Consider the following 114,453-nt stretch of genomic DNA (forward strand, 5'->3'; position numbering starts at 1 on the left):
ATCTCTGTGATGTCCTGTGATGTGGTGGTGAGATGGGGGGGGGGGGGGTGGAAGGGGTAGCACACAATGTGATCGGAGATGTGGATAGTCATGAGGGCCCCAAAAGGTGCCTTGAAGTCCTCGAAGCTGTACAAGTTGCAAGTTATGTCTGTAGCCTCGAAGCTATACAAATTAGTAGTAACTAGAACTTTGCAGAATACTTCTAAATGGGAATTCCATTCTCTCCTAAATGAGTCTGTTTCTCCCGAAAACCAAGCATTTCTGGGATGCTTCTTGGCTGCTTCAGGCAATGTAGGCTGGGCAAAGCAGCCAGCCAGTCGCAGGGCTGCCAAAAATGGAATTAAGTCAGTTGCCAGACTGGATAAGGAATTGGATTTTCTTTCTCCTCTCTGCCTCTGTTCTGTTATCCCCCTGGACCAGATCCTGTTGCCCCTGGGAGGGGTTGAAGGGGAGGGGGGGTATGGGGCCAGGTGGCAGGGTGCTGACAGAGACCCACAGAGAGCCAGACCTCTGCCAGGTCTCCTACAATCTCTTGGCCCCTGACATCGACTGGAGGCCCAGGGCCCACGTCGAGACACACCTGCCCCAGAAACGCTGCTCCGACTCGGGATTGCCAGCTGCAGCTGGCCTGGGCCCTCCGTCTGGATGCCTGGGTCTTGCACTTTGGTAGTGGTGGCTATTCATCTTCACAGGATGCGCCAACTGGTTTTCATACACTCAGGCCACTGGACCCAGTTGGACAATGATCTTCATATCAGTACTTTGTGATATCAATAGCCTATATTAACCCAAATAGAATCTATTTTGCTGGTAGCAACTTGCGTGTGCCTGCCTGGTTGTTTCATGCAGGCACAATTACATTAAAGGGATGACATGAATATGTATGGATTGACCAAATGGTCCTGAATTGATCAAAAATCCCCACATTTAATCATGACGAAATGGATGCATTTAAAAAAAAATCTCATTTTTCATTTTCTTTTGTCTCCTAGTTCTTGAGTTTGAGTATTAAGCCCATTTGGTCCCGTGGGAGTGAGTTTGGGCCTTGGCGCTTAAGGACCATCGGACCCCAAAATACACCCCAGTTCATTTTTATTAACATTATTATTTCTTGTGCCCAAGAATGATTTGGCATTTAAATTCCTCTATAATTGGGCCTATATTTTCACTGTCTGCCATGGCTCTGCTGCTTATCAGCGAGGGGTAAGAATTAAGACCACATAGGGAAACTAAATAACATTTTTTTTTTTAAAGCCGAGAGACTTAAGTAGAAAATTGGCTTAGCATGCAGATAGCAAACTCAACAATAGGAACATATATATGGAGCTCAGGAGTGATTGAAGTCCCTGTCTTTCTGATGAACAAAGTGTTTGATATTTCGCCACGGCTCTTACATAAACTGCTAACTTGATTTCACACCATCGGATCCGAGTGTGACAACAAACACTTTAATTAGGAGATGCAGGGACGGGGACATCAATGTTCCCGAAGTGAACGAAGAAAGTGATAGACTGTAATAAATCATCAGCGCACTCCAGACAGGCTAAATATATAGCCAGCATGCTGCCAAAATATATTCATTTTTTCTTCTTTCGCTCTACCCCACTTTTCACATCTTATTATGTTTCCTCTCTCTCCTCCTCGGCTTGGGCTGTGCATATTTTTGCATAGATTTAAAGGCACAGTGATATCTCGCTCGAGCCAATGTGGTAATTTGCATTGTGCGTTTTTTTTTTTTTGGGGGGGGGGGGGGGGGGGACCCGTAATTAGTGGGTATGAGATTTGGGGGAAATGGGTATGTATGGCCTTTATCAGTTTGTGTGTGTTGCCTGTCAGGTTTACGTAATGCTCCCACTAGAACCCGAGTGACATTTTCTGGCCCTTAAGAACCCCACCTCTCCGCAATCGAAGATTAGCCCCTTTCAAAGTGGTTCCATTCCAAAGTAATTGTTTTACGCCGATAAAAAGGGAATAAAGAAAGCGAGACTGAGTCGAGAGCAAAGAATGGAAATAAGGAATGAAAAGCACAATGGACGTACACCTCAAACCCAGATTCTACTCACATTAGCCGCCACGCGGACCTGATGGCAAGTAAACGATAAACTTCCCGATAGACGAGCCAATCAAGACTCCCTTTCTTATTCTGACTGCCACATCGCCCAACTCCCAACACCTCTAACCCAGTTTGGATTTATTGGTCAGCAAATAATCAAAGCACTTTTTCTTTAGGGGATTAGAGAAGGGGCTGAGCTTAGACCGCTGGACCAAACACTAGCGGGAGGCCAGGGGGTCCCCTTATCAGGGCCGGGCTTCTGGAGCCAGCTTCGCTACAGGACAGATTGCTTTCATATTCCCTCTGTCTGGTGGAACAACAAAGGCCTGACGGCACCCAGCAATAGTGCCCCAAAACGTCTGATGGGACGTTAAGGATCCGCTCGCCCCCCCCTACGCCTCCTTTATGCCTTTATGTATTCATCAGTAGGATGAGTCGATGAGTCTATGAGATCACCCCCTCCACCACCCCTTCTATTAAACAGGGTTCATTTCTTCGTCTCGGCTCCTTTGCTTCTTCTGTTCAAGGGGAACGGCCCACGGTCGAGTCGATGTACACAGCGCCTTGCAAACAGTATTCAGACCGCTTGGATTTCTCCACGTTTGATTGTGTTGCAACGTGGGATTGAAATGGATTTTTCATTGTAATTGTGGAAGACAAAAAAATGCTAACATTTTGTAAAAGATGAATGCGAACAAACTAAGCAAAATGTAGTTGTTACATAAGTATTCAGCTCCCTGAGTCAATGCAGGTTAGAATCACCTTTGGCAGTGATTAAAAGCTGTGTGTTTCTGGGTACGTCTCTAAGAGCTTTCCACACCTGGATAGTGCAATATTGACCTATTATTATTTTCCAAATTCTTCGAGCTTCTGTCACGATGTTGGGGATCACGGCTAGACAGCCATTTCCAAGTCTTGCCATAGTATTTAAGTCAAAATTGTATCTTGGCCACTTGGAAACATTCACCGTCTTGTTAGTAAGCGACTTCAGTATAGGTGGTTGTTGGCTTTTTGTTTTCGGTTATTGTCCTACTGAAAGGTGAATTGCTCGCCAAGTGTCTGGTGTAAAGCAGACTGAAGCAGGTTTTCCTGTAGGATTCTGCCTGTGGGTAGCCCTATCCCGTTTCTTTTTATCCTGAAAAACTCCTCGGTGTTTTCCGATGTCAAGCATAGATTTTACTCAAACAAAGGGCTTTGCATTTAGGCCAAAAAGTCTATTTCTTTGCCATGTTTGTTTTGTTTGTTGCAGTATTACTTTAGTGGCTTGTTGTGTACAAGATGCATGTTTTTTTAGTTGTTGCAGTATTACTTTAGTGGCTTGTTGTGTACAAGATGCATGTTTTTTTAGTTGTTGCAGTATTACTTTAGTGGCTTGTTGTGTACAAGATGCATGTTTTTTTAGTTGTTGCAGTATTACTTTAGTGGCTTGTTGTGTACAAGATGCATGTTTTTTTTAGTTGTTGCAGTATTACTTTAGTGGCTTGTTGTGTACAAGATGCATGTTTTTTTAGTTGTTGCAGTATTACTTTAGTGGCTTGTTGTGTACAAGATGCATGTTTTTTTAGTTGTTGCAGTATTACTTTAGTGGCTTGTTGTGTACAAGATGCATGTTTTTTTAGTTGTTGCAGTATTACTTTAGTGACTTGTTGTGTACAAGATGCATGTTTTTTTAGTTGTTGCAGTATTACTTTAGTGACTTGTTTGCGTACAAGATGCATGTTTTGCAATATTTAGATGTTGTGTATTTGTATTCTTCTTTTCACTCTGTCATTCATGTCCCATCACAGCCATTTGAACTCTAGCGGCCTTAAAATGACCAATCAGACACATGGTCATTTCATTCCTGTCCTGCAGCTCGGTTCAGAATGACAACTGTATATTTGAGGTGTAGGGTTAGTTGAATACATAATTGTTAACTTGACCAATGCTTAAATAGATATTCAATGTCTGATTTATTTATTGTTACCCATCTACCGATCACTGTTCTTTTATAACGAGGCTTTTGAAAAGCTCCCTGGTCTTTGTAGTTGAATCTGTGCTTGAAATTCAGTACTTGACTGAGGGACCTTACAGATGTTGTATGTATGGGAGATGGGAAAAAGGCTGTAAATTTGTATGTGATTTGTTAAGACAAATTATACTCGTGAACCAATTTAGGATTTCCTAAACAAAGGGGGTGAACACTTATCCAACAACTACATTTTAGTCATTAAATGTTGTATCAATCTTTAAAAAATAATCACATTACAGAGTATTGTGTGTAAATTCTTTTAAAATCAAATCCATTTTAATCCCACTTTGTAACACAATACAATGTGAAGAAATACAAGGGGGTCGGAATTATTTTGCAAGGCACCGTGTATGGGGAGGCAGGTAGCCTAGTGGTTAAAGTGTTGGACTTGTAACTGAAAGGTTGCAAGATCGAATCCCCGAGCTGACAAGGTAAAAATCTGTCGTTCTGCCCCTGAACAAAGCAGGCACTATTCCTAGGCAGTCATTGAAAATAAGAATTTGTTCATAACTCACTTGCCTAGTTGAAAAAATATGAATATATGTGGACTGATTAGAAGTGGTTAGCTTCTTCATATCTTTTAAATGGGAACAGCCCAAGTCCAGGTCAAGACTGTGTATATCTATCGGTTTGACTATTAAACCCAGTTAATTTAGTCATCTTCGCTCATTTTCTCTTGAATGGCCCAGGTCGAGCCTATGTATATGGGTGTAAGTGATCCGCATATGTGATGTGATGCATATACTACAGTCTGATGAAGGAGAGTGTCCTTCACCTCTATAAGCTTCATGAGACAGGCTTGACCCCGCCCTTCACCTGCGCGCCATCTCTCCGTCTGTCACCGTAACACTGCTGAGTGGCTGTATAGAGAGAGGAGGGGGGGGGGGGCTGCCTATTTGGCCCCCATAACCCTGGATGTGTGGAATAGCAGACATTGTCACTGCTTCCCATATAGAGAAGCGCATAATGTAGTGTTGTATGTACTTTAAGTACGGCTTGCTCTGTGAATGAGGTGGGATGGTTGGAGCCTGGAGTCTTTAAGCAACTAGGCCTACGTCCAATAGCGTCATTGTTCGTCATTGTTCGGCTGCAGAACTGAGCTTCCTCCAGTGACTATGGTCACCCACTTGCGAAGTTTGACATTTGACGTGGTTGGCGCGCTTGAAGCCCTTCAAGTCAGTGAATGGGAAGTAGGTGTAAGCCTCGTTCCAATATCCATGCTGGCACGCCAGTTAGTGCGCATGCCCAATCCGTTGCTTCGTTGCTAAATCGTATGCTCGTAAGGATATTAATCACAGCAAGGCAGACTGGTAGTCTGGCACGGCCAGGAAGTATGACTGAGATTACCCTGAGACTTGAGGGAAACAAGGACAATAGAGACCTCTGTGTTGTCAGTGGGTGAGGTGTGGTGTGTATGAGTCATCACCATTGCCCAATCTCCTCACTTACGTGAGTGTGTAATGTTGTGTGTGCACGCTCTCTTGTTGAGATAATATAGCATTGTGTAGGCTACGTATAGCAGAGTATAGTTCACACATACTACTCATGTACCATATAAGCACATGATGCTAGGCAAAATAAACGGTCATTGTGATTGATGGGGCACCTGTTCTAGACTGTGGGACCCACTGGTGTTGAGAGCCAGGAAATCCCTCTAGTGGTAGCTATGAATCAATACACTTCCATCCTGCTTTATTTTACCTGTCCAGCATTTCTATTTATTTTCTTCTTTGTTTATTTAACTAGGCAAGTCAGTTAAGAACAAATTATTATTTACTACCCCGGCCAATTGTGCACCACCCTATTGGACTCCCAATCACAGCCAGATCTGATGCAGCCTGGATTTGAACTAGGGACTGCAGTGATGCTTCTTGCACTGAGATGCAGTGCCTTAGACCACCGCACCACTCGGGAAATTTATTTTAGTCACCACTTCTCCATGTACTGAATCAATGGCCGTACCTCATGGCCGTACCTCATGGCCGTACATCATGGCCGTACCTCATGGCCGTACCTCATGGCCGTACATCATGGCCGTACCTCATGGCCGTACATCATGGCCGTACCTCATGGCCGTACCTCATGGCCGTACATCATGGCCGTACCTGCCTTTAATGAGGGTTGCAGTAATGTTCATATTCAACCTGTATTGAGCATGTGTTCAACATGAAGCCATTTCTGCTATTGCTGTGTAATAATTGCTCAGTAACTCGTATGTCACTTGGCAGGATAGATTATGTCGCAATGAAAGTGTCCTGAGATCTCTTTGGTGAAGCGACTGCTGTCCTGGGTTTCGGGACCAACTGTGTGACTCCCCATTTACACAGACAAGCCTCCTGAGAGGACGGTAAAGGTGGAACCCACTGGGACATAGACTGGTGAATATGTGAGTAGTATGACACTACATTATCTGTCAGAGGAAGGGAACACTTAGCCTGGTCCCAGATCTGCCTGTGCCATTAAACCCCTTCAACTCATCCAGAACGCCGCAGCCCCGTCTGGTGTTCAACCTTCCCAAGTTCTCTCACGTCACCCCGCTCCTCCGTTCTCTCCACTGGCTTCCAGTTGAAGCTCGCATCCGCTACAAGACCATGGTGCTTGCCTACGGAGCTGTGAGGGGAACGGCACCTCAGTACCTCCAGGCTCTGATCAGGCCCTACACCCAAACAAGGGCACTGCGTTCATCCACCTCTGGCCTGCTCGCCTCCCTACCACTGAGGAAGTACAGCTCCCGCTCAGCCCAGTCAAAACTGTTCGCTGCTCTGGCCCCCCAATGGTGGAACAAACTCCCTCACGACGCCAGGACAGCGGAGTCAATCACCACCTTCCGGAGACACCTGAAACCCCACCTCTTTAAGGAATACCTAGGATAGGATAAGTAATCCCTCTCACCCCCCCCCCTTTAAGATTTAGATGCACTATTGTAAAGTGACTGTTCCACTCGATGTCATAAGGTGAATGCACCAATTTGTAAGTCGCTCTGGATAAGAGCGTCTGCTAAATGACCTAAATGTAAATGTAATGTCTTGCCAACTCCTATTGTCCATTGTCACGCCAATGGAGACAACTATTTGAATACAGATCCCTAAAAAGGTTGAAGATAGAATGAATAGATATAGATTGAATAGAGTGCACACGATCTGCCTATAATATTCCAATCTAAGAGTCCTATTTGATCTACACAATACATTTCCATCTGAACATTTAGTAAATGCCCATCCTCCTGAATGTCCATTGCTCCATATGTGTACATAATCAAATCAAACCAATTAACCAGACGCTCAACTAATGTATGACTCTCTCAACATGCCACTGAAAAGATCGATAGCTGCAATTCGTTGTATGATAGCTGACAAATACTGCGGAGTAATTCAAAGCCAAGTTGGATGCAACGACAACTTCCAACCTCGTTGTCCATTTGAGGGTTCATGTTTCAAACACACACCATCTCTAAAGGGATAGTTTACCCAGAATACAAACTAACACGATTTTTCACCTACCTTGGCTGTTAGTTGATTCAAGAAGGACGTTTTGGGATATTTAGTTTGCTTTCAACACTTCATAGCCATATTTTGTAACTGTTAGCGTTCTCAGTAAGACATAACATTCAACTGTTCTTATGCCTGTGTAAAAAAAAACTATAATGACTTTTGGAGCTACATTTTGTTAGCATGTTGTTACATAATACTGGTAATTACATTTGACATTGCATAGCAATGAGATGAGATAGTGGCTGCATAATAATCCCGTTATTGTGCAATTATAAAGCCATTTCCAAAGTCCTATGCAACAAAAATGTTACTATTGTAATAATCACAAAGTTACTACACATGTGTAAGAACTTGGTGTCAAGTGTTATTGTGATAACCTTATGTCTCACTCATTCTAAAAATACATATGTTAGTCATTTTCAAGCTTCAAAAGTTGTCTACTCTTATCGTACTCCCTCTACTCTGTCTACTCCCTCGTATTTAATTCTCGGCTATAGGCCACGTTAAGATTCATATCTAAGAGTCGTCCAAACCATGTGCTTATGATCATATATTTAGACTAATTCAACTAACTGCTGTAGTTTTTGGTTCTTCATCAAATATCTGGCAGTCATCAAGTACATATTTTTTGGTTTTCAAATAACTTTCATATATTGAAATACTTTCAAATATTTTGGGGTTTTTGAGAGGTATTCAAAATTGTCATGCTGAAACAGGAAAGGGCTTTCCCAAAACTGTTGCCACAAAGTTGGAAGCACAGAATCGTCTAAAATGTTATTGTGTGCTGTAGCGTTAAGAATCCCCTTCACTGGAACTAAGGGGCCTAGCCTGAACCATGAAAAACAGCCCCTGTTTTCTCCTCCGCCAAACTTGACAGTTGGCACTATGCATTCAGGCAGGTAGCGTTCTCCTGGCATCCACCAAACCCAGATTCATCCGTCGGACTGCCAGATGGTGAAGCTTGATTCATCACTCCAGAGAACGCGTTTCCACTGCTCCAAAGTCCAATGGCGGCGAGCTTTACACCGCTCCAGCATTGCGCACTGAGATCTAGTCTTGTGTGTGTCTGCTCGTCCATGGAAACTCATTTCATGAAGCTACCGAAGAACAGTTTTTGTGCTGACGTTGCATCCAGAGCAGTTTGGAACTTGGTAGTAAGTGTTGCAACCGAGGACAGACAATTTTTATGAGCCACGCCCTTCAGCACTCGACGGTCCCGTTCTGTGAGTTTGTATGGCCTACCATTTTGCGGCTGAGCCGTTGTTGCTCCTAGACGTTTCCACTTCACAATAACAACACTTACAGTTTACCAGGGCAGTTCTACCAGAAATGTTATGAACTGACTTGTTGGAAAGGTGGCATCCTATGACGGTGCCACGTTGAAAGTTACTGAGCTCTTCAGTAAGGCCATTCTGCTGCCAATGTTTGTCTATGGATATTGCATGGCTGTGTGCTCGATTTCAAACACCTGTAAGCAATGGGTGTGGCTGAAATAGACAAATCCACTCATTTGAAGGTGTACCACATACATTTGTATATACAGTTGAAGTCGGAAGTTTACATACAACTTAGCCAAATACATTTAAACTCAGTATTTGACTATTCCTGACATTAAATCCTAGTACAAATTCCCTGTCTTAGATCAGTTAGGATCCCCACTTTATTTTAAGAATGTGAAATGTCAGAATAATAGTAGAGAGAAGGATTTATTTCAGCTTTTATTTCTTTAATCACATTCCCACTGGGTCAGAAGTGTACAAACACTCAATTAGTATTTGGTAGCATTGCTTTGAAATTGTCTAACTTGGGTCAAATGTTTCAAGTAGCCTTCCACAAGCTTCCCACAATAAGTTGGATGAATTTTGTCCCATTCCTCCTGACAGAGCTGGTATAACTGAGTCTAGTTTCTAGGCCTCCTTGCTCGCACACGCTTTTTCAGTTCTGCCCACAAATTTTCTATAGGATTGAGGTCAGGGCTTTGTGATGGCCACTCCAATACCTTGACTTTGTTGTCCTTAAGCCATTTTGCCACAACTTTGGAAGTATGCTTGGGGTCGTTGTTAATTTGGAAGACCCATTTGCTACCGAGCTTCAATATATCCACATCATTTTCTTTCTCATGATGCCATCTATTATGTGAAGTGCACCAGTCCCTCCTGCAGCGGTATGACGGCTGTGTGGTCCCATGGTGTTTATACTTGCATACTATTGTTTGTGCACATGAACATGGTACCTTCAGGCATTTGGAAATTGCTCCCAAGGATGAACCAGACTTGTGGAGATCTGCAATTTTCTTGGCTGATTTCTTTTGATTTTTCCATGATGTCAAGCAAAGAGGCACTGAGTTTGAAGGTCGGCCATGAAATACATCCACAGGTACACCTCCAATTGACGTCAATTAGCCTATCAGAAGCTTCTTAAGACATGACATAATTTTCTGGAATTTTCCAGGCTGTTTAAAGGCACAGTCAACTTAGTGTATGTAAACTTCTGACCAGTGAATACAGTGAATTAGAAGTGAAATAATCTGTCTGTAAACAATTGTTGGGAAAATGATTTGTGTCATGCACAAAGTAGATGTCCTAACCGACTTACCAAAACTATAGTTTGTTAACAAGACATTTGTGGAGTGGCTGAAAAACTAGTTTTAATGATTCCAACCTAAGTGTATTTAAACTTCCGACTTCAACTGTATAGTGTAGTTGCCTTTTGTTGAGACTCTATATAAGCTATATTCGACTACCTTCAGTATTTGAAAAGTTCTTATTTAAAAAGAAACTGCAAAATGCAACTATTTTCTTCCCAGGTCTTCAAGAGACGCATTGTACCAAACTGCCACTCTCTTCACAACACCATTTTAATTACTGTCTCCATATTGCCCCAAGCAGAGTATTCTCTCCAAGAACACAGCAAGCAAATATGTCGTGCAGAGCAGTCGACAGGTGACAAAACTCATTCATTTCAAAATGTTGACGTGTATGAGTGTCTGTGTATGTGCCCTTTGGTCTAGTTGGCCTTCACACCTAGCCCAGGTGGATAGTTTGATCGCTGTATCACTGTGTTCCTTAGAGTCTAATGCGTGCTTGTAGTTTCATCAACATAGGTGTTGATTGACATGAAATAGCTTACATGATCATTTAAATTGACAATGCCAGAGACAAATGTGCTGCACTTCGCAAAGCCGTGTGATATACTTTTGGTCTATGGCAAACTGCAGAAAAAGGGTTATTCGGCTGTCCCCATAGGAGAGCCCTTTTTGGTTCCATGTAGCCCTTTTTTTCTAAGGGTGCCGAGGAAAAAGCTGGCATCTAACCCCAATTTGCATCACACTTATTCCAAGTTTTCATACTTTCTTGCATTCTCTCTGTCATACTTTATTGCATTCTCTCTCTCTCTCTCTCTCTCTCTCTCTCTCTCTCTCTCTCTCTCTCTCTCTCTCTCTCTCTCTCTCTCTCTCTCTCTCTCTCTCTCTCTCTCTCTCTCTCTCTCTCTCTCTCTCTCTCTCTCTCTCTTTCCTCTCTCTCTCTCTCTCTCTCTCTCTCTCTCTCTCTCTCTCTCTCTCTCTCTCTCTCTCTCTCTCTCTCTCTCTCTCTCTCTCTCCACTTTTTGTCAGAGCCCTCAGGGTAGCCGCTCATTGAGAGAGGAGAAGAAAGGCGACATAAAGGAGAGAAAGTAAAGGCTGAGGAGGAGCGGAGGGGACACGATGCTCTCCAGGGGAGACAGTCACACGCTCCCATTGAGGAGGGAACAGGGACAGAGTGGCGCCAGGGCTCAGGGCGGACACGTTCATAATCACACATAGCAAGAGAGAGAGAGAAAGAGAGATAGAAAGAGAAAGTGTGTGTGTGTGTGTGTGTTAGATTAAAGATCACAAACTAAGGTGAGCTCAAAGCAATACATTACTGTGCACATGCTTGCATGCATTCCTGCACGTCTGTGATATGTCCTCAGATTCATCACATTGAATACAACAGAAACTAACATAAACCACAGGTCAGGAGGTGAGTGAGGTTGATTGGTGTTGGTGTGCGCGAGAGTGTGTGCACGTGTCAGTCTGTCCGTCACTCACGCAGTCGGACCCCAGTCTACTTCCAACATGGCCGAAGGGCTCTTCAACAGATAGGCATGAGGTGACATGATGGCGTAGACATGAGAGACCGCCAGCCATCTTAAAAGGTCACTGAGGACCAATCCTCCACCCCATCTGATTGCTGTTGTCCCTTAGGACAGGTTCAGAGTTGAAAAGTTCACCCAGGGAGAAAGGTGAGGAAGCAAGTCATGCAAATATGAGAAGGTGACACGGGAGAGGATTAGTGAGACCAGGTGACCGAGAAAGAAACCAAGACGAACACAAAACCCTGCCCTGGGATAAGTGTCTACAGAGTAACTCTAGATGTTTTATGTTTTTTTTGTGTGAAGCTTATTATAATTTGTGAACCAAGGTAATCAGAAGTGGAGTGTGGAGTGTGGGTTGAGGGTCATTAAAGGCCAAATGCAGCCGTTTTATCTCAATTCAATCACAATCAAGTCATTTCTTGGCAACGTTTAAGTACCTTACTGTGAGTGTTTTAAAGCAATTTCTCTAGGACTGCTAGGAGAGTGTTCTGAGTGGGAAGGGTAAAACTGAAAACTAGCTGTTATCGGCAGAGAGGTTCGGGAACTGTCAGGATTTGGCCAGGGTTGTTCTGGTTTCTGGTCACTAGATGCCCCCATTGTGCTTTTTTGACCCTTTTGTTTTCCCTTGTTCCCCGTTATTATTTGCACCTGTGCCACGTTTCCCCTGATTGTATTTAAACCCTTAGGTTTTCCACAGTTCTTTGCTCTGTGTTTGTATGTTAGCACCCAGCCCTAGTATGCTGTGAACTTTTGTTGCTCCCGTTGGACTCTCTTGTGGAATTCTGTTTTTGTTCTTGTTTATAAATGTTTGAGTATCTTTTGAGGCTTTTTCATGCTATACCTACCACCTTGTGGATTTACCTTTTTGTCTTGGAGGAATACTTTTGTTCTGGTGGAATTCCTTTTGACGTTGTGGAGTTATATGTTTGCCTGAAGGACTTTCCTTTTTGCTTTATTAAATACACCGTCTCAAGTATTGCTGTGTCTGCCTCATCTTCTGGGTTCTGCCGACTATTTGTGGTTCAGTTGGTTAAGTGACCGTTTCTCACTCCGGAGCCCGGGTTTGTAACCGGGTCCTGACAGAAACACAGAGCCAGAAATGAACCCAGAGGCAGCCAGTTCCCAGGACCTTGTTGCCATGCTGTCCCACCATGAGGAGACTGTTCCAACGCCACGAAGCCGCTCTGGTTCAGAAAGAGGCCTTAATGGCTAGACATTCTCATCTTCTGTTGGAGATGCTGATTTTCATAAAGCAGATATCTGATCGACTTACCCCGGCAACAGCTCCCGCCCCAGTGCCTCAGATTCACGTACCCGTGGCAGTTAACCCCCTGGCTGAACCTCGTCTTCCAATTCCCCAACGGTTCTCAGGTGATCCGAGTGCTTGTAAAGGGTTTTTCACCCAATGTTCTCTCTCCTTCGAGCTGCAACACTCATCGTTTCCCACCGACCAGTCCAAGATCGCATATATCATCACCCTGCTGTCGGAAAAAGCCCTGGCCTGGGCTACTGCTGTGTGGGATGCCCATAGTCCCTGCTGTGCCAGCTACTCTGCCTTTGCTGAGGAATTCAAACGAGTGTTTCAAGGCCCAAGCAGTGGTCCTGACTCAGCCAAACAGCTCCTGACTCTCCACCAAGGTCGGCGCAGCGTGACGGACTATGCCATCCAGTTCCACACGGTGGCAGCAGCGAGTGGCTGGAACGACGAGGCGCTCACGGTGTGCTTTCTGAAGGGCCTTTCCGACACTATCCAAGATGAACTGGCCACTCGGGAACCACTGGACAATCTCGAGTCCCTGATCAAGTTGGCCTCACGCATTGACCAGCGTCTGAGAGAGAGAGAACTCAACCGTAGACCTCTAGCCCCTATCAGCCTTGGTAGACTCTGGAGCCGCAGGTAACTTCATGGATGGGGTCTGGGCGAAGGAGAATGGCGTTCCCTCTGAACCTCTAAGTGACCCCATGAGGGTTACTACATTGGATGGAATCCCTTTGGGATCTGGACTTGTCACTCGTGTCACTACCCCCTTGCGACTTTCAGTTTCCCAACACCAGGAATTGATGAACTTTCATCTGTTCTCCTGTTCCGAGTTCCCTCTTGTCCTTGGATACCCCTGGCTTCACAGCCATAACCCTCACATCGACTGGTCTGTGGGCACTATCAAGCAGTGGGGTCCTACGTGCCAAGCTACTTGTATTTTCCAGAGTTCCCCGAGTTCTACTCCCGAGTCTTTAGAATCCATCGACCTGTCCCGAGTTCCCGAGTGTTACCATGACCTCAAACTGGTATTTAGCAAACAGAGGGCCACCATGCTTCCACCCCATAGACCTTACGATTGCCCCATCGACCTGTTTCCGGGCACTTGCCCCCCCCCTCCCAGGGGTCGGATCTTTTCCCTATCTCCTCCCGAACAAGCTGCTATGGATACCTACATCAAGGATGCTCTGGAAGCAGGCCTCATGCGTCCATCCACCTCCCCGGTGGGAGCAGGGTTTTTCTTTGTGGCCAAAAAAAGTGGTGGATTACGTCCTTGCATCGAATACCGGGGACTCAATGACATAACCGTCCGTAACCGTTACCCACTATCCCTTATAGCCACAGCCTTCGAGCTGCTCCAGGAAGCAGTTGTTTTCACTAAGCTTGACCTGCGGAACGCATAATATCTTGTGCGGATCAGACCTGGTGATGAGTGGAAGACCGCTTTCAACACACCTACTGGTCACTACGAATACTTGGTGATGCCCTTCGGCCTGACCAACGCCCCAGCTGTGTTCCAAGCGCTCATAAACGATGTGCTTAGGGATATGCTTAACATATTCGGGTTTGTTTACTTGGATGACATCCTCATCTTTTCGAGCTCCCTTCAAGAACACACAAAGCATGTCAGACAAGTACTCAAACACCTCCTAGACAGCCATCTGTACGTTAAGCCGGAAAAATGTGAATTCCATTCATCCCGAGTACAATTCCTGGGATTTGTAGTGGAACCCGGTCGAGTCCAAATGGACTCCAGGAAGGTAGGGGCGGTAGCGGATTGGCCCACCCCCAAATCCGTTAAGGAAGTTCAGTGTTTCCTGGGCTTCACAAACTTTTACTGCAAGTTCATCAAGAACTTCAGCTTGGTGGCAGCCCCTCTCTCAGCTTTAACCAAGGGTGGCAACACAAGGTTTTTGTGGGGAAGAGAAGCTGAGATGGCCTTCCAAGGACTCAAGCAGCGCATCCTCTCTGCTCCCATCCTGATACTACCGACTACGGATGAACCATTTGTGGTGGAGGTAGACGCATCAGAGGTTGTTGTTGGAGCTGTCCTGTCTCAGAGGGGTGAAGACAAGAAGCTCCACCCATGTGCTTTCTTCTCACACCGGCTTACCCCGGCTGAGAGGAACTACGATGTGGGGGATCATGAACTTCTAGCGGTTAAGGTGGCATTGAAGGAATGGAGTCACTGGCTCGAGGGGGCTTCTCACCCGTTTCAAGTGCTTACGGACCACAAAAATCTGGAGTATATCCAGCAGGCGAAGCGGTTGAACTCCAGACAAGCTAGATGGTCTCTTTTCTTAAATCGATTCCAGTTTATCCTCACCTATCGGCCCGGGTCGAAGAATCTCAAACCGGATGCCCTGTCCCGAGTCTACGCTCCTGCCATTTGAGACGACACGGACATGCCTGTCCTTCCTGCTGCTAAGATCGTGGCCCCGATCTCATGGCAAGTTGAGGATACCGTGAGACGAGCTCAAGCTATCGAACCGGGTCCGAGAGGAGGTCCTGCCAATCGGTTGTTTGTCCCCAAGGCAGTGAGGACTCAGGTCCTTCTGTGGGGGCACTCCTCTCGCCTCATCTGTCACCCGGGCATAGGTTGCACCTTGGAGTTCATCCAACATAAATTCTGGTGGCCCACCATAAGAGAAGACGTTGCCACTTTCGTCAAGGCCTGCCCCATGTGCTGCCAGGGCAAGTCTTCTCACCTCCACCCTAAAGGACTCCTTCACCCTTTACCTGTTCCCCACAGACCCTGGTCCCATATCTCGTTGGACTTTATTACTGGCCTTTCTCCGTCCCATGGCAATACTACTATCCTAGTCATCATCGACAGGTTTTCAAAGGCGGCCAGGTTCTTCCCCCTAACTAAGTTACCTTCTGCCAAGGAAACGGCTGAGTTGGTAATTAATGTGTTCTGAGTCTTCGGCATTCCTCAAGATATGGTTTCCGACAGAGGTCCCCAGTTCGCCTCAAGGTTTTGGAAGGCCTTCTGCCAACTCATGGGGGGCCTCTGCCAGTCTATCTTCAGGGTACCACCCGGAGTCCAACGGCCAAACAGAGAGGATGAATCAAGAGCTGGAAACCGCCCTCCGATGTATGGTTCTTAACAACCCGTCCACATGGTCATCCTTCATTGTTTGGGCCGAATACGCGTACAACACCTTGCGCTCCTCCTCCACTGGTATGTCCCCGCACGAGTGTCAGTTTGGCTATGACCCTCCATTGTTCCCAGACCAGGAGGCAGAAGTCAGAGTGCTTTCAGCCTTGAAGTTCGTCAGACGCTGTCGGCTTATGTTGAGGAAGACCCGTCTTAATCTTCTGCGTTCCTCACAGAGGTACCAACAACAAGCCAACAGACGTCGCTGTCTTGGGCCTACCTTGCGCCCCGGCCAGAGAGTCTGGCTCTCCACAAGAGACTTACCACCACGGGTGGAGTCTCGCAAGCTGTCCCAAAAATACATCGGTCCCTTTAAGGTTGCCAGGAGAGTTAACCCAGTTTCATATCGCCTACACTTACCCAGATCCCTTAAGATTAATCCCAAGTTTCACATTTCCTTATTAAAACCTGTTGTTTTTTCTCCCCTTGTCCCGGCAGACAGACCTCCCCCTCCGCCCTGTGTCATCGGAGGCCAGCCGGCTTATACCGTCCATCGGATACTGGATTCCCCCCGGGTGCAGCGGTCCTGGCAGTATCTGGTGGACTGGGAAGGCTACGGTCCCGAGGAGCGCTCCTGGGTTCCTGCCAAAGACATACTGGTCCCTGACCTCATTCGTCAGTTCAGGGCCCTCCACCCCGAGAAAGCTGGTAGGAACGTCAGGAGCCATTCCTAGGGGGGGATTCTGTCAGGATTTGGCCAGGGTTGTTCCGGTTTTTGGTCACTAGATGCCCCCATTGTGCTTTTTGACCCTTTTGTTTTCCCTTGTTCCCCGTTATTATTTGCACCTGTGCCTCGTTTCCCCTGATTGTATTTAAACCCTTAGGTTTTCCTCAGTTCTTTGTTCTGTGTTTGTATGTTAGCACCCAGCCCTAGTATGCTGTGAACTTTTGTTGCTCCCGTTGGACTCTCTTGTGGAATTCTGTTTTTGTTCTTGTTTATAAATTTTTGAGTATCTTTTGAGGCTTTTTCATGCTATACCTACCACCTTGTGGATTTACCTTTTTGTCTTGGAGGATTACCTTTGTTCTGGTGGAATTCCTTTTGACGTTGTGGAGTTATGTTTGCCTGAAGGACTTTCCTTTTTACTTTATTAAATACACCGTCTCAAGTACTGCTGTGTCTGCCTCATCTTCTGGGTTCTGCCGACTATTCGTGGTTGTTGGTTAAGTGACCGTTTCTCACTCCGGAGACCCGGGTTCGTAACCGGGTCCTGACAGGAACTCTCTTTCTTATAGGTATAGAAACAAATTAACTAACTAACTAATGAACTATTAACTAACTATAAACTCATTTATAAACGAATGAGTTCATGGGATCAATGTTCTTTGGGGTAAAAGTAAACTAAAGCCTTCCATTGTGATTCATGCATAACTACCACTCAACTTGAAAAGCCTAGTGTTGTCACCAAGCGGGCCAAAACTCCCACCAAAACAGGCAGAAATTTCAGGTGATCTTTTCAAATAAGGGCATTACTATACTTTTGACAATTTAAACAGTATTATTCCAATGTCATAGTGTGGGAATATATGCAAAACACAGGAAAATCACGTGTTTTACTGCACTGGGCCTTTAATTCAGTTTCTAGTTATTATAAGTCTAGTTATGATTAGAGACCGTTAAATAATGCCTAATGCCTAAGGCCTATAGTTATAGTTATCTAACAGTTATGCGTTGGCTATAATAAATATGTTTATTAATGCTGAGTTACAAAATTAGTAATGGTTTAAACATGTGTTATTACAGGCTGTTGGCTAAATAATGGTATTATTATTAGAATGGTAAGTAATTCACACCCATTGACTTTTTCCACAAATGTATTAAATTGAGATGTTCTGTCACTGGCCTACACACAATACCAAATCATGTTAAAGTGGAATTATGTTTTTAGAAATACTTACAAATTAATAAAAAATGAAAAGCTGAAAAAATGAAAAGCTGTAATGTTTCTGTATAGCACTTTTGACACCTGCTGATGTAAAAAGTGCTTTATAAATACATTTGACTGATGATTGATGTCTTGAGTCATACAATTATTGTCACGCCCTGACCTTAGTTATCTTTGTTTTTTCTTTATTATTTGGTTAGGTTAGGGTGTGACAATGGTGGTGTGTGTAGTTTTTTTATTGTCTAGGGGTTTTTGTATGTTTTTTCTTTCTAGTCTTGGTGTTTATATGTCTATGGTTGCCTAGATTGGTTCTCAATCAGAGGCAGCTGTTTATTGTTGTCTCTGATTGGGGACCATATTTAGGTGGCCATATTCATTGGGTATTTTGATGGTTATGGTCTATGTTTAGTTGCCTGTCTGCACTACACATATTAGCTTCAGTTACACAATAACGTATTTTCCGCGTTGGATGTTGCCCATACGTCCGCTCTAATCTTAAGTTTCTGTTGTTGGTATTTCTCACTTCGTGTCTAAAGAAAAGAACACGGTACCTTGGTGGACGGATGCCGGGTCCAAGTCAGTTAAAAACAAATTCTTATTTACAATGACAGTCTACTGGAGAACATTGGGTTGTTCAGGTGCAGATCAACAGTTGTCAGCTCAGGGATTCAATCCAGCAACCTTTCGGTTACTGGCCCAACGCTCTAACCACTAGGCTACATGCCGCCCCAAAAATCTGAAATGTACTTTGCAACTGCATGTACAGTAACGACATATTATAAAGTCATTTTACAATTGACATGAATATTCATGAATGTGAATGTGTTTTCTTAAACGAGTAGTAAGCCCATTGACTGAGGAGTAGGAAGAATGAAAGTCATTAGTGCACAGCATAGCAAAATTGTTTACAACTGAAAATGAGATCAAGTTTTCCTTATTGGACAGATTCAGGTACAGGTACAAATGAAGGTCCCCTTTCCTTTTTGTCCCACTTCGCATCCCTTAGGTTTCTAGCAATATGTCACAGGTGCATCGGTTTCATTTCCTTCCAGCCGCACCCTTTCAAAAGAAATGTGCAACAGATGAAAAAGGCGTAAAGAGAATCAGAAAAGTCAGAGCTACTCAGCCAGTTTGTGTTGTTTTGTTAGTTTTGTTCAGTGTTCGTTCTTCTATTAAATAAGTATGTTCGCTTACCACGCTGCGCCTTGGTCTCCTCTTTATGACGACCGCAACAATTATTTGTAAGACCCCTCAGTCGAGCAGTGAATTTCAAAAACAGATTAAACCACAAAGACGAGGGAAGTTTTCCAATGCCTCGCAAAGAAGGACACCTATTGATAGATGGGTAAACAATTTTAAAAAGCAGACATTGAATATCCTTTTGAGCATCATTGTGAAGATATTAATTACACTTTGGAAGTTGTATCAATACACCCAGTCACTACAAAGATACAGCAGTCCTTCCTAACTCATTTGCCGGGGAGGAAGGAAGTCACTCAGGGATTTCACCATGAGGTCAATGGTGACTTTAAAACAGTTGCAGAGTTTAATGGCTGTAATAGGAGAGAAATGAGGATGGATCAACAACATTGTAGTTACTCCATAGAACTAACATAAATGACAGAGTAAAAAGAAGGAAGCCTGTAGAGAATAAAACTATTCCAAAACATGCATCCTGTCTGCAATAAGGCACTAAAGTAAAACTGCAAAACATTTGGATAAGAAATTAACTTTATTTCCTGGGTACAAAACGTTGTTTCGGGCACATCACTGAGTACCACTCTTACGGGTATGTTATGGGTATGCTTTTCATCGGCAAGGACTAGGGAGGTTTTTAGGATGAAAAGAAACGGAATAGAGCTAAGTGCAGGCAAAATCCTAAAACCTAAACCAGGAAAACCTGGTTTAGTCTGCTTTCCAACAGACACTGGGAGATAAATTCACCTATCGGCTTGAAAATCGATGGCAAGACTTGGCTGTCTAGCAATTATCAACAACCAACTTGACAGAGCTTGAATAATGTTTTATGGAATATTGTGCAAATATTATGCCCTGAACAAAATAGAAACGCCATTGAACAAAAATACAAATGCAACATGTAAAGTGTTGGTCCTATGTTTCATGAGCTGAAATTTCTAAAATGTTGTGCACAAATTTGTTTACATCCCTGTTAGTGAGCATTTCTCCTTTGTCAAGATAATCCATACACATGACAGGTGTGGCTGATTAAACAGCATGATTACACAGGTGCACCTTGTGCTGGGGACAAGAAAAGTATACTCTAAAATGTGCAGTTTTGTCACACAACACAATGCCACAGATGTTTTAAGTTTTGAGGGAGAGTGCAATTGGCATGCTGACTGCAGGAATGTTCACCAGAGCTGTTGCCAGAGAATTTAACGTTAATTCCTCTACCATAAGTTGCCTCCAATGTTGTTTTCGAGAATTTGGCAGTACGTCCAACCAGCCTCACAACTGCGGACCACGTGTAACCAACAAACACGCAAGCCCAGGACCTCCACATCCGGCTTCTTCACCTGTGGGATCGTTTGAGACCAGCCACCCAGACAACTGATGAAACTGAAGAATTTCTGCACAAACTGTCAGAAACCAGCTCATATGCATGTTCATCGTCCTCACCAGGGTCTTGACATGACTGCAGTTCAGCATCATAACCGACTTCAGTGGGAAAATGCCCAACTTTGATGGCCACTGGCATGCTGGAGAAGCGTGCTCTTCACGGATGAATCCTAGTTTCAAATGTACCGGGCAGATGGCCAACAGTGCATATGGTGTTGTGTGGGCGAGTAGTTGGCATTTTATCGATGTCCATTTTAATGCACAGAGATACCGTGATGAGATCCTGAGGCCCATTGTGGTGTTTCAGCAGGATAATGCATGTCCCCATGTCGCAAGGATCTTTACACAATTCTTGGAAGCTGAAAATGACCCACTTCCTCCATGGCCTGCATACTCACCAGACATGTCACCCATTGAGCATGTTTGGGATGCTCTGGATCGGCCATTGAAGAGGAGTGGGACAACATTCCACAGGCCACAATCAACAGCCTGATCAACTTTATGCAAAGGAGATGTGTCGCGCTGCGTGAGGCAAATGGTGCCACACCAGATATTGACTGGTTTTCTGATCCACACCCCCTACCTTTTTAAAAAAGGTATCTGTGACTAACAGATGCATATCTGTATTCCCAGTCATGTTAATTGATTTATTTCAATTGACTGATTTCCTTATATGAACTGTAACTCAGTAAAATCTTTGAAATTGTTGCATGTTGCGTTTATATTTTTGTTCAGTGTACAATCCAAGTGTGCAAAGCTTTTAGAGATTTACCCAGAAAGACTCAGTATTGACTCAGGGGTGTGAATACTTATGTAAATGAGATATTTATGTATTTCATTTTCAATAAATGTGCAAACAAAACATTTAAAAAAGAACGTTTTCACTTTGTCATTATGGGATAATGACAAAGTGAGATGAAAAAAATCTATGTAATCCATTTTGAATTCATCATGTGGCCATTGAATCCATTCTCAAGGGTTAAGCAGTGACCTTAACTGACTCACAGATTTATCCAACGATCCTCACGCCCCAGCTAGCACGGCGAACTGATCGGGACCGACAGAGCCCAAATTCTTCACATTGTTCAATTCATCTCAGGGAACATGGTTGTTTGTCAAAGATGCTCTCTAGAGAGAAAAGCCTTGGTTTAGAAGCTGGAATCTGCCTTACTCCCAATCCCTTACACCAATCCCCCAAACCTTATAGCCATCATACGCTATAGACAACAACCACCTTGGCTGGGAACCAGCACTTAAGGGCACTTTCTATCAGCAGGGTTCCAGGCAGATGGGGAAATGAGTGTGATTGGCAGAGAGGGGAAGACGAGGCGACTGACTGAGAGGATACTGTTGCCAAGGAGGCGAGGATTGGGGTGGGGGGTTGTGGGGCGTGACCGCTCTTAATTATCCGATATGGTTGCCAAGCGCTGGCACGGTGACAGGTTCAGAAATCGAGTGACAGGTTGCCAGCTCTGTGGGAGAAGAGCCGATAGGTGCATTCTTTGGGTTTCGAATGACAAACAGCAAGTGACTAATGCTTTTGGAGCATCGGGTGGGGACCTATGCGCCAGCAAACACGCACCAATGGATCTCCCCACAGTCGTCAGTCATCATCACATGCAATACAGAACAGCAGTTGAGCAACAACACCCGTCCCAGACCCGACTGATGCCAAACGTATCTGTTTGGTTGTGAGGCTTCCCTATCAGTCCGATCTGAATGGCCCCACACTTTTAATCCTTGGTTAAGATTAGTTTCCCGCTCCAATCCCTTAAATCCCTCCCGGAATGTTTTCTGTTCTGCATGTTACTCTCACCGAGATATGGATCGACTGTTAGAGCGATCGGCGATTGGTCATTGACTGCAGTCACCTCACGGAATCAGTTTCAAAACAAAACAAATCCAGCCTCCATGTTGCATTGAAAGATACTGCAGGTGTGGCGCGACTACCAGGGGAGGCACCGAAATGGCAGATCAGTGTTGGGTTCGTAGGGGGCAAAGAAGAGGCGGCGGTAGACACTGGCTAACCTGTCCTTGTTGCCGGCCTTCAGGAACTCATTTCTTTCAATCACTCAGAGATGGGGGATGGGATGGAGATAACACGGCCATAGCAGGTGAGATCACCGACTCTGGGTTCAACTGCATGTCAGGTGAAACTCCCACAATGCCTTCTGTTTTCACAGTCCACGCAAATATGGAACTCAGATCCAATCACCCCCCTCTTTTGTTGTCTTTCAAATCTTTTCTTGTATGGTTGTGGCGTTTTGAGGCCTGAAAATATTTATAATCCCCACATAGCAGACACACAAGACATAACAAACAACCGTCGAAAGGCCGCACTTGACGCCAGTAGTGCCCTAAAAACAGTCATTGCTTGGATTGACTTGAAAAACGACAATGTTGAGTCCATATAAGTTCAACTGGCGAGCGATGAAAGCTAGGCTAATTTGCAAGCTCACCGGTTGGTCAGAAAACGGCATTCCGTACATTCCTCTCCCTGTTCGGTCAGCTTAAGCTCGGCGCTGAGAGACTTTTTCACTAGTGCCGTAATTACTGTGGACGGAAGGCAACAGGAAATTGTTATTCGCAAAACTGCTTTTTCTCTCTCACTGTGAAGTGTGCGGAGACGCAGCCGTGGTCGGTCAGTCATCCCCCTCCTCGGGCTACTCTCTGTGACTGACAGGGGAAGCCAGATTTGGGCTGGTAGACATTGTGTGGTCATGAGAGCTGTGGTAAACAAGCTAGGCCATGCCTCTATCGCCGCTACACAGCCAGGCATTAGGTGTCAGTCATCGGGAATGGCACTTTGTTAGCACATCAACACTTGAGAAGGGGGCCAAGAGAGGAAAGAATGTCTTATTAAAAACTATTTTGTGATTCATATTTCCATGTCGCTGCTGAGTGATTGGAGAAGTGTGTGTGCCCCTGTGTGTGTGTGTGTGTGTGCCAGTGCATAATGTGTGTGTGTCTGTGCGCGACTGTGTGTGTGTGTGTGTGTGTGTGTGTGTGTGTGTGTGTGTGTGTGTGTGTGTGTGTGTGTGTGTGTGTGTGTGTGTGTGTGTGTGTGTGTGTGTGTGTGTGTGTGTGTGTGTGTGTGTGTGTGTGTGTGTGTGTGTGTGTGTGTGCTTGCATCTGTGTTTGTGCATGTGTGTGTGGATGCATGTGTGTCTGCGCGTGATTGTGTGTTTATGTATATGTGTGTGCGCCTGTTTCAATGCGGAATGTGTAACATATTACACACACACATACGCACACACATACAGTGACTGACTGAAGCATGGCAGGTTGAAACCCGCTGAGCCAACTACTGGAGGCTGCCTAATCATGCATAGTCTGTTGTCGATGAGGACTTTGGGAGAGGAATGAAAAAGATTCGCCTCCCTGTCTAAAGAGTCACAGTCAGTGAGGCCTAGTGGATTCACTCAGACCCTACATGTAAAAGACAAGTTGACGAGGTCACGACGACCACAGCTCCACTTCCCTGTATGTCCATCAATATCATGCCTAGTTTGTCTTTAAAAGTCATAAACACCAGTACAAGTATCTTCACTTTACTGTATCCCTTTTGATCTGCCGTCCAAGGAATTGGTGTTCCGTCAGGATCGGTCACAAATGGATGAAAAATTGAAATGTGAATTACACACATCCCACTTCTGACTCCAATGCACTTCTGCCCAGTGTCAAGGCATTTACGCTTATGTACGTAGGATAGGACTTAAAATGTTCTATATTTACCATTGGTAAAGTTATTGTGAAAGACGAAGTAGTGGGAAGAGCAGCACTTTCCACACTGGCCCTCACATCTGAGCAATGCATTGCATCCCCAGCTACAGCCTATCGTTTTTCTCATGCAAGTGGCGACCTCTGGTGGTATAAGAACGAAACATCAACTTGTTCAGCTTTCTTGAAACCAATACTCTCTCGACATTTTCTCACATTGCACCTTCCTGAATAGACCACTGGCGTCATGAAACCTTCTTTCATCTGTAACCACAGGAGGTTGGTGGCGCCTTAATTGGGGAGGACATGCTCGTGGTAATGGCTAGAGCGGGAATTAGTGGGATGGAATCAAATACATCAAACACATGGCTTCCATGTGTTTGATGCCATTCCATTTGCTCCGTTCCAGCCATTATTGTGAGCCGTCCTCCCCTCAGCATCCTCCACTGTGTAACCATCAAACAATATAGACTTGACTAGACTAGTCTACTGTTTTCCTCTTCATGTGCCGTTATCTGGGCCCCATGCCTGTATTTTAACATTGAAGAAGAGTATGTCGCTCACTATATTGTGCAGGTAGTTAATGACAAAATAAACAGACACCTTTATGTTAATCGAGAATGTAAACAATCAGTGGGGATTTTAGCATGTAAATCTTGATAAGGAGGGGGGAAAAAAGTGGGATGCATGCCAGCAAAGCCACTACACAACACAACACAACACTAAACAATAGATAAATTGCACTATAACGGTGACAAACGGTGCCCACAAACTGTTAGAGCCTTACATAAAACTGTCCCAACAGCAGAGTCCCAACAGCAGCCCCAACACTTTACCACTCATTTTGTTTGTCAAGCCTACTAGTGGTTTTCCCCTTGCTACTCTCTGATTCTAGTTACTGTTTTCAAGTTTTCCCTGTTTGGACCATTCTGCCTGCGCTGACCCTGAGCCTGCTATTCTGTACCTTGTCACATGATACTGGATTATTGACCTCTGCCTGCACTGACCCTGAGACTGCCTGCCGTTCTGTACCTTTTGGACTCTGATCTGGATTTACAAGCCTCTGCCTGCCCTTGACATGTCGTTTTTCCTGCTGTGCTCACTTGAACAGGAAGTTTGTCATCAAATTTTATCATCAAAGTCTGACAATGAAATCTTTAAATATTCAATGATTACATTTCTCAAAAACAGGTTATAGGCTCATGTCTGGATTTATGGTGCTTTCAAGACAACTGGGAACTCTGAGAAAAAAAAGTTGAATCATGATGACTTCAGTAATCTTCAGGTCGTAGCTCTAGAAAGAGGCCTGAGTTCCCGATTTACAATTCTGAGTTGGATGAAAGTTTTTTTTTAAAGTAAAAAAAGTATTTTCCCAGTCGTAGGTCATTTTACCCGAGTTCCTAGTTGTCTTGAACTCACCAAAGTCAGATTTTGCAGTTCCAGGTTAACAGTTATTTAGAGCGCGTCACAAATCATGCTCCATTGACAGTATGGCTAATGTTGAATATTTATCATTTTAAACTAGGAATAGAGACCCTTATTCTTAGACTTGGGACCACACAGACACTCCACTGAATAGCAGGCTAATGAGTGCTTTGCAATGCTTGAGGTTAGCCACTGACTCCTTCCAAACCACTTATTGTTGAATTTGCAATTTCCAACTCGTTGTGTAATGTTTTTGGCCAATGTGCACCAATACGTTTTATCTATCATTTCAATTAATTATTTAACTTCATATGACAAGGATTAAAAAGGATTTGCCAGTAGATTGTCGACTTGATTCATGATGATGACTGCTAGCTAAGATTCTGAAAGTATGATGTTGACATGATCAGTCCAATCAAAGCTACTGTTGATATAACGTGATTTGATGTCATTTTATCTGTGGCCAATGATCTTGAGCCTTCTTGGATGGGCACTTCTAATGTTATATTTTTTAATTTTTAATTTAACCATGTATATATCTAGGCTAACTAGGTAACTCTATTGCAGCACCCAAGGGGCTTGAATTGTCAAGCTCTACCCTTAGACTTGGCGGTGACGTAGTGTCCCCATGAGTGACAGCACATTGAGCCAATCATGGCGCAACGCTCTGTATTTTCTGCTGGTTTGTCCCACCACCACAGAAAGCACTGAGCTAGGCTGAAAAACCTGCATTTTGGAGCTCACTTACTCAAGAAAACAAAGAAGAGACCATGTTGGTATGCGGCTTTATTAACTCAATTGTTTTTTTTTTACATTGTTTGCAAACTGATATGTGACACATATTAATACCAAAATAACATCCAAAACAGGCAAGACCCATTTTTGGCTAAGAATGTGGGGCTCTAAACAGGTGGGGCTCTGCATTATTATTTAATGCAATTACATGAATTGTTATAATTGAAACACGTGCAATATAATGTGCAATTTATGCATCATACATGCAATATAACCTACAGACCAGTAGATGCATAGGCTAGCATATACGGCATAGCAGCAGCAAAATTGCATACTCCTGCTGTATACAGTTGAAGTCAGAAGTTTACATACACTTAGGTTGGAGTCATTAAAACTCATTTTTCAACCACTCCACAAATTTCTTGTTAACAAACTATAGTTTGGCAAGTCGGTTAGGACATCTACTTTGTACATGACAAGTAATTTCCCAATTGTTTAGAGGCAGATTATTTCACGTATAGTTCACTGTATCACAATTCCAGTGGGTCAGAAGTGTGCATACACTAAGTTGGCTGTGCCTTTAAACAGTTTGGAAAATTCCAGAAAACTATGTCATGGCTTTAGAAGCTTCTGATAAGCTAATTGACATCATTTGAGTCAATTGGAGGTGTCCCTGTGGATGTATTTGAAGGCCAAACTTCAAACTCAGTGCCACTTCCCTTGACATCATGGGAAAATCAAAAGAAATCAGCCAAAGCCTCAAAAAAAGACTACACAAGTCTGGTTCATCCTTGGGAGCAATTTCCAAACGCCTGCAGGTACCACGTTCATCTGTACAAACAATAGTACGCAAGTAATAATACCATGGGACCACGCAGCCGTCATACCGATGTCAATAACTACAGACCAGAATCCCTTCTTTCTTTTCTCTCCAAAACTCTTGAACGTGCCGTCCTTGGTCAGCTCTCCCGCTATCTCTCTCAGAATGACCTTCTTGATCCAAATCAGTCAGGTTTCAAGACTAGTCATTCAACTGAGACTGCTCTTCTCTGTATCACGGAGGCGCTCTGCACCGCTAAAGCTAACTCTCTCTCATCTGCTCTCCTCCTTCTAGACCTATCGGCTGCCTTCGATACTGTGAACCATCAGATCCTCCTCTCCACCCTCTCCGAGTTGGGCATCTCCGGCGCGGCCCACGCTTGGATTGCGTCCTACATGACAGGTCGCTCCTACCAGGTGGCGTGGCGAGAATCTGTCTCCTCACCACGCGCTCTCACCACTGGTGTCCCCCAGGGCTCTGTTCTAGGCCCTCTCCTATTCTCGCTATACACCAAGTCACTTGGCTCTGTCATAACCTCACATGGTCTCTCCTATCATTGCTATGCAGACGACACACAATTAATCTTCTCCTTTCCCCCTTCTGATGACCAGGTGGCGAATCGCATCTCTGCATGTCTGGCAGACATATCAGTGTGGATGACGGATCACCACCTCAAGCTGAACTTCGGCAAGACGGAGCTGCTCTTCCTCCCGGGGAAGGACTGCCCGTTCCAGGATCTCGCCATCACGGTTGACAACTCCATTGTGTCCTCCTCCCAGAGCGCTAAGAACCTTGGCGTGATCCTGGACAACACCCTGTCGTTCTCAACTAACATCAAGGTGGTGGCCCGTTCCTGTAGGTTCATGCTCTACAACATCCGCAGAGTACGACCCTGCCTCACACAGGAAGCGGCGCAGGTCCTAATCCAGGCACTTGTCATCTCCCGTCTGGATTACTGCAACTCGCTGTTGGCTGGTCTCCCTGCCTGTGCCATTAAACCCCTACAACTCATCCAGAACGCCGCAGCCCGTCTAGTGTTCAACCTTCCCAAGTTCTCTCACGTCACCCCTCTCCTCCGCTCTCTCCACTGGCTTCCAGTTGAAGCTCGCATCCGCTACAAGACCATGGTGCTTGCCTACGGAGCTGTGAGGGGAACGGCACCTCAGTACCTCCAGGCTCTGATCAGGCCCTACACCCAAATAAGGGCACTGCGTTCATCCACCTCTGGCCTGCTCGCCTCCCTACCACTGAGGAAGTACAGTTCCCGCTCAGCCCAGTCAAAACTGTTCGCTGCTCTGGCTCCCCAATGGTGGAACAAACTCCCTCACGACGCCAGGACAGCGGAGTCAATCACCACCTTCCGGAGACACCTGAAACCCCACCTCTTTAAGGAATACCTAGGATAGGATAAAGTAATCCTTCTCACTCCCCCCCCTTAAAATATTTAGATGCACTATTGTAAAGTGGCTGTTCCACTGGATGTCATAAGGTGAATGCACCAATTTGTAAGTCGCTCTGGATAAGAGCGTCTGCTAAATGACTTAAATGTAAATGATATATATATATATATATAATATATATAATATATAATAATAAAAATAATAGCCAATCAGTGTTGAGCTAAACTGAGTGAGCTCTGCTGTGAATGGTCCTGGCGCACCCAAAAAAAAGTGTCATGACTGGGCCCTACACCCAAACAAGGGCACTGCGTTCATCCACCTCTGGCCTGCTCGCCTCCCTACCACTGAGGAAGTACAGTTCCCGCTCAGCCCAGTCAAAATTGTTCGCTGCTCTGGCCCCCCAATGGTGGAACAAACTCCCTCACGACGCCAGGACAGCGGAGTCAATCACCACCTTCCGGAGACACCTGAAACCCCACCTCTTTAAGGAATACCTAGATATAGATAAGTAATCCCTCTCACCCCCCCCCGCCTTTAAGATTTAGATGCACTATTGTAAAGTGACTGTTCCACTGGATGTCATAAGGTGAATGCACCAATTTGTAAGTCGCTCTGGATAAGAGCGTCTGCTAAATGACTTAAATGTAAATGTAAAATACCGCTCAGGCAGGTGACGCATTCTGTCTCCTAGAGACGAACGTACTTTGTTGTGAAAAGTGCAAATCAATCCCAGAACAAAAGCAAAGGAACTTGTGAAGATGCTGGAGGAAACTGGTACAAAAATATTTATATTCACAGTAAAATTAGTCCTATAGCGACATAGCCTGGAAGGCCACTCAGCAAGGAAAAAGCCACTGCTCCAAAACCGCATTAAAAAAGTCAGACTACGACTTGCACATGGGGACAAAGATTGTACTTTTTGGAGAAATGTCCTCTGGTCTGATGAAACAAAACTATAACTGTTTGGCCATAATGGCCATCGTTATGTTTGGAGGACAAATGGGGAGGCTTGCAAGCCGAATAATTACCATCCAAACCTTAAAGCTCGGTGGTGGTAGCATCATGTTGTGGGGGTGCTTTGCTGCAGGAGGGAATGGTGCACTTCACAAAATAGATGCCATCATGAGAAAGGGAAATTATGTGGATATATTGAAGCAACATCTCAAGACATCAGTCCGGAAGTTAAAGCTTGGTCGCAAATGGGTCTTCCAAATTGATAATGACCCCAAGCATACTTCCAAAGTTGTGGAAAAATGGCTTAAGGACAACAAAGTCAAGGTATTGGAGTGGCCATCACAAAGCCCTGACCTCAATCCTATAGAACATTTGTGGGCAGAACTGAAAAAGCGTGTCCGACCAAGGAGGGCTACAAACCTGACTCAGTTACACCAGCTCTGTCAGGAGGAATGGGCCAAAATTCACCCAACTTATTGTGGGAAGCTTGTGGAAGGCTCTCCGAAATGTTTGACACAAGTTAAATAATTTAAAGGCAATGCTACCAAATACTATTTGAATGTATGTAAACTTCTGACCCAGTGAGAATGTGATGAATGAAATAAAAGCTTAAATAAATCACTCTCTACTATTATTCTGACATTTCACATTCTTAAAATAAAGTGGTGATCCTACCTGACCTGAGAAAGGGAATCCTTTTTACTAGGACTAAATGTAAGGAATTGTGAAAAACTGAGTTTAAATGTATTTGGCTAAGGTGCATGTAAAGTTTCGACTATATACAGTACCAGTACCAGTCAAAAGTTTCGGACACATCTACTCATTTCAGGGTTTTTATTTATTTGTACTGTTTTCTACATTGTATAATAATATTGAAGACATCAAAACTATGTGGTCCTTCTGTAGCTCAGTTGGTAGAGCATGGCGCTTGTAACGCCAGGGTAGTGGGTTCGATTCCCGGGACCACTGATACGTAGAATGTATGCACACATGACTGTAAGTCGCTTTGGATAAAAGCGTCTGCTAAATGGCATATATTATTATTATATTATTATGAAATAACACCTATGGAATCATGTAGTAACCATAAAAGTGTTAAACAAATCAAATATATTTATATTTGAGATTCTTCAAAGTACAGCTTTGCACAATCTTGGCATTCTCTCAACCAGCTTCATGAGGTAGTCACCTGGAATGCATTTCAATTAATAGGTGTGCCTTGTTAATTTGTGGAATTTCTTTCTTTCTTAATGTGTTTGAGCCAATCAGTTGTGATGTGACAAGGTAGGGATGGTATACAGAAGATAGCCCTATTTGGAAAAAGACGAAGTCCATATTAAGGCAAGAACAGCTCAAATAAGAAAAGAGAAGTGACAGTCCATAATTACTTTAATTAAGATATGAAAGTCAGTCAATCCGGAAAATGTCAAGAACTTTGAACGTTTCTTCAAGTGCAGTCGCAAAAACCATCAGGCGCTATGATGAAACGGTCTCTCATGAGAACCGCCACAGGAAAGGAAGGCCTACAGTGACCTCTGCTGCAGAGGATAAGTTCAGTAGAGTTAACTGCACCTTGGATTGCAGCCCAAATAAATGCTTCACAGAGTTCAAGTAACAGACATATCTCAGCATCAACTGTTCAGAGGAGTCTGCGTGAATCAGGCCTTCATGGTCTAATTGCCGCAAAGAAACAACTACTTAAGGACATCAATAAGAAGAAGAGACTTGGGCCAAGAAACATGAGCAATGGACAATAGACCGGTGGAAATCTGTCCTTTGGTCTGAGACCAAATTTTAGATTTTAGATTCCAACCGCCGTGTCTTTGTAAGACGCAGAATAGGTGAATGGATGGTCTCCACATGTGTGGTTCCCACCGTGAAGCATGGAGGAGGAGGTGTGATGGTGTGGGGGTGCTTTGCTGGTGACACTGTCAGTGATTTATTTATAATTCAAGGCACACTTAACCAATATGGCTACCACAGCCTTCTGCAGCAATATGCCATCCCATCTGGTTTGCACTTAGTGGGACTATCATTTGTTTTTAACAGGACAATTACCCAACACACCTACAGGCTGTGTAAGAGCTATTTGACCAAGAAGGAGAGTGATGGAGTGCTGCATCAGATGACCTGGCCTCCACAATCACCTGACCTCAACCTAATTATGATGGTGTGGGATGAGTGTTATGCAGGTGAATGAGGACCCAAAAGCGACTTGGCGAAAACAGAGTCTTTATTCCAGCAAAGGAAAAAGGCAATACTCCTAGACAAATCAGAGCAGAAAACAAAACATAAAAACTAATTCCACTCGTAGTGACGAGGACAGACTGGAGACTCGACCATAAACTGTAGGTTGCCTCGGGAAGGCACCGACCGTAGCAGACTCAGATACCTGCTCACACGCAGCATCTGAGGGAAACAAGACACAGCACGGCGAACAATATACAAGGATCCGACAGGACAGAAACGGAAAACAAGGGGAGAAATAGGGACTCTAATCAGAGGACAAGATAGGGAACAGGTGTGGAAAGACTAAATGAGTGAGTAGGAGAATGAGGAACAGCTGGGAGCAGGAACGGAACGATAGAGAGAGGAGAGAGAGGGAGGGAGAGAGAGAGGGATAGAAAAAGGGAACGAACCTAATAAGACCAGCAGGGGGAAACGAACAGAAGGGAAAGCATAATGACAAGACAATATAAGACAAAACATGACAATGAGTCGTACCACAGAGTGAAATAAAACAGCCAACAAGTGCTCAGCATATGTGGGAACTCGTTCAAGACTGTTGGAAAAGCATTCCAGGTGAAGCTGGTTGAGAGAATGTCAAGAGTGTGCAAAGCTGTCGTCAAGGCAAAGGGTGGCTAATTTAAATAATCTCAAATATAAAATAGATTTTGATTTGTTTAACCCTTTTTTGGTTAAAATATCATTCCATATGTTTTATTTCTTAGTTTTTATATTTTGATGTCTTCACTATTATTCTACAATGTAGAAAATAGTCAAACATAAAGAAAAACCTTTGCATGAGTAGGTGTGTCCAAACTTTTGACTGGTACTGTACATTATGATGTCCTTATGTGACCCCCTCAAAACACACCACACCTCTGCGGTTCTCAATTGTAGGCTAGTGATGTCATTCACCAAACCCCCCGTCTCACACCAGACATGATTATTAGGATAGACTACACTTTATGCAACAGTACTTATTATTAATGGGCAAAAGATTACGGCGCAGTCAATCTATTTTAGTATACTAAAGCTTATTAGCGGACTAGACTGTAGTGCAAGAGAGTGGGGGTGACTCCTGGGTGAGACTGATAGATAGCGGATCCGAGTTAACTGCATAGCGGAGCGCGTTTCTGTCTTAAGGGCTCGCGTTTCCCCGAGGTTGTTGCACCGCTCTCTAGGTCCTTCTCTCCCCGACTATCTCGCCCTAAACTCTTTTCGCCTGGACTCGCAAAGACAGACGGTCGGACATACTGTAGCGAGGGGGACGGATCCGGGTTCACCATGTTGACTTTGTTGACAGCGATGTACATAGTGGTGCGGGCGGCATCGTCGGAGGTAAGACTCTTGTCCTTGACCGCACCAGCCACCAGCATACCAGAGGGGCTCTCAAACGAAATGTTAAGGCTTCATTTGAATTAACTACAGTTGCCAACTCGACATTGACTCTCCTCCCTATAGCCTATCTCTTGTTGAATTACCGTGATAAGCTCTTACAAACCTAATCCTATAGGGTGGCCTAGTGAAATATTGGTTAATTCGGGTCCCCGTTAGTTTTTGCCGAAGCTTCATCTATTCCTCCTGGGTAGTAGACACTGTCGACTAGAAAATGATAGGCCCATAGGCTACTATTTGGGGGTATCTATCCTCAGTCAACAAGACATTCGAATTGAGTAGACTACTGTGAGGCCTACTCATTCACAATAGCCTACAGACTTGAACAAAGTGTATGTCGCTCGACCGTCCTGTCTGTGTGACCACATCATCATTAATTAATTTCCTGCCTCCCCTCGGCAGCTTTGGTGAAGAACGCGAGCGGGTGTTCATTGCACCATGGATAGCTCCATGCCACCCGGTGCGTCAGACAGGCGCTGCCTCCATAGGGAAGCCAACTATTTTCACCGGGCGATTATGTAACATTAATGCCCCACTTCCCACAATCCTAATGAAACGGATCTAATTAAGCAATAAAGCACGAGGGGTGTGCTATATGACCATATACCACGGCTAACGGTTGTTCTTGTGCAAGGACGACGCAACGCGGAGTGCCTGGATACAGCCTTTAGCCGTGTTATATTGGTCCACAAACCCCTGAGGTGCCTTATTGCTATTATAAACTGGTTACCAACGTAATTAGAGCATTAAAAACACATGTTTTGTCATACCCTTGGTATAGGTCATATATATCACGGCTGTTAGCCAATCAGCATTCAGGGCTCTAACCAACCAATTTATAATTCCTTTTTATATCTGTTGGCATAACAATAATCTAAATGTTTAGCCATGTAGCGTTTTGTTAGATGGTGTATACCGTGTACATCCTCCTAATACAACTTAAATCATTGTAAATAATAACTAAGGAACATGTTAAATATGCTGTGGCAAATACTAGGCTGCATGTCTGTGTTAGGTCCTGGTTGCTTCATGTAATAGAGTGGACATGAATTATAGATAAAAAAGTCAACAGGCTTTTTGAAACAAGTTCTTTTGAAACCTCTGAATGCATCCACAGAGGGACATGCCAGAAACGCTGGGATTATGGTGCATCCAAACTAAATTGCATTCCCTAAACCTAACCTTGTTCTTACCCCCACCCTCGAAAAAAAGCTCATATGCCTGCTCATCAGTTGTGAAGATAATGCCACTTTAGTCTGTTCTATTGCTAAGCATCTTGTGACTAGTCTACCAGAGCCACATCACTGCACTTGACTTCAAATGACCCCGCTCGTGCCCCAGTGGAGGCTACAGACGGACATCTTCTTCCAATAGTCTTCTGTTAGAAAAAGTTAGGTGGACGTTATACTTACTACGTGAGGATGAATTGTATTTTGTGTTGGAATTAGGCTACCAGTTGGCCTATGACCTATTTGATTGTACCCACCTACCAAATAAAGATGCAGATAGTAAGGCTGGGAGAGGACAGTGGTTTTCAAGTTAAACCAATATGGACAAATCTTGCCCAGCACTTTCACTTATCAGTGATCATGAAACAATGAGGCCATGAAGGAGAAGTGTCTCCATCTTACAGACAATGGCCATTAATAGTTGCTTAGTAGTAAGTCACAGGACCAACCTTTGACTCCGTCCCTCTAATCAGGCTTTTGTTGGGTTGTTGAATTAATATTTGCTTGAAATATTGTTCATGTCTTAGTCTTATTAACTTGAATTATGAGCCATTAATAGATCATTTACAAAGCATGTTTTCGATTGGCTAAACATTTATCCTGTCGGCGGGCTCAATCTTTATAGGAAAATGCGGTGTGATGTAATGTAGGCGTGATGCATTTGTAAAAGCAAACATAGATTGATATCAGGGTATAGGCAAGGGGTTGAATTCATTGGCTGAATTCAACTTGGCACAGGGCTACCAAAAATCCACGAACAACATCCCAACACAACTCTAATGTATATCTCTGATTAATGAAGTGTATATAGATTCAAATGTGTGTTTTCTTAAAAATAGAGTTCAAAAAAGCTTGGCCAAGTGTTAATACTATTGCTATCCTCCTTCATTCATTAGGCCACAGTAAGAACTGCAAGTGACTGTGTACAGAAAATCCTAGGATACTGTCTATCTAGTCCTTCTAGAGGAGTGATGAACGTCTGCTAATTTATTACAAAGTTATAACAAAAAAAATGTGTGGCTGAAAGACGCAAGAAGCAAGGTATTTGTAAAAGGAGACATATGAACGCGGCCCACACTCAGTTTTTGTGTGTGGTCCATATAAGGTCATGTGGGCGTGGCCTTCGAGAACAACGAGCTGGCGCTGCAGCGGTTCTTCATGGGGAATGTGTTCCTTTTCGTGATTTGAGCGGGTAAAAAGACCAGCATCAGTGAATATTCAACTACAGATCCCTGGATAGGAATCCAGTGCGCCATCGTCGTACATTTCAATACAAGCGCAGAGGTGACCCTTCAGTCTAGTCCTAGCGAAAGAAACAGTGTTTGCAGGCTTAACGAGATCCTCTATCTCAAGTGAATATGGTAAGATGTATGTTTATTTTGTTGCCGTCAAGTTATAGCTAACTGTTATATGAATGATGCATCGAAAGTGTTTGCTAGGTAGGATAACAGATGCTTGTCATTGTTGATGAGCAATTTGGGGTTTGTGTCCACTTGTCATTGAAGCCGGGAGCTAGTAGCATCAGCGGTTAATCTCATGTTTGATCAAAGATTAGTCTGTTGTTTCAGCAAAGATTTCCGTCTAACGTTCACCATCTCTTTCTGAAGTCGTTCGCTAACGTTAGTCAGAAAGATGGCCAACCAGCCATCTTGTGCGGTAACCCATGTATTAAAGCCTCGCTTATTGCTATTTTACTGCCGCTCTTTAATTAGTTGTAACTTTTATTTCTTATTTTATTTTAGGTATTGTTTTGTACGTATTTTTTCTTACCTGCATTGTTGTTTAAGGGCCTGTAAGTAAGCATTTCACTGTAAGGTGAATAATAAATAACATTTGATTTTAAGAAATGAGAATGCTGGATTTAAAAAACTAGTCTCTAGACTACAATTCCGAAATTAAGAAGATAAAGTAAACTGCCTGATTCGGAAATTGTTTCCGCTTTTTCACGCTGGCAACGATGTAGCCGCGGTGTCTTCGAGAGCGGTGTGGTCAGCATGTAAAGACTTTCGCGCGTGGCATTAGTCGAAAATTGCATCATCATCATCATCATCATCATCTTTATTTCATTCAGTTCCTCTGCCAGCTAATGCAAAGTGCGTTTCCATCTGTCGACACTGAATTTTGTCATTTTAATCAACATAGCAGTCAGATGCGATTACTGCCGCTTCATTTGCGTATCCCTGCTATGTAGGTCATTACTGCTGTGTTGGAAGATTGCACAGAATGAGTATGGGGTTTGTGTGTTGTTTTACAGGCCGACCCAATCCGTGTGCTGGTGACTGGCGCTGCTGGACAGATCGCCTACTCCCTGCTGTACAGCATCGCCAAGGGAGATGTCTTCGGCAAGGACCAGGTAACACGGCCAACGCCTACTTCTACCCGCACACGCTCTCTTTCAAATCAGCGTTTGTCCTCGAGCACAGGAGGCAGACGGATGCTGTAACATGTAGGCTGTAAAGATATCGTTACATAAGCGCGTGTGAATTATGCATGGGATGTGAATTTTTGGCATGAGGTCGGGAGGGGCCGAGCTCTTATTTTTGTCAGCTGCTTGAAGAAGAATGGAAAAAAAAATCCCTCTTTGCAATCGTTTCTGTTCTAGCCCATCATCTTGGTCCTGCTGGACATCCCTCCCATGTTGCCGGTTCTGGATGGGGTTGTGATGGAGCTGCAGGACTGTGCTCTCCCACTCCTGAGGGGTGAGCAATGCTTTTCTATTCTGCCTGTGCTGGTTGTGAGAACATATGCAACCCATTATACATAGGCGTGCCTTTTTTGGCATGATTTACATTGTGTCCTCCCCCCCATCTGAAACACATTTAAAATGCGTTGGGTGTGGACTGTTGCTGCGGTACTATTCCAATAGCCCTAATTTCACAGCAGCAGGGATGGTCCACAACAGACTGCTGTGGGAAGGAGTGTCAGAAAGGAGGCCTACTATTCGTCGGTTCCCAAGGGCCTCTAGGACATTCCAACCAATCCCGGGAGTGGTGGGGCAACAATAGGGGAGGTGGGGTACAAGACATCTCGTGCACCAATGAGCCCTGACTGAAGTTCATCCTGATAAAGCAGGGAAAGAGTTTTTCATTAGTTGCCACAGAGCAAACATTATCTACGAAATCAGCGCATTTGGCAGTGTTTCAAGAAACGAGACAATTTATCAGCAAGGTGGAGCCACTGAGTGCTAGACTATCGGTTTGGAAATAACCTGGTGTGTGTGTGTGCACAATTACCTCAGGGCATTTCCCACACAGAGACTGTTTGTCCTTCCCTAATCTTGCATTCATGTACACCCAGATGAGCCAGAAATAGCAGTATAATTACTGTAAATTAAAAAGGTCATTAAAAAGTTCAGCTACCACCACAAACAGAAACTGCCAACACACCTATTTATTTTACTAACTTTAGCAGACATTCTATGCTTAATTTGTCTTATAGAAATAGTTTTTTTAAACGCATCTTATAACCTGATTGTGTTGCTCTTTTGTCAAATCTGAATTTTTAAGTTCATTGCAGAATCCAGTAAAACCATTACATCTCTCTACAAATGGGGCAGTAAACACAACGTTGACAACTACATCCACTCTATCCAACACAATATCCATCGTAGCTAACCGTCACCCCACCCCCATCTTCGTCCACAGAGGTCATCCCCACCGACAAGGTGGAGCTGGGCTTCAAAGATCTGGACGCCGCCATCTTGGTGGGCTCTATGCCCAGGAAGGAGGGCATGGAGAGGAAGGACCTCCTGAAGGCCAACGTGGCCATCTTTAAGGCCCAGGGGGCCGCCCTGGAGAAGTACGCCAAGAAGACCGTCAGGGTAACTGTCCCTCTGTGTGTCTATGACTCGGCATGTTTCGGGCCACTGCCGCAGAGCAGCAGCAGCCTGGCTAGAGAGGACACACACACACACACACACACACACACACACACACACACACACACACACACACACACACACACACACACACACACACACACACACACACACACACACACACACACACACACACACACACACACACACACACACACAGCTCTCATTGCTAATGATAATCAAGGGACATGAAGGCACAACAGTACTGCAAAGGCCAGGTTGTGGGGTGTTGAATGATGTTAAAGGGTGTTTTGGTGAAAGGTTCATCTGCTTTTACAGATGTAATATTTTGGTGAGATACATTTTTGATTCCTGTTAAAGACTTGACACAATACCTCTAGTTCTATGACATTTGACATGAACCAGCTTGTAGAACTTTCCTTCCTTTTAAAAGTCACACAAACCTTTTTGACAAATCAGACTATAGTTTGACCTTTTTACATTTAAAACAGGCCATTTAAAAAAAAAACATTTAACAGCCTTATACTTCTATGGTATCGGCGCAAGTTCACATCTTACAGGCTATTAATCCTGTGTGGAGTCGGCTGTGTTCCAAAGCCAGGGATGAAAACTACTCCACGCTGTGTTGTGTGTGTGTGTACACACTGCAGTCACTGGTGTCACAAGGGGGGCCGTTGGCAGCAACAACTAGACGTCAGTGTGACGGAACAAAGACTCACCTCTTCTAATGGCCAAGGTCAACGACTTCTGATCCGGGAATGTGTGTGCATTCGAGTGGTCAGGTTTCTATACGATCTATGTAGCTACATAAGAACTGAATGCCCGTCCTCTAAAGTGAGTGTGTTTTTAGAAGAAGAGTAGAGATGTGAAGAGAGAAATGTGTATATATACGCACACACAAGTACCCACATTAGCCAGGAACAGTACAGCGACCCGGTGAGTAGTTCAGGGGTTGAGTGTCTTGCTCAGGGGCCATAATGGCGGGAGATGTTATCTTTCTAGGGTTGGCGCTGGCAGCCATAACACTCATGTACACACAGCGATCCCTTTAAATCGAGCTAATCCTTGACCTTCATTTAAAGGGGATGTATTCTGTGCGTGACATCAATCTTCTATAGATTTTTTTTTTGGCCATTTAGAAAGTGTCAGCATTTCCCTTAGTCGTGACTCATGTTTCTCAGTTGCACTGCTACTCTTTTTTAAAATATATATTATTTGATATATATTTGCATTTTTTAAATATAAATTCATTTAATGATATCCAATTGGTAGTTAGTCGTGTCCCATCGCTGCAACTCCCGTACGGACACGGGAGAGGCGAAGGTCAAGAGCCATGCGTCCTCAGAAACACAACCCTGTCAAGCCGCGCTGCTTCTTGAAACACTGCTCACTTAACCCAGAAGCCAGCCGCACCAATGCATGCGCCTGGCCCGCCGCAGAGGGGACAAGGACATCCTGTCTGTCCAAACCCCACTGAAGTGCCTTAGACCGCTGCGCCACTCGGGAGGTCTCTGCTACTCTTTCTGATGATGTGCCATCTCTGCTTTGCATAAAACAATGCGTATGCTTTTAGATGTATAAATAGTCACATACAATGGCACAAATGAAGATGAGGACTTAAAATAGGACTTATCCTACTCTCGTTTGCTACTCTGAAATGGAGCTGTTTGTGAATCTGTAGTTTGAGTGAGTGATGACTCTGATGTTTCTAACCTCTCTCTCTTTCTCTCAGGTCTTGGTGGTGGGAAACCCTGCTAACACCAACTGTCTGATTGCCTCCAAGTCTGCCCCCTCCATCCCCAAAGAGAACTTCTCCTGCCTGACCCGTCTAGACCACAACCGGGCCCGTTCCCAGGTAGGCCAAAGCCAAAAGGCTCCATCCGGAAAAACACACCAGTTCCTAGCCTCAAGGCACTTGTTGTAATGTCCAGTCCCAAATGGATCCCTCTATACCCTATGTACTTCTGGATATCTGAGAGGATTAAGTGTGAGCAATATGACTGGTTAGTTGGACATTTTACCATATTTCTTAAACCTAGTCAATCATCTTATCTCTACAAGTGCATAAGGTGTATGGGGCTGTACGTCCATTTGGAATTCGATCTGAAACAATTGAATGGGTATTCCAATATGGTCAAAAATCCCATGAATGACATCGTAGCCTGTGTCTGCCTCTAGGTGGCGATGCGTTGCGGCGTGCCCGCCGACGCAGTCAAGAACGTCATCATCTGGGGCAACCACTCATCCACCCAGTACCCCGACGTGCACCACGCCATGGTCAACGTGCATGGCAAAGAGGTGGAGGCGTACAGCGCCGTGAAGGACGACAGCTGGCTCAAGGGAGACTTCATCTCTGTAAGCGAACTCTAGTTTTGGCTCTTCTGACCTAACCCATTTTTGACATAATTTCCCGTAAATATGTACTGTAGGGCATTCTAACAATTTGCTTCAAAGGGCATTATTCTGCCTGTTTTTTTTAATTTTTATGGCTTCGTTTTTATGAAAATGTTCATGGCCTCAAACTGTACAAATGTACCAAGTTTCATGCCTTATGGAAAAAGTAAACAATTCGACCCAAAATCTGCACACGTCGCTTGGACTACTGCTCATAATCCAATGTTATTTGTCACATGCGCCGAATTCAACAGGTGTAGGTTAGACCCTTACAGTGAAATGCTTACTTACAAGCCCTGAACCAACAATGCAGTTTTAAGAAAAATATGTGTTAAGTAAAAAAAAAAATATATAAACAAATAATGCTTTATGAATGTAGTTATACATATTAATGATCAGCTATTTGCACCTATGTTGCGTATGCATAGCTCATAGGTATTATAAATGTGCGATCCTTACCTGAATGAATCCCTATTCATGGACAAGTGAGTGTGGGTTGTAGGTGTCATCTGGACCCCATATCTCATCTTTCAATAATCTCTTATCTGAATACAAGCATCTTCACTGAATCTATTGACCCGTGTTATTCCTTTAGTTGTAATGAAGCCGTCCTAAATCCCCCTCTGCCCCGCTCTCTCTCCCTCTCTCCTCTCTGTCTCCTGCAGACGGTGCAGCTGCGTGGTGCTGCCGTCATCAAGGCCAGGAAGCTGTCCAGTGCCATGTCTGCCGCCAAGGCCATCTGTGACCACATGAGGGACTGGTGGTTCGGCACTCTCGATGTAAGCCGTGTATTTGGGAGGTGGGGTGGAATGACGTCAAGGGTCTGCAGCGAACCCCCCCTCCTCCCAAACACCAGAAAACACTAACATTTAATGCTAAACAACTAACATTGTTCAAATGTTTATATATTGAAAAGTGATATCTTGGAACAGAGCACCATGACTCCTCTTTATTTTCAATCTGGAAGAATCCACAAACATGCAAAGCATTTTTGGATGTCTCAGACAAATTCATTTTAATTTGGCAGTACTCTTAAGTGGGAAGCTAATATCAGGGGGTTGCATAATTCTGCTAACTTTCCTAGGATTTCTGGAAAACCTGGGAATTTGGGGGAGGGGGAGGGTGTTACCAAAATGTTGTGTTTTTTGAAGCTGAGTCCCTGGTCTGACTGTTTGTCCTGTTGTTATTTTCAGGGTGAATTCATGTCTATGGGTGTTTACGCTGGTGGAAACTCCTACGGAATCCCCGAAGACCTCATTTACTCATTCCCTGTTCATATCAAGGTAAGGCATAACCATAGAGATGGATAGAGGGCTCTTGTGCCACAGTTTATTTATGAATTGCCAAAACTTGTCACTCAAACTAGTCACTCATAGCCCTCAATGGCACTGCTCATTCTGTCACAGAAAAGGCCATTGTATACATAGCATCTCTATGGACATAACTAAATCAACCCTGGCAAGGTGTATTAATAGAACATATAAACTCAGCAAAAAAAGAAACGTCCCTTTTTTAGGACCCTGTCTTTCAAAGATAATTTGCAAACATCTAAATAACTTCACAGATCTTCATTGTAAAGGGTTTAAACACTGACTCCCATGCTTGTTCAATGAATAAACAATTAATGAACATGCACCTGTGGAACGGTTGATAAGACACGGATTACACACGGTAGGCAATTAAGGTCACAGTTAGGAAAACTTAGGACACTAAAGAGGCCTTTCTACTGACTCTGAAAAACACCAAAAGTAAGATGCCCAGGGTCCCTGCTCATCTGCGTGAACGTGACTTAGGGATGCTGCAAGGAAGCATGAGGACTGCAGATGTGGCCAGGGCAAGAAATTGCAATGTCCGTACTGTGAGACGCCTAAGACTGTGCTAGAGGGAGACAGGACGGACAGCTGATCGTCCTCGCTGTGGCAGACCACGTGTAACAACACCTGCACAGGATCGGTACATCCGAACATCACACCTGTGGGACAGGTACAGGATGGCAACAACAACTGCCCGAGTTACACCAGAAACGCACAATCTCTCCATCAGTGCTCAGACTGTCTGCAATAGGCTGAGAGAGACTGGACTGAGGGCATGTAGGCCTGTTGTAAGGCAGGTCCTCACCAGACATCACCGGCAACAACGTCGCCTATGGGCACAAACCCACCGTCGCTGGACCAGACAGAACTAGCGGTAATTGCTCTTCAATGACAAGTCGCGGTTGTCTCACCAGGGGTGATGGTCGGATTCGCGTTTATTGTCGAAGGAATGAGGGTTACACCGATGCCTGTACTCCGGATCGAGGTGGAGGGTCCGTTGTGGTCTGGTGCAGTGTGTCACAGCATCATCGGACTGAGCTTGTTGTCATTGCAGGCAGTCTCAACGCTGTGCGTTTACAGGGAAGACATCCTCCTCCCTCATGTGGTACCCTTCTTGCAGGCTCATCCTGACATGACCCTCTAGCATGACAATGCCACCAGCCATACTGCCCGTTCTGTGTGTGATTTCCTGCAAAACAGGAATGTCAGTGTTTTGCCATGGCCAGCGAATAGCCCAGATCTTCACTGCAGTACTTAATGCAGCTGGTGGCCACACCAGATACTGACTGTTACTTTTGATTTTGAACCCCCCCCCTTTGTTCAGGGACACATTATTACATTTCTGTTAGTCACATGTCTGTGGAACTTGTTCAGTTTATGTCTCAGTTGCTGAATCTTATGTTCATACAAATACTTACATGTTAAGTTTGCTGAAAATAAACGCAGTTGACAGTGAGAGGATGTTTCTTTTTTTGCTGAGTTTATATATCATTTACCGATGGGTGGTTATTGAAAGTCATTGTTACCCAACATCTGCTTTTCAGAGTTTAGGTTATACCAACATCGGCCTACTATTGCAAGCCAGCAGTTTACACAGACTTTAGCAGCATTCATTTGCAATTGGAAAATCGTGACACAACTGTGTTACTCAGAGCATTGTGGGTACTGTAGTCATGTACTGTAGTTGTGATCCTGGACTAGATGAGGTGTGCTGAAGAGCTCCCTGTTTGATCCTCATCCATATTCTCCCCACAGAACAAGTCGTGGAATATCCATGACGGTCTGCCCATCAACGACTTCTCCCGCGCCAAGATGGACGCCACAGCCGCCGAGCTGGTGGAGGAGCGAGACACGGCCCTGTCCTTCCTGAGCCAGTGACTCACAGTGCCACCTACTGGCACACCGCCACAACAGCAGCACTTAGAAGACCCCCGGAACCCTCCTGACTCACGTCTGTGACCAATAGATCCATTCGAGTCCCCTGCGCAATTGGCGTGTGTGTGTGTGTGTGTGTACCTCTCTGTATGTATGTGTGTGTGTTTAAGGTCACGGTTATTAATAATAAACCTGTAATAAAACAATGCTATCTAAACGTTGGCCTTTGTCGGAAGACACTGGAGGATTGTCCTTTGGGTACATGGTAACACACAATAGTTCTACTGTACTTGTACATGTTATCTAACAATAAAAATAGATACAACTGAAGACCCATTCTGTGGATTGTGGTTGGTTATTTGACTAAATATCTTTCAAGCTAGGGTTTTCTGTTATTTTTCCAGTTTATAGAAATATGATAGTTGTATTTCAATCAATATGGTAGTTATGACTAGTGAAATGTTGAGTAATAATTTTTCTACCCCCTCTTTCCGTTGAACTCAAAGTATTGTGATCAGAGGGTATTTCTGAAGCTAATTATCTTCTAACATCAATCATGATGTCATAGATGGTGAGGTTCATTGCTCTTTGCAATGAAACGTTTGACCACATGGCGGCAGTGTTGACAGCTTTTTAATTCTCAGGGACCCTTTCAAATCGATCAAATGGTAGTTTAACCATATTAACAAGATTCAAGTAGTGAAAAGCCTAAGATTTGTGGGGGACTTTAATCTCCCTGTTACCCAATCATTTCTAAGCCACGTTATCAATGTTTCAAAAAATAGCAGTTGCATGCATGTAAAGTTATTTTTTACAACCATCCGAGAACCTATCATGAAACATGAATCTATCATTTAATCAACCATCCTGGACTGCCCGGTGGAAGGCACTCTTTGCCCATTTTGCAGTGCCTGACAAACTGCACAGCGGTCAGGTTCTGAACTTTAAGTCTACTGTTTGGTGAGCTGTGCTATGCAGGTAGAGGGTGGTCCGGAAGACCCACACACCCCACTCCAGAGAAAATGAGAAGAGGGACACAGTCTCACATAGAGATCTTATTAAATGACATATGAATTGTTTTAAACATAGTATAATATTTTCTCAATTGCTGGAATGAAAGTGTTCCTTTACCGACCCAGCGCGTGCGGCTGTCTGTCTGTTCTCTCTCAAGTCGATGACGTTCATCTTTCATTGAATGTCCAATATTTCCTATCAAATTACAGAAGGCGATCAAAGACTATATCGGCTAGGCTTTTGGGAACTACTTGAAGAGATCACATAGAGATCTTTAGTTTATAGTATTTGATGAGTTTCTGGAATGTAATTTTCAGGCTTTTGGTCCCTCATCAGCTGACCACCAGAACCAGGGAGTCTGGTGGGCCAAAAAGGCATGGTACTGGGCCCAAAAACAGAAGGCTTCCACTGAGGTTTGGGGTGTATTTGGGGATTATTTGGAGGGGTGGATTAAGCCTCAAAGATGTTTGGGAAGAAAGGCTATTAAAGGGAAAAAAGACTATCTGAGAAGAAAGTGATTTAGCCAATCTACTGAATAAACTAATTCTTGACTACTATTAGTCAGCAGAGTTGCCATCTGGAAGGCAGACCACCATAGTCTCTGTGCCCATGGAAGTGAAGGTAACCTGCCGAAATGATTACCACCCCGTAGCACTCACGTCGGTAGCCATGAAGTGCTTTGAAAGACTGGTCATGGCTCACATCAACACCATCCTCCCGGACACCGTAGACCCACTCCAATTCGCATACCGCCCCAACAGATCCACAGATGATGCAATCTCAATCGCACTCCACACTGCCCTTTCCCACCTGGACAGAAGGAACACCTATGTGAGAATGCTGTTCATTGACTACAGCTCAGCGTTCAACACTATAGTGCCCTCAAAGCTCATCACTAAGCTAAGGACCCTGGGACTAAACACCTCCCTTTGCAACTGGATCCTGGAATTCCTGACAGGCGACCTCCAGGTGGTAAGGGTAGGTAACAACATGTCTGCCACGCTGATCCCCCACTCTGTGGCCCCTCAGGGATGTGTACTTAGTCCCCACCTGTACTTCCTGTTCACCCACAACTGTATGGCCAAACACGACTCCAACACCATTAAGTTTGCCGACGACGCAACAGTGGTAGGCCTGATCACCGACAACGATGAGACAGCCTATAAGGAGGAGGTCAGAGAACTGACAGTGTGGTGCCAGGACAACAACCTCTTCCTCAACATGAGCAAGACAAAGGGGCTGATCATGGACTTACAGGAAAAGACGGGCCGAACAGGCCCCCATTCAACATAAACAGGGCTGTAGTGGAGCAGATCCTCAAAAGGTTTGATAGCTACACCATCGAGAGCAGACTGGTTGAATCACCGCTTGGTATGCCAACTGCATCTAACCGTAAGGTGCAACAGAGGATAGTGCGTACGGCCCAGTACATCACTGGGGCCAAGTTTCCTGCCATCCAGAACCTATATAATAGACTCCAGTCACCCAAATCATAGACTGTTTTCTCTGCTACCGCACGGCAAGCAGTACCAGTACTGGAGCTTTTGGTCTAGGACCAAAAGGCCCCTTAAAAGCTTCTACCTCCAAGCCACCCCCCTGCAGAACAATGAATCAAATGGCCACTGGACTATTTACATTGACACCCCCACTTCCCCTCCATTTGTTTTATACACTGCTGCTACTGCTGTTTATTATCTGTGCATAGTCACATCACCCCTACCTATGTACAAACTACTTCAACTAACCTGTACCCCTGCACACTGACTCGGTACTGGTACCCCCCTGTATATAGCCTCGTTATTTTATTGTGTTACTTTTTTATTATGTTTTACTTTGGTTTATTTAGTAAATATTTTCTTAACTCTTCTTGAACTGCACTGTTGGGCTTGTAAGTAAGCATTTAACTGTAATTTTTATTTTTTATTTTTTTTATTTCACCTTTATTTAACCAGGTAGGCTAGTTGAGAACAAGTTCTCATTTGCAACTGCGACCTGGCCAAGATAAAGCATAGCAGTGTGAACAGAGTTACACATGGAATAAACAATTAACAAGTCAATAACACAGTAGAAAAAATGGGCAGTCTATATACAATGTGTGCAAAAGGCATGAGGAGGTAGGCGAATAATACAATTTTGCAGATTAACACTGGAGTGATAAATGATCAGATGGTCATGTACAGGTGGAGATATTGGTGTGCAAAAGAGGTCTACACTTGTGACAAATATGTGACAAATAAAGTTTGATTTGATTTGGTCATTTGTCAATCATTTCATTAAAGAGTCATGGTTTTTATTTTGATGGCGAGCCTTTGTTAGAAAAAATATTTTCTATAGATGAATAAACTGTGGAGACAAATATGCACAGTCAGCGAGAAAGAGTCAGAAGAGCTCAGGTCCGCCCTCGTGAACAAGATTCTGATTGGGGTAAGTGGATTTTCTCATGCTTTGATTGGCCACTGACTCACCAATCGTTTGCCCTCATTGACAGGCCTTCATTTGGCATCGCGTGGTGCAAGAAACCTGTCCAAAATAAATATACTCCTCAGGACGGTGACAATGTACATTTTAAAGTGTTAATTTTTCACAGGCCGAAACCCAGCTCGCTAAAGTAGCCAAGCACCGTGGAGTTCTTTGGTGGATTGTAAATCAAAATAATTATCATCAGGTGGGTAGCCAATGCAATGAATGACGTTTGAAACATTATGCTTGAAAACGTGGTGCTTGTGATGTAAAATGCACTACTAGAGCCTTTTCAACAAAAGCATTGGCTGCTGGCATGGATATCTTAGCTACCACTGCTGTAGAATGGCTAGTTTGCCCCTGCCACTTCGTCTCCCAAGTTGACCGGGGCATGTAGCCAAGATAGCGAATCGTGTGGCTAAAGTCAATCCAGGGTCAAATTAATCAATACAAATAATGTATGAACCATACGCCAGCGTGCCAAACAGCCGCCTGTTAACGGCGGGGTAGGACCAACCATGCTATAGAAGGGATATGATGATATTCTGCTATTCAAGAAACTGCGTTATGGGGAAATGTGGACGAATCATGTATTTGCCTCTTAACGTAACATATTTGGCAACGAGTATGTGCGTATGGATCTGACCAGAGATGCGTGTTCCATAATAAATTAACTAAATATTATATTTAATTCCTAGCTCTCTCGGCTGCCTGCTGTGCTATAGGGCTACATGTAGGTACTGTAGCCCACATAAAAACATCGGACATTATCAGCTGGCAAGCACTTGTCAAATAACGTCAGGCGGTCTAATGCACTGCATCTCAGTGCTAGAGGTGTCACTACAGACCCTGGTTCGAATCCAGGTTGTATCACAGACGGCCGTGATTGGGAGTCCCATAGGGCGGCGCATAATTCCCCCAGCATCGTTTGGGTTTCGCCGGGGTAGGCCGTCATTGTACATAAGAATTTGTTCTTAATTGACCTCCCTAGTTAAATAAAATAGTTCCGTTAGTGAGATATTTTGCGATTGTTTCCTGCTAAAGAGGGGTCGTCACTAGCCATCCACCAAGTCTTAAACTCCGCCTATTCCTACAATTGTTCTTCTTAAAATATTATTTTTAAACCTAACCACACTGCTAACCTTGTGCCAAAGCTTAAATTAACACAAAAAAGCAATATTTTTTTCCAGAAATTTTGACGATGTAGCCTATTTGTGTGGCTGTGCTATCTAGTGGAAACCCAAAAGAGGTGGGCGAACTGAGAATGGGTGGTGTCGGGTTTACTGATGGATTGATACATTGTTTCTTGGGACTGCAGTTCATTTTCTCAAGCGCGAGTGGCTGTCACTGGTGTCTGGTGTCAAGCCAATGATGTTTATCTTTTATTGAACGATGTCTAATATTTGCTCGAAGACTATAGGCTAGGCTTTTGGAATCTTATTTGGATTAATTTTCTTGGCACATATTTTGTCATACGTCCAAAGATGTCTGTTTTGGATGGTAAGTTTTCTGTACCTGTCGGTAATGAGTCAGATCGCTACTTTCCCATTGCTATTGACAGTTCTTATATTTTCCATGACTATAAGTCACTTCTTGACTTCTCTTTTTAGTGTTTAATGATTTCAACTTTTTAGAAGGCTCATTTTACTTAACTATATTTCTGATGGGTTGAATTTACGCTACTGAGAATATAAATTTCACCACATCGGTATTATGCAATACTGGGAATTGCCAAATTAGGCTACCAATCTCTTAGTGGGGGATATTTTCATCTTGAGTTATTTGCATGTCAATTGTACCCAGAGTTTGGTTGCTGCTATGTCTATATTTTCTTAACATAATAAATCCTGTATTGAACATAGGGTGAACGAATCGCAATTGACTGGTTCAATAATGGAGGGGCAGGTAGCCTAGAGGTTACCGAAAGGTCGCTGGTTCGAATCTCATAGCGGACTAGGTGAAAAATCTCTGTGCCCTTGAGCAAGGCACTTAAACCCTAATTGCCCCTAATAAGTCCCTCTGGACAAGTACATCTGCTAAATTACTTTTTTTAAAAAAAAAAGATATATGATAATATTGACCCAATAGGCTTGACTTGGTCATGGCATAATGGATATAGGAAGAAAATTCTAGACGTCCATTAAAATAGATCCAATAAGCATTATGTGGGTAGACATTTTCATGGCATCATATGTAACAATGTTCCATTTCACCTATTGTAAAATCATGTGTTTGCTTGCTTGCTTAATGACTACAAGCTGCCTCGCTCATTAGAACACAGGCATGCAGTGGTGTCAAGAAGGCTTTATGACAGAACGTCTTTAAACTGACCTTATCCTCTGTCTGATAGTTTTGAATGGTTCCAGCAGAATGAACAAACTTAGCCTTCTCCCTTTCGTTCTCTCCTTTCTCTCCTTTGGCCTCATACTCTTCGATTTGTTTCGAATGGTTCAAGCGGACTGCATGACGAAATACCTCTGTCGCTTTCGGTCTCTCCTTTCTCCCGGCAGATATCAGCAAAGCCGGGATGGCAGAGTTTCAGGAGAAGCTGCGGCTGCAGCATGAGGCCACCATGCACAAAGAGCTGGAGAAGCTGCTGACCACCGCCAAGGGGGCTGAGCAGGAGGTGGGCCTGGGGTTTGGAGCGAGAGTACCTGGTGCATGTTTGTGGATCCAGGGTGGTTGTTTTGGAGGAGTGAGGACATTTCCTGGCGTGCTGGACTGAGTTCTGAGAGGGTAACCGGATGGTGAATGACCCGTGTGTCTCTCGATGGGTCAAACACAGATGCACACACTTTACGATTTCACAACATGGATTCATTCTACCTCTTTCTGCTCCTCTCCCCCATTTGTTTTCACCTCCCCACTCTTTGCCCCCATCAAGCCCCAGCAGGCTTGATGTTAAACCCTTTCTCTATATATGATGTAGGCCATACATTTCCACAGAAATCATTGTCACGCCCTCACCTTACAAAGCATCAGCTATTACCATGCTATCCAACAAGCACAGCGCACAACCCATTAAAAACAACCCATTTGCCCAGAAACTGGAAAGACAATTCTCCCTGCTTAGCAAACCATTTGTATGCAGTTAGCATTGCTACTGCTAACTAAGGTATTGGCATGATGGCAAAAGCTTACAAGATAAGCATTCACTCTTTAGAGTAAGTGGTTCCTTTTTTTTACACTCCTCCTGGTTTCACTTCAAACGCATCACATTAAGGTTAGATTGCGGAGGGGGGAGAAACGCAATTAAAACCCACTAAGGAGCCCGGAGGGTTGAGGAATGAACAGTGAGATGGGCTAGGTGGGAGTTCTAATGATTATCCCAATGGGGGCATTTAGAACACAGTGAACTGAAACGGACATGAAAGCCATTAAGCAAAGGTCAGAAAGGAGGGTTGCGGGCAGAATGCTTTGATTATAGGGAAGTGGGCAGGAGAGGATGAAAGTCTACGCGTCACCAAACAGACTGCATCAACAGACTAGAGCAATAATGATGCATATCATTTGGAATAGAACTATTGAGTGCAGATGTAGCTTATATATAGGTTTGGTCAGGCCAGCATTTTCTCGAATAACCTCCACCAGCTCCATTTGATTTGGTCTATAGAGCCCCACCGTGGAGGTGTCATAATACCCATAAAACCGTGGAAATGGTTCCAATTGTGTTTCTATTCATTTTTCCCCATAGGGGATTTTAGAAGCACTTAAAATAAGGGATGTTTCATGTAGTCTTACACTGGCGTGATGCTTTGATAACAATGTAAATCTCTCTTGGACAAGGTGACTTTTATCAATAAATTCGGCTGGATTTACTCTCATCGTGCAAAACTACAAATCCCTGGAAGCTCCTACACGTCATCGCTAGCTGACACCTTTGCTAACAGGTATTATGTCAATTTTAAAACTTGCACAAGATAGTTCACAGAATTGTCCATTTAAAGAAATGTAGCCAATTTATTAATTACTACATTTAGCTAACATTAGAAAGCTAATCCACAGATTCTTACCTTTGCCTCAATTCAGCAGTCTCATCCAGATCATGTCATTTGTAGTTCTTTATGACAGCCACATTGGCAGCTAATTAGCGTTACATTTTTTTTTTTTTTTTTGGGGGGGGGGGTAAATACAGGTGAATATATTGATTAAAGTCACCTTGTCCTAGAGAGATTTACACGGTAAAAAAAAAAAAAAACATTTCCCTGTTTTACGACTCATACTGTGGTACTATATTCCAGTACAAGCACACCTGATTCAAATGTTTTACTAATCATCAGACTTTAAGCCGACTGGAGGTGTGGCGCAAGGAACTCTTCTGTGCCCTCATCTTCCTTTCAGTCATAAACAGCGCAGCCTGGGATGTCGACAGTAGGTGGAAATTGGTTGACGATCTAAATCTGGTCCTGTGGCCTCTCCGGATTGAGGGCCAGGAGCTCAGTGTGTGATTGTGTGAAGATTTTAGGGGTAATGGTACAGAAAGACTTACAATGGGGCGAGCAGGTTGCTACTATGGTAACCAGGAGCAACAGAACTCTTTGTCCTTCGCCGCCTTATAAGGTTCCATGTGCCACAGGAAGACCCTGGTTAGCATTTACACCGACGACAGACGCCCCACCCTGGAATATGCCGCTCCTGCTCGACACAGCTCACTGACCCAGGCCCAGTCTGGTGACCTGGAGCGTATTCAGAAGAGGGTATGCCGCACCATCCCAGGCGGATACTCCAGCTATACTGAGGCACTTCAGATACTGTCCCTAACCTGCAGTCAGCCTCCTAAAATCTCAATTCAGAGTCTGGCTAACCCCTGACTGAATCACAGTGACAGGCAGGAACACCTGCAGCCAAAACAAACTGACTATACCAAAGTCTAGTTTACCAATCCCATATTTCTGCTCATTGGTTAATTATTCTCTTTAAGACCACAGGACGTTATTGATTAAGATTTTTGTTTAAAAAAAATATATAAATGAATGTTATTCATATCCATTAATATTTTGTATGCTTGTGGATTTGTACTGACTGCTATATGAGTGTAATAAAAAAATAGTTGAATCAGGTGTGCTGGTTCTGGAATACATCAAATAAATGGAGATGGCTGAAGTTACTAGAGGTTTGGGAGACACCGTTTTAGGCTTTAGTAATGTTATGATTTCAGTAGTGTCTTTTATCAAGCTATGTTTTGCGTGTGAATTGGATGCGATTTATGAATAAATTATGTGGATTTTGATCATTTGCGTCCATTCAAAGCCTGAGCCGTGGCACTTTCTGTTTCAGATTTCCAAAAAGGACTTTGAGGGTTTTAAGAACCTCTTCCACAGATTCCTCCAGGTAAAAGGACCCTCTGTGAAATGGGACAAGATCCACAAGCCCCCAGAGGATCTGGTGAGTAGTTCAGTTTTAACCCTGGTTGTCTACACGCCACAAGCTGAAAGCTCAGGCATTCGTTAATTTGCATAAGAAATTACAAGACATTGTCATACAGATCAGCCTATGTCTGAAAATGGTTCCTTTCCTTACCATTGGAAATTCATTGTTTCTGCAGGTGCAGACCTATTTTCATGTTGCCCCTCTTGTACAAGGGATTGTCTGACCTGTAGTTTCTTTAGTTTTTTTTAATCAACTTTGTTGCATATTTAGTGCTAGTCCACAAACTCTCAAACACTGTTTTGAGTGTAGCATCTCTCTGTGTATGTTGGATGAGATTGGATCTCTAGGCCAAAGCCCTCTTCTACAATGAGCATCCACACCCCCATCTGAACAGATAGATGCCAACGCGGCCCCTTTCGACTGAGCATGAGAGCTGTGGATTTAGTGGCTGTCAAGTGACACTGGTTCTATGGGGGCAGAATGCTGTGGTCCTGTCGTCCTGCAGCAGAGAGTCTGGGACAGAAAGCCCAGCCAAGTGCCAGTACAACCCCCCCCAGCTGACTGGAATATCTGAGGCTCCAGTCAGAGAGGGAGTGTTACATCTGAAGGGTCACTGGGGCGTGGGCTTTTCCCAAGTCTAAAACGTCTAAGAACTTAGCGTTTTGAGTAGTGCTGGACAAGAGACTGCGCCAATGGTGACAGGAGGTAGACTCCGTTTTAAAGGAACGAGGGGAGCGTTTCAGGGAGACCTGGGCTGGAACCACTGACCCATGGAACACTTGGGCCACATGCAGGAAGGCTACATCCAGTTGGTATATAGTTGCACACCCTTGTTTGTGAGTCGGTACATTCCCAAGCATGTGAAGCCCACAGATCTTAATGAGTACGTAGTAAGGGATGGAAACAAGCACCCCACACCAACAACTGAAACGAGGTAACCAGATCCAAGAGCACTGTGTGTAGCTGTGGGCCAAAGCAAGCCAGCTATTTATCACCTGAGTGACATTTCAGTATCTCAGAGCCTGACACCCCCCCCCCTTCCCAAAATAACCCCTAGCTCATAGGTTACCCTATAAATAGCCTGACCTTTCCAGCATTCGAAAGCACAGCCTTGAGGGAGCATGATTCTGGCCTGGGGTGATATTTGGCTTACCCTGCCCCGAGCCCAAGTTTACACTCTTGCTACCCATGTGCATGGGTGGGTGTGTCGTCCTGTCTGCTCTAGCAGCCTCACTGTAGGACTGTCTTTGGACAGTCTTGTTTTGGGACGTGGTTCATGGTCACGACCGTAAGTAGGGAATTTGAAACCGTCTCTGGACTCGTTCCGCACTCGTGACATCGAGACAAGGTCACCTTGGAGACCTTGAGTTTTGAAGTTGTGTTAAGTTCAACCAACTCGGTTGTTCAATTTTTTTACGAGTTAAATCTCATCGTGTTGTATTTCTTGTTATCGACAGAAGCTGTATGGCTCTGAAAGGGTTAATCGCTTATCCGATATATAACAGTAATGTCAGTCTTCTGCAGTAAATCTGCACAATGTTGACTTGTGAGTTAATGTACCTAATTGAGTGAATCTCACAAACAGTCCATGCAAAGTGGTTTTCTATTATCCGATGGATACGGTCTACTTCTCTACCAGATTCCCACAGATTCTCCATTCCCTCCCAGTTATGTAATTGCTCATAGGTCAATATTGCTTGTTTCTTTGCTTGAGTTTGAATGGTTGAAGTCCATGGTTGCTAATACGCGCGTTGAGTTTGCAGTCTTAACATTTAGTAGTTCTAATGCTTCATCAGCTAGCTAAGTGCTTGGAAAGAACCCTACATTTTGAGTAGCCTAGCGAACAGTAACGTCCCAAGAATGGAACCTTGCGGCACGACCGTATTTATAGGAAGCATTTCAGACATTGTACAATCAACCTGTACACATTTTGATTTGCTAGTTTTCCACATTCTAAAGGGATTATTCAGGTTCTTTGCTGTTTCACTCTAGTAAAACTCTGACTAACTAATGAATAAGTGAGATATGTGTTTCCCTTCTCTAAATCTAGTCCAGATTGGACTGTCTTACTTTGGCCCAAACCACATTTCTTTCATGAATTAACTCGGTTAGATCCCCAGAAACCCATGGACTATCTGAACCCTTATGACTTCGAGCGACAGAAATTCTCTTGAAAGATCGCGCAGGAAGCCAAATCAAATGTTCTAAAATTGTTTCCTAATAATGGGTGGCTTCGCCTTTGTAAAGAGAACTACAGAGCTCGCAATGAAAGCAACCTGTTTGTCATCGAGAGTAATTGCACCTCACCTCAATAGCCCAGACTTGGGTAAGCACATCTTATTGTGCTGTGTTATGACTGACGATGGAGAACCCACACCTTCAAAACGCTGTGTGGTCTTGGCTCCAACACAGCCATGAGAGACTGTTGTATGTTGGGAAGGATCCCCGTAAGGTATGTCTTTGAGAGCAAAATGTTAATGGTGATCATGGCAAGGAAACAAAACTCTAAGCGCATTTAAATTATTTAGGAAAACAGCCTTAATGTTGTAAACAAACGTCATTATGGTGTCATCCAGAGTCACATTTATTTTTTCAAGCACACGTTTTACATACAGCAGGTTTTAAAGGACCAAAGTGTTTGTTCGGCTTTGTTTTTTCATGTTTGCCATGGAACTCATTCATATATCCTTATGTACATGTTCCTTATCCCCTTACACTGTGTATAAGACAGTAGTTTTGGAATTGTTAGTTAGATTACTTGTTGGTTATCACTGCATTGTCGGAACTAGAAGCACAAGCATTTCGCTACACTCGCATTAACATCTGCTAACCATGTGTATGTGACAAATAAAATTTGATTTGATTTGAACAAAAATCCCAATACTGGTATCATTCCCAGTGGCGTGTATTCATGGATGCCAAGGGTAGCCAGGCTTACCCCAAAAATGTACCAACACCAGAGAAAGCATATGAGCGAGTGAAACAGTGCCCCTCTGTCTCTGTGTAGACCACCTATCTGATGCTGTCTGGTCAAAAAGAGTATTACATTGTTGCCGCCCGTAGCATTGAATACAAGGGAAGCCAGTGAGCATTTGGCCTCCCTTGATTAAAATAGCCATACTTTTTTTAAAACCTTTTATTTAACCAGGCAAGTCAGTTAAGAACGTATTCTTATTTTCAATGACTGCCTGGGAACAGTGGGTTAACTGCCTGTTCAGGGGCAGAACGACAGATTTGTACCTTGTCAGCTCGGGGGTTTGAACTCGCAACCTTCCGGTTACTAGTCCAACGCTCTAACCACTAGGCTACGCTGCCGCCATTTAAAAAAAATGTATCAGTGAACTGAACTATGAATGGTCCTGGCACACCAAAAAGTGTCAAGGGAAGTCTATTTGGATTTGGCTTCACCACAATCACATCAAGAGCATTTACATTACATTTACATTTTTTTAGAGCAATACATCATTGACAGAAACTTCATTTGTTTAATCTTGTTGTTGTCCTCAGTGGCTAGCTAGCTAAAATTGACCCTTTCCTATACCGAACAAAAATATAAACGCAACATGCAACAATTTTACTGAGTTACAGTACATATAAGGACATCAGTCAAATTAAATAAATTCATTAGGCCCTAATCTATGGATTTCACATGACTGGGCAGGGGCACAGCCATGGGTGTGCCTGGGAGGGCATTGGCCCACCCACTTGGTAGCCAGGACCTGCCAATAAGAACGAGTTTCCCTCCACAAAAGGGCTTTATTACAGACAGAAATACTCTGTTTCATCAGCTGTCCAGATGGCTGGTCTCAGACGATCCCACAGGTGAAGAAGTCGGATGAGGTCCTGGGCTGACATGCTTATGTGGTCTGCAGTCGTGAGGCCAGGCGGATGTAAAGTTCTCTAAAACAACGTTGGAGGTGGCTTATGGCAGAGAAATGAACATTAATTTCCCTGGGAACAGCTCTGGTGGACATGCCTGCAGTCAGCATGCCAATTTCACACTCCCTCAACTTGAGACATCTGTGGCATTGTTGTGTGACAAAACTGCACATTTTAGTGGCCTAGCAAAAGGTGCATGTATGTAATGATCATGCTGTTTTAATCAGCTTCTTGATATGCCACACCTGTCAGGATTATCTTGGCAATGGAGAAATTCTCACTAACAGGAATGTAAACAAATTTGTCCACAACATTTAAGAGAAATAAGCTTTTTTTGTGCATATGGAAAATGTCTGGAAGGTTTTATTTTAGCTCATTAAACATGGGACCAACACATGTTCCGTTTTTATATTTTTGTTCAGAAGGATTTGGACTTGTGGTTTTACTTGATTCTCCGTACTGGCCAATGATTATAACGGCAATTCTGATCGAACCATAAATTCATACATTGTACCCCTGTGCTCGATTTTTATACACCTGTTAGCAAAGGGTGTGGCTGAAATAGACTAATCCACTCATTTGACGGTGTCCACGTACTTTTGTATCACGATCGCAAGGCGTATGAACAAACAGGTTATAGAGCAAATGTCAGAAAACAGGTTGGAATATGGCATTTATTTTCTGGCTTGGCTTCCCTAGTGATTTGACTCTGCTACTGATTGGACCGGCCCAAATCTCGACGTGACTTTCTGACACGAGCGAGTTGTGAGGTCTTGGGCCAGTCTTTGGTAATGTCAAATGGGGACTAACATGAAGCTTAAATGTTGTTTGTTAAATCCTTTATTGAAGATTATTATGGCCTGTATGTCTTGAGGGAAGTATAATTGTAGAATGACACGGCTCTCCAGACTCCTATTCATTTAAAAGGGGGCTATGGTTGTGGTGATAGTTCGCCTAATAGTAGTTGAGCTATAAAAGTGTTTTGAAACTTCTGCCTAACAACAACTCACGTGAGGTTGTAGCTTCTGGCAATGGACCAATACGTGTCTGAGTTTTTTTCTCAAGGAGTTCCTCATTCGTGTGTCTTACACGTAGCTTTGTGTATTTTCCAATAGTCCATACACACTGAGTACAGTACACACTGTAAAACAATAAATTGGGTTTGTTGGGAGAGTGTGTACCGTCTGCCTCTAACCTATAGGGCCGGTTTCCCGAGACAGTAGGCCTAGTCATATGCTCTTTTTTTTATTTAACTAGGCTAGTCCGTTAAGAACAAATGTTTATTTACAATGACGGCCGACCCCAGCCAAACCCGGACGACGCTGAGCCAATTGTGCGCCGCCCTTGGACTCCCAATCACGAACGGTTGTGATACAGCCTGTAATTGAACCAGGGTCTGTAAAGACGCCTCTAGCACTGAGATGCAGTGCATTAGACCGCTGCGCCCCTCAGGAGTGACTAGTAAGAAGTAGCCCACCACTTTCAATGATGAGTCTCCATTGAACATGTTTTTTAGTGCAGGACTAGGCTTTCTCCTAATAATATATAATAATAATAATAATAATAATATGTCTGGTCCTGGAGAACACTGCCCATAGCATTGGGAAATCAGATTTATAAGCTATATTTTAAATGGCCTATCTGTGGGAAGACATTGTCAAGATACTGCGAGGCAGTCTGAGTTCCTTCATGGTCACACTCATCTCGATGGTTCGTCTCATGAAGGTGAGCGGTAAGGAAGAGGCCTGGCTGTCCTATTGGACAAATCTTGTCCTATTGGACAAATCTATTTCTGGACCCATGTTTTTAATTTGGCATGAAGATACAGTATGCAATATTGATACACAAATAAAACGCTGACCAGATACATAGTTAACCCCAGCGTCATCCTTTACCTCCAACACTTTGCTACAGCCTTTGTGGCTGTCCCTCCTATGACAGGGGGGATATTTTCTGTAGGGGTGTTTTGTTCTCCCCTCAGTCCCTGTGTGAGGATGTACTTTATCCCCACCACTCTGGGTTTTGCTGTCATGGCTTCACTGAACAGCACTGTTACATAATGGGAGTCTGGAGTGATGCCAGCTCCCCCCCTCTCCACCCCTCCTACGCTCAAAAACAGAGCACCCCCCCACCCTGACTTGAGCAACCCCCAATACTGCCCCCCAGCTGTCAAATGCTGAACTGAAAATCCAACTTTCACAGGGATTGATATAGCAGTCGGAAGGTTGAGTCTTCTCTGTGGTTACCCCATTGGTCAGGTTCATTTTATTTGTATTATTTTATAGCTTCTTGATATGCCACACCTGTCAGGTGGATCTGTCATACAACTCTCATTCTGTGGCCTCCAACAGCTCTTAAATACAAGTAAAACTAAATGCATGCTCTTCAACCGATCGCTGCCCCCACCTGCCTGCTCGTCCAGCATCACTACTCTGAACGGTTCTGACTTAGAATATGTGGACATAGAACGCATTTTGTCCACCAATGACTGGAACGAACTACAAAAATCCCTGAAACTGAAACACTTACTACAAATACCTGGGTGTCTGGTTAGACTGAACTCTCCTTCCAGACTCACATTAAACATCTCCAATCCAATCCAAAGTTAAATCTAGAATTGGCTTCCTATTTCGCAACAAAGCATCCTTCACTCATGCTGCCAAACATGCCCTTGTAAAACTGACCATCTTACCAATCCTCGACTTCGGTGATGTCATTTACAAAATAGCCTCCAACACCCTACTCAACAAATTGGATGCAGTCTATCACAGTGCCATCCGTTTTATCACCAAAGCCCCATATACTACCCACCGTTGGCTGGCCCTCGCTTCATACTCGTGGCCAAACCCACTGGCTACTGGTTATCTACAAGACGCTGCTAGGTAAAGTCCCCCCTTATCTCTGCTCGCTGCACCCACCCATAGAACGCGTTCCAGCAGGTATATCTCACTTGTCACCCCCGAAGCCAATTCCTCCTTTGGCTGCCTCTCCAGTTCTCTGCTGCCATCTGTACAGAAAGCAGGCATTCCTGGTTTCTCTGGTTGCCTGAACCAAGAGGAGGCAACCAACAAACAGCTAAGAAAAACAAGCTCCCGTGGCCAAAACAACAACTCCTTCTCCGGATTTTGGACAGAAAGGCCCAAGTATCCTCCTACAACACCTGGAACGAACTACAAAAATCCCTGAAACTGGAAACACTTATCTCCCTCACTAGCTTGAAGCACCAGCTGACAGAGCAGCTCACAGATCACTGCACCTGTACATAGCCCATCTATAAATAGCCCAAACAACTACCTCTTCCCCTCCTGTATTTATTTATTTTGCTCCTTTGCACCCCATTATTTCTACTGTCAAATCTACCATTCCAGTGTTTTAATTGCTATATTGTATTTACTTCGCCACCACGGCCTTTATTTTGCCTTTGCCTCCCTTATCTCACCTCATTTGCTCACATTGTATATAGACTGTATGTTTGTTTTACTCCATGTGTAACTTATGTGTCAAACTGTTTTGCTTTATCTTGGCCAGGTCGCAGTTGTAAATTAGAACTTGTTCTCAACTTGCCTACCTGGTTAAATAATTTTTGTTGTTGAAAACAACCAAACTGCGACTCCTGTGGCGGGTCGGGCGTAGTGAGCGCTAACCAAGGTTGCCAGGTGCACGGTGTACCCTCCGACACATTAGTGCGTCTGGCTTCGGGGTTGGATGCGCGCTGTGTTAAGAAGCAGTACGGCTGGTTGGGTTGTGTATCGGAGGACGCATGGCTTTCGACCTTCGTCTCTCCCGAGCCCGTATAGGAGTTGTAGCGATGAGACAAGATAGTAGCTACTACAACAATTGGATACCACGAAATTGGAGAGAAAAAACGAAGAAAAAAAAACAACCAAACTGCAAAGCATTGCTGTATCCTAAACAGATTTCTGGATCCTCCCTATTTGTTTAATTGAAAATCTGCCAAATTGTCATTCCTGTAACTTCCTTACTACTTTGTTAATGGAGGAACGTAGGGCCTGCACTGAAGCATTCTAACATTGCCAGTATGTGTAAATCTTCAGGCTACTCCCAGTATCTGACCTGCACCTCTTTCCCTCCCTGTTGCAGATCCACCCCTATGACAAGATCAAGGCCCAGGCGCTGCCGGACAGCGTGGCGGCCAGCCTCAACAAGCTGGTGGTGGTCAAGCTCAACGGAGGCCTGGGCACCAGCATGGGCTGCAAAGGCCCCAAGAGTGTCATCAGTGTCCGCAATGAGAATACCTTCCTGGACCTCACCGTCCATCAGATAGAGGTAGAGGATATTATATTGTACTGTATTATACTATTTTTGGTCCAAGAGAACATAACACTTAAACATGTTTTTTTAAAGATATACAAATATTCAGTATGAGACAGAATGTTAACTAGAGCTAGTTATTGTAGTACTAGATATTCATTTCTTTCCATTTCTACATTCAACATAATTTGGAGGAAATTACAGTATGATAAAAAAACTATTTGGGAGCCAAACTCCAGTCATAAAAGTGTCTCCTGAGTGACGCAGTGGTCTAAAGCACTGCAGTGCTAGCTGCGTTACTACAGGTCCTGGGGCGACGCACAATTTGGCCCAGGGTCGTCCGGGTTAGGGGAGGGTTTGGCTGGCCGGGATGTCCTTGTCCCATCGCGCTCTAGCGACTTCCTCCGACACATTGGTGCTTCCGGGTTAAGCGTACATTGTGTCAAGAAGCAGTGCGGCTAGGCGTGGTTGTGTTTCGGAGGATGTACGGGTCGACATTCGCCTCTCCCGAGTCCGTATGGGATTTGCAGCGATGGGACAAGACTAACTTACTACTAATTGGGGAGAAAAAGGGTTACAAATCATTTTAAAAAAATGCTTTTCCTCTCAGCACTTAAACAAGACATTCAACGTGGATGTGCCTCTTGTTCTCATGAACTCCTTCAACACAGACGAGGACACCAAGAAAATCCTGCAGAAGTACACACACCACCGGGTGCACATCCACACTTTCAACCAGAGCAGGTAACACACGCACAGATGTCCGCACCTACAGAATGTTTCGAAAACATTCTCTCTGTACTGGACATGATCCTGTTCTATTACGATCCTCCCCATCTCTTTCCTGAACATCCTCTCCCTCTTTTTACACTCATCCATCTCTCCATTTCATTCTCTTCTCACCTCTACCTCACTTGACAGGTTGTCATTGTAAATAAGAATCAGTTCTCATTGACTTACCTGTGTAGATAAAGGTAAATGAGCATTATTAAAACTCTCCTCCTGCCCCTCTAGATACCCGAGGATCAACAAGGAGTCCCTGCTGCCCGTGGCAAAGGACCTGGGAATGCACGGCGACCACGCAGACGCCTGGTACCCGCCCGGCCACGGAGACATCTACGCCAGTTTCTACAACTCCGGCCTGCTGGACCAGCTGATCGGCGCGGGCAAGGAGTACATCTTCGTGTCCAACATTGACAACCTGGGCGCCACCGTGGACCTGTTCATCCTCAACCACCTGATGACGCAGCCCAAAGACAAGCGCTGCGAGTTCATCATGGAGGTGACGGACAAGACCCGCGCCGACGTCAAGGTGAGCAGAGGTTTGTGTGCTAGCTGGAAGCAGGCAAGGGGTACTGCTGGTTTTCCTTTCTCCTTGGTGGTTCATTGAATTGTTACTGTCGCTGATGGTCAGAGTCCAACCACCTTGGCAGGACCTTGGGACAAAAGATGTAAGACCATTACCATTGTCGCTTTAGCACTCTTTTTAGAGGATAAAATGGAATTCCCTAAAATTGTATGATCCATTTTGCGATGTATTATACCTCAGTGTAAAATGGCCTACCATTTTTTCTTTTTACATTTCCTGACTGCTCATGGTGCTGCCACGCCTCTCAATCTCTCCGCAGGGTGGCACGCTGATCCAGTACGACGACAAGCTGCGTCTGCTGGAGATTGCCCAGGTGCCCAAAGCCCACGTGGACGAGTTCAAATCTGTCACCAAGTTCAAGATCTTCAACACCAACAACCTTTGGATCTCACTGGCCGCCATTAAGAGGCTGCACGAGCAGAACACCATGGACATGGAGATCATAGTCAACCCCAAGGTGAGAGGACAGGGGAAAGGGGAGTCTTTAAATTAACTGGTATCTGTATCTGTTTAATTCGTGGCCATGTGTTTTAGGGTTTCCTTTGATGTTTTTACTCTTAACCATCCCATTTCATATGAATTAATACTTTTCGGAAGGCTGTCACCCATGGCAACTCATCTACGATTAGATTTGCATAACAATTAAATAGCCGCCACAAGCTCACTGAATGTTAGAGCCAATTACCCCTCAACTACCTCCTCTCCAGACGCTGGACGGTGGTCTGAACGTGATCCAGCTGGAAACAGCGGTGGGCGCCGCTATCAAGGCCTTCGACAACGCCCTGGGCGTCAACGTGCCCCGTAGCCGCTTCCTGCCTGTCAAGACCTCGTCGGACCTGCTGCTGGTCATGTCCAACCTCTACAGCCTGGACGCCGGCTCGCTCACCATGAGCAAGAAGAGGGAGTTCCCCTCCACGCCACACGTCAAGCTGGGCAGCTCTTTCACCAAGGTAATGGAACCAAAATGTAGATGAATGCATTTGAGTCATTATGGCAGACATTTTGATTTTCATTGGAGGTAGTCATTCTTATTTTATGGTTTGAATTGTTAGTATAGGTTCTTGACCTGTTATGGTTGCAGGTGCATGACTTTCTGATGAGGTTCGAGAGCATCCCAGACATGCTAGAACTGGATCACCTCACAGTATCAGGAGACGTCACCTTCGGAAAGAACGTCTCTCTCAAGGTAAAGGCTTCATACCCAAAACGGTAACTCATTCCTATTGCATAGTATCTACTTGGAATTGGAGGTAGACCGATTTAATCAGGGCCGATTTCAAGTGTTCATAACAATCGATATTTTTGGGCGTCGATTTGCAGTTTTAATTTATTATTTTTTATATACCTTTATTTAACACATTCTTATTTTCAATGACGGCCTAGGAACGGTGGTTTAACTGCCTTGTTCAGGGGCAGAACAACAGATTTTCACATTGTTAGTTCGGGGGATCCAATCTTGCAACCTTAGTTACCTAGTCCAACGCAATAACGACCTGCCTCTCTCTCGTTGCACTCCACAAGGAGACTGCCTGTTACGCGAATGCAAGTTGCTAGCATTATGATTATCTTATAAAAACAATCATAATCACTAGTTAACTACACATGGTTGATGATATTACTAGATATTATCTAGCGTGTCCTGCGTTGCATATAATTTGACTGAGCATACAAGTATCTGACTGAGCGGTGGTAGGCAGAAGCAGGCACGTAAACATTAATTTTAACAGCACTTTAGTGCGTTTTGCCTGCAGCTCTTGTTGTGCGTCAAGCATTGCGCTGTTTATGACTTCAAGCCTATCAACTCACGAGATGAGGCTGGTGTAACCAAAGTGAAATGGCTAGCTAGTCACTCGCTCTGAGCCTGTGGTTTTTTCCCTTGCTCTGCATGCTGCTTCGATGGTGGCTGTTGTCGTTGTGTTGCTGGTTCGAGCCCAGGGAGGAGCGAGGAGATGGACGGAAGCTATACTGTTACACTGGCAATACTAAAGTGCCTATAAGAACATCCAATAGTCAAAGAATGAAATAAATGATATAGAAGGAAATAGTCCTATAATAACTACAACCTCTTACCTGGGAATATTGAAGACTCATGTTCAAAGGAACCACCAGCTTTCATATGTTCTGAGCAAGGAACTGAAATGTTAGCTTTTTTACATAGCACATATTGCACTTTTACTTTCTTCTCCAACACTTTGTTTTTGCATTATTTAAACCAAATTGAACATGTTTCATTATTTACTTGAGGCTAAATTGATTGATGTATTATATTAAGTTAAAATAAGTGTTCATTCAGTATTGTTGTAATTGTAATAATGACAAATACATTTCTAAAAGAATTGGCCGATTAATCGGCATCGGCTTTTTTGGTCCTCCAATAATCGGTGTCGACCTCTACTTGGAATACAGAAAATGATATTTGGCTACTTTTGCTTGACATTTCTCTCCAACTGTAGGTATTTTGTGTGTTACATTTGTCTACGTCCCCTCACTATCCATTCCACAGGGAACTGTCATCATTATTGCCAATCACGGAGATAGGATTGATATTCCTGCCGGAGCAGTGCTGGAAAACAAGATTGTATCTGGCAACCTGCGCATCCTCGACCACTAAGGCCTTCAGGACAAGACAGTTGCACAGACCAGACTCAAGGACAAACTATACCTAGGACTGTTTTAGAGCAAGAAAGGTTTCACTGTGATCCATTTATCTGCAGCTTACAAAGAAAGACTTGACCACAGTCAGGGTCATTTTAATCAGTTTTTAATGGGTGGGATGGTCCTCCTAATGAGCGTTGTGGTTCAGCACACAAGGTTTCTAAGGCTGTGTTTACACACGCAGCCCAATTCTGACAAGGCATATTAGTGGAAAAAGATCAGAATCGGGCTGGCTGCCTGTGTAAACAGCCTCTGTTGCCAACTCTGACCTGAATAAAGTGCAATATGGATTCAACTTGTCTTGATTTTAAAACTAGAATAGTTTAGTGGCAAATCAAAGGTGCAGCCTCTGAAGAGCCCATCTCAACACTCCAACCCTGCTCCTGGAGAGCTAGTCCTGTAGGTTTTTGCTCCAACCCTAAACTAGCAATTATCTAGATGGAGCGTATCTCTCCAGGAACAGGGTTGGAGACCCCTGGTGTAATGGTTCTGGTCTGGATGATTCCATCTCAATCTAGGGCAGCAGATGGACAGACAGAAAAGGCCAAAGTAGAAATGCTTCCATATTGTCCCATGTTTTATTCAGTTTCCTGGGATTCAAGACAGGCATGCGGTCAGATTTTCAGTTTGCCACACTTTCTTACCCAGAGTGCCCAACAGTCATACGCTCACAGGCACTCAAACAGTATACTATTGTAAAGAAGTCTGTCTTTGCTATTTATCAAAAGTAGGCACTTTTGAAGTAGACCACTTTACTGGATGGTGCTTTTTGTTATATACACCAGTAGATCCTCACAGTGTAAGACAGGCAGTGAATAGAACTGGGAAACAAGACTTTTGGTTGAAGCTCAACTACTTTAAAAAAGACCAATCAGAGGCTAATGTTCGTTCATGCTTCCAAGAGATGCAACAGGTGATAATGCTTTAAATAGAACGACTTAGCTCGGGCATAAGGGAATAATTGTGCATATAGTCGATCAATGCTCAAAGTGGCATTGTGATGAAATGGCTCAATCTTACTGTACAGACAGCACAGTAAAGGTTTAATTTAGGGCCATGGAAGGGAACACTAACAATTGAGGATTGGAAGGAATTTGTTTGCAGATGCATTCAGTGCATCTGAAGCTCTCTTTAGAGAACAGTGTTTTTAGTCAACTTAAATGCCATTTAGCTTAAACATGGGTCTGAATCAGAGTGTGTCGAAGTGGCCTTGTTATTCCTTACTTCGTTGACCGACGCAAGAAAAACTATGCTTTGAACCTGAAAAAAAAAATAAAAATCAGTTCTCCAGTAAGTGACATGTTCTGAACCATGTCAGCATTTCAGTCCAATCAAAGTCCATTTATTCATCTGATTTTAATAAGTCATCTATAGTTGAATTACAGCGTGATGAGGTAACGGGCAGCAGTTGCGTCCTAAAGGTGTCTCGTATCTCATTGTAGCCCCCCCAGGGAGGTGCTCTTTAAAAAAAGCCCATGTCAGTGTCTGAAATGGCACCCTATTCCCTAGATCATGCACTAGTGGTACACTGTATAGGGAATAGGGTGCCATGTTATGGAGCCTGTCCTACACAATGGCCGCTTCAGTGTTTGGTCCCACACCGTTGCTGCCTGGGGTAGTTTCTCCCTTGAAGAAGCACCACTACCAGACCTCCTCCACTCTCTTTCTGTACACAGACAGCGTGGGCTTCAGTGAGATCCCTGGGCAGGCTGGCTGCTGGAGGTGCAGTCTCTTTACAACAAGAATCTGATTAGAGTTAGTTTCTCCCCTCCCTCCGGGGTGGGTTAACAAGGCGTTACACACTGTAGGTAGGTAGGACGACTACTACCCCCATCATCACCTCTTCTGCTCCCAGATCTCAGCCATGTTCAAGTCTAGCTTCTCAAGTGTCCTCAGTGATTGAACATTCTCAGTGTAAAACGCGACATCCACCGTCACCAGCCTGGGGGGAATCAGAGAAGTGCTTTCAAGTCATCAACAAGTCCATTGAAATGGTCTTTTAGCTTTAGTGACAAGAAGCTGTTTTATCAGACACATTAAGCCTCGTTCTGGACAAATTACTTTCATTAGAGATTCTCCGTTGCTTTCTAGTCCAGGAGTAGATTTAATCTGTATATTGTAAATACATGTTTTATTACTATTTTTGGGAACTGTCGGACACATTTTTGGGGGCAATATTACAGAAATGTTCTCTCTCAACCCCCACAGAATCCGAGGTGAGAAACACTCACCCATGTTGAGGTCCACCGTCGTGGTGCACCCCGAGACGGGCCAGCTGCCTTTTAAGGTGAATTTTAAGGCTGGCATTGATCCTCAGGAACAACATCTAGGCCCAGAGAAAACAAAACACACAACGTTACCCTCAAAACATCTAGTCAGCTGCGAATGCAATGAAGACCACCTGGACCGTGCCCAGTATGTTGAGAATATCGGTAGAATTAACTACAGCGTCGTTACGTAGTACATTGTATTATTCATTATTACACATTTGAATAATTAGAAGTTATTGAATAGGATCTGTGGTATTATTGGCATATTACCTGTGCCTGTTCCTCAGGTAGCAGCTCGTAGAGGGCTTCATGCATTTTGGCCATTTGTTTACAGACGTTGCGAAAGCAGGCCGACGGCATGGGGGCCTTGACTTCATACTGGCGGGAGACGAGATAGATATGTTGATACACTGACATTGCTGTAGCCAATCTTATAAAGTGGTATAGTAGGTTAGACGGGGAGAGTTTGAGAGTGGTTTGGACCTGTAGAACTCACCTTAGACAGCACCTTCTCAAACATGCTGTCCATGATGGACACCAGTTTAGCGGAGATCTCCGCTATGTGATCGTTGTAGTCCTGGCCCCCCCCCCAAAAAAGAAAAACGTTTCTTAAAACTCAAAAGGCCTACACGTCGTGTCACTCACGGCTTACAAGTGAATCTCCGAACTAGAGTACTGTCCTCGTGCGTGGAGGTCCGTGCAGGCCAGTGCTCACCTTAGTGATGTGGTCAAAGTGCCTGAGGACGCTGTACTGCTTGGGCGTCAGCTTGGTCTCAAAGTGGGCCCTGATGACGGGAATGTAATGAACCACCAGCTGAAGACAGCGAGAGGCCAGGGCTGAGGAAAGACACACACACACTGGTCATTTCTACACGGACATCACAGACAGGAACACAGCTAATACGAATGTAGAGGTTACCCTGTAGTGGGGCAAAACCTACGGTTCTTAGCAAAGCACTGGGTTGTGTTCAGTAGGGCACACTCCATAGCGAGACAATTTTTCAATGTTTTGAAATGGAAAATGAAATTGCTCGTCTTATTGGACACACCCAAGTAGTACATAGCAGAGTATGTGAGTGGAGTTGAGCAGGATTTTTTTAGTGGAGCAGTGCCAACTCCTAACCGCTCCACTAAAAACCGCTTCTAAAAATTCACTCCATTCAACAAACACCCGTTTGATTTGTGAGACTACCGGGACCTACCATTTGGTTCTGAAGAATTGAACACAAACCATATGATAGGAATAAAAATGAAAAAGGTGAATGTAAAAAGCGCACATTTCAAATAGCATATAAACACTAAATAGGACAGGGAGCCTAAGAAGGAACCAAAATGAATGATTTATATTAGTTCAATGCTATAGCCTACAAAGAAATACATTGTGAAGCATTTGCGATAAATCATTATAGTCTATAAATTGCGCAGGCTGTGACTTATTTAGAATTCAATACAAATTTAACAAATGTACTTATTAGTGCCTTTGAATGTATTTTTTTAGAAGCACACGTTTGGCCAGTGTGGCGTCAGGAGAGCCGGCCGGCAGCAGAGAATATCCTCTCCACTCTTGCAGAGCCACTAGGGATGTTAAACACCATTTTGGCCACTTATCAGGCTGGGCAGAGATGCAGTTTTAGGTATGCCTAAAGGTTTTTAGGTAATAAAACCCAATAAAAACAGAAAGCTTATTGAATGTGGGAATATGCCATGCCTATTGAATAGATCATTAAATTCATTTTTGTTCTGACCCTTTATTAAATAGGCAAGTCAGTTAAGAACAAATTCTTATTTACAATGACGGCCTAGGAACAGTGGGTTAACGTTCTTGTTCAGGGGCAGGACAAATTTTTACCTTGTCAGCTCGGGGACTCGATTCAGCAACCTTTCGGTTACTGGCCCAACACTCTAACCACTAGGCAGGTAGTGGTTAGAGCGTTGGGCCAGTAACCGAAAGGTTGCTGGATCGAATCCCCGAGCTGACAGATCTGAATTTTAGTTTGAAAATCCTTTGCTACAATGACCCATTTAGTTACCGACCCACATCGTTCCTTTCTTTCTTTCTTTAAGCATGTGCATGTCGTAAGTCATGCTTGAGGGATACGCATCTTTTCCAATTCCACAATGATTCTTTAGTTTTGGACACATCACCGCACTCCCTCTCTTACTCTTTGTAATTCACCTTGATTCAGCATGTGCGTTTTCTCAGTTTCTTTATTAAAATATTTACAGAATTAAAGCAAGGGGCTCTAGATAGCGTCGCACAAGTCGGCTACAAATGCATGCTGGGCCGGGCATGACGTGAGCGCTACTGACGCGCCAGCCTTTGGGAATCTCACGCCGCGCTCCAGTCAAATTGGGCACGCTCCAGCTCTGCATACATACCCAGGTTTTTAGTGGTGATGGTCTTGAGTCCCACCACTTGTAGTGCTCCTGCCCCCAGGACCAGCTGGCAGCTCCGCGAGTTGAAGTGCTGTTAGAGAGAGAGAGAGAGAGAGAGAGAGAGGGTCAGGGACCATTCAATACAACATGGCAGTTTGTTAGTGGGATGCTTGCCAGGTAAATGTATCCAACTCTCAGACCATCCTACCACAGGGGGTGGTGTTACCTTGAGTAGGTCTGAGAGGCGGGTGAGCATGTCTGTGGAGATGGAAGGGATGTCGTTGACACACTGACAGTACTCCAGGAAGATCCGGATTAGTAGTAACACCGTGCTGATGAGGAGGAACACAGAGGTCACCAGTCAATATGGGTCGCAATCATTTTTCCCTACATGCCTTCTGTTTTGAATGTGGGAGTGGAAAGGCGCATTAATCGTAGTTAGTAAATCAAAACTCACCCGACAACAGCATATTTCTGGCCATCAATGTGCAAATAATCACTTGGTTTCCTTTCTTCTGTGCCTGGTGTTGAGAAGACAGAAAATAAACTCAGTCAGTCTGGGGACAGACAAATATTTTGGGGGGGACTGACCATCGGGAACCTGGACTGACAGTTGTGCAGAGTGTGGGTCAGTGACAGACTATGGTAAACATGGTATACAAGAGCCTAAAATTCACTTTGTGGTCTACCAGCCACTCAGGTCTTATCAGCCAAAATATTTTTTGCCATAATTACATAACATTTGTTGTTTAAAAAAACGATGATCATGCTTTGTAATGTTTCTAAAAAACAAGAAATGTATTAGTACAAAGTAATGTAGTATATTGCTGAATTTCATTTCATGTGACCTGAGTCCAAAATATCAGAGACAAAATGTTCAGCTGCCCCTTTAAGTGTCTCTGAGATTTGGGATCTCTCTCTTTGCTATCGGTTGAAGCAGCAGACGCAATCTATAACGTCGAAAAACAACCACGCAATGTAAGTAACCAAAAAACACGAGGACGAAGTTTCACTTTGTAAACTTGAGTAAATTAGACCAACTTTCACAGCGCCTCCAAAAATGAATCCATCAGCACTTAATTCAGTGTGCACAGCTCACCTGCCAGGCAGTGTTACAGCGAGAGGTGGGATATAGGATTCCTATTTATTTGAGCGATTAGCAGTTATGAAACGGAACAGCAGAAATACTTTATATAAACAGCTATTGCAACATTTTTCGTGCTCATACTTGACTTTTGACAATGTAATGCTTGCACTGTAGATCCCTGCAAATGGACCACCCGCCAACATGGCTGGTGAAATAGACACTTACCTGCCAATATCTAAATCTACACGTGGGTGGCGGGTGCTAATTTTATGCTCAAATGGTATATTACCTTGGGGTTTGCGTTCGGGTAGTGTGATCCTGCCATCTGCTATGGAGTTAACCAGGTCCTGGAATTCTGCAGGGACCTCTGCCTGTTTCCACCGCTCATTGTCCAGCAGCAGACTGGAGATGAACCCACACACACACACACACACACACACACACACACAGTTAAGATAGACGGTTTTCAAGTTCCTGAAGTATTGCACATCTCTTCCCTAGTAAGGTGTGTGTGTGTGTCTGTACTCTCCAGTCTAGTACCTGAGCTTGGTCTTGCGCTCCTCGTGGAAGCGGTGGACAAAGCGGTTGGCCTGGCTCTGTAGCGCCCCCCTTAGGGACACACTGCGCCTGCAGCACAGCTCCTCCGTGTCCCTCACAAAGCCTTCCACCGCCTGGGACAGAAACACAAACTCGGCCGAGCTCAGACGCTCCAGGGAGCCATCCTGGCGGAGAGAGAGAGAGAGAAAGTGATTATTCAAGGTTACAAAACAGGAAACACTACCAGGCAGGGGTTCGAGTTAATTCAATTTTACATGGTCAATTCAGAGCACCAATGGAAATTTGAACCCTGCCTGTACAGTCACACATAAAGCCAGCTGAGAGTGCATTGGTCATGCTGCGTGTTATTTTTCCTGGCATGGCATGTGTTAAGCTAGCTAGCTACCTTGGCTCTGGCCATGAGGACTTTGACACAGCGGTCGTGGCTAACGTCTGAGGCGGTGTAGAGCAGCTCCTGGATGTTATTGGCCACGCGGCCCAGCTCCAGGTCACTGGGCATCATGTCCTCACTGGACCTGCAGCCGGACAGACAACACAAATACAATTACTAGAAAGACACTTTTTTTTTTTAGACATTCTATTTCTATTATATAGATGGCACTTAGGAAGGGACACCATTTTCTTTGAGTCTACTACAGAGTATAAAAAGGTCCCAGCTGGTCCCAACCTTTAAACATATATACACTCATTGGGCAGTTTATTCGGTACAGCCATCTAGTACCACCCCCCCCCCCCCCCCCAGCCTGAATTCCTCGGGGCATGGAAATGATGCTCAATTGGTATCACGGGACTTAACACCATTACGCCTGTACCGTTGACACCAGACAGGATGTATCCATCCCGGCTTAAACCAAATCCTGACTCATCAGCATGACACAATAGGAACCGGGATTCGTTGGGAGCACGCAATGTTTTTCCACTCCACAATTGTCCAGTGCTGGTCATCGTGTGCCCGCTGGAGCCTCCTCTTGTTTCTAGCTGATAGGAGTGGAACCCGGTGTGGTCGTCTGCTGCAGTAGCCCATCCGTGACAAGGACCGACTAGTTGTGAGTTCCGAGATGCCGTTCTGCACACCACTGTTGTACTGCGCTGTTATTTGGCTTTGTGGCCCGCCTGTTAGCTTGCACGATTCTTGCCGCTCTCTCTCGACCTCTCTCGTCAACGAGCTGTTTTTCGCCCACACGACTGCCGCTCAAAGTCGCTTAGGTCACTCGTTTTGCCCATTATAACGTTCAATGGAACAGTGACAGAATGCCACGATGCATGTCTTCCTGCTTTATACAGAAAGCCACGGCCACGCGACTCACTGTCTGTAGGTCCAGTTTTGTGTATTGGGTGGTGTATCTAAAAATAAAAAAAACTGTCCTGCAAGTGTATACTTCCATAATTTATTCGAACTGGTACTGGGCTACCTTGAGACGAGTCTTGTGAGGTGTCAGAGAGACTCACCTTTCCACAGAGGGGTCATATTAGTGTGTAGCCCAAACTGTTTGGATGCTACAGATAGAAGTTGGCAGATCGGCAGTAGCGACTTTAGACGAGTCCCGTGACACTTTGTGGGGGTCGTAGGGAAAAATGGTGTTTGTAAGTCTTTATATAAAAAGGGGTCATGTAGGCCAAACTGTTCGGAGGCTTACAGACGTTTGTGAGAAGACCGATTTTCGGGATGTCGCCTGGTCTAACAAACACTGCTGTAGCTCGGCCAGCTTCCGCCGCAGAAGGCTGACATCAGAGGTGGATATGGATATCTCTAGCTTAAACAGGGGGATTGTTTTATTATGTCAACTTGATTTCCAAAGGGGAGCGGATATCGACTCTAGGGTTAACCATGGCAAAATGCATAGAATCGCCTAAATGTTCTCTCAGCTCCATGGGAGAATGTAGAATTGCAGAAAATTAGCTATAAAAACCACATATTTCACAGTCAATTAAGAAATGTGTAGAATTTCAGGAAATTAGCTTAACTTAAATGTCTTTACACCACCAAAATGGGGGCCTCAAATGTTGCCTGGCCGACTGCGCCCACTGCCCAACCCACCACCTAAGCCCCTTTTTGATCCAGAATAACCCTGTATTCTCTGGTTGGGGTACGCTCACACCATTCAAACACAGAAAAGCTGCTTTTAAACATACTTCCTTAAAACATTTTGGAAGGAAAACCATTTCACGTATATTGTAATTAATTACAGGTCATATTTGATAGAAATCTGGAAACACTGGACAGTTACGTTGATATCCTGAGTCAATACATGCTGCACAGCTGAATACAATCTTTTTCACACTGCCTTGCCAACCCAAACTTTACTTTGGTGGAAAAATAACCAGGCCAGCACAGCATAGCCTGACTCAGTAGTGTTAACCGTGTGTGGTTGGTGAAGGTGGTGAGTGACTCACGAGATGCCGGCGGCTCCTCCTGGCTGGAGAGCGTGTTCCCTGCTGGAGGACGACTCGGTGGTCCCTGAGGCGGAGTCACTACCACAACCATCCAAACGTGACAGGGCCTGCCTGGGCCCCACCGTGGAGCTCTGCTCCTGGCCCCCGCCTGCCCCCAGGTGCAGCTGGGCATCATTTAGAGCGTCGCTGATGAACAGGCCCTCGTGGGTGAGGTAGGCCAGTTCTGCTTCCCCCTGATTGAGAGGGGTCCCTGGGGCCTCAGCCAGGCCCCCCTGCTTCCCCCGCTCCAGCAGACGGCTTTTCTGGTTGCTGTCCAGCGCCTCCAGCACCACATTCCTCACCACACTGAGCGTTGCCTGGATGAGGACATATGGTTAACTTATAGGGCAGAGGAACCAACTACCAGGGTTGGGGTCACTTCCATTTAAATTCCAGTCAATTCAGAAAGTAAACAATACCAATTAGAAATGTCCCTCATTGAAAAGCATTGAAGAGAATTGGTATTTCAGTGTACTTCTTGAATTTAAATGGAATTGACCCCAACCTTGCTAACTACACCAGATAAATAAAAAGGCACAGATCATCAACTTCTGAGTCCTACAACGGGCCAGTAAAGTAATGCACTTTAAACAGCTGGTTTACACGTCAACCAATGAGAAATGTGTAGACACTGCCAAAATAACAAATGCTAAAGGGTTGTTCTATTCTTCTATGCCAATTTATATAGCAAGACATCTAACTACCTTCCATTTTCTTTACCTCTTAATACACCTTTTTCAAGTATTCTATTCAGCAAGAGGACAATTCCATAAATCCCATTTTGATTCAATCTAACCAACCGGGATTGTATTTTTAATAAAGTATGATCCTCACCTTGATCCTCTTCAGGAAGAGAATGAAGTTCTCAAAGACGGACTTCAGCAGCTCAAACCACTGGGGGAAGGTCATCAGACGCATCTGGTCTGCCAGCCTGACCAACCGGAAGCAGAGAGAAGGGTCTTATTCATTAGTGCAAACCATAGCAAAATGTTTTGCAACAGAAAGAGGTTCTTCAATCCTTTAAATGGGCTCTTGAAAAACACCTAGAAAAAAATGTCGCCTTAAATTCCTATTACGAACAACTCAAACAAGAACGCCTTTTCTTTGCCAGCTTGATGTTTATTTTGGAAATAACAGAGCTCTACCAGGAGGGTCATACCAGCAATGCCATATCATAATGGTAATTTGCATAGCATTTTTACTCATGTGAACAATATATATTTTTTTTACTTTAGGTCTGCTTCAATGGCTTTCATAGTTAGGTAAGCATTGTTAAATGAGGACTGATGTCAAATTATTACAAATTATGGTCATTTTGTATGTCCAAAAACATTCATATTAATGCGTTTTCAAGTGGTGTATAGTGCCAAGTCCCTCAAAATGGTTGTTACATTTCTAAATGATCCAGGTTGTTCCACATGTTCAGACTACATTGAGAAAATATGACAACGTGCAACGTTTATTATTATTATTATATACACAACTTTAAGTCTGAATATTGATGAATTGACCCCATGGGTCATGAAATGTGGTTTAACCAATTTGTTGCCCAGTAGTGTTTTTGTATTAAAAATAAATAAATGTACCCTATTCTTAGTCCAAAGTGCTTAAGTAAAGCCCTCACTGTCAATCAGAAACATTTTCCAGGGTCAGCCTGCCAGCTGAAAATATTTGCCTGTGTGTGTAGGCTACAAGCACACGCACACACACACACACACACACACACACACAAATGTCTTCAATAAAAAAACGTAAAAGTACAACTGTTTGTGTGTTATTAGTTTAGACAGATTGTGTCCAATTATTATGACTTAGATGAAGATCAGACCACATTTTATGAGTAATCAATACAGAAATCCAGGTAATTCCAAAGGGTTGAAACTTTGTCTTGCAACTGTATATGTATGTACGCACACACGCACACACACACACACACACACACACACACACACACACACACACAGGAAAATCCTATGCTTGGATTTAAATGATGCAGGAGGACTGGGGAGTTGAACAATCAAGTTTAATTCAAATGTTTTGTTCATATCCACTTCTAAATCCATTGTCAAAACATGCTCTACCAGCCCATTGAGAATAGGGTTAATCGGTTATTGGACATATTCAGGTTCTTCCAGTTGGTGTCTAGTGAATACGACCTAGGGGTATTGTGATGATAAACTTTAAGAACATAGCAGATAGAAAAGTACAAAAATAAAAACTGACCAAATTCCAAGATTTAATTTCAAACCTTGATTAAATTGGGATACGATCAAGTGCATTCGGAAAGTATTCAAACCTCTTTTGACTTTTTCCACGTATTTTTGTTACAGCCTTATTCTAAAATGTATTGTTTTTCCCCCCTCGTCAATTTACACACAATACCCCATAATGATAAAGCAAAAACTAGTTTAGACATTTTTGCAAATGTATTACAAATGAACTGAAATATCACATTTACATAAGTATTCAGACCCTTTACTCAGTACTTTGTTGAAGACCTTTGGCAGCGATTACAGCCTCAAGTCTTCTTGGCTACCCCTGCATTGTCTTGGCTGTGTGCTTAAGGTTGTTGTCCTGTTAGAAAGTGAACATTCGCCACATTCTGAGGTCCTGAGCGCTCTGGAGCAGGTTTTCATCAAGGATCTCTCTGTACTTTGCTCCTTTCATCTTTCCCTTGGTCCTGACTAGTCTCCCTGTCACTGAAAAACATCCCCACAGCATGATGCTGCCACCACCATGCTTCACCATAGGGATGGTGCCAGGTTTCCTCCAGGCGTGACGCTTTGCATTCAGGCGTGAATCTTGTTTTCATCAGACCAGATAATCTTGTTTCTCATGGTCAGTCTTTAGGTGCCTTTTGGCAAATTCCAAACAGGCTGTCATGTGCCTTTTACTGAGGAGAGGCTTCCATCTGGCCACTCTACCATAAAGACCTGATTGGTGGAATGCTGCAAGATGGTTGTCATTCTAAAAAGGTTCTCCCATCTCCACAGAGGAACTCTAGAGCTGTCAGAGAGACCATCAGGTTCTTGGTAACCTCCCAGACCAAGGCTCTTCTCTCCCGATTGCTCAGTTTGGCCGGGCGGCCAGCTCTACGATGAGTCTTGTTGGTTACAAACTTCTTCCAATTAAGAATGATGGAGGCCACTGTGTTCTTGGGAACCTTTAATGCCGCAGACATTTTTTGGTACCCTTCCCCAGATATGTGCCTCGACACTGTCTCAGAGCTCTACGGACAATTCCTTTGACCTCATGGCTTGGTTTGTGCTCTGACATGCACTGTCAAATATGGGACGTTTATATAGTCAGGTGTCTGCCTTTCCAAATCATGTCCACCCAATTGAATTTACCACAGGTGGACTCCAATCAAGTTGTAGAAACATATCAAGGATGATCAATGGAAACAGGATGCACCTGAGCACAATTTCAAGTCTCATAACAAAGGGTCTGATACCTTAATTACAAGTTGTTTAAATGTTTTATTACATTAGCAAAAACTTCTAAAAACCTGTTTGCTTTGTCATTATGGGATATTGTGTGTAGATTGCCGAGGTTTTGTATTTATTGAATCCATTTTTGAATAAGGCTGTAACGTAACAAAATGTGGAAAAAGTCAAGGGGCCTGAATACTTTCTGAAGGCACTGTCTGTCTCTCTATTTATGCAACAATGAAAATTCAATAACAAAAAAAGAACTTGCGGGGCCAAATCAAATGATCTGAAGGCAGAAGTTGGCCAGCTGTTGAAGAGCCCGGTCCTAAACAATACGTTTATCTGACAATCTAACGTACGCCCTCGTAACTAGATTTCCACACCCAGATTGGTTTCACAGCCCTCGCGTCATATTCCAAGCTCTCCTTTCAATGATAGATTAACGCAGTCTAACTCATTGTTGTTGTTAAGACAACCATAACCAACTGGCTTAGCTTCCTTTCCTTTGTTGAGGAAGGATTCTTAGAACACCAGGCCATACTTTGACAACACCCCCAGTGCATTCGGTAGATATTACCAGCAACTCAATGTGCTCAAGCAATTACAAACACATTCAATGTATAGCTAGCTGTACTACTCACTTTGTGACGATGTCAGTGTCGATTTCTTCAATCTGTGACACCGAGTCGACAACAGACTGTGGGATAAGAGTATGTTACTTTCCATATCTGTTTTACCAATTCAAAATGTATTTCTCGTTTGATAAAGTTATGCTAGTTCAGGAATAGACCAAAAAAGTGGAACTCGGAGGGGGTGCTGGTGGAGAGGTTTGGGAAATACCCGTAACATGTCAAAACCCTTTTCCCAATTTCACCATAAATGTTTATGATCATGAAGTATAAGTCTATTCTCTGATACTTTTTATGTCTGGCCTTTTACCTGCGTGACGATGCTTTTGGCTGCTAGGATCATCTCGTCGCTGTAGATGTCCAGAAAATCCAGCTTCCGCTGCCTGAGCAAGCCAAACACCAGAGACTCCAGCCTGTCCTGTATCCCCCGACACACACACACACACACACACACACACACACACACACACACACACACACACACACACACACACACACACACACACACACACACACACACACACACACACACACACACACACACACACACAGTGAGCAATACTATAAAGCCCAATAACTCCAATCAGAGTAATTCTTCACTTCAAGAGATCAATTATGATAAGACACCAATTCATCAAATCAATTACAATAAACTAATAAACAAAGAGATTCACATTTCAAACCAATTAAGACAACGATTTCCGCATAACAAAAAGATAATTAAAATCCCCTTCAGAGTCATTCAAAGTTACCATACCCATAATAACAACAAGGCAATTGGCAATTGTGCTACTGAAATGTAAATTAGGTTGACGATTGAAGAGATCAACACATTGATGTTTTCTTCTGATCTGAACAAACTATACAAGAGAACCCAACATGTGCCATTTTTATTCACTTGATTCCAAGTAGCAAACTTGTTCGGGAAGAGTCAGACCCACCTTTATTGAGACTGAACGTTTGTATTGCATCTGTGAGAACAGTGACCACTGTGACAAAACACAACCTCAGTTTGGTGCTCCAACCACACCTACACATTCTCAACATTTTCCATTTATGGTTGAACTCAGGCTATAGGGTTCAAACCACAACTTAATTCAAATGTAAACATTGTTTATATATCTATTTTTATCTCAATGGTACAGACCTTCTCCATGACCTGTCCGTCATCCTCCAGACTCCTGCTGAGGTCACTCCTGGAGTACATGCTAAAGTCCTCCACCATCATCTTGTCTATCAGCTTCTCCATCTCACACAGCTGCGAGCCCAGGTGTCTGCAGGGGGGAGACAGGACACGTCACAGGGTCCAAAGGCCACACTCTGAATAAACAGAGTATTTCACGATGGGACTCGTGTTTAAAATGACTTATATTGACATGAAACTCTGAAAAGTATTCTGACTAAAAGTGGTGTGTATTTTAAACTTTCAGCATGATACCGTTCTGCAACCACGCTGTATTTGTGCTTCAAGCTTACTCACAATAAATAGTTGGCGTAGACTGCTGCTTACTCTGATTTGATGTATGTTGTTTGTCTCATATGAGTGTCAGCGCATTTAATCAGACAAGTGTCACCACTGTGTGCGTCGATAGATCTGAGTATGTAACAACAAACATGCCACCCCCCCCCCCACACCTGAAGCTGTGTATCCCCTGCAGCTCCTGCTGCAGCACCTCCTTGGTGGTGGCGATGAGCTCCAGGGCCCCAACGAACTCCGAGGTGGAGAGCAGCAGCTGCACAGTGGGCTGGCTCTGATGCACCGCCGCCATCAGCTTCAGCTTGTTGTGCAGCCGCGCGCAGTTGGAGCGCGTCAGCGCCTGCCGCAGTGCCCGCAGCGGACCTTCGCACATGATGCGTTCGATGGCGGCCGTGCGGCCCCGGAGGACTGCCACGGCGCGGGCGGTTTCGGTGAGGCGGTCCTGGAGCTCGTGCTGGGAGGACATGGCGTGGAAGAAGGCCTCGGAGCGCAGGGAGATCTGGCGCGCGATGCTCACCTCCACCACGTCGAGATAGTGGCTCAGCTGAAGAAAGAGAGGGATGGAGAGAGGGAGAAGCCAACAACAGGAAACATGACGGTGAAGCAATGAAACAACGCAGGACATGACAATTGTTCAAGTTTTCGCCATCTCACCTTTTCCTGTAGTAACCGTGACGATGCCATGTCCCTGCTGCTCTTCCGCCCAGCGCTGTTGAAGTGGGACCATGGTAGGACCGCGTTAAAGGTCGTTGGGTCGTCTAGTGCAAAGTCAGGCTTCATGAAGATCTGTTTAAGCCAGACATTAGGCAGATATTCATTTATCTTTATTCATTATCATAAAAAGTTTACGGTATTAATGACAGTTTGAGGATCATCAAAGCATACAGTCAAATCAAGGGGACGAGACGGTTCAATAGGGCTCTAGAAATCCCCACAACTCACACGGATACAACCCAAAACAAGAGGAAGTAATTACCTTGGGAACCTGCTCCAACTCTGTTCTTGATTTGTCTACGAAGAAGAGAAAGTGAAAGAGCATATTAGTTGAATCAACTCACTTCAACACTGAAAGGAAATTTGATAGTTGACAAAACAAATAAGATTGATCTGTCCGTATGGTCCAAAATAGATACGGTAGGCCCCAGTCATTATGGTGCAGAGCTGTTTAATATTGCATACCGTGGTTGTTTGTGATGCTGGAGACAGCATCCAGCTCATCCTTGTTGGGACAGACATTCTTGCATCGCTCATGGATTTTCTCCCTCTACAGAGAAACACAGACAATTTAGTTTAGGCCTAATAGCTTATAAAGTTTAATTATAGTGGATACATTTTCTTAGTGCTATTTCAACCATGAGTAAAGGGAAGAGGACAAAGTCTTGTCCTTGTTCATTACATTCAAACAATAGAAAGAGGATTTGACACCTGGACTGTGTTCATCAGGCACCAAACAGTCAAACTGGAAGGGACTACCTGGACTTGCCCAATAAGAAATGCACATTTTTATTTTTCATTGCAACGTGTTTTTATATGTTTTCTGTTGCATGCCCTAATGAACACAACCCAGGCCAGACAGTGGCCTCTACTTCTGTCCAATCTACTGAATAATTCAAACTGAATGACAGGGGCAGCAGAGTGTGTTGGTTACCTGAGCTGTTTCCTGCAGGTAGGGGTCAAAGTGTTCCTTTGTGATGTTGGGGAGGTAGAAGGAGGGCATGACTTCCGTCTCAGCAAAGTCCAGGCCCCAGGATTTGGTGAAGAAGTCAGACTCCCTCTTGGCCAGCCGTGGGTCGTTCAGCGCGGCTGGAAGGTTCACCTTGGAGTTGTACACCGTCCACCTGTGCTGGTCGGCCACCACCGACGGGCCCTCGCACAGCCCCCGGGCTGCCTCGCCTGCAAGGGCATGTGGGAAATGTAGTCAATAGAAACCTTCAGCAGTATTAAAACATTTCATGCATCTTGAGATGCATTATTTATTACATGGTTGCGCTCCAATTCTCTAGCCTGACCCACCATCCTCACCGATACACTCCTACTGAGGCTACCAATTCTCTACTACCCTTCACCAAGAAGTGTGCACTATTTCACTTCCGCTAATGCATTTAAAAGCTTTGGATTGGTGCAAGAATGGCTGGAGGGAGTGCCTTACACCAATCCATTCCTTTTAAATCCATGAGGGAAAGTGTACAAGTGCAAACTTTGTGAGAGGGGTAGAAAATAGGACTGCAGTCAGCATATGGTTGATCAACAGTGACACAAGATGAACCTTAATAGATAACAATCTTGTAAGACTGCTGGCCAACCATAAATGTAGGCTAGTTCTTTACCCGTGGGCTCCTTGGGGCAGACGTCGGGCAGGGAGTGGACGGGCCTGTAGTGTCGTGAGGAAGGGTCCCTGTCCTTCCGGAAGATCCCCTCGCTGCCACCACTGCTGGGATGAGGCACTGGGGAGGAGCTGTGGGAGGCCATAGCATCGGTGCACCTCTCCACGGAGGCTAGCTGAGTTAGCAAAAATAGCTCTGAGTCAGAGAGTATCAATACAAAACAAAGACATAGCCTAAACATTCATGTTTGCGGTAACAAAATAACAAACACTAAACCGGAACATCTGCGGAGTTTTTAGTCCAATGGCATTGAAAATAGGAACATAGAAAACTTGTGTCAGTAGTCAATCAATTCAGTCAATCCATTCAAAAGTCAGCCCATTTTTCTGTGCACGGCAATGACCTTCAGTCATTGTCACAAGTCACTAGTGTGAAGCAGAAGTGAAAGTGCAGATGTAGTGTCGCTCAGAGGTGCAGTTGAGCAGACATTAGGCTATAATCTGAACAGTGAGGAAAGCGATGCCTTTTGACTCACTTCCACTGTGTACTGATTCAGTTATTGCTTTGTCTGCATAACAAGCCCAGTCTACCTAAACTGAATGATCAAATTCAAAGTAATTCATCATTGGTGATTAAAGTAGAGGGTGTCTAGAACAGAGCCTATGTTAACCAATATAAGAAGACAGTCTCAGTTGCTGACACAACACTATGTTTAACTGCCTACAGGAGCGAAGATCCTTTGTTGTCTAATCGGTCTGTTGAAAATATTAGGGTGAAAGGTGGGCAGGTATCATCTACCTATAGGCTACAATCAGCTCCTGTCAATATGGATGTGTTGTCAGTTTCAGTAACATACATTGTCGAATGCAGGGTGAAATTAGAAAACAAATGACTTACACCAGAGACATATAGTACGTCGGTCATATGACTGACTTACACCAACGTCACGTGCATCACGTTAAATAAAGGTGAAATAAAAATAAAATAAACACATCACAAGACACTGAACAGGTCATTGGGCAATGACATCGTAGCTGCCTATATCAACAACGTCAAATGTTAACCCATGTAGCTTGCTAACTAACTGGACAGCTAGTCAGCCTAAATTCGCTAGCTTAGGGCTATATGGATCAAAACTGTACCTTGCAAAATGTCAAGAAAATATAGTCAGCTATTTCTGCGATTCAGATAATGTTCCAACTCCACCAGGGATGATGTGGTCAATTAACTAACGTTAGCTGGGTAACTTATCTGATCAGATGACAATTAATCTAGTTAGCTAGTTAACGTTATTTCACTTTTTAAATAGCTAGATAACTGAGTAGAGGTGCTTCCCTCACCACACTGCTAGACAACTGCATCGCCTTAACTATCTCAGGAGGGGAACAAGATAGCACGATAACTCTAGTTAGCTAAGTAGGTAACGTTAGCCAGTTACCTACTAACGTTATAGCTAAATATGAAACACCGCCGTCCACATTCGCATTTCCCCGTCATGCGGCAACATTAACCGTCATTGACCATTTTCTAATTACTCTTTACAGACGAGATACGATTAACTCTCCGAGCATCGATATTCGAGTAGCTACCCACGACCGCAGCGGCCTGAAGAGACCAGCTGGTTACACGTCGACTGATAATCGAAGCTAGCAGAACGCTAGCCCGACAGCCAAACAGAAACGGAAGCAGTCCACACAAATAGATGACCGCTGAGCTTTTTTGTTGGTTGAAGAGCAGACAAAAAAAAGGTGCGTCATGTCTGGTACCTGTTGTTAGAAACACATTAGCTCTTGATTCTTCTTTCCACCATCACATTAGACGAACCAGGAGAAAACATCAAGCAAGCCGCCGGTACCGTAACCAGAATGCACTGCGCAAACAATCTTCTTCGAGTTCTTACGTGCATAACGATGCAGTCACAGCACACTGCCACAACATACTTTACTGCAGGGATAGGCGTGGGGGGGCATGAGAGGCTGCAGTGGCTCTTGGCGTGGGGGGCCATGAGGGGCTGCAGTGGTTCGTGGCGTGGGGGCCATGAGGGGCTGCAGTGGTTCATGGGTGGGGGTGCATGAGGGGCTGCAGTGGTTCGTGGCGTGGGGGCCATGAGGGGCTGCAGTGGTTCGTGGCGTGGGGGCCATGAGGGGCTGCAGTGGTTCGTGGCGTGGGGGTCATGAGGGGCTGCAGTGGTTCGTGGCGTGGGGGCCATGAGGGGCTGCAGTGGTTCGTGGCGTGGGGGTCATGAGGGGCTGCAGTGGTTCGTGGCGTGGGGGGCCATGAGGGGCTGCAGTGGTTCGTGGCGTGGGGGTGCATGGGGGATGGGGCTGCAGTGGTTCGTGGCGTGGGGGCCATGAGGGGCTGCAGTGGTTCGTGGCGTGGGGTGCATGAGGGGCTGCAGTGGTTCGTGGCGTGGGGGGCCATGAGGGGCTGCAGTGGTTCTTGGCGTGGGGGGCCATCAGATGCCGAGCAGTTACTATACCTGGCGTTGATGCAACCGGTCAGGATGCTCTCGATGGTGCAGCTGTATAACTTTTTGAGGATCTGTTTGACCCATGCCAAAATCTTTTCAGTCTCATGAGGGGGAAAAGGTGTTGTCGTGCCCTCTTCACGACTGTCTTAGTGTGTTTGGACCATGATGTGATGGACACATGATGTGATGGACACCAAGTGATGGACACCAAGGAACTTGAAACTCCCGATGCGCTCCATGTTGATGTTAATGGCCTGTTCGGCCTCCACCTTTTCCTGTAGTCCACGATCAGCTCCTTTGTCTTGCTCACATTGAGGGAGAGGTTGTTGTCCTGGCACCACACTGCCAGGTTTCTGACCTCTTCCCTATAGGCTGTCTCGTCGTTGTCGGTGATCAGGCCTACCACTGTTGTGTCATTTTGCCATAGGATGAAGGCAAATGTTTGCAGTTTTTAATATGATAACTGATGATTAATGGGCCCCACCCCGGTTGCTAATTCCCCCATGCTTACTACAAGTTTAGATAGCTGGCCGCTAGACTGATTTACCAATCAAAAAAACGTTTAGCTGACTTGGGCTATTTGAGTGACTGCTGATGCGCAACCAAATTGCACCTTGTGTATTCTATTATTAAGTAAGTTGAGACCCCGACTGAGTTCCTAAAAAAAAATACAAATATAGTTGCCCAATCTCCTACCTACTGCTTATAACTGACCATTTTCACATTCTCGTAAGTGGCAAAAGTCATTTTTATGTGAACTTGCCAGTACCGTCAATCCAAATGAATCCCGTGTATAATAGGGCGAATGTCATTGCATATGTTATTTATTTCAGCTAAGTAAACCAAATATCTAGTATACATAAGTTCTGTCCAGTGTGGATTTGATGATCTTGGATTCCAACAGTGGATGGGAAAAAGAGCGAGGACTCACACAAATGTGAACAATTTAAAAGCTTTTCACTTTTATTGTTTGCAGTTGGTAAAAAAAAGTGTTGTCTGCAACAGCAACCCTCTTTGCAGAAATAATACTCAACGTCCTGAAATGAAGGCATCAGGCGACCAAGAGGATATAAAGCAGAACAAACTGGTAAAACGTGAATGGAAGTTGGTTGAACGGTAAAGAACATAAGCTCTCACACATGACTCAAATTGGGGTACCAATCACTGCGTACATTAAGATCAGAAGGCGATACAGGGGTAAATGAACATACACACAAACATAAATATTATATACACACTGAATGCAGGTGCACATGGAAGATGAGAGGGGAAAACTTTCATACCATCTGAAAAGTCGATGTGTTTTAGGGCCACACTTCAGTTGAAAGAAGAAAAAAAACGGATCACTTGCTTTGAACAGTCTGGACATTCAGATATGTGTCATTGTCAACAAGTTTCCATCAGTCAATTCATAGATCTGTTTCTCCAGTCCTTGTTCAGAAGGGCACACAGAGAGAAATGTGATATTATTTTGTATTATGTCATTCTTCCACTTCCACCTTGTCACCGTGTTGACGTGGTGATTGATAACATTAAGATAGAGAACATGTTGGGTTTCATAGTAACAAAAAAAAGGTACAAGGCCATAAGCACTTTTTTTTAATGCAATCGCCAAATAATGACTTAATAGGCCTAGTTTAACAACATGGGTCTTCATCTCTAAGAAAAAGGAGGTCATTCCAAAACAGTAGCTAGCATTACAAAGTATGCTCGTTTCTGCTACAATTACCTCGTAAGTTTCAGATAGAAAAAGAAATGACTATAAACGTGGAGCCACACACACACACAGCCTCACAATGGATTTTGCATCAGAACATTACAAATCTGCACCTGTGGAAGAGTTTTCTGTGTTAGCATATACTGTAGCGCTTTTTCATTGTTAACATAAAAATAGAATTATAGTATCGAAAACAGCACTGCTAGAAAAAAGGACACTTGGAAAAAAAGTATTCTGTAGCTCTCCGAAATATTTAAGTTAAGAAATGTTTAACAGTCCTTTAAGCTGTATTTCCACCATTCACTTGGTTATTGAATGGCCCTTGGGTCATGTTCATGAGCCACCAAACAGAAGAAAACTGTCTGAAACAGTGAGGGACTACCTGGATTTGTCCAATAAGAAACTAACATTTTCATTTTCTGTTGCAAAACATTTAAAGATGTTTTCGGTTGTGTGCCCTAATGATCACAACCCTGGTAGTTGTTAAGCGTCAGTAGGGGGTTTGGAAGGAGACCGCTGTCCATTATCTAGTCCAGGGGCCCTTGGAAGATGAGTCTGAGGTAGCCGCTCTCGCCGGCCAGCTGCTGCACGCAGAACGGACACGCGGCGTGGAAAGTGTGTGTGCCGTGTGGCAGCGGGATCTGGCTCCAGAACGCCGCCGTCTTCTCCGAGCACACATGACCGCACGGACTAAAGGCGTGTGTGGGCGGTGCCGCGTCCAAGTAAAACCCCGCCTCACACCCCAGCCATAACGGTACATATGGCCCCCTGGTTCGGCACATGGGGCACTCCCTCTCACGGCCCACCTCCACCACCTCATCCTCGGGCTCCCGTCCTTGGCTTCCCCAGGCGTGGTAGCCGTGCACATGGCCGCATCGGAGGTAGGCCCAGGGCTGTTTCTCATCCAGGATCTCCTTGCGGCGGAGGCTGGGGAAGGCCAGGGTGTTGAAACCCACGGGGCACTGGGGCCGCCCGGCATTCAGCTCCTGCCTCAGGGCCTCCAGGTGCTTCACGGTGGGAGTGCGCGAGAGGCCCTCGGCCGTGCGCCACAGGAGGGTGGCGCCGCACAGGTCGATCAGCGAGCCGTCCACCAGTTCCTGGCTCTCGCTCTCCACCTGCAATGGGAGAGAGGTTCAGGACAAGAGACACAGAAATATTAGAAAAGAGATGGCAAGATATTAACAGACACAATACAAACACAGGCTCCACATGGAGTTGCTCTGCAATGTGTCAACGGTCCAGTAGACGGCATCCTATGGATGCCACATTTAATAGCTGTGGGGTGAATGAAGGTGGGATCCTGGGTTCTCCATTAAGGTACATAATGTAGTGCTTTTCATTTGTTTGGAGTGAGATACTGTAAGTATATTATATTGAGCATTGTCCTGTATTATTGGCCTTCAGTATGTACCTCAATAATACATCAAAGAAATCTTGGTTTTGTTTCCGACAGAGTGCAGACCTGCTGTGCCTAAACCCATTGAACCAGCATCCCTTCCTCCCCATCAGCCCCCCCCCCCCTTCCCTGGCCATTCTCGTGCCTCAGTTTTAAAGTTTAAAGGCCAAACCACATCATAATAACAGCATGTCTCAGACTCAGTCATTCCTCACAAAATGACGGTGAGGAAGGGGGGGTATTCCTATGAGAATTACTCTGACACACTGAAATCTTGAAATCTTCCAAACTGACTGTGTGGTCTCTGGGAGGGAGGGATGGAACTTAAAAGTCTAGACTCAGGGTTTTCCAGGGGAGGTTATCATCGGTGACATAACAGACCTACTGTATCACATAATAAATCAGAGGCCGATTTCTGTGCTTGAGAAACAGAGACCTCAAACAGCTGGAGCCCATCCAATCAGACTATTCTGTACAACTGAGATAACTAATGAATTAGTTAAGATGTCCCATCTGCTCATATCACAGAGCTGCTGTTCAATGGCTTTATGAAGTTACGCAAAAATAACATTTTGGAGAATGGTGTAGTCGATGTTCCGAAAAATTGTTCCAGAGATACATTTTTCCAAGTTAGTGTGAGAATTGGGGACATTAGCTGGTGGCTTCCACTCAGTTAGTGCAGTGTTAAGGCTTCAGAAACAGCTTCTTAAAACAATGTCCCTGCAAAAGAATGTCAAAGCACGGCTGACAGGGAGGAGAATCACTCAATGCGACTGCACAGGAGTGTGTGCGTGAACATCTACACATGTTAGTGCTTGTTACTTCATTGTGTGTACGCACGGCATCTGTGTGTGTACATGTGTGCATGCTTGTGTCTGTGTATGTATCTACTAGCTACCCACCATCTTGCCCCGCTGCTGGGCAGAGCGGGTCTCTCTGAGGGTGAAGACGTTGCCACAGACAGAGATCTCTCTCCACACGCCCGGCTTGGAGTCCTGCGTGAAGCCGTGGCGAGGGTGCATCACCAGCACGCCATTAGTGGTCAGCCCGTCCATCTGTCCTTCCTGTGTCCTCCACTTGGCTGCCTTCTCCTGGGGGAAAGAGGGGGTAGAAAGTAGAAAAGGAGAGTTTCAGAAATATGCGTGCAACACTTTTAGTTCTAATAGTTCATAGTTATTTCAAGGTGATATTATGACTTTTAAACATCATTGCCACACGCATGCCAGTTGCAAATGCTTACAGAGAAACAGTATATCACTTTAGTCGTATTTCTACCCTAATTATATGGCAGCTATTTCATTTTCATCCCAATCCCCAACCCACCCACCCCCAGGAAGATGTTCTTGGAGGAGTCGAAGCCGGCGGCGTAGATGTGAGCGGTGTACGGTGGGCTCCGCTGGCAGATGATGCGGCAGGCGAAGCGCGAGATGGTGCTCTGGATAGACTGGGTCTGGGTCTGGCCCTCCCCCCCGTGGCTCTGCTGGCTGCCAGGCACCGTGTCCGTCACCACAAAGTCTATGGGGCTCTCTGTGGAACGCCCAATCTGGGATAGAAGGGAAGAGGTATATGATTTATCAGTGTATACTCCTTTTAGATTTAGTAATGTTCTTGCTAACATTTTTAGAGAGGCATATATAGTAACTAAACTGATTCAGTTATTTATTTCGATTAGCTTTCGGAATCCCAGATATGTATTCTCTGTCTCAGTACTCAAATTGCTTCCTTTCCTTGTCTCCTTTTTATGTGGTCTCTCAACCATTAGTGCTTTCACTAAGATTGTTGCCTGTTAGCCAAGTCTTCTATCGTTTTCATGCAATTTATTAGTTAAGAGTTACATAAGGTCTTACTCACATCGGCTACGGAGAGCGTGATCACACAGTCGACCATATAAGTTGGCAAGACACAGCACAACAGATTTGGGACCAGGCTTGACTTGAGCAGTGAGGACACACTGAGGACACACTCACCTGGAACATGTCTGTATTGCCGTCATGAGTGTACTCCACCACCACCGTCTGGGCCCGGGACAGAGTGTAGGAGATACTGTGCTGGTCCTTGTTGCTGATGGCCTGCAGGTGGTCAGGGAAAAGTTTGATGTTAGGAGTAGCCGGATGATGTCATTACCAATTACATTTACTTCAGGCGCCCTCGTTCTGCGTGGAGATAAAATGCCTCTTATAGAGAGAAGCTTGTGTTTTTATCAAGCACACACTACATTATATAAGAGCGTTTCTACGATTACAGAAATAAGTCTTAAATTCCAGCATACAGTATGACTGTTTCCTAGCTCCTACCTTGGCTGCCTGAGGTGTACACGCCACGTGCACTGTACTGGGTTTCACCCCGCTGGCCTTGGGTCTCCTGCACAGTGCAAAGCGGCTTTTCCGCCTCCCCCTGTCTCCGTTGGGTAGGGAGCCATTGTACCTGTGTAGACAAGAACACACCCCATATAAATGACCAATTTTAATCAAGACATCCTGGCAGTGGGATCCTAGACTGGTGTACCAGTCTGTTTCGTGCTTTAGCAAACTCCTCTCCGTATTCATTTGGTGTCATACCAGTATGAGACCAGGCTAGGGGGAACCATCAAAAGTTACAGTACAAAAGAAGATGTTGATTGTTTGTTTCATCATATAGGATATATACAGTGCATTCTGAAAATATTCAGACCCCTTGACTTTTTCCACATTTTGTTACATTATTAACTTATTCTAAAAAACATGTTTTATTTTTATTTGAGCATACCCCTTATTTATTGTTTATTGATCAGTATGGTTTACATTGATCATCCTGTTTCTACATGTCTCTGCAACTTTATTGGAGTCCATCTGTGGTAAATTCACTTGATTGGACATGATTTGGAAAGGTACACACCTGTCTATCTAAGGTCCCACAGTTGACAGTGCATGTAAATGCAAAAACTAAGCCATGAGGTCAAAGGAACTGTCAGTAGAGCTCCAAGACAGGATTGTGTCGAAGCACAGATCTGGGGAAGGGTAACAAAAAATGTCTGCTGTATTGAAGGTCCCCAAGAACACAGTGGCCCCTTGAAACCACCAAGACTCTTCCTAGAGCTGGACACCTGGCCAAACTGAGAAATCGAGGGAGAAGGGCCTTGGTCAGGGAAGTGACTGAGAAACCGATTGTCATTCTGACATGGCTCCAGAGTTCCTCTGTGGAGTTGGGAGAATCTTCCAGAAGGAAAACTGTCTCTGTAGCAGTCTACCATTAAGGCCTTTATGGTAGAGTGGCCAGATGAAAAAAAAGGCACATGACAGCCCTCTTGGAGTTTGCCAAAAGGCACCGAAAGACTCTCAGACAATGAGAAACAAGATTCTTTGGTCTGATGAAACCAAGATTGAACTCTATGGCCCGAATGCCAAGTGTCATGTGTGTCTGGAGGAAACCTGGCGCCATCCCTACGGTGAAGCGTGATGGTGACAGCATAATGCTGTGGGAATGTTTTTCAGTGGCAAGGACTGGTAGACTAGTCAGGATTGAGGGAAAGATGAACGGAGCAAAGTACAGAGAGATCCTTGATGAAAACCTGCTGCAGAGCACTCAGGACCTCAAGACTGGGGCGAAGGTTCACCTTCCAACAGGACAACAACCCTAGTCTCTGAATGTTCTTGAGTGGCCCAGCCAGACCCTGGACTTGAACCTGATCAAATATCTCTGGAGAGACCTGAAAATAGCTATACACCTTTGGGATGAATTGGAATGCCAACTGCGAGCCAGGCCTAATCGCCCAACATCAGTGCCCAACCTCACTAATGCTCTTGTGGTTGAATGGAACCATGTCCCCGCAGCAATGTTCCAACATCTAGTGGAAAGCCTTTCCAGAAGAGTGGATGCTGTTATTGCAGCAAATGGGGGACCAACTCGACATTAATGCCCATGATTTTGGAACAAGATGGAGCAGGTGTCCACATACTTTTAGACACAGCGTACATTTTTATTTCATTTTTATTTTTTATATGTGAAAATAAGACTGTTAACTAAGACTCTTAACACAACTAAAACAAATAGTTTAACCACTGTAAACCCATTTAAAAGGGAAATGAATGAGAACTGTTGATGTGCCCTTGAGCAAGGCACTTAACCCTAACTGCTCCTGTAAATCGCTCTGGATTAAAGCGTCTGCTAAATTATTCAAATGTAAATGTAATGAAGTCATTCGATCCACTTCTAAAATAAAGTGACAATTGAGAGGGGACGTCTACTTTACTGTAACTCCTTGGATGGAATAGGGTCACACTCGCCGCCAGCTTTGGGTTTTTGATGCAGTCAGATCTCCATTAAAACAATCCTCTTTCGTCCAATCAGAGGAGCTAAGCTAGGAGGTTATCTTTTGGTCGCTTACCCCTGCCAGCATCTGCCGTGTAAACATTCGACTTTCAGACAGTATGAGTGCAAAGATTTCATTGGGAAATGAGGTCTTTCCTGTTACTTCATCGAACGCAAGCAGCTGCCTACTTGTCCTGGACAAGCTGAAGTGTAGAGAGTGCATTCACTAATTTCACATCTTGGTTTGTAGCATTAAATCATGTGCTAACTGAGACAACCAATGCATTTGTTAACTATTTGGAACTGAAAAAAGAAAGTCGTCTATGAACACTTAATTGTCAGTTGAACGTTGTTTTCTTTTCAGTTGAACTCTACTGCTGAATACAATGTGAACGTGAGAGAAAACTTTCGAAAGCCACAACAACCTTCCAACAACTCAGCTCACATCCTCCCTCTCTCTGTGCCTCATATGCTACATTCTCCTTTGTCTGAAAAAAAAAACGTCCTTTCACTCAGGAAGCCAGCAGCGTTCTTTGTTTACCCTCACTGTGGTTGAGTTGCAGTGTGCATTTAACTGGATTTAGATAGAACCACCCTGCTCCCCCTTTTTTTTAGAAGAAACAAAACTGCCCAGTTCAAATGCCGTAAATGAACATGTACAATTGTGTCTGTTGGAAGTTGGAACAATGGGGTTCACATTTAGAGCATTAGGGCTGACTGGCATTTATTTCAAAGAACCTCCACGTAGCACAGTTGTAGCATACCACAGTTGCCAATCATTTAACATTTACAGTGCCTTCAGAAAGTATTTAAATCCCTTGACTTTTTCACACATTTCTTTTGTGTTACACCCTGATTTGTTTGATTACTGCTGTACACACAATACCCCATAATGTGAAAGTGGAATTGTTTTACAAAATAATTTTAAAAATGAATAGCTGAAATGTCTTGTGTCAATAATTACTTAAACTCTTTTTTTATGGCAAGCCTAAATAAATTCAGAAGTAAGAAATTGGTCAACAAGTCACAATAATAGAAATAGTTTAACAAGTCACATAACTCTGTGTGCAAAAATAGTGTTTAACATGATTTTTGAATGACTACCTCATCTCTGTACACACATATAATTATCTGTAAGGTCCATCAGTCAAGCAGTGAATTTCAAACACATATTAGTCACAAAGACCAGGGAGGTTTTCCAATGCCTTGCAAAGAAGGGCACCTATTGGTAGGGATTTCACCATGAGGCCAATGCTGACTTTACAACAGTAACAGAGTTGAATTGCAGTGATAGGAGAAAACTGCAGATGGATCAATAACATTGTAGTTACTCCACAACTAACCTAAATGACAGACTGAAAAGAAGGAAGCCGTGTCACGTTTTGACCTTAGTTCTTTTGTTATGTCTTTGTTTTAGTATGGTCAGGGCGTGTGTTGGGTGGGTAGTCTATGTTCTTTTTTTTATGTTGTGGTTTTGTGTTTGGCCTGGTATGGTTCTCAATCAGAGGCAGGTGTCGTTCGTTGTCTCTGATTGAGAATCATACTTAGGTAGCCTTTTCCCACCTGTGTTTTGTGGGCGATTGTTTTCTGTTTTGTGTATTCACCGTACAGGACTGTTTAGTTTCGTGTCATTCTCTTTGTTATTTTTGTTTAGTGTTCCCGAGTTTAATAAATATCATCATGAACACGTACCACGCTGCGCATTGGTCCTCCGATCCTTCATAATCCTCAGACGAGGACGACGAACGTTACAAGCCTGTACAGAATAAAAATATTCCAAAACATGCATCCTGTTGCAACAAGGCACTAAGAAAGTAACAACTAACAAGGCACTGTAAAAAATGTGACAAAGCAATTCACCTTTTGTCCTGAATACAAAGTGTTATGTTTGGGGAAAATCCAATACAGCACATTACTGAGAACCACTCTCCATATTTTCAAGAATAGTGGTGACTGCATCATGTTATGGGTATGCTTGTAATTGTTAAGGACAGGGGAGTTTTTCAGGATAAGAAAATAAGCGCAATTGAGCTAAGCACAGGCAACATCTTAGAGGAAAGCTTGGTTTAATCTGTTTTCCATCAGACACTGGGAGATTAATTTACCTTTCAGCAGGACAATAACCTAAAACACAAGGCCCAATCTACACTGGAGTTACTTACCAAGAAGACAGTGAATGTTCCTGAGTGGCCGGGTTACAGTTTTGACTTAAATCTACTTGAAAATCTATGGAAAGACCTGAAAATGGTTGTCTAGCAATGATCAACAACCAATTTGACAAAGCTTGAAAAGAATAATAAAATGTGGCACAATCCAGGTGTGGAAAGCTCTTTGAGACTTACCCAGAAAGACACAGCTGTAATCGCTGCCAAAGGTGATTCTAACATGTATTGGCTCAGGCGGTTGAATACTTATCTAATCAAGATATATTAGTGTTTTATGTTTAATGCATTTTTGACACATTTTAGATTTTTCTTCCACTTTGACATTAAAGTATTTTGTGTAGATCGTTGACAAAAAATGCATATTAAATCATTTTAATCTCACTTTGTAACACAAAAAATGTGGAATAAGGGTTGTGAATACTTTCGGGAAGGCACTGCATGTTGCTACGCATTGAACAGGACTGTTTCAAACCTCAAAAAAATGATTGCACCACATGACTATTGACTATTGACTTCTTTCATCATGAAGTGCTTTGAAAGGCTAGTTAAGGGCCATATCACCTCCACCTTACCCGACAACCTAGACCCCATACAAAGGAGGTGAGAGCCCTGGCGGAGTGGTGCCAGGAGAATAACCTCTCCCCTCAATGTCAACAAAACAAAGGAGCTGTTCGGGGACTACAGGAGACAGGAGAGAGAGCACCCCCCCATCCACATCGACAGGGCCGCAGGCGAGAAGGTTAAAAGCTTCAAATTCCTTGGCGTGCACATCACTGGCGACCTGAAATGGTCCCTTCACACAGACAGTGTAGTGAAGAAGGAGCTACAGCGCTTCTTCAACCTCAGGAGGCTGCAGAGACTCGGCTTGGGCCCCTAGGATCCTCACAAACGTCTACATATGCACCATTGCTGTATCCACACTGCCTGCCATCAAGGATGTCTACAGCACCCGGGTGTCACAGGAAGGCCAAGACGATCATGAAGGATCTCAGCCACCCGAGCCACGGCCCGTTCACCCCGCTACCATCTAGAAGGAGGAGACAGTACAGGTGCATCAAAGCTGGGAGCGAGACACTGTTACTTAAACAGCTTCTATCTTCAGGCCATCAGAATGTCAAACTAGCCGGCCTCCACCCAGTACCCCTGCCCTGAACCTTAGTCACTGTTACTAGCTAGCTACCACCAGGTACTCTACCCTGCATCTCAGAGACTGCTTTGCCCTATGTACATAGAGTCATTGAACACGGGTTACTTTAATAATGTTTACATGGTCTGTCAGTGATAAAGATATGCTCTGCTTTTTTGACACCAAACTCCTGCAGAGTCTAGTTTTATCTTATCTTGATTATTGCCCCGTCATGTGGTCAGGTGCTGCAAAGAAGGACGTAGAAAACTACAGCTGGCCCATAGAGCAGCACGTCTTGCTCTTCACTATAGTCAGAGGGCTAATATCAATACTATGCTGCCAGTTTCTCTTAGCTAAAAGCAGAGGAGAGACCGACTGCATCACTTCTTCTTTTCATACGAAAATCCCAAATGGTTTGCATAGTCAACTTACACACAGCTCTGACACACACACTTACCCCACCAGACATGTTCCCAGGTTTTTTTTCACAGTCCCCAAATCCAGAACAAATACAATAAAAAGTACAGTATTTTATAGAGCCATGATTGCATGGAACTCCCTTCCATATCAGATTACTCAAATGAACAGAAAACCTGCTTTAACAAAACAGAAAAGGCAATGCCTCTCCTCTTTTTGACCTAGATATTTTGTGTGTATGTACTGAAATGTAGACTGTGTGATGTTTTAAACATATGTAGTTCTGTCCTTGAGCTGTTCCTGGCTATTCATATTGTGTATATCATTTACATTTACATTTAAGTCATTTAGCAGACGCTCTTATCCAGAGCGACTTACAAATTGGTGCATTCACCTTATGACATCCAGTGGAACAGTCACTTTACAATAGTGCATCTAAATCTTAAAGTGGGGGGGTGAGAGGGAATAATTATCCTATCCTAGGTATTCCTTAAAGAGGTGGGGTTTCAGGTGTCTCCGGAAGGTGGTGATTGACTCCGCTGTCCTGGCGTCGTGAGGGAGTTTGTTCCACCATTGGGGGGCCAGAGCAGCGAACAGTTTTGACTGGGCTGAGCGGGAGCTGTACTTCCTCAGTGGTAGGGAGGTGAGCAGGCCAGAGGTGGATGAACGCAGTGCCCTTGTTTGGGTGTAGGGCCTGATCAGAGCCTGGAGGTACTGAGGTGCCGTTCCCCTCACAGCTCCGTAGGCAAGCACCATGGTCTTGTAGCGGATGCGAGCTTCAACTGGAAGCCAGTGGAGAGAACGGAGGAGCGGGGTGACGTGAGAGAACTTGGGAAGGTTGAACACCAGACGGGCTGCGGCGTTCTGGATGAGTTGAAGGGGTTTAATGGCACAGGCAGGGAGCCCAGCCAACAGCGAGTTGCAGTAATCCAGACGGGAGATGACAAGTGCCTGGATTAGGACCTGCGCCTCTTCCTGTGTGAGGCAGGGTCGTACTCTGCGGATGTTGTAGAGCATGAACCTACAGGAACGGGCCACCGCCTTGATGTTGGTTGAGAACGACAGGGTGTTGTCCAGGATCACGCCAAGGTTCTTAGCGCTCTGGGAGGAGGACACAATGGAGTTGTCAACCGTGATGGCGAGATCATGGAACGGGCAGTCCTTCCCCGGGAGGAAGAGCAGCTCCGTCTTGCCGAGGTTCAGCTTGAGGTGGTGATCCGTCATCCACACTGATATGTCTGCCAGACATGCAGAGATGCGATTCGCCACCTGGTCATCAGAAGGGGGAAAGAAGAAGATTAGTTGTGTGTCGTCTGCATAGCAATGATAGGAGAGACCATGTGAGGTTATGACAGAGCCAAGTGACTTGGTGTATAGCGAGAGGAGATAGGAGAGGGCCTAGAACAGAGCCCTGGGGGACACCAGTGGTGAGAGCGCGTGGTGAGGAGACAGATTCTCGCCACGCCACTTGGTAGGAGCGACCTGTCAGGTAGGACGCAAACCAAGCGTGGGCCATGCCGGAGATGCCCAACTCGGAGAGGGTGGAGAGGAGGATCTGATGGTTCACAGTATCGAAGGCAGCCGATAGATCTAGAAGGATGAGAGCAGAGGAGAGAGAGTTAGCTTTAGCAGTGCGGAGCGCCTCCGTGATACAGAGGAGAGCAGTCTCAGTTGAATGACTAGTCTTGAAACCTGACTGATTTGGATCAAGAAGGTCATTCAGAGAGAGATAGCGGGAGAGCTGGCCAAGGACGGCACGTTCAAGAGTTTTGGAGAGAAAAGAAAGAAGGGATACTGGTCTGTAATTGTTGACATCGGAGGGATCGAGTGTAGGTTTTTTCAGAAGGGGTGCAACTCTCGCTCTCTTGAAGACGGAAGGGACGTAGCCAGCGGTCAGGGATGAGTTGATGAGCGAGGTGAGGTAAGGGAGAAGGTCTCCGGAAATGGTCTGGAGAAGAGAGGAGGGGATAGGGTCAAGCGGGCAGGTTGTTGGGCGGCCGGCCGTCACAAGACGCGAGATTTCATCTGGAGAGAGAGGGGAGAAAGAGGTCAGAGCACAGGGTAGGGCAGTGTGAGCAGAACCAGCGGTGTCGTTTGACTTAGCAAACGAGGATCGGACGTCGTCGACCTTCTTTTCAAAATGGTTGACGAAGTCGTCTCATGTAATGTTTTGTATTCTGTGTGTGGACCCCAGGAAGGTACCTGCTGCCTATATATATATATATATATATATATATATATATATATATATATATATATATATATATATATATATAAAGAATAAATAAATAAATAAATATATATATATAAAGTACCAGTCAAAAGTTTGGACACACCTACTCATTCAAGGGTTTTTCATAATTTTTTGCAAATTTCTACATTGTAGAATAATAGTGAAAACATCAAAACTATGAAATAACACATATGGAATCATGTGGTAGCTAAAAGTGTTAAACAAATCAAAATATATTTTATATTTGTGATTCTTCAAAGTAGTCACCCTTTGCCTTGATGACAACTTTGCACACTCTTGGCATTCTCTCAACCAGCTTCATGAGGTAATCACCTGGACTGCATTTCAATTAACAGTTCAGTTGTGGAATTTCTTTCTTTCTTATTAATGAGTTTGAGCCAATCAGTTGTGTTGTGACACGGTATGGGTATTATACAGAAGATATACCTATTTGGTAAAATACCAAGTCCATATTATGGCAAGAACAGCTCAAATAAGCAAAGAAAAATGACAGTCCATCATTACTTTAATACACGAAAAAGAAATCTGAAAGTTTCTTCAAGTGCATTCGCAAAAACCATCAATGATGAAACTGGCTCTCATGAAAAGCGCCACAGGAAAAGAAGACCCAGAGTTAGCTCTGCTGCAGAGGATAAGTTCATTAGAGTCAACTGAACCCCAGATTGCAGCCCAAATAAATGCTTTGCAGAGTTCAAGTAACAGACACGTCTCAACATCAACTGTTCAGAGGAGACTGCGTGAATCAGGCCTTCATGGTCGAATTTCTGCAAAGAAATCGCTACCAAAGAACACCAATAATAAGAAGAGACTTGCTTGCGCCAAAGAAACACGAGCAATGGACATTAGACCAGTGGAAATCTGTTCTTTGGTCTGATAAGTCCAAATTTGAGATTTTTTGGTTCCAACCATTGTGTCTTTGTGAGACGCAGAGTAGGTGAACGGATGATCTCTGCATGTGTGGTTCCCACCATGGAGGAGGAGGTGTGGGGTGTTCTGCTGGTGACATTGTCTGTGATTTATTTAAAACTCAAGGCACACTTAACCAGCATGGCTACCACGGCATTCTGCAGTGATACGCCATCCCATCTGGTTTGCGCATAGTGGAACTATCATTTGTTTTTCAACAGAACAATGACCCAAAACACACCTCCAGGCTGTGTAAGGGCTATTTGACCAATGAGAGTGATGGAGTGTTGCATCAGATGACCTGTCGTCCACAATCACCCGACCTCAAACCAATTGAGTTGGTTTGGGATGAGTTGAACCGCAGAGTGATAGAAAAGCAGCCAACATGTGCTCAGCATGTGATTCAGCCTTGATTCTATCTTCTGTAGCAAATTGTGTTTTTACATTTGATAAAAGTAGAGACTCAGACCTGCAAAATGGTATATCATACACTGCATTTGAGGAACAATGGGAAAATAATGATGCTTTGAAAATGGATAAACTTGTAACTCCACTTTTTGAGAAAATGGCCCTAGAATCTTTTGGTTTCACCTACTGGAGAACTATTTTGTCTACACCCATTCAGCATTGTTCACACCCTCTTTAGCCTTAGCCCCACCCATCTCTTTAAGGATTCACATGTGAGGTCACGTGCTAAAGGTCATGTAGTGTGATAAAGATTAAGACTAAAAGTGGTAGAAGTAGTATTCCAGGCATATTAGTTGACGCTTACCCAGACACACTTGTCTAAATTGATGGGTCATGTGAAACAAATGCTATAACCACCAGCCACATCTTGCTAAGTGGATGGGTCTCCACAGAAGGTGTAAACAGTACAGTGAAATGGTTACTTGCATAGTAGCAATATCAAAAATAGATGGTGTCAATATAAAGAAAAAATAACAAGTGTCAATGCCAGTAGAGAAAGAACAAAATAAGATACAGTATGTACAAGAACAATATTAATAACAATATCAGTGATACTGGTGATAGATGGGGTAGTTATATGCATACAGTGAGGGGTAAAGTGGCTGAGCAGCAGGATACAAAAATAAATAGTAGCGGCAACATATGGCGTATGTATTAGGAAGTGATGTGAATGTCTATAGAGGCACTGCAGATAGTGCTGATGACTGGCAACTCTCCCCCAGTTATGAACTGGTCTGTCTGAACCACAAATGAACAAAGGAATCTATATTCGGAGATCCCGTTGATGTCCTGCCCTTGCCTTTAGTGCAGGGCATGTGATGTACATAGTCTCTTAGTCACAAAACTCCCTGATCTTCTCAAAAAGATGAGTTTGTCTAGCTGTGTCCAGTCTAGGTGGTGCTTGCACAAGCCGACCATCTATGGGAGGGAGGATGTCAGCTTTGTGCAGCAGCTGAAACCTGGTCCCGACTGAATCCGAACGCTCCTTGGCGACAACAACACCAAGCTCCAGAGCATCGAAGATGTAAAACAGGAAATAACAAAAAACATTGAGAAGACATTACAACCTTGCATAACATCAATTCACCTTGCAAGTTTAGATTAAGAAGAATAACATCATACAATGCAATGAAAATGATATTCACCTGAAGTGCTGGTACTGCTTGATCTGTGGCAGCGGCCTGAAGTACAGAACCAGGTGTTGTTGCCAGCCATAGCTTTCCACCAGCACCGTACCATCCTCCAGTCCAACCAGCTGTGGGATGTTGACCACTGTCACAGCACTGTCCTTCACAACACCAGCAATCTCAGACAAAGTGTTCACTCCGGTCTTGAGATGGCAGCAACTTTCCACCAAAGTATTTGTGTACTGGGTGGAGTCCTGGTAATGCTATTGCATTATCCTCTGCGTAGTTGTTGATGAAGTTCACATCTCGCTGCAAGTCCTCATGCTTCAAGGTGAAACCTGTTCTTGCTTGGGACAGCTCTCTTTTTGATGGGAGGCATTCTCCTTGTATGACTGGTGGAGGAGAGTAAGACGTGTTCTACTGATGCGGAAAGACAAATTCCAGACACAAATATATTAGCATTGTTATACAGTAGATAGCCAGGTGTGTCTGATTGTGATTACGGCTAACTTGATGGGTCATATAACCATCTGGCGAAGTGGATACTTTTGTTTAGACATGTAGCTAGCTAGCTAAATAATTAACCATAATCCCAATCCATAGAGTACTAGCAATACAAACCGATTGTCATAGCTAACTAAAGGTAACCAAATAGGTTCAATGTTAGCTAGTTAGTTAGCTAACATTAGACTATAACTAGCAATGCAAATGGCTTTGCTGAGATAATATTACTTACACAGATCATACACGTAATGTTAGCTAGCAAGCCAGCCAGCTAACGTCAGCTAGCTAGCTAACAGTACATTTTAACTTGGGGTCTTTTGTTTAGACATGTAACGTTAGCTAGCAAAACAAACCGATTATCATAGCTAACACAAGTAAACCAAATAGGTTCAATGTTAGCTGGCTAACATTAGGCTATAACTAGCCATGCAAATGGCTTTCTGAGATAATATTACTGCACAGATCATACACTAGCTAACAGTAAGCTTTGAAATGCAATGAAAACAACTTTCTGACTAAATTAGAAATGTATAATATCTGAAACTGTATCTGGACTCTTACCTGTATACATGGATGAACACTTCACGCCAGACTGCAACACCTTTTATTAAATAAGACGTCCTGTGTCGTTTCCATTTTGTTTGTACATCTTGCTTGTCACTCTGGTTCACACTGACCGTGTGCAATGCCATAAGAATCATCAAATCTTTCTCCCTCTCTGTCACAGATGCCATGGTTTCCCTTAGTTTGAAGATGTCATCCGGAGGCAGGTGTTTTATTCAACAGCCACCTGTGTTCCCTTTTCGACTCCCTCTGCATTTTCAATCAAACGACAGAATTATAGTCATCTCCTTATCATACTCTGCTTCCACCAGACATTCCACTGATTTCAAAACTTGGCCAACTTCTTCCGAGACAACAACAATGTTGATTGACGTTTCTTCCCCCATCACTGTCATCAGAAGACTCTACAATGTCTACTTCAATGAAAATGTTTCTACCTAAATCAGGGATATCCTCAAAGTCTGATTAATTTTCAGTCAGAGAGTCATTATGGTACTATCGTCCTCCTGAAAGTAGTCCAACTTTTTCCCACTGACCTTTGTCGATAGCGCCTGATAAATTCAAGGCAGCACTGTTATTGAGAGCATTAGCAACACATTTGCAGTTCTCCATGGCTATTGTTATATCTTTCGAAAAAAAAATGCAGTAGAAGGATTATCTACACGTAACGAGCAGCTCATTTTATAGACAGAAGATTCTACACGGCAGACCAATCCGAAACTCATCTCTTTGCATATACAGCCCATTCATTATCTCAGCCAATCATGGCTAGTGGCAAGGTTCTTGACTTTTTCTGTGGCTAAACCAACTAGGCTCGTAATGTAACAACTTTATTCATTTTTTAGAGATGGCATACAATTTTGTTATTAAGGCACATGAAAGTTAAAATGTTCCAGAAGGCATTTCTGCCAAAAAATGCATTTTGATTAAAAATATAAATAAACGTTCAAATCTCCTGTGAAGTCGTGACTTGTGACATATGCCTAGTTTACTGAAACACAAAGTTTCCTGAAACAAGTCACATATGTGGGAACTCGTTCAAGGCTGTTGGAAAAGTATTCCTCATGAAGGTGGTTGAGAGAAGGGTACCGTCTTGGGTACCGTCAATGCTGCATACATTTTCTGTCTCGGACCTCTAAAGACAATTCCTTCGACCTCTTGGCTTGGTTTTTGCTCTGACATGCACTGTCAACTGTGGGACCTTATGTAGACAGCCTTTCCGAATCATGTCCAATCAACTGAATTTACTACAGGTGGCCTCCAATCAAGTTGTAGAAACATTTTGAGGATGATCAATGGAAACAGGATGCACCTGAGCTCTATTAGCAAAGGGTCTGAATACTTATGTAAATAAGGTATTTATGTGTGTCGATTGATGAGAAATGTTTTAAAAAAATCAAATCGATTTTAGAATAAGGCTGTAACGTAACAAAATGTGGAAAAAGAGAAGGGGTCTGTATACTTTCCGAATGTACTGTGTATATATATATATATATATATATATAGTGGGGCAAAAAGGTATTTAGTCAGCCACCAATTGTGCAAGTTAAAAAGACTTAAAAAGATGAGAGAGGCCTGTAATTTTCATCATAGGTACACTTCAACTATGACAGACAAAATGAGAAAAGAAATCCAGAAAAATCACATTGTAGGATTTTTTATTTTTTATTTGCAAATTATGGTGGAAAATAAGTATTTGGTCAATAACAAAAGTTTATCTCAATTACTTTGTTATATACCCTTTGTTGGCAATGACAGAGGTAAAACGTTTTCTGTAAGTCTTCACAAGGTTTTCACACACTGTTTCTGGTATTTTGGCTCATTCCTCCATGCAGATCTCCTCTAGAGCAGTGATGTTTTGGGGCTGTTGCTGGGCAACATGGACTTTCAACTCCCTCCGAAGATTTTCTATGGGGTTGAGATCTGGAGACTGGCTAGGCCACTCCAGGACCTTGAAATGCTTCTTACGAAGCCACTCGCCCGGGCGGTGTGTTTGGGATCATTGTCATGCTGAAAGACACAGCCACGTTTCATCTTCAATGCACTTGCTGATGGAAGGAGGTTTTCACTCAAAATCTCACGATACATGGCCCCATTCATTCTGTCCTTTACACGGATCAGTCGTCCTGGTCCCTTTGCAGAAAAACAGCCCCAAAGCATGATGTTTCCACCAGCATGCTTCACAGTAGGTATGGTGTTCTTTGGATGCAACTCAGCATTCTTTGTCCTCCAAACACGACGAGTTGAGTTTTTACCAAAAAGTTATATTTTGGTTTCATCTGACCATACGACATTCTCCCAATCTTCTTCTGGATCATCCAAATGCTCTCTAGCAAACTTCAAACAGGCATGGGCATGTACTGGCTTAAGCAGGGGGACACATCTGGAACTGCAGGATTTGAGTCCCTGGCGGCGTAGTGTGTTACTGATGGTTGGCTTGTTACTTTGGTCCCAGCTCTCTGCAGGTCATTCACTAGGTACCCCCGTGTGGTTCTGGGATTTTTGCTCACCGTTCTTGTGATCATTTTGACCCCACCCACGGGGTGAGATCTTGCGTGGAGCCCCAGATCGAGGGAGATTATCAGTGGTCTTGCATGTCTTCCATTTCCTAATAATTGCTCCCACAGTTGATTTCTTCAAACCAAGCTGCTTACCTATTGCAGAATCAGTCTTCCCAGCCTGGTGCAGGTCTACAATTTTGTTTCTGGTGTCCTTTGACAGCTCTTTGGTCTTGGCCATAGTGGAGTTTGGAGTGTGACTGTTTGAGGTTGTGGACAGGTGTCTTTTATACTGATAACAAGTTCAAACAGGTGCCATTAATACAGGTACCGAGTGGAGGACAGAGGAGCCTCTTAAAGAAGAAGTTACAGGTCTGTGAGAGCCAGAAATCTTGCTTGTTTGTAGGTGACCAAATACTTATTTTCCACCATAATTTGCAAATAAATTCATTAAAAATCCTACAATGTGATTTTCTGGATTTATTTTCTTCTCATTTTGTCTGTCATAGTTGAAGTGTACCTATGATGAAAATTACAAGCCTCTCTCGAGGACGGGCTCATTGTAATGGCTGGAATGGAATCAAACACATCACACATATGGAAACCATGCTTGACTCCGTTCCATCAAAGCCATTACAATGAGCCCGTCCTCCTATAGCTCCTCCCACCAGCCTCCACTGATATATTTTTATTCCGGACTCTGACATTCTGATATTTCTTTATTTTTTACTTTTGGAATGTGCGTATTGTTTTGCATAGATTTCTAGGTATTAGTACTTCACTGTGCTTGCGATACAAGACCATGGTACTTGCCATCGGAGCAGCAAGAGGAACTGCCCCTCCCTACCTTCAGGCTATGCTCATACCCTACACCCCAACCGAGCACTCTGTTCTGCCACCTTTGGTTTCTTGGCCCAGTCCAGGCTCTATTCTGTCCTGGCACCCCAATGGTGGAACCAGCTTCCCCCTGAAGCTAGGACAGCAGAGTCCCTGCACATCTTCCAAAAGCACCTGAAATCCTACCTCTTCAAAGAGTATCTTAAATAATCCCCCTCCTCATCTCAACCCCCACCCTATTTAAAATAATAAATACATTCCTGAACCAACACTTGCTCTCGCCCGCCCACGCCCTCACTAATATCAGATTGGGATAACCCTGGCCTATGTACTGTACATAAGCAACAAAATGCAATTAAACCCCCTCTTACCCCAGAACAATGAGCTCTCCGTATTTGACTGGCACTTTGGTGGAGGCTGGGGTGGTGGAGATGTTTTCCTGGTCGGGAGAGAACATTGGTGCGGCTGTCAGGGGGGGTGATGAAGAGCTCTCCCACGGTGAACACTCACTCCTCTGTCTCCTTTTTCCTCAGTCTGCTCCTTTTTCCTCAGAGACTGGTCATCCTGTCACTCACAACGCCACACTCAACCTGCAGACAAAACAGCAAAAAACAGCAGACGAGAACTTTTGTCAGGGCCAAACAGCCACGCAGAGCGGACACAACAGACACAACAGACATAACAGGGGCGTCTAGAACAGTATACTAACCAATAAGAGACTGTGAGCGAGACTTAACAAACCACAGACACAACAACTGAGATTGCTGTGCCTCCAAAGCACGTGATACAACACATCGATTACTCACACTCACGTTGAGATTATCGAACAGCGTGCTAAAGGTACCATAGGCGGATATTAGTCAGTAAGAGAGAGAGAGAGAGAGAGAGAGAGATAGGCTAAACAAACAAAGACACAACAACCAAGATTGATGGGTCTCCAAAGAGCACATGACAAACCACATTTGATTACTCACTCTGTGACCTGTGGCGCCTATCGAACGCGACAGCTAAACCGCTATCTTGGCTTTGCTTGCCAGTCATACACTGTAACTTTCTTAATAAGACATGCACCTGAAGAAACAAGACTAATACAATAATAGTAATACTGTAGAACGCATGTTAGCTTCGGTGACATAGTGCAGCAGGACGCTAAAGTGACCGGTCACACAAATCCATCAGGCGGAGAGTAAAAAGCTCAACTCTCCACGGATAGACAGGCTCGGCACTAATCTGCAGCTTTGCTGCTTACTGCAGGGAGAGTTCAGAGGCTCTTAGCATCGCAACGACAGGGGACTTAGTGAGGCGCAAACAAAGCTAATTAGACCAGACATATGTACATTTACATTACATTTAAGTCATTTAGCAGACGCTCTTATCCAGAGCGACTTATGTCACACCCTTCCATTTTCAGTCGACTACCGCGGGCCATAGTTATCAATGGCGACCTTGGCTGGCTCTCTTTATGCTGTGTGCATGGCATAGCCTGAGCTTATACGCGTCTTATGAGCAAGAATGGAGTCACACAATTTGTTTATACATCTGATGGCCAACAAATTCAAGAACTTTAACTGAAAATTAACTCACAAATTCTAAATGGAAAATTAAATTGTGTCATCTTACACTACAGTCGACTCCTGATAAGTGCACTTTAGATAAACTGTTCAAAAAGTGCAATATGGCTCCTCGTCCCAATTCAATTACATCATTTTTCATTGCCTCTGATAACTAACTGCACGTTCCGGTTTAGTGCAAACTGTCACAACTGTCCCAAGCCATTGCATGTATCAGTTATCAGAGTTGACTGTAAACTGGGAAATGTCCCTGCCCTCACTTATGTTAGTTGACTTATGTTAGTTCAACCTTTGGTAACCTTTTTTTTCATGAGGCTGGGTGCTTCCACCCTACAGGAGGAGGGGTGTATGGATAGAGGGTGGGTCAGTGTCAGCTTCAGGGACTGATCTGAGCTTGACTGCTCCCCCCGATAGTCTCCTGACCCTTACTCCACACGCTGACCTTGACCATACACTCCCACAGCCCCCAAATCCAATCCACTCAGCTCTCAGTAGCGGTGCACCACAGGGACAGATACCCACACAAACACACATAATCACTCCACAGCTTAAACACACTAGTACTCATTACTCAAATGTGACTACAATAGAGCCCGGGGCTGGCTTAGCGCACACAAAAAAACACATTTGGTGTGTTTGTCCGATTTGACAAGTATTTCGATGCATGATTGGAACTGTCTATGATAGAGGGGAGAGACACACATAGTGGCGCTGTGTGGTTGATAATGCTACTGAGTGAGAGAGATGAGAAAGGAATTAAAGGAGGTTTTCAGACAGTAGGGCCCAATAGAATCTCCGTTGTGGAAAACACATACGGACTCACAGAATCCAGACATTAAAACGGAATTCAACAATATTCTGAAATGTATTGAACTTATTTGAAAATGTATTAATTTGACCAATATTAGGGGAGAGTGGTATAAATTAAGCTAAAGAGGTAAGTTGAGCCACACTTGTTTCTAGGAAACCATACACAAAATTAATAATTTGACCAAATATTTAGGAAGAGCTCATCATTTCACATGGTCTGTGAAGAAAGAAATGACATGGAAATAGTGGTAAGCGAGTTAGGTCCAAAAAACGGATTTTCACCAAGTCAAATGAATGTATTGTGTTAGAGGTTTCATGATGCTTGTATCTAAACCAAAGTAGACACTTTTATGATTGTTCTATGCATCTGTTGGTGTCTCTATAAGCTTCAATATGAGGTCCTGTACCTAGCATGAAAGAGCATCCCTGTAGCTGTGTGGCCTAATATAGTCAAAATGTTTGAGCCAATGGCCATGGGGTAAGCTGAGCCAATGGTTGAGCCAGTGGAAAGTTGAGCAAATTGAAGTGTTTTCTTCCCAGGCATAACGCAATACCTTATCGCTGAGAAATGAGGTAACAATAGGGCCTGTCCTATGTTAAAAGTGTTTAAAAAAGCACAAAGGTGTTAAGCCTGTGTTAAAAGACAAAAAAGTGATTGTGTTGAATTGTGTTTGGGAAATAAAGATATAAACTCAGCAAAAAAAGAAACGTCCCTTTTTTAGGACCCTGTCTTGCAAAGATAATTTGCAAAAATCCAAATAACTTCACAGATCTTCATTGTAAAGGGTTTAAACACTGTTTCCCATGCTTGTTCAATGAACCATAAACAATTAATGAACATGCACCTGTGGAACGGTCGTTAACACACTAACAGCTTACAGACGGTAGGCACTTAAGGTCACAGTTATGAAAACTTAAGACACTAGAGGGCTTTCTACTGACTCTGAAAAACACCAAAAGAGAGATGCCCAGGGTCCCTGCTCATCTGTGTGAATGTCCCTGCGGCATGCTGCAAAAAGGCATGAGGACTGCAGTTGTGGCCAGGGCAAGAAATTGCAATGTCCGTACTGTGAGAGCCTAAGACAGCGCTACAGGGAGACAGGACGGACAGCTGATCGTCCTCGCAGTGGCAGACCACGTGTAACAACACCTGCACAGGATCGGTACATCCGAACATCACACCTGTGGGACAGGTACAGGGTGGCAACAACAACTGCCCGAGTTACACGAGGAACGCACAATGCCTCCATCAGTGCTCAGACTGTCCACAATAGGCTGAGAGAGGCTGGACTGAGGGCTTGTAGGCCTGTTGTAAGGCAGGTCCTCAGCAGACATCACCGGCAACAACGCCACCTATGGGCACAAACCCACCGTTGCTGGACCAGACAGGACTGGCAAAAAAGTGCTCTCCACTGATAAGTGGCGGTTTTGACTCACCAGGGGTGATGGTCAGATTCGCGTTTATCGTTGAAGGAATGAGCGTTGCACCGAGGCCTGTACTCTGGAGCGGGATCGATTTGGAGGTGGAGGGTCCGTCATGGTCTGGGGCGGTGTGTCACAGCATCATCGGACTGAGCTTGTCGTCATTGCAGGCAATCTCAATGCTGTGCGTTACAGGGAACACATCCTCCTCCCTCATGTGGTACACTTCCTGCAGGCTCATCCTGACATGACCCTCTAGCATGACAATGCCACCACCCATACTGCTCGTACGGTGCGTGATTTCCTGCAAAACAGGAATGTCCGCGTTCTGCCATGGCCAGCGAAGAGCCCGCATCTCAATCCCATTGAGCATGTCTGGGACCTTTTTTATTTATTTCACCTTTATTTAATCAGGTAGGCTAGTTGAGAACAAGTTCTCATTTGCAACTGCAACCTGGCCAAGATTAGAGCATAGCAGTATGAACAGACAACACAGAGTTACACATGGAGTAAACAATTAACAAGTCAATAACACAGTAGAAAAAAAGGGGAGTCTATATACAACGTGTGCAAAAGGCATGAGGAGGTAGGCGAATAATTACAATATTGCAGATTAACACTGGAGTGATAAATGATCAGATGATCATGTACATGTAGAGATATTGGTGTGCAAAAGAGCAGAAAAGTGAATAAATAAAAATTGTGGGGATGAGGTAGGTGAAAATGGATGGGCTATTTACCAATAGATTATGTACAGCTGCAGTGATCGGTTAGCTGCTCAGATAGCTGATGTTTGAAGTTGGTGAGGGAGATAAAAGTCTCCAACTTCAGCGATTTTTGCAATTCGTTCCAGTCACAGGCAGCAGAGTACTGGAACGAAAGGCGGCCGAATGAGGTGTTGGCTTTTGGGATGATCAGTGAGATACACCTGCTGGAGCGCGTGCTACGGATGGGTGTTGCCATCGTGACCAGTGAACTGAGATAAGGCGGAGCTTTACCTAGCATGGCCTTGTAGATGACCTGGAGCCAGTGGGTCTGGCGACGAATATGTAGCGAGGGCCAGCCGACTAGAGCATTGGTGGGTAGTATAAGGTGCTTTAGTGACAAAACGGATGGCACTGTGATAAACTGCATCCAGTTTGCTGAGTAGAGTGTTGGAAGCAATTTTGTAGATGACATCGCCGATGTCGAGGATCGGTAGGATAGTCAGTTTTACTAGGGTAAGCTTGGCAGCGTGAGTGAAGGAGGTTTTGTTGCGGAATAGAAAGCCGACTCTTGATTTGATTTTCGATTGGAGGTGTTTGATATGGGTCTGGAAGGAGAGTTTGCAGTCTAGCCAGACACCTAGGTACTTATAGGTGTCCACATATTCAAGGTCGGAACCATCCAGTGTGGTGATGCTAGTCGGGCATGCGGGTGCAGGCAGCGATCGGTTGAAAAGCATGCATTTGGTTTTACTAGCGTTTAAGAGCAGTTGGAGGCCACGGAAGGAGTGTTGTATGGCATTGAAGCTCGTTTGGAGGTTAGATAGCACAGTGTCCAATGACGGGCCGGAAGTATATAGAATGGTGTCGTCTGCGTAGAGGTGGATCAGGGAATCGCCCGCAGCAAGAGCAACATCATTGATATATACCTGTTGGATCGGAGGGTGAGGGCTATAGCCATTCTCCCCAGAAATGTCCGGGAACCTGCAGGTGCCTTGGTGGAAGAGTGGGGTAACATCTCACAGCAAGCACTGCAAGAACTGATTGTTACGCAACTGTACATTTAATCCACGCTGCCCTCAAACCAAGGCACGCAGCCTGTTTTTATTTATAGGCTGTTTTCAACTTGTCAATTTCAAATGATTTTCTAACAAGTTTTTTATTTTCTAAGAACAGTTTGAATTGAGGTGTGTTCCGCCTCATTCACTCACATAAAAGTAGTAATTTTTACTTTTGCGGACCAATGCATTTTTTAGACATTTCTGACCGGGACAAAATTCCCCAAACACTTCCCAATTGTTTGTGCAGTTCAATTCTGCAGACATTTGCTCATCTCCCGTGCTGCACGTGTTCACATTTTCCAGCTGTTGCCTGCATCGCAGTCATATGTGTGCGTTTCTATCAAAGTAAGTGCCTTATTACGTTATAATAGTTTCTGCATGTCGTGTTATGTCGTTTCTACTGTAGCATAATATTTTTGTGTTTATTCCTTATAATCGCGGACAAGCGAGGTAACGTTACTCATTTCATAAATGTTATGGTGTTATATTCAACGCTTAGGTAGCTAGCTACATTCTTCTATTAGCTCTGGAAAACAATACTAATTACGTCAGGGGAGTATTAGCATGTGTTGTATTTTGAAACTTTTGACTCCCAAGTAGCGCAGCTGTCTAAGGCACAGCGTCTCAGTGCTAGAGGCGTCACTACAGACACCCAGGTTCAAATCCAGACTGCGTTTCTAGCAAAGTAAGTACCTTATTACGTTATAATAGTTTCTGTATGTCGTGTTATACCGTTTCTACTGTAGCTCACTGTGTGTATGGAGCATAATATATTTGTGTATATTCCTTATAACCGTGGACACGCGAGGTAGCGTTACTTATGTCACAACCTTTATGGTGTTTTATTCAATCGTGCTTATGTAGCTAGTTACATTCTTTTATATTAGCTCTTTAAAACAATGCTAATTGTGTCAGAGAAGTGTTGGCTTGTTGTATTTTGAAGCAACCTTGGAAAAATGTAAAAATACCTTCTTATACCACTTGGTCGTTTTCTGAGTGAATTCCACAAAGCTGTTGATCATGTCCACCTTATCCACTGCCCCCATTTTGAGGTTATAGTCAAGCACGCAGTCTGGTTTGATGTTTCTCTGTCTGGTTTGATTTTTTCTCTCTCCAGTCAGGTGGTCCACCTTCCCTGTGGCCGACATGGTTGCTGTATGGACAGTGGAGAGGACATGGATGTCTCGTTTGTCATGCCACTTTACTGCCAGCTGTTGACATTTCTTATTTTGTATAACGGGTCATTTAGAATGGCAGTAGCATTGCTGATGAAATGCAATAATCGCAGCAGAGCTAGGAAGCAGTCTTGGGAAAAGAGGGTGACAAAGAAGGGAGTTGCGAACATAGGATCTGTGCTCCAGTATTCTCTTAGGGAGTTCTTCTTTACTATACCCATGGGAAGGACATTCACCAGGAAGGTATACATTTCACTAATTGTGATTGACCCCCCACTCCTGTAGCTCCAAGGCATAGTGATTGGTTTCTGCTATGTCTCCCACCAGCTCCTCTGTCAGAAACAACTTGAAGCACTCTGCCTCAGATGGAAATGGCAAGGGGTGTTGCCCTCCAGAAGGGGACTCATCAAAGCAAACAGCAGGGCCAGGAGGGGTGAAATGGCTGGCAGCCTTCCAGCTACCACAGAACTCCTGTACTTCATCCATTGTCGGTCTGCCTCCATCACCACCAGCATCTTCAAAGGGAACTGGGACTTTGTCAGTGGACAACGGGTCCTCAGATTCAGGGTTCTCAATGGCTGGGGGGCAGCTCCTCACTGTCAGAATCTGATTCCTGACATTCAGACTCATTGTCAGATTTTTTTTTTAAATCTTCAGAATTTCCGCATTTGTGAGTTGTCTACTTTTGAAAGACATTGTTAATGCTACAGCTTAGCTCACTAGCTACATAAACAACAATACTGAATGGCTCAGAGTGGGAGTGAGAAGTTACGTGATTGACTGCCTGCACACACCATTTGTATCAATAAATCACTATTAGAAAATGTTTTGTGTGGTAATTAATGATATATTTACTGTTTTATTCACATGTTTTTCAAGTACCGGTGATAAATTATGCATTCCGATTCTTGCATAGACTGTAATGGGCACATAGTATGTGTGTAAAATACTTTTTTTGAAGGTTGTACTGATTATGATGAGCTAAGCTAATTCCAGCTATGTGTGGAGCCTGCATTCTGGGTTTCACGTAATCGTCTGTCGGACCAAAAATGCTATAACAAAATGAGGTGAGTAAGGGTTCACTCGTTTTTTGAGAACTTCAGGAAGTGGATGGTGGGATGTGAATGATGGTAGATGACACACCCCTTCAACATGCATACTATAAACAGACCAAACTCATCTTGTCTTCTCTTATTATCTTTGGTTTCTGTGAGGAAAAAAAGCCTGGCTGCACGCTGAAACTAATCATCGGATTACTTTCGAGTTCTAGAAAGTGTTTTACTTTAATTAATTATTTTGATCAATGGTGAGCTCACCCGTGATGTGATTCATTATAAATAGTAATTGCTATTAGCTAATTAATATTGTAGTTTGTCAGCCGAGAGTAAGAAAATATGACCGCTTGTTTTGCGTCAATCTTTCCTCAACGCAAGGACAAATGTAGCCTACATTTTTCCGGTTTAGATGATCGTGTTATGCTGTAGATACTTCTGTGAATATTTGAACATTGCATCCAAAAATAAACTGCTCACATTCAGGACATAGCTTTGTAAGGACTGTGTTTGTGTAAATAGTTTCTGAAAAAAGTGTGGCCAGCTCAAATGCTGACTGTTGCGTCATTCGAAACTTGCCGTTCTAAATAAGCGTTCTAATCACAAGGGTGTGATCGTACGCTTCAGGGACCACTGTAGAACGATCACACCCTTGTGATGGTACGTGTGAAAGGGTAAATTGTCAGCCATTGTTTCCATTAATGCTAGTTAGTGCTAGTTTGAAGCATTTGATAACCTTCAATATTGGCAGTACTAGAGAATTTAAAAAAATTTTTTAAGAACATAGTATATGGGATTGATTTTAAGAAATGTTGCTTAATTAATTTGATTAATATTATAGTGTTTCTATTCCAAGAAAAATTAAAAACGAAACCTTCAGGGTTTCCATCAGGAAAATATGGCGCTGTATAACGTGACGGTCGGGAGTAGGCTACAGTACTAAGAGCATAACATTTCCACACCCTATCCTCCAGGCCGGCTCGGTCCTCCCCTCCCGCTCCGTGGCTCGATGACTCATTGCGAGCTCACAGAACAGGGCTCCGGGCAGCCGAGCGGAAATGGAGGAAAACTCGCCTCCCTGCGGACCTGGCATCCTTTCACTCCCTCCTCTCTACATTTTACTCCTCTGTCTCTGCTGCTAAAGCCACTTTCTACCACGCTAAATTCCAAGCATCTGCCTCTAACCCTAGGAAGCTCTTTGCCACCTTCTCCTCCCTCCTGAATCCTCCGCCCCCTCCCCCCCCTCCTCCCTCTCTGCAGATGACTTCGTCAACCATTTTGAAAAGAAGGTCGACGACATCCGATCCTCGTTTGCTAAGTCAAACGACACCGCTGGTTCTGCTCACACTGCCCTACCCTGTGCTCTGACCTCTTTCTCCCCTCTCTCTCCAGATGAAATCTCGCGTCTTGTGACGGCCGGCCGCCCAACAACCTGCCCGCTTGACCCTATCCCCTCCTCTCTTCTCCAGACCATTTCCGGAGACCTTCTCCCTTACCTCACCTCGCTCATCAACTCATCCCTGACCGTTGGCTACGTCCCTTCCGTCTTCAAGAGAGCGAGAGTTGCACCCCTTCTGAAAAAACCTACACTCGATCCCTCCGATGTCAACAATTACAGACCAGTATCCCTTCTTTCTTTTCTCTCCAAAACTCTTGAACGTGCCGTCCTTGGCCAGCTCTCCCGCTATCTCTCTCTGAATGACCTTCTTGATCCAAATCAGTCAGGTTTCAAGACTAGTCATTCAACTGAGACTGCTCTCCTCTGTATCACGGAGGCGCTCCGCACTGCTAAAGCTAACTCTCTCTCCTCTGCTCTCATCCTTCTAGATCTATCGGCTGCCTTCGATACTGTGAACCATCAGATCCTCCTCTCCACCCTCTCCGAGTTGGGCATCTCCGGCGCGGCCCACGCTTGGATTGCGTCCTACCTGACAGGTCGCTCCTACCAGGTGGCGTGGCGAGAATCTGTCTCCTCACCACGCGCTCTCACCACTGGTGTCCCCCAGGGCTCTGTTCTTGGCCCTCTCCTATTCTCGCTATACACCAAGTCACTTGGCTCTGTCATAACCTCACATGGTCTCTCTTATCATTGCTATGCAGACGACACACAATTAATCTTCTCCTTTCCCCCTTCTGATGACCAGGTGGCGAATCGCATCTCTGCATGTCTGGCAGACATATCAGTGTGGATGACGGATCACCACCTCAAGCTGAACCTCGGCAAGACGGAGCTGCTCTTCCTCCCGGGGAAGGACTGCCCGTTCCATGATCTCGCCATCACGGTTGACAACTCCATTGTGTCCTCCTCCCAGAGCGCCAAGAACCTTGGCGTGATCCTGGACAACACCCTGTCGTTCTCAACTAACATCAAGGCGGTGGCCCGTTCCTGTAGGTTCATGCTCTACAACATCCGCAGAGTACGACCCTGCCTCACACAGG

General features: G+C 44.3%; 4 protein-coding genes across 8 annotated transcripts; 2 read left to right on the forward strand and 2 right to left on the reverse strand.

Moving 5' to 3' along the window:
* The first annotated feature begins 32,884 nt into the window (after window positions 1-32,884).
* On the forward strand, window positions 32,885-44,215 carry LOC124016101 (malate dehydrogenase, cytoplasmic-like). 2 transcript variants are annotated; one of them, XM_046331626.1, is made up of 9 exons: window positions 32,885-33,173; window positions 36,714-36,812; window positions 37,062-37,158; window positions 38,104-38,279; window positions 40,030-40,152; window positions 40,476-40,652; window positions 41,357-41,470; window positions 41,885-41,974; window positions 43,760-44,215. In XM_046331626.1, exons 1-9 carry the CDS (start codon window positions 33,120-33,122, stop codon window positions 43,880-43,882), a joined length of 1,053 nt encoding a protein of 350 aa, XP_046187582.1. In that variant the 5' UTR covers window positions 32,885-33,119; the 3' UTR covers window positions 43,883-44,215. The 2 variants fall into 2 exon arrangements, with proteins under 2 accessions (XP_046187582.1, XP_046187583.1); XM_046331627.1 differs by lacking the exon at window positions 32,885-33,173 and adding an exon at window positions 35,651-35,820.
* Window positions 44,216-47,401: 3,186 nt separating this feature from the next.
* Window positions 47,402-65,193, forward strand: LOC124016376 (UTP--glucose-1-phosphate uridylyltransferase-like). Of its 2 annotated transcripts, none has more exons than XM_046331938.1 (10): window positions 47,402-47,558; window positions 49,864-49,979; window positions 52,631-52,738; window positions 60,704-60,889; window positions 61,485-61,618; window positions 61,889-62,186; window positions 62,503-62,700; window positions 62,951-63,193; window positions 63,325-63,429; window positions 64,747-65,193. In XM_046331938.1, the coding sequence occupies exons 2-10, from the start codon at window positions 49,881-49,883 to the stop codon at window positions 64,852-64,854; spliced, it is 1,479 nt and encodes a 492-aa protein (XP_046187894.1). In that variant the 5' UTR covers window positions 47,402-47,558; window positions 49,864-49,880; the 3' UTR covers window positions 64,855-65,193. The 2 variants fall into 2 exon arrangements, with proteins under 2 accessions (XP_046187894.1, XP_046187893.1); XM_046331937.1 differs by lacking the exon at window positions 47,402-47,558 and adding an exon at window positions 48,659-48,853.
* A 261-nt stretch (window positions 65,194-65,454) lies between these two features.
* On the reverse strand, window positions 65,455-83,381 carry LOC124016374 (vacuolar protein sorting-associated protein 54-like). Of its 3 annotated transcripts, none has more exons than XM_046331934.1 (24): window positions 83,250-83,381; window positions 81,487-81,658; window positions 80,808-81,052; window positions 80,339-80,423; window positions 80,136-80,170; window positions 79,814-79,945; window positions 79,318-79,703; window positions 78,830-78,956; window positions 78,624-78,671; window positions 77,993-78,100; window positions 77,695-77,750; window positions 74,457-74,553; window positions 73,584-73,939; window positions 71,575-71,704; window positions 71,172-71,353; window positions 70,921-71,033; window positions 70,002-70,065; window positions 69,771-69,876; window positions 69,548-69,635; window positions 67,884-68,005; window positions 67,665-67,745; window positions 67,439-67,546; window positions 67,130-67,224; window positions 65,455-66,840 (listed from the first exon to the last, which is right to left on the reverse strand). In XM_046331934.1, the coding sequence occupies exons 2-24, from the start codon at window positions 81,626-81,628 to the stop codon at window positions 66,735-66,737; spliced, it is 3,012 nt and encodes a 1,003-aa protein (XP_046187890.1). In that variant the 5' UTR covers window positions 81,629-81,658; window positions 83,250-83,381; the 3' UTR covers window positions 65,455-66,734. The 3 variants fall into 3 exon arrangements, with proteins under 3 accessions (XP_046187890.1, XP_046187891.1, XP_046187892.1); XM_046331935.1 differs by lacking the exon at window positions 83,250-83,381 and adding an exon at window positions 82,626-83,116; XM_046331936.1 differs by lacking the exon at window positions 78,624-78,671.
* Window positions 83,382-84,889: 1,508 nt separating this feature from the next.
* LOC124016167 (E3 ubiquitin-protein ligase pellino homolog 1-like) lies at window positions 84,890-104,691 on the reverse strand. The gene is made up of 6 exons (XM_046331705.1): window positions 104,591-104,691; window positions 89,361-89,490; window positions 89,034-89,135; window positions 88,394-88,609; window positions 87,969-88,157; window positions 84,890-86,785 (listed from the first exon to the last, which is right to left on the reverse strand). The coding sequence occupies exons 1-6, from the start codon at window positions 104,674-104,676 to the stop codon at window positions 86,198-86,200; spliced, it is 1,311 nt and encodes a 436-aa protein (XP_046187661.1). The 5' UTR covers window positions 104,677-104,691; the 3' UTR covers window positions 84,890-86,197.
* Window positions 104,692-114,453: the final 9,762 nt, after the last annotated feature.

The sequence above is a fragment of the Oncorhynchus gorbuscha genome, linkage group LG26 (assembly GCF_021184085.1).
Source record: "Oncorhynchus gorbuscha isolate QuinsamMale2020 ecotype Even-year linkage group LG26, OgorEven_v1.0, whole genome shotgun sequence".
In the NCBI taxonomy this organism is placed as follows: Eukaryota; Metazoa; Chordata; class Actinopteri; order Salmoniformes; family Salmonidae; genus Oncorhynchus; species Oncorhynchus gorbuscha.

What these genes read in the sequence shown, in the direction of transcription:
- LOC124016374 (XM_046331934.1), bottom strand. Translation starts at nt 81,628, where the DNA reads ATGGCCTCCCACAGCTCCTCCCCAGTGCCTCATCCCAGCAGTGGTGGC. An exon ending in ACCTGCAGGAAACAGCTCAG is followed by an intron (nt 80,424 to 80,807) that starts GTAACCAACACA and finishes GTTTCTCTGTAG; the next exon opens with AGGGAGAAAATCCATGAGCG. An exon ending in CAGCATCACAAACAACCACG is followed by an intron (nt 80,171 to 80,338) that starts GTATGCAATATT and finishes TCTTCTTCGTAG; the next exon opens with ACAAATCAAGAACAGAGTTG.
- LOC124016101 (XM_046331626.1), top strand. Translation starts at nt 33,120, where the DNA reads ATGTTGACTTTGTTGACAGCGATGTACATAGTGGTGCGGGCGGCATCG. An exon ending in ATGTCTTCGGCAAGGACCAG is followed by an intron (nt 36,813 to 37,061) that starts GTAACACGGCCA and finishes TTTCTGTTCTAG; the next exon opens with CCCATCATCTTGGTCCTGCT. An exon ending in TGCTCTCCCACTCCTGAGGG is followed by an intron (nt 37,159 to 38,103) that starts GTGAGCAATGCT and finishes CTTCGTCCACAG; the next exon opens with AGGTCATCCCCACCGACAAG.
- LOC124016376 (XM_046331937.1), top strand. An exon ending in TCACCGTCCATCAGATAGAG is followed by an intron (nt 60,890 to 61,484) that starts GTAGAGGATATT and finishes TTTTCCTCTCAG; the next exon opens with CACTTAAACAAGACATTCAA. An exon ending in AGACCCGCGCCGACGTCAAG is followed by an intron (nt 62,187 to 62,502) that starts GTGAGCAGAGGT and finishes ATCTCTCCGCAG; the next exon opens with GGTGGCACGCTGATCCAGTA.
- LOC124016167 (XM_046331705.1), bottom strand. Translation starts at nt 104,676, where the DNA reads ATGTTCTCTCCCGACCAGGAAAACATCTCCACCACCCCAGCCTCCACC. An exon ending in GGAGAGCTCATTGTTCTGGG is followed by an intron (nt 89,491 to 104,590) that starts GTAAGAGGGGGT and finishes TTGTCTACACAG; the next exon opens with GTACAATGGCTCCCTACCCA. An exon ending in GCAATACAGACATGTTCCAG is followed by an intron (nt 88,610 to 89,033) that starts GTGAGTGTGTCC and finishes CTTCTATCCCAG; the next exon opens with ATTGGGCGTTCCACAGAGAG.